The sequence below is a fragment of the Macaca nemestrina genome, chromosome X (assembly GCF_043159975.1).
Source record: "Macaca nemestrina isolate mMacNem1 chromosome X, mMacNem.hap1, whole genome shotgun sequence".
NCBI classification, from domain to species: domain Eukaryota; kingdom Metazoa; phylum Chordata; class Mammalia; order Primates; family Cercopithecidae; genus Macaca; species Macaca nemestrina.
In genome coordinates, this window is record NC_092145.1 from 1525124 (window position 1) to 1640552 (window position 115429).

Here is a 115429-nt window from a genome sequence, read left to right on the forward strand (position 1 = left end):
CTCCAGCCTGGGCGACAGAGCGCGACTCTGTCTCAAAAAAAAAAAAATTAGCCAAGCGTGGTGGCAGTAATCCCAGCTATTCAGGAGGCTGAGGCAGGAGAATCACTTGAACCCAGGAGGCAGAGGTTACAGTGAGCCAAGATCATGCCATTGCGCTCCAGCCTGGGCAACAAAAGCAAAACTTCATCTCAAGAAAAAAAAAAAAAATACAGTGTAGGCTCTCACAGTGGCTCATGCCCTATAACCCAGCACTTCGGGAGGCCAAGGTGGGCAGGTCATTTGAGCCCAAGCATTCGAGACCAGCCTGGGTAAAATTGCGAGACCCCATCTCTACAAAATAAATAAAGAAAATTAGCCAGACATGGTGACACGCATCTGTAGTCCCAGCTACTTGAGAGGCTGAGACAAGAGGATCACTTGAGCCCAGGAGGTGAAGGATGTCATGAGCCAAGATCACACCACTGCACTTCAGCCTGGGCAACAGAGTGAGATCCTATCAAAAAACAAGAAACAATACAGTGTAATAGCTATTTGCATAGCATTTGTATTGTATTAAGCATGATAAATAATCTAGAGATGGTTTAGATTCTATGGTACTAGGCTTGGTAGCTCATGTCTGTAATCCCAGCACTTACGGAGGTTGAGGCAGGCAGATTGCTGCAGTCCAGGAGGTTGAGGCTGCAGTGAGCCATGACTGTGCCACTGCACTCCAGCCAGGGTGACAGAGCAAGACCTTGTCTCAAAAAAAAAAAAAAAAAAAAAAAAACAGGCCGCGCACAGTGGCTCACACCTGTAATCCCAGCACTTTGGGAGACTGAGGTGGGCAGATCATCTGAAGTCGGGAGTTTGAGACCAGCCTGGCCAACATGGTAAAACCCTGTCTCTACTAAAAACACAAAAATTAGCCGGGTGTGGTGGCACATGCCTGTGATCCTAGCTATTCAGGAGGCTGAGGCAGGAGAATCGCTTGAACCTCGGATGTGGAGGTTGCAGTGAGCCAAGGTTGCACCATTGCACTCCAGCCTAGGCAACAGGAGTGAAACTGCATCTGAAAAAAAAAAAATCTGAGATTACTATGTGGTCAAATCACTATTCTTGCAGGCAAAATTTGATCAAAGTAAACTTATTTTACAAACAAATTTGTATTACTCTGATTATCTTTAGTAAAAATCAGGATGACCTTAGAGAGAAAAAGTTGTTTCTTTTTCTTTCTTTCTTTTTTTTTTTTTTTTTTTTTTTTTTTTTTTTTGAGACAGAGTCTCGCTCTGTTGCCCAGGCTAGAGTGCAGTGGCGGGATCTCGGCTCACTGCAAGCTCCACCTCCTGGGTTCACGCCATTCTCTTGCCTCAGCCTCCCAAGTAGCTGGGACTACAGGTACCTGCTGGCACGCCCAGCTAATTTTTTTTTTTTTTTTTTTTTTTTTGTATTTTTAGTAGAGACAGGGTTTCTCCATGTTAACCAGGATGGTCTTGATCTCCTGACCTCATGATCCGCCCATCTTGGCCTCCCAGAAATAGTTGTTTCTAAAGGAAAAACACTAAAATATGACTGTTATTAGATTGCAGCCCTTTGCATTGTTTCTTATCTACATGAAGACAAGACTAGACCCCAAATCCTCCTAATTTCCTCTAATATTTGGCTAAAATTCTCCAACTAAGAAAAAAAAAAAGGCCGGGCGCGGTGGCTCAAGCCTGTAATCCCAGCACTTTGGGAGGCCGAGGCGGGCGGATCACAAGGTCAGGAGATCGAGACCACAGTGAAACCCCGTCTCTACTAAAAATACAAAAAATTAGCCGGGCGCGGTGGCGGGCGCCTGTAGTCCCAGCTACTCAGGAGGCTGAGGCAGGAGAATGGCGGGAACCCGGGAGGCGGAGCTTGCAGTGAGCCGAGATCGCGCCACTGCACTCCAGCCTGGGCAACAGCGTGAGACTCCGTCTCAAAAAAAAAAAAAAAAAAAAAAAAAAAAAAAAAAAAAAAAAAAAAAAAAAAAGAAAAAAAAAAAACAAAACCTGTTATGTTGCTAAAGGCCTTGAAGCTGGAGCTAGAAAACTTGGTATAAATATCAAGGGACAAGTCTCATGCCTAATGTATGGGTCACACAGAAAGTTCTCCAAACCACCTGATGCCATAACCAGAGACATTCAAACTGCAAACCAGAACAAGAAGTTGAGATTTTTGGCTGGGCATGGTGGTTCACGCCTGTAATCCCAGCAGTTTGAGAGGCCGAGGCGGGTGGATCACTTGAGGTCAGGAGTTCGAGACCAGTCTGGCCAACATGGTGAAACCCCATCTCTACCAAAAATATTTTTTAAAAATTAGCTGCGTGTGGTGGCGGGCACCTGTAATCCCAGCTACTCGGGAGGCTGAGGCAGGAGAATTGCTTGAACCCGGGAGGCAGAGGTTGCAGTGAGCCGAGATCATGCCGCTGCACTCCAGCCTGGGCCACAGAGCGAGACTCTGTCTCAAAAAAAAAAAAAAAAAAAAAAAAGTTGAGAGCTTCACCCATCAAAATGAAAATCTTGTCACTCTTAATTTTTCCTTTCTTATGTCTGCCTTTTCGTTGACGGGATAATGGTGTAATTTAAACTGCACAATCAATAGCTTCTATCAGTAACCTCACAGAACCTGACCTAAGAGAACCTTCAGTATCTATTGGTTAAATCAGGAAATATCTGTTCTATTGCTAATAGCACCTGCTGAACCTGGCTAAATTTCCCTGGAGAACTTGAGGCCCCATATACATTAAATTACAAAACATAGGTTATAACAGGTCACATAGGTTATAATGGGTCTCACCAAATTCCCCATGGTCATTTGATTTATTGACTTGATTGCCTTTAAGCCTAGGTTCATAGCTCAAAACCATTATGAAAACTGGGGGTATCATATTACTATTAATATTAATTTGTATTTTCCTTTTAACAATTTGTACTTATTACTTGTGAAGCTTCTGCAGAAGTACAGCTGCTAACAGAATATGCTGGCCTGGGGCTTCCAGACGATGGCCAAAAGACCACGGAACACAAAAAATTGAACGTAAAGATGGACTTCAGGTAGACTTAGTCTGAGTGCAACTTTCCCCGAATTTCCAGTGTTGCTCAGATGTGCCTAAAGGGGTTTTGACACTGACTCCTAGTTGTCAATCACTCCCTCTTATCTGGAACCAGACCAACAGCCCAGGACAGGTCCATCCCAGTACTGAGGGACAATCCAAACCCACTGCTTTTGAAGAAAGATCACGATCAAAAAGGGGAAATGTGAAAGTTGCCAGAAGCAAAATGGAGTCACTTGTATTAAAAACAAAACAGGTGTGGTGGCTCATGCCTATAATCCCAGCACTTTGGGAGGCTGAGGTGGGTGGATCACTTGAGGTCAGGAGTTTGAGACCATCCTGGCCAACATGGTAAAACCCTGTCTCTAGTAAAAATAGAAAAATTAGCTGGGCGTAGTGATGCAGGCCTGTAGTCCCAGCTACTCAGGAGGTTGAGGTGGGAGGATTGCTGGAACTCGGGAGATGGAGGTTGCAGTGAGCCAAGAGCGCACCACTGCACTCCAGCCTGGGTGACAGAGTGAGACTGTGTCTCAAAAAACAAAAGAAAACAAAACAAAACAAAAAATCCCTGCCAGGTGTGGTGGCACATGCCTATAGTCCTAACTACTCAGGAGGCTGCAGCAGGAGAATTGCTTGAGCCCAGGAGTTCTGGGCTATAGTGTGCCATGCCAATCAGGTGTCCACAAAAAGCTCAGCATCGGCCGGGCGCGGTGGCTCAAGCCTGTAATCCCAGCACTTTGGGAGGCCGAGACGGGCGGATCACGAGGTCAGGAGATCGAGACCATCCTGGTTAACATGGTGAAACCCCGTCTCTACTAAAAAATACAAAAAACTAGCCGGGCGAGGTGGCGGACGCCTGTAGTCCCAGCTACTCAGGAGGCTGAGGCAGGAGAATGGCGTGAACCCGGGAGGCGGAGCTTGCAGTGAGCTGAGATCCGGCCACTGCACTCCAGCCTGGGTGACAGAGCGAGACTCCGTCTCAAAAAAAAAAAAAAAAAAAAGCTCAGCATCAGTATCCTGGGAGTGGAGGACCACTAGGTTGTCTAGGGAGGAATGAACCAGCCCAGGCTGGAAATGGAACAGGTTAAAACTTCCATGCTAGGCCAGGTGCGGTGGCTCGCCCCTGTAATCTAGCACTTTGGGAGGCTGTCGTGGGAGGATCCCTTGAGCCTAGGCGTTCGAGATGAGCCTGAGCAACATAGGGAGACCCTGTCTCTACAAATTTTTTTTTTTTTTAGTTAGCCAGGCATGGTAGTACACACCTGTATTCCTAGCTACTGGGGAGGCTGAGGCAGGAGGATCACTTGAGCACAGGATTTCTGGGCTGTGGTATGCTATTCTGATCTGGTGTCTTCACTAAACTCAGCATCAATATGGTAACTTCCTGGGAGCAGGAGACCACCAGGTTTCCTAAGGAAGGGTGAACTGGGCCAGCTCAGAAACAGAGCAAGTAAACACTCCCATGCTGATCAGTAGTAGGATCGCTCCATGAAAAGCCACTGCACTTCCAGCCAGGGTCACATAGCGAGACCCCACCTTAAAAAAAAAAAAAAACCTGAAAACCGGAGCTGGGGAAGGCCATGAAGAGAAGGTTCTCATGCGTGATACCTGACAGCAAAACCCATCATGAGACTCTGCAAAAACTATAACCCCGTACAATGGCTATCATCACCTGACACAGAGAGAATACTTCCGTGAAGACATCTACCCAGCAACTGCCTGTCCAAACTTGGACTGATGCCACCTTTGTTATTAATCCTTGTAGCCAAGGATAATTACCTGAAAACAATTATGTAATTCTCATTTTTTCTTTAAAAACCTTTGTCGGCCAGGCACGGTGGTTCACACCTGTAATCCCAGCACTTTGGGAGGCTGAGGAGGGCAGATCACCTGAGGTTGGGAGTTCAAGACCAGTCTGACCAACATAGTGAAACCCCGTCTCTACTAAAAATACAAAATCAGCTGGGCATGGTGGCCCATGCTTGTAATCCCAGCTATTCAGGAGGCTGAGGCAAGAGAATCGCTTGAACCCGGGAGGTGGAGGTTGCAGTGAGCCGAGATCGCGCCATTGCACTCCAGCCTGGGAAACAAGAGCCAAACTCCATCTGAAAAACAAATAAACAAACAAAAACACCTCTGTCAGCCTGCTGCCATGGCTCGTGCTTGTAATCCCAGCACTGTGGAAGGCTGAGACAGGAGGATTGCTTGAGCACAGGAGTTCGGGACCAGTGTAAGGCAACATGGTTAAACCCCATCTCTACGAAAAATACAAAAAAATTAGCCAGGCATGGTGGCACATGCCTGTAGTCCCAGCTACTTGAGGAAGCGGAAGTGGAAGGGTCACCTGAGTCTAGGAGGCGAAGGCTGCAATTAGCCAGTATCACACCACTGCACTCCACCCTGGGCAACAGAGTGAGACCCTGCCTTAAAAACAAACAAACAAACAAAAAACAACCACAAAAACCTTTTTCTCCCTTCACCTCCCTGAATATACACAGTTTACTACAGCACACACATTCCCATTGCAATACCCATTCCAAATATCATTTTCTTTTAGTCTCCCTCTCTGTGGCGTAGGATGGCATTCCCAACACTTCAGTACAAGTCCCTGGGGACTAACCCTCATTGGTCCAGATTGGATTATGGCATTATGTTTGCATCAGTCTGAGTGGCTGGCTGGCTGCACCTGCTTATGTGCCCACTCCAGGGCCCAGCGCTGGGGCCATCCACATGCAAACCATGCATACTGAGAGTGGAGGACAGATGGTTCCCCCAAAGAAAACTAAGGTGCTGCAACCTGATGCCCGGCAGGCAAAAGTGACAGGTGTCATTATACTTCCCTGTGGATACTCAATGTACCTCATACTTACACTAGCATATGCCTTCCATGCCTTTTAAAATACTTTTTAATCTGTTTATGTAGAAATAGGATCTTCCCATGATGCCCAGGCTGGTCTCAAACTCCTGGGGTCAAGCAATCTTCCCCCCTCGGCCTCCCAAAATGCTGGGATTACAGGTATGAGCCACCTCGCCTGGCCTCCTTATTTATCAAATACTGTTTCTGGGCCAGGCACGGTGGCTCATGCCTGTAATCCCAGCACTTTGGGAGGCTGAGGCGGGCGGATCACGAGGTCAGGAGTTTGAGACCAGCCTGGCCAACATGGTGAAACCCCATCTCTACTAAAAATACACAAATTAGCTGGGTGTAATCCCAGCTACTCGGGAGGCTGAGGTAGGAGAATCACTTGAACCCGGGAGGCAGAGGTTGCAGTGACCCAAGATTGTGCCACTGCACTCCAGTCTGGGCAACAGAGTGAGACTCTGTCTCAAAACAAAAAACAAAAAACAAACAAAAAAAACTGTTTCTGGAGGTCCCTGCCTCAAGAGTTGTTGCTATCATTTGTTCCATCTGTTTTTTCAGTCCAAATGACTTCTCTTTGGGCACTAGATATCCTCACCTCTTCCTCCTTCTCTTCTAGGGTATTTTGAGACAAGGTCTCACTTTGTTGCCCAGGCTGAAGTGCAGTGGCGTGATCCCAGCTCACTGCAGCCTCCATCTCCCCGGGTTCAAGTGACCCTCCCACATCAGCCTCCCGAGTAGCTGGGACTACAGGCGCATGCCACCACGCCAGGATAATTTTTGTATTTTTTGTAGAGACGGGGTTTTGCCATGTTGCCCCGGCGGCTCTTGAACTCCTGAGCTCAAGTGATCCACCTGCCTCGGCCTCCCAAAGTGCTGGGATTACAGGCGTGAGCCACCGAGTCCTGGGGTAAACTACTGATTCCCTAAACCAACTAGGAACATTCTCTTGCCTTTAATTTAGCTATTCCCTTTTCCTGCAGACAAAGCCACCAATTCTTCATGTCAGATATTCCACCTGCCCACTCGGGCTTTTCAGGGAAGGCTGAAGTGATTGACAATAACAGACAGCAGTCTTCTGACTGCATTTGCTCTCCTTGACCTCTGGCAAAAACAAGAATTGGCGGCTGCCGAGTGGTTAGTTCCAGGTGAGTTTCACTGACAGCGTCAGGTAGGCCCAAGAGCACAGGCAAGTAGAATACAAAAATTCACATTTCCTTCAAAAAGGACACAACTTTTTGGTTTTCCTTCTTTGGGTTTTCCAGCTGACTCCTTTCTCCCTCTGGCCAATTTTACCCCATCCTTAGACAGTCCCTACCCTTACTGCCCTTTTCCAAATTGCAGTCTTCAGCCCCAGCATGTGCCAAGTCAAGCCCTCTCACCTGTTCTAGTCTAAATACTGTCTACTTCCATCAGGAGCCTTCAACCCCATTTGAAAGGGACAGAACAACCTTTCCAGAACACCAAGTACAAACACACAAATCACTTCTGCCTTACAGATCCCTGGAGGCTAAAGAATGGCTGAGAGTTATGGTTGCAAATGTTTTTGATCATCCACACATCAAACCCTTATAAGAACTTTCAGCATATGTATATTTGCTCATATTATGTGCACATACTAACTTGAACTTTGTAAAACACACACAAAAAACTTTTTTTTTTTTTGAGATGGAGTCTTGCTCTGTCACCCAGGCTGGAGTGCAGTGGCATGATCTCAGCTCACTGCAACCTCCGCCCCACCCCGGGTTCAAGAGATTGTCCTGCCTCAGCCTCCCAAGTAGCTGGGAATACAGGCGCACACCACCACACCCGGCTAATTTGTTTGTATTTTTAGTGGAGGCGGGGTCTCACCGTGTTATCCAGGATGGTCTCGATCTCCTGACCTTGTGATCCACCCGCCTCAGCCTCCCAAAATGCTGGGATTACACGCGTGAGCCACCACACCTGGGTAACAGAGTGAGACCCTGTCTCTAAATAAATAAATAAATAAACTTTTAAAATAAATTTAAATATCAATAAATTAATTAAAAGTATATTATTTGGCTGGGCGCAGTGGCTCACGCCTGTAATCCCAGCACTTAGGGAGGCTGAGGCCGGTGGATAGTTTGAGGTCAGGAATTCGAGACCAGCCTGGCCAACATGGCAAACCCTGTCTCTACTAAAAAATATAAAAATTAGCCGGGTGGTAGTGGCGCATGCCTGTACCTCTCAGCTACTCAGGAGGCTGAGGCAGGAGAATCGCTTGGATCCGGGAGGTGGAGGTTGCAGTGAGCCAAGCTTAGGCCACTGCACTCCAGCCTAGGCGACAGAGCGAGACCCTGTCTCAAAAATAAATAAATAAATAATAAAATCAAATGTATATTATTTATTTGAAACATTAGAGACGGCCGGGCGCGGTGGCTCACGCCTGTAATCCCAGCACTTTGGGAGGCCGAGATGGGCGGATCACAAGGTCAGGAGATCGAGACCATCCTGACTAACACGGTGAAACCCCGTCTCTACTAAAAATACAAAACTTAGCTGGGCGCGGCGGCGGGCGCCTGTAGTCCCAGCTACACGGGAGGCTGAGGCGGGAGAACGGCGTGAACCCGGGAGGCGGAGCTTGCAGTGAGCTGAGATCTGGCCACTGCACCCCAGCCTGGGCGACTGAGCGAGACTCCGTCTAAAAAAAAAAAAAAAAAAAAGAAACATTAGAGACATGGGTGGTTTTGTTCAGTTTTTTTTGTTTTTTTTTCACATCTGCAACCATGTGTCTTGTGCACCTACCTGCGGCAAATACCTCCGACTCCATCAGTCTTGACAAGAGGTTGAAGTGTGCAGATTGATTCCAGTTGCCCCAACAAGCTTTGGGAACATATGATCCCCCTTCGCTCTGCACCTCTGTACTGTCTTCCGACACTCTTTCTACACGTTCCCATCATATTTGTCCCCAACCTTCTGCCTTCTATTCCTTTACCACGAAGCCTCCGCACCTTGCTAGTGGCGCCAAAGTTTGGAAAGGCAGACAAGTTCACTTAATGTTCCACGATATAGAAATTGGCCCTCGCCGGGCGCAGTGGCTCACGCCTGTAATCCCAGAACTTTGGGAAGCCGAGGCGGACGGCTCACGAGGTCGGGAGTTCGAGACCAACCTGGCCAACATGGTGAAAGCCCGTCTCTACCAAAAATACAAAAATTAGCCGGGCGCGGGGGCGGGCGCCTGTAATCTCATCTATGCGGGAGGCTTAGGGAGGAGAATGGCTTGAACCCGGGAGGCGGAGGTTGCAGCGAGCCGAGATCGTGCCACTGCACTCCAGCCTGGGCGACAGAGCGAGACTCAGTGTCAGAAGATAAATAGAAAAAGGCGCTCGGTCAATGCTTGAACGAAAGGAGGAACTCCGCACAGAAGCCGGCGTCCAGGTCGGTCAAACTCAGCCCTGAGGCCCCAGGGCTGGGCACCCTGAGCGGCAACGTGGCCAAAACCCTAACCCCGGGCTCACAGCCCTAGCGGCAGTCCACGGGCGCCCCAGCCCTGCTAACGGCTAACCCTCTGTCCCACTGCCTTTAGAGGTCGCAGCGTAATCGGGAATGCCTGGGGCTCCCTCCCAGAGCGGGTCGCCCTAGCAATCACAACAAGTTCAGATGCGCTGCCAAGCGATTGGTCCAGGCAGCGCCGGGCGCCGACCGGCTTACCCGCACCGCGCCCGCGCCCGCGCGGGCGCGTCATTCCCAGAGACGTCACAACCGGTCGGAACCCAGCGAGCCGCTGGAGTTGAGCGGGACGCTGAGGGAGGGGTGGGGCCCTGACGCGCTGGGCGGGGAAGGGCGGGGCCTCGGTGGGGCGGGGCCCTGACGGGCCGAGCTCGCGGGCGTCTGCTGGCCAGGCAGACGCTGCAGCTGAGCTGCGCCGTGGCTGTGGCAGGTGAGAGCCTCCGGAAGGGAGGCGGCCTCTGGCCCCGACCCCGCTCCGCGATCGCCCACTCGGGCGCCCGGTCGGGCCTGGCAGAGAAGGGCCGCCGCCGCTCGTTCGCGAGGCCTGGCGGGGCCGCGGGGCCCAGGAATGTCGTAAGGTGCTCCCCCAGACCCCGAGACGGCCCGAGCGGGTCGCCGCCTGTGGGACGGCGGCGTGCCCTTCCTTTCCTCCCTCCCAGGTCCGCGCCAGAGCTCTGCTAACGACCCGTCCGACAACTTCCGGACTCCCAGGTACGGAGGAGCCCTTGCCAGTTACCCCGAACACCTAGCCGGTGTGGAAGGGCCGGGACTCCCTCCCCTGACTTGGGGGTGCATCTGCTCAAACTCTGTCGGCCCCTCAAGCAGAAATGGTGTGGGATCTGGGCCAAACCCCTCTTAGAGTGAGTCAGAGCCACCAGCCCTACTGGAGGGATGGGGCATGGGGTGAATGGCCCCTAGCCTTCCCCTTCTGACTGGTTCGTATCACCCTGGTGGCTTCAGCCCTGGTGCCTTCATCTTAGCTCCTCTACTTTGCTTCTCCTACCCCACTGGTTTTCCTGCCTCCCTCTTAAGAGATAAGACACATGGCTGGACCAAGGCCTCCAGGGTAAGTGACCCGAACTTCAAGCCAGCAGAGACCATGTCATCCTAAGCTAGGGATAGGGGAGGCTCGCCGGGATGAACTTTTGGCTTAACCTAACCTCTGCTCCCTACTTCTGCCTTTCACCCCAGTCTCAGATGACGGGAGGCCAGTGCCAAAGTGATAGGATCTACAGAGGCAGTCCTCTTCTAGGACCGGGACACAACAGTGCATGAGGCAACTGACAGGGGTGATGTAAAGCTGTTGCGTCTCCAGCCTGGTTGCCCCAGTTCTAGCAGGTGATGTGACACTACAGTGGTCACTGCCCAAATTGAGAAATGGAAGGAGGTGCTGCTGGTCCCTAGAAACACTCATAGTTCCATTGGGATTTTGAGGCTCTGGTAGGGGCGCATGTGAGCATGGAGGGGAGCCCTGGACTCTGAGCACAGCCTCTCAGATATATCACAGTGGCTCTGGGAGTCTCAAAGTCTGGGACCAGTGGGAGCTCTGACAAAAGGAGAAGAAAGCCCCCCAGTAGACATGTGGCTCTGTCTGATCCATTCCTGCTGCCCATTCTGGCAACTTCCCTGGGGAGGGAGGACCTGCTTCCCAGCAGGACCCTCATCGAGTCACTGTAGGGGCAGGTAGAGCAGGCCAGGGAGCCACAGCCAAACGGCACTCAAGGGCCAGCACTAGGCATTGCCTCTCCATTCCTGAGTGTGGGGCAAGGGTCCCTGCTGAGTTTTACTGTTAGCAGCGGGTTTCCAGATCCCCATGCTCCTGGGTTCTTGACTGCACGCCCTCACCAGCTGCCTCTCTGTGTCCCTTACCTCCTCAGGGAGAGCCCTGCCATCAAGGAAGGCAGCACAGGACTGGGACCCACCCATGAATCCTTCTCAGGACAACCCAACAGCACCAGTGGGGATGTTCTCCTAAGCCACAGAGGGCCTGGGCACGCATCCGCCCTCCAGGAAGAGCCATGGTGTTAATGCGGGGCAGGGGCAGCTCTCAGCAGTGGCCTGGTGTGGGAGGCGAGGATGGTGGCACAGGTCCCTTAGGCATGCTCAGAGCTGCCCTGCTGCTCATCAGCCTGCCGTGGGGGGCCCGAGGGACAGCCAGCAGCAGCCTCAGCACTGCTGGGGGTCACACTGTGCCGCTGACTGGGGGCCGCTACTTGAGCATTGGAGATGGCTCTGTGATGGAGTTTGAGTTTCCTGAGGAGAGTGAGGGCATCATTGTGATCTCCAGCCAGTACCCAGGCCAAGCCAACAGGACGGTGCCCAGCCCCATGCTCAGGGTTACATCCCTGGACACAGAGGTGCTGACCATCAAGAACGTGAGTGCCATAACCTGGGGAGGTGGGGGTGGCTTTGTGGTGAGCATCCACTCAGGCCTGGCTGGGCTGGCCCCACTCCACATCCAGCTCCTGGACGCCCGTGAGGCCCCGCCCACGCTGATCGAGGAGCGGAGGGACTTCTGCATCAAGGTCTCACCTGCTGAAGACACCCCCGCCCCCCTCAGCGCCGACCTGGCCCACTTCTCGGAAAACCCAATACTCTACCTGCTCCTGCCTCTTCTCTTTGTCAACAAGTGTTCGTTTGGGTGCAAAGTGGAACTCGAGGTTCTGAAGGGGCTCATGCAGAGCCCCCAGCCCATGCTGCTGGGCCTCCTGGGCCAGTTTCTGGTCATGCCCTTGTACGCTTTCCTCATGGCCAAAGTCTTCATGCTGCCCAAGGCCCTGGCTCTGGGCCTCATCATTACCTGCTCATCACCTGGCGGCGGAGGGAGCTACCTCTTCAGCCTCCTTCTTGGAGGGGACGTCACCCTGGCCATCTCCATGACTTTCATCTCTACGGTGGCTGCCACTGGTTTCTTGCCTCTGTCTTCAGCCATCTACAGCCACCTGCTCAGCATCCATGAAACACTCCACGTGCCCATCTCCAAAATCCTGGGCACCCTGCTCTTCATCGCCATCCCCATAGCAGTGGGCGTGCTGATCAAGTCCAAGCTCCCCAAGTTCTCCCAGCTGCTGCTGCAGGTCATCAAGCCCTTCAGCTTTGTGCTCCTCCTGGGCGGCCTTTTCCTGGCCTATCGCATGGGGGTCTTCATCCTGGCAGGCGTCCGGCTACCCATCGTACTGGTGGGTATCACAGTGCCCCTGGTTGGCCTGTTGGTGGGCTACTGCCTGGCCACATGTCTGAAGCTGCCTGTGGCCCAGCGGCGGACGGTCAGCATTGAGGTAGGGGTGCAGAACAGCCTGCTGGCCTTGGCCATGCTGCAGCTATCCCTCCGCCGCCTTCAAGCTGACTATGCCTCCCAGGCCCCCTTCATCGTGGCGCTGAGCGGCACCTCCGAGATGCTGGCCTTGGTCATTGGCCACTGCATCTACAGTAGCCTGTTCCCAGTTTCCTGAGGCCTCTGGGTCAAGCTTTCATCAGCCCCAGCCCCCACACTCCACCAAAGTTCTCATGCACTATGCACTCAGAAAAATCCAGGCTTATTTTTTTTACTGATTTTTTATTCTCCAGCTTTCAGTGCCACAGAGGCCATGCTGAGTTAGGTAGGTGGGCGCTGCCCAGAAAATATATTTCAATAAAACAGAGAAGCAAGCTTGGGTCCCTTCTAATCTTTGCCCTTTGGGGCCTGGGAGTGGGGGTAGAAAGAGTGTGCTGGGTAGGTGTGGACCAGGGTGGAGGGCCAGCTTCGGTGACACGGTGACCCCTGCATAGGCTTTCTCTATCAGTCCTCCCGGGGCGTGTCCCCACTGTAGGAGAGGTGGGAGGATGAGGGCAGAGGCTGGCCCCCCTACCCCCTCTCAAGCTCAGTGGGGTGTTTCGCAGCCAGACCAGAAAGGAGGAGCCAGAAAGCCACCAGGCAGGGAGCCGGGGGGGGGGGGGGGGGGGGGGCCGTCTGTGGGTATGCAGGGCCAGGTTCCGCCAGCAGTAACGGCGCGTGGGGTGGTCCAGGCAGTCTGCGGGGGCGAGCGTACCTTCTGGTCCTTCCTTCTCCATTCCCTAGCTCCCAGATGACGCCAACCTGGCCCGACTAGTTCCTGCTCCCAACTCCCCGGCGCTGTTGCTTTGGGAGGAGTCCGCCGGCCAGGGCGGTCGCTGCGCGTGTGCTAGGCGGGACCCCAGGGGCACTCCTCCCGGGGTGCAACTGGGCCGGGGGGCGGGGCCGGGGCGTGGACGAGGCAGGAGGGCGGGGCCGGGAAGCGCGGGCGGCGGGCGCGCCCCTCTCGCTGCTTCCGGCGGCGGCGGGCGGTTCCAGCGCGCGCCCGGGGCGGCGGCGCGCGGCGGGGGGTGGTTGGGGTGCGCGCCGGCCCGAGTGGACGCCGTCGCGACCGCCATGCAGCTGACGGTGAAGGCGCTGCAGGGCCGGGAGTGCAGCCTGCAGGTAGGGTCCCCGGGCCGGGCGGCCGGGTCCGGCGCGCTCTCTCGCCGGCTCCTGGCAGGGTGACCAGCAGGGCCAAGGGCGGGCACGGGGCGGCCGGGCCGGGGACTGGGAGCCGGGAGAGCTGCCCTCGGGAGCGGACGCGTGGGCTTCGCCGCCTGGGGACCGCGGCCTCAACCCTTGCCTCCCACCCTCCGCGCGGCCAGGTGCCGGAGGACGAGCTGGTGTCCACGCTGAAGCAGCTGGTCTCCGAGAAGCTGAACGTCCCCGTGCGCCAGCAACGGCTGCTTTTCAAGGGCAAGGCCCTGGCAGGTACCCAGGGAGAGGAGACGCCCAGGGAGCCCCGCAGGAAGCGGGACTGGGGTGCGCGGGCCGAGGCCGGCAGCCGTGTAACGGGTTGGGGTGCCGGCGCCAAGCGCCACATGACCCCAAGGGAGGCGGCCGCATGCCTCACTGCCGGATGCCGCAGCGCTCCGCTCCCGCCGCCCGAGGCGGTCTCGCGTCCCGGGCCACCCCCACGGCGGCGGAGGAGGAGGAACCCATCGATCTGTCTTTGGCAGATGGGAAACGACTCTCGGATTATAGCATCGGGCCCAACTCCAAGCTCAACCTAGTGGTCAAACCCCTGCAGAAGGTGCTACTAGAAGAAGGCGAGGCCCAGAGGCTGGCCGACTCCCCACCCCCGCATGTCTGGCAGCTAATCTCCAAAGTCTTGGCCCGCCACTTCAGTGCGGCGGATGCCAGCAGGGTCCTGGAACAGCTACAGAGGGTGAGAAGGGTAACCCTGGGTATCCTCTCCAGGCCCAGTTCCTCCCAGCCCCTACCTCTGTTGCAGTGTATGGCTCCCCACTGGCAGCCCCTGAATCTTCCTGCCCTTCTCTCCCCAGGATTACGAGAGGTCCCTGAGCCGCCTGACGCTGGACGACATCGAACGGTTGGCCAGCCGCTTCCTGCACCCTGAAGTGACTGAGACGATGGAGAAAGGCTTCTCCAAATAGCATTCTCGGAGCATGGGGAGGTGCCCAGTGCCAGGCCACAGCAGCATGTCGCACTAAGTGTGTTCACCTGTTGCAGTTGGGCTCATAATAATAGCTGGCATGTACCTGGCTCTGGCCACGTGCTAGGCACTCCTCACAGCTTGACCTGGGTTTGCTTCCACACCCTCAGAAGAGGTGAGCCAGCACAGCAGAGGCACTGGCGGTGAAGTGGCGGAGCCCCAGTCGGAATCCAGCGGCTTCTGAAAGTGCCTTGGTGTGAGAAGGAGGAAGGGGCTGCTTGGAGAGCTGGGCTCTGGCATGTCATGTTTAGCCCACTGAGAATATACCCTCAGGTGACTCCTTCCCAATCCTGAAAGGGAAAGCAGCTGTCACCTGACCTCTGGCGGGTCCAACATAGCCTTCAGCTTACCTCTGCAGGAGGCCAAGTGACAGCCAGCCCTGGAACCACCACACCCCCACCAGCTGCTGCAGCCAGTGTGCTTTCGACAAATGAAAAAGCAGGTTGGGGCCAGGGAGTCAGCAAGTCACCCCAGCTCTGTGATGTGACTTCGGGGGAGTCTCAGTGCCACTTTGGTCCCCAGCCACGGACTTTATACAGTGAGGGCCACTCCCCGACCTGAGTCAGTGTCCTTCGTCTCACAGTGCCCCCCTCCCTTCTGTTCAGTAAACAAACTGAAGCCAAAAGCGAAGCAGTGGCCAAGTGTGACCCAGAGATGGGGTGTCCTGGCCCTTAGTGACACAGCTCCTCTCTGGGCACCCTGTCTGCTTGTCTCCTCCAGGAAGCGTTAGGGCTGATGGGTGACTCAGCAAGGCAATGTCAGAACTGGGACTGGGCATAGGCCTTTGTCCTCGTCCCCAGCACTCGCCTCCCTGTGGAAGATGAACACATCAGCCACCCGTGTACAGCCGCTCACTTCGTGTGCTCCTTGTTGCCTGGGAGGAAACCTTGGGGTGCCAGGGTGGGGACAGAAACATGGGCTGGGTTCCGGTTCCTTCTCCACTGTGCCCTGTGCATGGGCACAAGAGGACATCTAGCCACCTGCTCCTTGGAGGCCCCCAGGGGTGGTAGAGGCTAGAAGGAAGCCACAGCAGGAGGACGCCACTCTGGGCCCTCCACCCTTGCCAAGTGAGCCGCTCACAGTGTGGTCGGGGCTGCACGTGCTGGAGGCCCTCCTGCCTGGGCCTGATGGGGCAAATATTGGGTCCCCGGGCTGGAAAGATGGACAGAGGCCCAATGGGTGAAGGCTTTGAAGAGCACACAGAAGCCCCGGGCCCCCCACGAGAGCTGGAGAGCCATGTATATGGCTTCAAAGCCACCTATGGCAGGGACACACTTGTGAGCATGGGCGGCCTGCAGCTCAGGTGATACATTTACCAGTGCTCTTGTTTGTGTGGTGCCAGGAAATTGATTTTGGAAAATGAAATAACATTAAAGGTGAATGTGAGACTTCCACTTTTATCCAAAAGGAGCTATATTAGCTAGGCTGTTTCTGATATCCAATCATTGGTTTAACAATAAAGGCAATTTGTTTAATCAGTAACGGAAATTTCTTGGCTTATGAAAGTGAAAAGCCCAGTGGTATCGGCATTGGCAGCAGGGGAGCAATTCTTCCAGTGTCTTCCTGCCTCCCTCTGCGTTTGTGTCTGCCACATCCCAGGCCACCACCTCCAAGGATGAAAAGGTGGCTGCCTGCAGCTTCCACAGAATCCCTCCCTCACTGCCTCACTGCCAGAGCAGCACCTTCTCTGTAGCAACTCTGCTGTCTCAGATGCCTCCAGCAAATAAACACCCTTGTTGGTCGGAACTGGATTGTGCGTCCAATCATTTTGGCCGGGGTAGGGGGTGATTATCCGTCAGGGCTGGCTCCCTGGAGCTAGGCATGGGGTCACTTCCCTGGACACACATGGGCTGTGCAAGGGACAGAAGGCTCTGGGGGAGGGCTGGATGAATGGATGTCCTCAATGGTGGCAGCAAATGGCAGCTGTCCACTACAGGGGAAATGCATGTGTCATATCAGGGCCACCTTACAGGTAGTGGAGGAGAGGGCTGGAGGCATCAAGATCACACAGGGAAAGCATTTCCTGAGGCTTTGGTTAGGGAAGGCACCAGAGAGAGGAAACACTGCAGGGATGGGAGACAGGAAGTGGGGGGATCATTAGAGGACACTGGGGACTCTGCATGAAGATGGAGCAGCCACAGGGTGCAGCCCCCCAATGCTGAGATCCTTTAATGGGGGTCAGAATGTTTACTGCAGGTGCTGTGCCCCTCTGAGCCAATTGTCGGCCCTGAAAGGTAGCGCCAAGTCATCCACTGCCCCCTGCCCGGTGAAGGGCCCTGAGATCCACCACCTGCCCCTCAGGGAGGGGTCTCGGGACAGTTTCTGACCCTGCGGCCATAGTGTGACTACGATGACATCAGGAGATAGCAGCTCTCTCTGTATCACTTCTTGGGGGAGCTCATCTAGCTTTGTTTCTATTTCTGTGCTTCACTCCCATGTATATGTCTCATCCCAGCCTCTCTCCTGAGCTCCAGCCCATGTCTTCCAGACAGCGCCTGACTTTGCTGCAGACACCTTGCTCATCACTGAGTGCCCCCTGTGTCCCAAGTGCTGGCAATCCTGAGACTGGACGACGCAGTCCCTTCCCTCTTGGCACTCACGTCCAGCACTGGCCAGCTCCTCAGCACACACATTTTCTCCATGACCCACCTGGATGAATGGCAATGCCACTCAGCCAGGCTTCTGAGGGAGCAGGAGGCCATCTTTGCCTCTCCCAACTAGCCATTCTCCACAGGTAATCAGGCAAGAATATTTTTGGAAGCATCCAAGGCAGCTGATACTGTATCCTTTCCTCCTCTGACCACACTCACCCCCAGCCCCGCATCTAGCGGCTGGCAGGGTCTGGCTGCCCCACTGCTGGGGAGGCTGTTTGATCACATGGCCCAGGTAGCGGCTGCCAGATCTCTCCCCTGTAAAGATGCAGTTTCCCTTCCTGATTCACAGGTAATTTGGGGTAATATTTTGAGACTTTGTGAATATCCTGTCCCCAACAACCTTTCAGCTAATGCTTTTGCCATCCAGTGACAATCCTTGCCTGAATCAAATTTTTTTTTTGAGACGGAGTCTCGCTCTGTCGCCCAGGCTGGAGTGCAGTGCAAGCTCCGCCTCCTAGGTTCATGCCATTCTCCTGCCTCAGCTTCCCGAGTAGCTGGGACTACAGGTGCCCGACACAATGCTCAGCTATTTTTTTTTTTTTTTTTTTTTTTGGTATTTTTAGTAGAGACAGGATTTCACCATGTTAGCCAGGATGGTCTCGATCTCCTCATCTCACGATCTGCCTGCCTCGGCCTCCCAAAGTGCTGGGATTACAGGCGTGAGCCACTGTGCCCGGCAATTTTTTTTTTTTTTTTTTTGAGACGGAGCCTCACTCTGTCACTCAGGCTGGAGTACAATGGCGTGGTCTTGGGTCACTGCAATCTCTGCCTCCTGGGTTCAAGAGATTCTCCCGCCTCAGCCTCCTGAGTAGCTGAGACTACAGGTGCACGCCACCACACCCGGCTAATTTTTTTGTACTTTTGGTAGAGATGGGGTTTCAGTGTGTTGGCCAGGCTGATCTCAAACTCCTGACCTCGCAATTCACTTGCCTTGGCCCCCCAAAGTGCTGGAATTTCAGGCGTGAGCCACTGCACCTGGCTATCCTGAATCAATTATTAAGTTAATAACAATTAATTATTACATTAATGATAATAACGGTTGCAAAATGGTAATTTTCTGATAGTTTTTTCTACAGCTATTACTCGCCATTTCCCTATAAAAACCTTTCCTTTATCTCTGCTTTATTTCCTGAACATCATGGACTTTTTCGTTTGTTTGTTTGATTGAGATAGAGTCTCACTCTGTTACTTATGCAGAGTGCAGTGGCTAGATCATAGCTCACTGTAGCCTCGACTTCCTGGGCTCAAGAAATCCTCCTGCCTCAGCCTCCCTAGTAGCTGGGACCACAGGCACATACTGTCACAGCCGGCTAATTTTTTTTTTTTTTTTTTTTTTTTTTTTTTTTTTTTTAGACAGAGTTTTGCTCTTGTTGCCCAGGCTGGAGTGCACAATGGCGCAACCCGGGCTCACCGCAACCTCCGCCTCCTGGGTTCAAGCGATTCTCCTGTCTCACCCTCCCGAATACCTGGGATTACAGGCTCCTGCCACCACAACCGGCTAATTTTTGTATTTTTAGTAAAGATGGGGTTTCACCATGTTGGCCAGGCTGGTCTCAAACTCCTGACCTCAGGTGATCCATCCATCCATCTTGGCCTCCCAAAGTGCTGGGATTATAGGAGTGAGCCACCATGCTAGGCCTGGCTAAAATTTAATAATTTTTTTTTTTTTTTTGGTCGAGACCGGGTCTCACTATGTTGCTCAGGCTAATCTCGAACTCCTGGCCTCAAGTGATCCTCCTCCCTCAGCGTCCAAAAGTTCTGGGATGACAGGCTTGAGTCAAGACACCTGGCCAAGCCAATTCTTTTTTTGGGGGGTGGGGGGTGGGTAGAAATACTATGTGGTGGGGCACGGTAGCTCATGCCTTAATCTCAGCGCTTTGGGAGGCTGAAGCGGGTAGATCACTTGAGCCCAGGAGGTGGAGACCAGCACAGGTAACATAGTGAAAACCCACCTCTACCAAAAGATACAAAAATTAGGGGTGGGGGAGAAAAAAATTACAAAAATTAGCTGAGCGTGCTGGCACACAGCTGTACCACACCTGTAGTCCCAGCTACTCGGGAGGCTGAGGTGGGAGAATCGCTTGAGTTCAGGAGGTGGAGGCTGCAGTGAGCTGAAATCGCGCTGGTGCACTCCAGCCTGGGCAACAGAGTGAGTCTCTGTCTCAAAAAAAGGAAAGAAGGAAGGAAGGGAGGGAGGGAGGGAGGGAGGGAGGGAGGGAGGGAGGGAGGGAGGGAAAGAATAAATACTATATAGTAAATTGAAATGGGCAAATGTGATGAAGAATGGCTGCGGGTACTGAGTTACACTGGTGATCCTGAAGGCCTCTTGGAGGTGACATTGGAGACAAGGTCCTGATGACGAGGAGGAGCTAGCCCATGGGAAAGTTTGGGGACAGTCTTACAAATAGAAGAGTAAGTGCAAAGGGCTGGGGTCAGGCTGCCCTTGGTCGGAAGCAGAGAGAAGGTCCCAGCGGCCACAAAGAATGAGGGAGCAGGCAGGTGGGGTAAGAGGCAAGGGAAGGAGCTGGGAGTTAGGTCACACTGGACTTTTAGAAGATAGACCAAGGAGTTTGGACTTTAGTCAAGTGCAAAGGGAAATCATTTTAGGGTTTTAAGCAGGGATGTGATCCCATGCATTTTTTTTTTTTTTTTGAGGGAGTCTCACTCTGTTGCCCAGGCTAGAGTGCAGTGGCACAATCTCAGCTCACTGAAACCTCCACCTTCTGGGTCCAAGTGATCCTCCTGCCTCAGCCTCCTGAGTAGCTGGGATTACCGGTGTGCACCACCACACCCAGCTAAGTTTTGTATTTTTAGTAGAGATGGGGTTTCACCATGTTGGTCAGGCTGGTCTGGAACTTCTGACCTCAAGTGATCTGCCTGCCTTGGCCTCCCAAAGTGCTGGGATTACAGGCATGAGCCACCGCGCCCAGCCCCATGCAATTTAAATTAGAATTAAAAAGTCATTCTGCGCTGTGGTGAATAGGTTGTAGAGGGGAAAGTGTAAAAGAGAATCAGCCAGGAAGCTGTTGAGGGCGGTCAAGGAAAGATGCTGGCTTCCACTGCAGACTAGCAGTGGAGAGCAAGAAGTGGGCTGATGTGGAACTTATTTCAGAGGGAAACCCAACAGGATTTGCTGATATAGTTCAGTGTTCAATCCTTCCTTATGACTGCAAAGGAAGAAAATAGGTTGTCCAAACATGACAAACACTGTTGGAAATTTTATGTCACTTCATTTATTCATTTTTTATTTGCATTATTTTTCTTTTTGAGACAGAGTCTCCCTCTGTCGCCCAGGCTGGAGTGCAGTGGTGTGATCTTGGCTCACCACAACCTCCACCTCCCGGTTTCAAGTGATTCTCCTGTCCCAGCCTCCCGAATAGCGGGGACTACAGGCACGCACCACCACATGCAGCAAATTTTTGTATTTTTAGTAGAGACGGGTGTTTCACCATGTTGGCCAGGATGGTCTTGAACTCTTGACTTCAAGTGATCCACCCGCCTCGGCCTCCCAAAGTGCTGGGATTACAGGCATGAGCCACCGTGCCTGGCCTGATGTCACTTTAAATACTTTTCTTTTTTTGTATTGTAAATGTCATAAAAGACCACTTTGGAAAAATTGTAGGGAAAACACAAAAAGGAAATTAAAATCACCCACCATACTATTAGCAGAGATCATGAGGATTTACATGTTGCTGTATTGTTCTAGGATTTCTCTACATATGTACTGTAAGAGACTAAGTTGGCATTTTCTTTTATTTTTTGAGGCAGGGTCTTGCTCTATCAGCCAGGCTGGAGTACAGTGGGGCGACCACGGCTAACTGTAGCCTCTGCCTCCCGGGCTCAGGTTATCCTCCCATCTCAGCCTCCCTAGTAGCTGGGACCACAGGTGTGCACCATCACACCCAGGTAATTTTTGTATTTTTTGTAGAGGCAGGGTTGCCCAGGCTGGTGTCGAACTCCTGGGCTCAAGCAATCAACCCTCCTCAGCCTCCAAGAAGCTAGTTCTACAGGCACGCTCCACTGCGCCCAGTTAATTTTTAAAATTTATTTTTGTATTTTTTGTAGAGATGGGGTCTCACTATGTTGCCCATGTTGGTCTTGAACTCCTGGGCTCAACTGATCCTCCTCCCTTGGCCTCCCAAAGTGCTGGGATTACAGGCGGGAGCCACTTTGCCTGGCCTAAACTGGCACTTTCATACTCAAGAGTTGTGCAGTCTGATTTTTCACGTTATATTAGACCTAGACCCACTGCCAGTACTTTCGTTCAAGGCCCTGTCATTTTTCGCCTCCGTGCAGGCCTTCTGCTGCCAGGTTCCCGCTCTGCACAGCCCACCCACTCTAAAACGCTTCCTGTAAAATGCAAATCCAATGCCTCACAATCCATGGTGAAGCCTCCTTGGTTGGGCAATGGGGTCGAGGGCGAGCAGTATCCTTGGGGGTTACCAGACCCTGCCACCCTCCCTCCGCGAATCGCAGCATGGATGTTGTGCCACATCTCCTGCGGATCTTGGGTCCAGGTAAGAAACAGGGCGGGAAGCGTCCAGGCACCCCAGGGCCTCACTGGGGCCCCCAGGGCCGAGGCGGCAGGCCCTGCCAGCGCAGGCGCGCTAGGATGACAAGGTGCGGTTAGGGGCGGAGCCTCGCGGGGTGCGCCTCTGGGCTAGGCGTCCACGGTGTCTTCAAAAGCCCCGTCAGGGCTGGCTTCCTGGGGCCTGACCGATTGTGGGTCAGTTTGCACCAGCGCCCTGGGATCGAGTTACAAGCGAAGGGGCAGAGTTTCTGGAGGAAACCGCAGCCTCTCAACCGCTGACCGGGTCTCAGAAGGCCCCAGGCAGGGCCGCTTGGCGGGAACTGACCACGCGCCAGGCAGGCTCTCCAGGGACCTGCGCAGGCGCGTGTGGAGGGAGTCGTGCGCAGGGGGAGGGGCTTCAGGAAGGAGCCACAGAAAGGGCGGGGCGTGGGGCCTGCGCTTCGTGGGTGGAGTCGGAGCGGCGCGGCGGCGGTCATGCGGGAGGCGGAGGCAGACGCAGGCGGAGGCGCAGATGGCGGGGTTGGCCAGGGTGGCCACAGCTGCCCCGGGGGCGCGGACACAGCTGCAGCTCCGGCCAGTGGAGCTCCCCCACCGCACGCGCCAGGTCCCGGCAGAGACGCCGCGTCTGCGGCCAGGGGGCCAGGAATGCGGCCGCACATATTGTGTCCTTTCCGAGGGGAGGCCAAGGAACGGTCTGGGGGCTGCTTGCGGCGGGGCGAGGGCAGGACTCGGGGAGAAAGAAAGGAGGGCAGGGCGGGGCGGGGCGGGGCGGGGCGGGGGCCGACGGAAAGGGAAGCAGGGGGACTAGGGGCTGGGGTATACGGTCAGGGGTGGTTGGAGGAGGGGAAGAAATTGAAATGGAGGAAGAGAAGCTCTGCCAACGGTGGCCTGGGCGAGGTAAGGAGTGAAGCGGGTGATGCTGGGCAGGGTGACCTGAGACGGGGCTTCAGAGGAGCAAGAAGGCCTGAGACATAGGCAAAGTCGTATCAGATGGCACCTTAACCGAATGACTCCCAGCACCCTCAGCGTGCCTTTCCCAACCCCCTTGGAGGCGGAAATCGCCCATGGGTCCCTGGCTCCAGATGCCGAGCCCCACCAAAGGGTGGTTGGGAAGGAGCTCACAGTGAGCGGCAGGATCCTGGCCATGTAAGTTCTGAAGGGGACCGGGGTTGGGGTAGGCGGCCGACGGAGACATGGGGAACACCCAAGGATGAGCCCTAAGGAGCGCCAGGTGCGCTGGGCTGGTCTCTGCCTGAGGGGCTGTGTAATGACAGGGCTCCCAAGGGTTTGCTGTAATGGGTGCCTGAGGGGCAGAGCGAGGGACCAGGAGTTGCTACCTCCAATTTGATTTTCTTTTCTCCTTTTAGCCGCTGGAAAGCTGAAGACTGCCGCCTGCTCCGAATTTCCGTCATCAACTTTCTCGACCAGCTTTCCCTGGTGGTGCGGACCATGCAGCGCTTCGGGCCCCCAGTTTCCCGCTAAGCCTGGCCTGGGAAAATGGGGCGAGGTCTCACTTTACCTCTCCTCCTAGGCAGTGCATCATCCATCCTTCCCTAGGGCAGGAATTCCCAGTTGCTACTTTCTTGTGAGGGCCTCATGGTCGGCTTGTACTGGCCTTTGGGTGCTCAGGGGCCCTTTGTTTTATCTGGTTCTTAAATGTTTGTTACTACAGAAAATAAAACTGAGCTACTATTCCAAGTCTGAGTTTATTTTCAGCTGCAGCACCTCCCAATATTCTTGTCGTTGTGCTTGGGTTGCAGGGGAGGTTCCAGAATTCAGATATTCAAGGAGTACGAGGAAATTGAAGACAATTTAGGAAATGGAAGAAAATGAAAATCAATTGGGTTCTGTCATTCGGGATTAACTACTGTCAACATTTTGGAATACTTCCTCAGTTTTACAGTTGCATTTACGTAGTAAATGTGTAACTAATATACACCACATAATATTTGCAAGTTTAGTGTTAAATTTTTTTTCCTTATTTTCAAATCTAACATGAGCTGTTTTCCTGTAACGATCAGTGAAGAAAGTGCTGGGGCAATTGACTAGTGTCTGGGGTAAGGATTTGGCTCCCTGGAAAATACAGTGTCTCCAGCCTTGCTAAACTCAGTCTTAGGGCTCTTTCATAGATTCTATCAGATTTTCTGAGTGGAAAGGAAGAAGTACAACTGCTTTTATTCTCAGAAAACATGGAAATGGTTTGATCCTTTTGAATCTTGTTTTGAAGATGTGCTGTGTGGGACCAGAGCAGCTCTTAGTGTAGGCTTCAGTTTCCCTCTACGGAAGCAACAAACACCATTCTGGGCACCCTGGCCAATGCTCCCTAGGTGAACATGAGCTTCTCTATCCTGGTGGATGGGGAAAGCTGCTAGTCCCTGTCCTGCTTGCACACTGGAGTTACCATTCATCCTCTCCTGCTGGGGTGATGGCCTTCCCTGGCCTTGGGTAGCTTCCTCATGTGCCTGTGCTCACCAGTAGTCGTAGTCTGCTCAATACTGGAGCAGGAGCCTCTGTGGATATCCAGGGTTCTTTCCCCGTGCAGCTCTCTTCTCTCTGGTTCTCTGCCCTGCAAACACCAGCTGCTGGGATTCTCTGAATCAGAGTTTCAACTCCTAAAGTCCGAGTGTCTGCCAGGCTCCACCAGGAAACTCCACACACGACACTGGGCCAGCCGCATGACTTACCTTGTTTCCCAGTTCACACACCTCACTGTCCCTCACTGGCCCACAGCCAGTTTCTTTACACTCTGCAGTCCATATATTGTCTGGTTTGGGGGGTTCTTTCATGTGGCAGGACATACTCAGTCCCTATTACTCCATATGGAGGAACAGTTTCCCTTTGTAGAATCTGGGGAGCTCTGCCAGTGGTGACGTTGGCACTGGTCTTCAGCTTATGAAGATGACACTTTCCTCTCTCCCTTTCTTCCTTTCTCAATATTTTTGAGACTAATTATTGATGAATAGTTGACAGTATAGATCTTTCCCTTTTTTTTTTTTTTTTTTGAGCCGGAGTTTCACTCTTGTTGCCCAGGCTGGAGTGCAATGGTGCGATCTCGGCTCACCGCAACCTCTGCTTCCCGGGTTCAAGCAATTCCCCTGCCTCAGCCTCCCAAGTAGCTGAGATTACAGGCATGCACCACCATGCCCAGCTAATTCTGTATTTTTAGTAGAGATGGGGTTTCTCCGTGTTGGTCAGGCTGGTCTCGAACTCCTGACCTCAGGTGGTCCACTGGCCTTGGCCTCCCAAAGTGCTGGGATTACAGGCATGAGCCACCACGCCCAGCCAATCTTTTTTTTTTTTTTTTTTTTTTTTTGATACAGGGTCTGGCTCTGTCACCTAGGCTGGCACAATCATGGCTCACTGCAGCCTTGTTCCCCCAGGCTCAAGCAATCCTCCCACCTCAGCCTCCTGAGTAACTGGGACCACAGGCATGCGCCACTACGCCAGGCTCATTTTTTATTTTTTGTAGAGAGAGGGTCTCGCTATGTTGCCCAAGCTGGTCCTGAACTCCTGGGCTCAAGTGATCTTCCCGCCTGGGCCTCCAAAAGTGCTGGGATCACAAGTGTGAGCCACCACACCTGGCCCCAATTTAGTTCTGTTCCCCTTCCTCTTCCTCTCATGATGCTTCTGTTAGATTCCATTAATTTCTGAAGGATTTCCCCTGAGGTTAAAAACTGTCTTGTTTTCCTGTGGCTTAGTTGTTATTATCATATGATGGTAATATTTTCAACCATCTCCCTTACCTCTGTCCCCTGTCCAGATGGTTCTGTCTGGGCCGATGGCACAGCTGTCATCCCACAACTTCTCTTTATCCTGGGCTACAATCCAGTCCTGCCTCACACGTCCATCTCTTTATTATTTTACTCCTTATTTGTGCAGTTGGTTGTTACGTGGACGTGTCTAGTTTTGGTAAATACCTACAGTCCTGTAACCACCACCACTGTCTGGCACTGTGGCCCCATAGCTGGACAGCTGGAACTGGCAGCTTTTAAACCCAACTCAGGTGGCCTCCAAGCTGTCCAAGTCACCCTATTTAAAATTGCATCTCACTTGGCTGGGCACAGTTGCTCACAACTGTAATCCCAGCATTTTGGGAGGCCAAGGCAGGAGGATCACTTGAGCCCAGGAATTCAAGACCAGCAAGACTCCATCTCTACTAAAGAAAAAAAAAAAAAAAAACAGCTGGGTATGGTGGCAAGCACTTGTAATCCTAGCTACTCAGAAGGCTGAGGCAGGAGGATCACTTGAGCCCAGGACATCAAGGCTGCAGTGAGGTGATTTTGCCACTACACTCCAGCATGGGAAACAGGGCAAGATCCTGTCTCAAAAAAAAAAAAAAAAAAAAAAGGCCAGGCATGGTGTCTCATGCCTGTAATCCCAGCACTTTGGGGTGCCGAGGCGGGCGGATCACGAGGTCAGGAGATTGAGACCATCCTAATACAGTAAAACCCTGTCTCCACTAAAAATATAAAAAATTAGCTGGGTGTGGTGTTGGGCACCTGTAGTCCCAGTTACTCAGGAAGCTGAGGAGGAGAATGGCGTGAACCCGGGAGGTGGAGCTTGCAGTTAGCTGAGATCATGCCACTGCACTCCAGCCTGGGCAACACAGCAAAACTCCGTCAAAACAAAACAAAACAAAACAAAAAACCATAAAAAGTAAAAATAATAAGATTCCATCTCACCTGGCCAGACACAGTGGCTCATGCCTGTAATCCTAATACTTTGGGAGGCTGAGGGGTGAGGATCACTTGAGGCCAGGAATTCAAGACCAGCCTGAACAACACAGTGATACCCTATCTCTATTTAAAAAAAAAAAAAAAAAAAGGGCCTGGCATAGTAGAGTGTACTTACACACCCAGCTACTCAGGAGGCTGAGGTGGGAGGATCACTTGAGCCCAGGAGTTTGAGACTGCACTGAGCTGTGATCTTCCACTGCACTCCGGCCTGGGCAACAGAGCTATACTCTGTCTCAAAAAAAAAAAAAAAAAAAAGCAAATTGCATGTCACCTTCCCCCCACCTGCATTACTTAACAGGTCTGGGAGTAAGACTTTGGTAGGTGCACCATGATGGGTGCCACAACCTTGACAGTACATAATTGTCAGGTTTTGAAGGAGTTGGCCACAGCTGAAACCACTGGAGGGTTCTAAACAGTGAGGCAACATGATCCACCTTATATCATAACAGGATCTCTCTGCTTCCCACGCTGAGAACAGGCTGGAGAGAGCCAGGGCAGAAGCAGGGAGACTGGCATCCAGGCAGAGATGATGGCACAGGAGAGCTGGGTAGGGCTGGTGGAAGGGAGGAGAATCTATCTATCTTGAATCTGTCTTGAAGGTAGAGCCACCGGGGTTTGCTGTTGGGTCGGGCATGGCCCTGGACCTCCCCAGACCCTCTGGGACCCTGCAAGGAGTGGTCCTTTCTCCCATAATGCAGCTCTAGCTCATGCAGCATCCACAGGTCTACTGACCTGCCCCAAAGACAGAGCCCCACATGGACGGCATTTTCCCAACATTTAATTAGGAAAAAACATTCCATGAACAAAGAAAAACTCATGCAACTAAGAGGAGAGAATGGGGGGTCTGGGACCGTGAGACAGGGTCAGATTCCTCAGAGGAGGCAGAAGACACGGAATAGTAAGGCACGGCCGCCTTGGCCCCTCAGGGCGGGCGCTGGACGGAGCGGGCGCTGAATGGGGCGGCTGAGTGAGTCGGAGCAGGTGCAGACAACACTGAGGACATTTGGCAGTAGGCTCAGGAGGAGCAGCATTCTGGGGCCCCTAGGCCTAAGTCAGGCCCTGGCACAAGCCTGGGTCCAGTCCTCCAGATGCTCAGCGAGAAGAGGGCCCCAAGGTGCTTGAGGGGGACCCTGTGGCCCAGTGTGGCACAGCCACAATTCTGAGGAAGCTTTGGAGACCTCACCCCAAGTGCCACTGGTACTGTGACCCCGCCTTGGAATGGGTGGGGTCAGCCATGGCAGGGGTGAGGTGCCAGAGGCCAGACCAAGGCTGATAATGCTACACAAAGGAGCCCAGACGGGTGGCAGGGCCCAGGACAGCTCAAGAACAGGCAGGTGAGTGAGGCTGGCGACATCCCGTGGGGGACACATATTTACAGATGGAGACGGAGGCGGAGTTTGATTCAATAAATAGGCAGAGGGATATAAATAGCAGGGAGGGCGGGTCTGTCCCAACACCTGGGCACAGGGCAGGAGGGTGGGGGTATTGCTGCTGCTGGGATGGGGGCTCATCCTGTCACCCCTCCCCCTGCAGGGCCCAAAGCAAGGCACTAATGAAGGGGGCCTGGGTGTGCTGGGGGCATCCTGGCCAGGGTGACCTGCTCCATGATACCCAATCCAGGGCTCAGCCCGGGGACCCACGCTCAAGCCAGCCACTCCCCTGGATGGGAGGACGGCTCAGGACTGAGAAGCCCCTCCTCACCAATTCCACCACCCTTAGCTGTCACTGGACACGAGGTTGATGATCTGTTCCAGTTTCTGCCGTAACTTATGCTTCCGACAAGAGGCATCTCGATCCAGAGCCGTGAGAATCTGGGGGAGAGGAATCCCCTGGAGCTGGGCTCTGTAGGGGGCGCAGCTCCTGCCGTGCAAAGTCCCCACTTCCCAGCTGGGCTCCTCCCTCCCACACGCCTCACCCCTCCGTCCTCCCCCGCAGCCCCTGTACAAACCCACCAGCTCTCCTCAGCCCCAAATGCCCCTCCGACAACAGCACTTTCTCCTCCTCTCCACGGCTAGGGTGCGACCTGGACTCTGGACTCGCCGTGCTGGATCCCCCTCCCATTACCTCCTAGCCCAAGCCTCCCTCACCAGGCCCCCGTGACCCTTGCCAGACCCAGTGAGTGTTCTGCAGGACACCATCCTTCACCAGCAGCAGCGCTGGAAGACAGAGCTGGCCACTGCCACTCCCTGACCTGTGAGGGGTCCTCACTGGCTCAGGTTGCCAGACCCCACCAGGCGCTCTCGGGCATCCTCCCTGCTGGCTGCCGCCGCCTCCCCTCCCCTCCCCTCCACTCTTTGTGTCCTGGGGCCCTGGGCTCAGTGCTTGGGCCACTTCTCCCTCCACACCCACTTGTGGCTTCCCTGTGAGCTCATCCAGGCTCAGGGCTTTAAATGCCATCCACAGGCTTGCAAATGTGTCTGGTCCAGACTCCATCCTAAAGTCCACACCTCTATGTCCTCCTGCCTCTGGCCATTTCTCATCACAAAGCCTGGCCCATCCCTTCCAGTGCTCAGGCCCTTTAACTTTTGCCCAGTGGCCACTTTGTACCCAGCCAGTGGCTTATCTCCTGGGTCCCTCAAATTCCAGCATCTACCTGTGATCCCAGAGAGCATCACCTGTGCCGGCCCCGGGCCCTGGTCAGGGGACAGACTGTGAACAATCTAAGAAATAGGCTCTGTGTCCCTTCTGTCCCCAACCCTCACCAACCCTCCTGCCTTTGTCACTGACTACACCTTCAGGACCAAGTAACTGGGAGTCTGTGGGGATGACACACACCTCCTGGCGGTACTTGGTGACATAGAAATAGAGCTCGCTGAGTGCACTCAGGACATTGAAGTCGCTGGCATGGAGGCGGGACTGCTCCACCAGGTAAGCATCCATGTCCTGGTCGCTGATGGATGCCATCTTTGCAATGTCTCGATAATACCTGTTGGGACCCTGAGTATGTCACTCGGGCGATGTCACAAAAACTAGAACCCCTGCCCTCACTGCCCGGCCAGCCCCCGGGCTTTCTCCCTGTAGCTGGCCTGCCTTGGACAGGCAGCCCAGGGAGGGGCAGGTCCTGTCCTCTGCCACCCACAGCAGGGCAGAGCCCACCTCTCCACCCAGCTCTTGTAGTTGGGGATGTCCTTGGCATAGAGTAGTTTGTTGGAGGGCGAGTCCTTCCCCAGGCGGTGCTCGGATGTGGAGCAGGAGTCCATGAAGGTCTGGGCTACCACCGACAGGCAGGCATCCGTGATGCTGTTCTTGTGGATGTCGAACACGAACTGCGGGTTCTTGATCACATTCACCCAGAAGCGCAGCGGCAGGCTGTGGACAACAGAGGGTCACGCCCCTGAGGCTCCCTAGTTAGCCCGGGGGGCCCTTCCCATGTGCACATCTCTTTCCTGTCGGGCCGGCTCACATCTTGTCCAGAGGTGATGAGAGCAACACATTTAGGGTGAACGGCCTTTCCTCAAAGTCTCAACCCCCTCCGCAGCTTCTCCTGTCACTGCTCTCACCACCAGCATCTCTACCTGGTGTGAGACCCCAGAGCACAAAGGCCCCACCACCACCATCCCACCCACCTGGGCAGCCCAGCTCCAAGACCGGACGCAATGGGCCCCTTGGCTTGATGGCACTGTCAGTGTCAGCCCCAGGCCAGGCCTCATTCCCTCCTGCCTGGATGCTACTCCAGGCCCTGGGTCTCAGCAGAGCCACCAGCATCTTTCGCCCACCCATCTCCAGACAGGTTGCTGGCAGCCCAGCACAGGGCGATACCAGTTGCTCTTCCAGGTGTGGCGCACGTCGGGGTCGCTGATCTGGCGCTGGTCGGCCTGCTCGTCCAGGAAGTCGAACATGTACTTGATGGCCAGGGGCAGGGCTGAGCCCCGGTGGGCTGTGCTGAACACTGTCTCAAAGAGGTCATCCACGAACTTCTGCAGTGTGCCCTGTGTGGGGCAGAGAGGTCACAGGCTATGAGGGAGCCAGGCTGGGATGTCCCCAGAGCAGGACAGATGGAGGCAGAAAGGTTTGGCAAAGAGCGGGGCTTCCCTACAGGGCCAGTGGCCTCTCAGATAGACCCGGCCTTGGTCTAAGGCTCAGAGTTCCCATAGCAAAGACCCTAAGAAAGGCCCACGGGACCCAAATGATCCATGGTCCCCTCCCCTGTAAGGCCGGGACAACCTCTGGGCTGAGGCCAAGGCAGAAGGCATCTAAGCATCTGTGCAGAGGCCCAGGTGGCGAGAGGCAGGCCCACACCTTGGTGGCCAGCAGCCGTGTCAGGTAGATCTCGGAGACCATCTTGCTGCCACGGTCCCCCTCACGATGGTCGGCATGGTCGTGGTTTTTCACCAGGTGCCACAATTTGGTGCCCGTCTCCTGGTCAGGCGTGATCATGGGTGCCCGTGAGCGGAGGCTATCAGGGCTGCTGGCTGTGCGGAGCAAGCTCTCTGGAGCAGAGAATGCATGTGACCCTTAGGCCAACACCTGGCCCCTGCCCCACTCTCCCGGGAGCCCAGCAGCCTGTGGGGACCCATCTGCCCTCACTGGCCGACCCTCCGTCTACACTCCACAGAATCACAGACCTCCCGATGGCACTTGGAAGGGGGGCGGTTCCCTGGGACGGCTTAAGCAGCCTCGAAGGGCACACGGCCACCACAGTGAGGACACCTACCGTAGCGGCTGAGGGAGCGGGTGAAGGTGAAGGAGTTGGCCATGTTATAGGCAGATACTTGTTTGGGCACCAGTGCCACCAAGGAACCATCTGTCACCTGGAGGCCCCAGAGACAGAGGGGGGCAGTGCAGGAAGCTAAGAAGCCAAGGAGCCCCCACCCACCCACACCCAGGAGGGGAGCCCACGAGTCCAGGGAGAAGGGCAGGGGGAGCAAGGACCACCGCTCCTGTGTCCTGCTACAGCTCAGGGCAGGGTCCTGGCTCCCAGGTGGCCCTGGGGGTGAATGGGCCCCAACCCCTCACCTGGTAGTGGGCCAGTGAGTTGAGCCTCTTCCAGTCACACTCGATCTTGGTGGTGACATCCTCATCCTGGAGGATGATGCGAGTCATGCGGCCCTGGCGCCACTCTGTGGGCCACAGACAGCCCTTAAGATTATGCTGGAAGCCCCCAAGTCCCTGGCCCACTCCTCTTAGAGAACAGGGTTCAGGTGGGGAGCGGGAGAGCCCACGGAGGTCACACGGCACAGGAGGGTATGAGTAGGAGCCAGGAGGAGAGGGCGGGGACCTCACCCAGGTCCATGTCCTCAGCTTTGGGGCGCTGGGAGTACGGAATGCCCTTGTACACAGTGTCCAGCAGCTTATCTTTGGCCTGGGTGATGCTGTCACAGTTGAGAACCTTCACTGGGACTTGGGCACTGCCCTCGTTCTCCGGACACATGCAGTGCAGGGTCTGAGGGGAAAGCGGACCCCAGCGTCAGTCTAGGGTGAGGCCTCTCTCTGCGCCCGCCCCTCTGGCCCGCCTGGCCCTGGGCTCACCAGCGTCTTGTAGTCAATCTGCTGCCGGATCAACTTGTCCTCGCTCAGGGAGTATCGCGCCTCGCCCGTGATGGCATCGATTGGGCCCTTCTCCATCTGCTGCTTGATGGCGCAGTAAAGCAGGAAGAGAGGCTCCCCAGCACACTCCTGCAGCCAGTGACAGGTACACAGCTGGCTGCCTGCCTTACCATCGGCTGGTCCTCAGCCACCACCTCCCTGCCGCCCACCCACCTGGCGCACCTTCAGAAACTTATGCAGCAGGAACGTGAACCAGTTGGTAAGCATCTTCTCAGCCACTGACTCTGTCCTAGGGCAAGAGAGGGGTGCTTGGGCCTGACAGAGGTGGGGCTTGGGCAGGGGGAGGGCCAGGCAGGACAGAGGCGTGGCCTGGATAGAGCGAGGCAGGTACCTGCGTAGCAGCAGCTTGGGATGGTTTTTACTCTCCAGGTTTTTCTCGATGAGGTCAGCCAGCAGTTGCTTGAGCAGCCCCGTGGCATAGTCGAGCCGGCTCTGCAGGGCCACCATGGTGAGCGAGGCCACGGTGCCGCGGTCGCGCATGGAGAAGCTGCTCTGGGCTTCCAGCGTGTGGATGAAGGTAAGCACGAAGGCGCGGCTGTGCAGCAGCTGCCCGAAGAGGCGCAGGGCCTTCTCCATATTGGGTGGCGTCTGTGGGGAGCAGGAAGTCTCAGAGGGTGGGGTCAGCCCTGAAGGGAACTGGTAGGGGCAGGCGAGGCAGAGGCTCACGTCCAGCTCCTTGAGCACCGGGTGGGCCTCGATGCCCGGGAAGAGCACGCGCACGGCATAGGTCCGGTAGTCCAGGAAGGGGATCTGCACCTCGTCCATGTGGTTAGTCAGCTCGTTGATGTCTGTCTGCAGCTCTGCGAAAGCTGGGGGGGGGTGGAGACAGGGACTGAGTGGGCAGGAGGGAGGCCCCCAGCTTCCACACCGCATCCCGCCCCACCTCAGGCACCTTCCTTGCACTCCAGAGCCACACGGGATTCCAGGTTGTCCATCTGCAGCTGCAGGCGCTTGAGGGTGCGGTCCGCGTCCTGAGTCTTGCGCTTGTAGGCCACCAGCACAGCTGTGATGGCCAGCAGCAGGAGCCCGCCCCCGCCTGCCAGCCCCATCATGGCCGGTAGGGTCAGTGCCCGCTCTGCCGAGATGTGCAAGGTGCCCAGCCAGAACTCCAGGCCACCCACCAGCACCTGTGGGGACAGGCCTGAGGTGAGCTGACCACCATGTCCACCCTGGGCTGCCCAGGGGGTCTCCCCATCCCCACCTACCATGACAGGCTGCCGGCCAGTCTGGCTGGGTGAGTCGCACAGGAGTTGTGTGTCCGAGACAGTGAGCGCACACGGCTGGCCTCCTATCAGCACAGTGTAGTTGAGGCGGGAGCTGCCAGCTGCTGCGGGAATCAGGTTCTTGCCCTGGGGGTGGAGGACAGCGTCAGCCCAGGGCTCTCCACTTTCCCGCCCCTCCCCACTCCCACACCGCCCGCACCTTCAGCACCACGTGGGAGCCCGGTTTGACATCCAGCACACCAGAGGGCCCCAGCGGCTCAAAGCTGGGGTCAGGGTAGTAGGTAAAGGAGGAGCGGTTGAGGGAGCGGGCGGTTTGCACGTGGTCCAGCAGGAAACCAAACTCATCAGGGTGCTCGCCTTGCGCCTGAGGCTGGGGCTGCCCAAGAAAGATGCCGGGGGCCTTACACAGCATGGCAGTGTCGTTGATCACCTGACATGTCTGTGGGGACAAAGGTGGACAGCCAGGCATGTGAAGCCATGGGCTGCAGGGTCGGGGTGGGGCGGGGCAGCTGGTACTCACGTTGGTGGTCTCGATGCCGCGGTACTTGGCACGGACCCGGGGCTCCTGGACCGTCAGCAGGTGTGTCCCGCTCACAGTGATGGCGGTGCTTCCGCTAGGGACAGGGCAGGGGCCTCAGGCTCCCTCCTCCAGTGCACCCACCCAGCCCTGGAGAGTGCTTGAGGCTGCCATGGCAGCCCAGGCCTTCCCTGACCCTGGATCACCTAGTGAGTGGTGGGTACTGTGCGGCCAGGACAGCTCTACCCCCTCTACCAATGAGGGCCCAGGCTCCAGGAGGGGCCCCACTGGAGCTCAGAGACCACTGAGTCCCTGAGCCCTCTGGACACTGCCGGGCTCCCCAGTCCCCCAGGGTCTTACTTGATGATGCTCCAGGTGGGCTCAAGGCGGGTGACGGTCGGGTCCTGAGTGTAGGTATAGAGGACTCCGGGGCTGGAGATGTTAGCCCGGTCAATGGCAAGTGTGATGGGGGCCTGGCTGGGGCCCAGGGTGGAGACGGGTGAGATGCACACGATCGCCTTGGCATCTCTCCCTACATTGGCAAGTGGGGTGCTTGGAGCGGGTGGCCCAGGGCCTTCCACCACCCGTCCCCACGGCGCCCGACACAATGCCCAACCCAAAGCTGGCAGGGCCCCAGCCCACCTTACGAACTGGCACTCGCTGTCCCTCACAGTCACTGTGACCCTGCTGCCAGCATCCAGAGAGCTGCTGAGATGGTGAGCCGTGTGCCCCCTGACGCGGGCCACGGCTGGGACTCACTTGGTCAAATGTTGGGGTCTGTGGGAGAAGCTGCCCTGAAGGGAGGAGCCAGGCTGGGCTGCTCCACACGCCCCTTGCGGGAGAGAGAAGGGACAGGAAGGGGGAGGGCCAGCAGCCACGCACCACAAAGCTGTAGAGCTGCTCCGACTGTGTGCGGAAGTCAGCTGAACAGTCACCCACGCACAGCTCACGGGCCCCCGGCGGTGGGCTGGGCACCAGCGACTCCTCCATCTCACACACGATCCTAGGGCTCAGAGAGCGTCAGGGCCGGCCAGGCCACATACAGCCCGGGCACCCACACAGCCGCACTCACCTCTCAGCGCTGATGTACTCGGCCGGGATAGAGTTGCAACGCACACCAGCCACCCGCAGGCCCACCTCTCGGGACAAGAGGCCCAGGTTCTCACCCATGATGGTGACCCGGGTGCCTCCTCCTTAGGCCCCACAAGAGGGTGGATCTGTGGAGCACGATGGCAGTGAGAGGGTTGGCTCAGGCTTCCAGGGGCCCTGTTGGCAGTGGGCAGGGGTGGTGAGGGACGCTGACCTGCGTGGATGTGGGGGTGGCTGCACCGGGTCCCTTCTGCTCAGATGCATCCAGTTGGTCTTTGGGGCTGGGCAGTGGGTCCGCAGCTGGCACCTGTGCTCTGAGATGCACCAGCCACAGTTGAAGCGGGGATCAGCCTTGAGGCAGAGGCCCACAGCTAGGCCCGCTGCGCCCAGCACTTGTACAGGAGGGCTGCAGGCACAGAAGGCACTGCTAACGGAGCAGGCAGCCGCAGAAAAGTGGCAAGTGGGGAGCACTAGGGCCCCCAGACCCGACCCCAGCAGTGCCGACTGCCTTAGGAGGCAAGCTCCCTGGCCTGTGATGCCCTTCACCTCGGAAGCTGGGAGGCTTGTCTATGGGGAAGTCTCCATCCCAGACCACGGAAAAGTCCAGCTCGGTGTCACCATGCTCATCACCTTCATAGGAGTACTAGAGGAAAAGAACCCATGGGACCCCAGATAAGATGTGCAGAACCCCCCCACCAAGATTTTTACCAGCTATCCCCCCTCCTCCAGGTACAGGAATCCCTAGCAGGAGACTCAGAGAGTTCCCTGCCAGGGAGCTGGGCATAGACAAGAACGATCCGCACCATGCCACAGCCCAGACCCCGAAGGGAGGCAGCGGGCAGGATCTCACCGAGGCATTCTGGCACTGCACACTGCTGCTGTTGAAGCGCACGGCAGGCACCCGCTGCTGCCGCCCCCTGCCACCCGCACCACGCACTCATAGTTCTTCTGGCCCGACTGCGGCTGAGGTAGGTTCTTAGCCGCAAGGTAAGAGGCTGCATGACCCCAACGGGGATCAGGAGGTCCCCACTGGGCAGGATCTCAGGGCAGCCCTGGGAGAAAGCACCTGTCAGCTGCACACAAGGCCACCCTTCTCCAGGCCTAGCCCAGAAAAGGCTAAAAGAAACTGAGAACACAGAAGCCAGTGACCCGCCCGCACCACGGAGCCCAGCCCCTCACACGCGGCGCCCGCCTCACCTCAGGGCTGCGGACCCTGCCCTCCTGGAAGGAGCACTCATGGGGGCGGCTGGTACAAGCGTGGCGGTACTTACACCAGTGGCAGGGGTAGGGGCTGCCAACACAGGACATGCACCTGGGGGGGAAGTGGCTTCAGAAATAACAGAGGAGGCTGTACTGCCCCTCACTGCTCCCAACAGGACACATCGGGAACCGAAGGAAGAAGGCAGCCATATCAGGGGACAGAGAGATATGGGGATGTCAGGGGCTATCAGCACCTGACAGTTAGCCCCTGATGCCCCAGAAACAGTTGCCCTGCAAGTGTCGCCTGTCCCAGAGGTTCCCTCTATCCCCAGGGGTAGGGGTGGGTGCTGGGCCAGGTACTCACGACTGGAGGACGCTGCAATTGTAGAAGACAAAGTCAGCACCGGCGAACCTCACGCCTGTCTCCTTGGAGAGAAGCTGCAGCCCGCACGGTGCGGGTGGCCCCTGCAGCAGTCCCCGGGTGGCCATGAACTCTCTGGGGGCAGGGAGAGGCCTCACCCTGCCCCACCCTGGGCAGCCCCAACCCACTGACCATGCCCTCTGGTAAGAGCTCGGAGCTCCTGGAGGGAGGGTGAGGGCAGAGCAGTTCACCAGAGGGCAGCAGGATCGCCTCACTCTCCGCCACCTCCTCGAAGGTGCAGCTCACGCCTGCACTGAGGTCCGGCACATTATGCAGGGTGACGGTCAGCTGGGGGAAGCAGAGGGCTCAGGGCAGGGTGCACTCCCAGCACATATGGGCACACCCAGCCCCGCACCCCCAAGCTGCTCACCTGCACCCCAGGCGACATCACTGACACATTGTTGGGCCGGACCCGCACCTGGACACACTTGTTCAGTTCCTCAGCAAAGCCGTGCGGGGCAGAGGCGCCCGGACAGGCCCCTTCGCGGCAGCACCTGCACGGGGTCGGGCCAGAGGCGGTCCCGCCACTGCCCCGAGAGGGCCCAGGCCTGTCCAGCTCACAGTGCCAGGCAACAGCGAGCCTTGGCCTCGTCCCCGGGGGCCTGAGGGACGTCACTCGGGGTGGAGGTTCCGCTCATTAGCTGGAGAAAGTGGAGGAGGGCGGGGGAGGCCGCAAGGGCACAGCTGGGTGTGGCTGGCTCCCCCTGGCTAGTGGGGCCCTCCAACTCCCCAAGCAGGGGCCCCCGCCCTCACCTGTGCTGCAGCACACACCAACCACAGTGTGGGTCCCCGGAGCCCAGGCAGGCCGTGCAGCTCGGGTACTGCTCACAGGTCTCCACTGGAAGCTGGCTCACCTGGAGACAGCCACATCAGCACCCAGCCCGCCCCCACCCCACCACCCACCGCCACCCATCACAGGCCCACCTGCTTCTCACTCAGGAGATAGATGTGCTGGTGGTCCGGGCTGAAGAGCAGGTCTCGGAGGATGGGGCTGCCATCCACCACGGGGACTGTCTCATACAGGTGGGCATCCTGGGAGCCATCGACCCGCACCTGAGCCACAAGACCAGCCTGATGCCACCACAGCCTCCTGCACCTGGGACATTGTCTTCTCCGGCCAGAGACTTTGGAGGTTGTGGCTGAAGTGAAGTCAGGGCCTGGTGGGGTTCAACACTCACACCCACAGCCCTGAGGCCAGAAAAAGGAGGGTGCAGATGCCAGAAAATGCCCTCAGCAGACAGAAGAACAGAGTGATTCATGTTGCCCAGGGTCAGGGGATTCAGGGGAGGGGAAGAGCTAGAGGATGGCATTGATTACGGGAAGGAGGCAGTGGCGATGGTTGCACAACTCTGCAGATCCACAGAAACCCACTCAACTGTGCACTTTAATCGGGTGAATTGGATGGTGCGTGTTCAACAAAAGCTGCTACAAAGAACAAGAGGGTCCCAGGAACAGAGCAAGTGGGACGGGAGAGCTCAGCATCCTTCTCCACAAACCCTTCCCTGTGCCCCCAGACCAACTCTTGCCCTCCTGGGGGATGGCACTGCATCTATGAGGCAAGCAGGATGACAGCACTGCAGTCCCCCAACTCCTACCTATTCAGAACGTACCTGAGTGCTCAGGAGTTCACCTCCCCCTTCATGCCAAGCTACCCCCAGATCCCCCCCAGCCATAGCCGCAGGGCCCATGAGGGAAAGAACAGTGGGGCAGGTGCATGGATCTGGAAAGCCCTCTCTGGGAAAGTGACATTTTGGGTGGGAGGAGAAGGATGGGAAGTAGTGAGCCAAGGAGAGGGCAGGGACGAGTGGGTCCATCCGAGGGATGGGGAGGTTCAAGGGGCAGGGCATTTGCTCTCTTGTTCATTTAACAAAGAACCCAGCAATGACGGCTCAGCCCCAGCCCTGCTCTCGTGGCAGGGAGACCCCACAATAGGTCTGTTCTCTGTCCCCCGAGCCACAGGAAGCTGGCAATTCAGTCCACAGTGGGAACTGGCAACGGTGAGGGTGGGTGGCCGAGGGACCACCCGAGGAGCAGGGCCAGGCTCCTGGGACCCAGCCAGGGAAATCTCCCTCCCTGCACCAGCCATGTCCTCTCTTGTCCTATCCTCAGGGGTCTCCTGTGTGTTCCCACCACCAGCCTTGTCCCATATCTGAGACTGTCCCCACCCCCACACGCCCAGGGCTCTGGGGGCCACCTTCTTCAGGCTGCCGCTGCGCGTGCCAATGAAGACCACAGAATGCCGGCGGTAGGTGTAGGCGGCCACACTGGCCATGCCGTCGGTGCTGTCGGCCAGCAGGGGCAGCCCCTCGATCACGTGCAGGCCTCCCAGAGGCTGGTTCAACACCAGCCCGCAGAAGTTGCCGTTGATCTGCATGGGCTGGTGAAACAGAGGAGGGATCCGTGAGAGTCAGAGCTCCCCGGTGCAAGCACACAGCAGCCAGACGGAGGCTGGCAGTTCCTGTCTCCCAGAAGAGAGCGGGATCTAGAACCCAGTCCCCTCCAGGCAGGCCTGACTGCTCGCCCTAGGGTGCTTCAGAAAATTGGCAGCTATGGAGGGAGACAGAGGAGGGACAGCAGGGAGGGAGGAGCGAAGCCTGGGCCCACAGGACTCTCACTGGCTCAAGACAAGGGGCATCCAGGAGACGGAGCAAGGAGGAATGAGCTAGGAACGGAAGCAGAAGTGGGGCACTGGGCAGGCCAGAGAGAGGGAAGGAGAGGGCAGGGACCCCTGGAAGGGAGAAACAGGTGGGAGGGCAAAGGTGCCACTTCCAGGGCCATGGCAAAGCCTGGGACAGGATGACTGGCCGTGAGCCCAGGCCAGGCACGGCAGACCTGGGACAGGGCAGAGAACCAGTGTGGGGTGACGAGGGGCTCACAGTGTTGATGCAGGGCAGCTCCTTGTTCAGCAGCCAGGGCAGGGCCAGGGTGCCCTCCCCGCGATAGCAGGACTGGATACGGCGCCGGATGTGGGCATTGATGTTGCTGAGAGTGAAGAGGCAGAGGATGGTCTGCCGGGGTGGGCTGGCTCGGTTCTTCTGGCCCTGAGAGAAGATGGTGAAGAGGATGTCCTCGTCAGCCGGCACGCCCAGGGCCTGGGCCAGCAGCAGGCCAGGCTTGGCCAGGTGGGCGCTCTGCACTAAGCGGTACTCCACACCACGCCAGGAGCAGCCGATGGGGAATTCCACATATGAGTAGAACTCTGAGTCCCCAGCGCACATGCGCACGATCTTGGACGTGAAGAATTTCTCGCCCGCTGTGTCCAGCAGCGTCTGCTGGGTGTCCAGCTGCAGCGTCAGGAAGTACACGAAGGAGGCGCTGACGAAGCCGTAGATGTAGTAGATGTCAAAGGCAGGGTACAAGGACAGCGTGTCCGAGGGAATCTTGATCTGGGAAGAGACAAACTCATCCTGGTACACCTGGGGAGCAGGGGGAGAAGACAGCATTGGGTGAGGCCCTATGCCAACATCGCGGGCCACCACCAGCTTCCCTCTGCATTCCCCTCCTGCCCAGACGATCACAGAGGCCCAGGCCAGAAAAGCTACATAGGGCAGGGTGATCAGCCTCCCTGCACACAGGGGACCCCCACAGCCTGGGCTCAGGCTGTCGTCCCACCCTCTGCAACCCGTCTGCATCCCAGACACTGAGGAGCCGAAAAGTCCCCTCTCAGAACAGGACTCTTCTGGGAGGCAGAGCCAGGACTTGATAGAGGAAGGAGGGAAGGAAGGCTCACGCACGAGACTGAACATGTCCACGCTGTCTTCATCACTGATGAGCTTGCGGGAGCTCAAGGTGGGGAAGTACTCCGACTTGCCATCGACAGCAGTGCCCACGAAGAGCTTGCTGGGCCCCTGGCCCTGCTCCACAATGACACCAGCCATGGAGTCGGGCTCCTGGGCCCCCGACAGGTAGTGCTCCTTGCGGTGGTGCGGCTCACCCAGCTTGAAGAGGTCGTCCACGCGCAGGAACTGGCAGATGCCCTGCCAGATGCTGCCGCAGGCCACCAGGCGGCGGGCCGCATAGTCTATGAGCAGCAGCTTGTTGATGTTGTCCACGGGGGCCAGGCGGTGGGCACACACGCGCATGCTGGGGGGTGGGTAGCAGCGAGCGTTGTCCTCGATGGGCCCCGTGACATGGGCCCGCAGCTCAGTCAGGTTGGGGGCCAGCTTAAAGACTCGGTTCACTGCGCCCACGAACACCTCCCCAGTCACCCGGTGCACAGCCAAGTGGGTAAGCTTGGTATCTGTCACCACAAAGGCACGGAAGGGCCTGCTGCCCAGGGCCCCCCCCACGGCAAGGAACAGCAGCAGGAGGAGGCAGACAGAGGGCATGGCCGGCAGGCGCGCCGGGGGACAGGCCTGGGGAGAGACAGTGTGTGGGAGTCAGAGGCCTTGAGCCACAGAGGGCCGGGCCATTCACCCACCACCCCACCAAAGCCCCAGATGGCCACCGCGACAGGGAGAGAGGAGGGGCCTCCACCAGGGCGCATGAGTGAGCAGCCAGCGAGGGCAGGCTTGGGGGCCATCAATCGTCCCTCAGACCCCGTGCTGGAAAGGAGCCAGGAGGCCTCGCCTCAGCTGGGCCACACCCAAGGGGGCAGCAGAGCAGATGCTGGGAAAGGCCAGGCAGGAGGCCCTCCGGAACTGAGACCCCAGATGCCACATCTCAGAGCCCAGGGCAACCAACAGCAAAGAACAGCAAGCCCCAGGCCTCTGGGCTGTCCCCAACGCCTGAGCTGAGGGGAGAGGGAGGCAGGGACAGAACAATTGCAAGCTGGGGAAGAGGGGCAGGGGCAGGAACACCACCCGGAGTGGCACTGCCACCAGGAGCCCTGGGATAGAGGTCTAGGGAAGGGAGGCCTGATGGAGGATCCAGAACCACCATGACCCCTGAAGGGGCCCCAGCTGCCTCCCTGACAAGGGCCTCAGCTGGCTGTCCAGGAGCCCGCTGTCTGGCCTCCCGGATGCAACACAAAGCCGAGTTCCGCCTGCCCCCTCAGCCACGCACCCAGACACACATTATAAGTCAAGCTCTGCTCAGGCACAGCCTGCGCGGCTCCCCCTCCAGACCCAGAGGTTCACTGGGGAAGGGAATGTACAGGAGGCCCCACCTGCTGTTTGGAGTCCCAGGAGCCTTACAAAAGGAGGAGCAATGTCCCCAAATACAGTCAAGGCCTTGGGGAGACAGGGCAGGAGCCACAGGGACAGTGCTGGGACTGGCACTTAGCCCCCAGGCCACACCCAGCCAGCCCCAGGCTGCTAAAACAGCAGAGCAGTGTCTTGGCAGCCAACAGGGCAGGGCTCAGCGCTACCCTCTCAGTGCCAGAGCCCCTGGGGGCAGATAGGAGGTACCCAGCTTGGGGGGGGGGGGCGGTGCAGGGAACCAAACCAAGGAGGCACAGGAGAGAAAAAGGAAAAGAAAATGCATTTGCCAGAACAAGGAGCAGGCCCAGCTTGAAAGTGCAAAGTTTCAGCTCGGATTGATCACCTCTCCAGGGCTCTTTTGTCAGCTGGACCCTCATGCAACAGCCGGAGAAGAAAGGAAGACCAAAGAAAAAAGAGGCCACATCCTGTCCTCACCTCCTCTACACCCCGGGAACACAAGCCTAGGAACAGGCTGGGGACAGGTAGGGAGGGAGACCTGGGGAGGCAGAATTTCAGGCCCAGCCCCCACCTGTAAGTGGCAACCTCGGGCATCACAGGTACAGCTGGGCCAGCAGAGAGCCTGAGGACGGGGCAGCCCCACGCAGAGACGCGGGTCCAGCGGACGCCCCCCAACACCCCCCACTGTGCTGCTGGTCCAGTTTGCCCGGGCCCCATCAGGGCACCCCTCGGCGGACTCGCGGAGCCCTTAGCGGGAGGGAAGTACAGCGTTGATCCTCCGAGGGGCCGCTCCCCTGCGACAAAGGGTCCTCTTTGGGCAAGGGGCTGGTCTTGGGTTGGCGTCCCCACCACGCAGGGCACAAGGGGCCGGGCAGGCCGGCGCCGACGGGCAGGGGTAGGGCCTGACCCCCACAGGCCGAGTCGGACCCCCGGGCTGCCGGAGCCCCGGGCCCGGAGCTGGCTGGCCCCGCACGGACGGCGAAGATGACGGCCACCTACCTGTCCCTCTGCTGGCTCCAGGTGACCGCCCTCTGGCCACGTGGACGCGCCCCCGAGCCCCACCGCGGCCCCGCTCGCGCGCCCCTTCGGCCTCGCCCCGCGCCCCGGGCCCCACGCGCGCAGCCGCCGCCACCGCCCACACACTGGGCCGGCCCGGGGGCCGCCGCAGCCTTTTAAACCCGGACCGTACCACCGCGCGGGGCGGGGGCGCCCGGGGACGCCCGGCCGAGGGGGACGCAACGGCAGGGGGCGCGGGCGGGGCCGCTGCTCCCCGCGGCCAGGGACCTCGTGCGCAGCCCCGACCCCCGCGACCTGCAGGGGGACCCGCCCGGCCAGCCGACCCCCTTCGCTCGATGGCCGCGTCCGCGGCGCGCGCCTCCCCCGCGCCCCGGCTCCCCGCCCGCCGCCTCGGGCGACCCCGGAACCCGCGCGCGCCCGCGCCACACCCCCTCGGGCCTGGGGCGCGCGCCCGCCTCGCCCCACCCTGGCGCTCGGAGACGCGCCCGGGGTCACCTGCCACCGGGGCGCGGCCTCGCTGGTCCCGGCCTCTCAGGTACACCGCCGCCGAGGACTCGCGCCCCCAGCTCAAGACACGCCCCCGACAGTCTCTAACCCGGAGGGCCTGCGGCGACAGCCGTCCAAACCAGCTCCTTCCCCGGCGATTCTGAGCCCTGGCCTTTCTTCCTTCCCTTGCTTTATTTTTCCTTTTCTTTTTTTGTTTTGTTTTGACACAGGGTCTCGCTCTGCCACCCGGGCTGGAGTGCAGTGGTGAGATCATAGCTCACTGCAGCCTCGACTGCCCCAGGCTCAAACGATGCTCCCGCCTCAGCCTCCCAAAGTGCTGGGACTACAGGTGTGAGCCACCGTGTCCCGCTAAGGTTTTCCTTTTCATTTCCCTGATGACTAATGATGTTTAGCATCTTTTCATGTGCTTGTTGGCCTTTTGTATATGATCTCTGAAGAAATATCTATTCAAGTCCTTTGCCCATTTTTATTAACCATATATATGTATGTATAGATAGATAGATAAGATAGATTTTTTTCCCCCCAAATTGAGGTCTCCCTTTATCACCCAGGCTGCAGTGTAGCGGCACTGGATCATGGCTCACTGCAGCCTCGACTTCCTGGGCTCAAGGGATCCTCCTGCCTCAGCCTCCCAGGTAGCTGGGACCACAGGCAAGCGCCACCACACCTGGCTAACTTTTCATATTTTTGTAGAGAGAGACAGGGTCTTGCTACATTGCCCAGGCTAGTCTTGAACTCGTGGGCTTAAGCAATCCTCCTGCCTCAGGCTTCCAAAGTACTGGGATTTGCTGGGCGCAGTGACTCACGCCCGTAATCCCAGCATTTTGGAAGGCCGAAGTGGGTGGATCACCTGAGGTCAGCAGTTCAAGACCAGCCTGGCCAACATGGTGAAACCACATCTCTACGAAAAATACAAAAATGAGCCAGACATGGTGTCATGTGCCTGTAGTCCCAGCTACTCAGGAGGCTGAGGCAGGAGACTCTCTTGAACCTGGGAGGGGGAGGTTGCAGTGAGCCAAGATCATGCCATTGCACTCCAGCCTGGGAGACAGAGCAAGACTCTGTCTTTTTTTTTTTTTTGAGACGGCGTCTGGCTCTGTCGCCCAGGCTGGAGTGCAGTGGCGCGATCTCGGCTCACTGCAAGCTCTGCCTCCCAGGTTCACGCCATTCTCCTGCCTCAGCCTCCCGAGTAGCTGGGACTACAGGCGCCCACAACCGCGCCCGGCTAATTTTTTGTATTTTTAGTAGAGACGGGGTTTCACCGTGGTCTCGATCTCCTGACCTTGTGATCCGCCCGCCTCGGCCTCCCAAAGTGCTGGGATTACAGGCATGAGCCACCGCGCCCGGCCAAGACTCTGTCTTAAAAAAAAAAAAAGTACTGAGATGATAGGCATGAGCCGCCGTGCCCGGCCCTCAACTGACTTTAAGTAAAAGATATCACCCTTGATAATGTGTGTGGGCCTCATCCATTTAGTTGGATGGCTTTAAGAGCAAAACCCGAGGTTTCCTGGAGAAGCAGAAATTCTGCCTCAAGATTGTAACACAGGCCAGGCGCGGTGGCTCATGCCTGTCATCCCAGCCCTTTGGGAGACCGAGGCAAGCAGATTACCTGAGGTCAGGAGTTCGAGACCAGCCTGGCCAAGATGACGAAACCCTGTCTCTACTAAAAATACAAAAATTAGCTGGGCATGGTGGCGGGCATCTGTAATTGCAGTTACTTGGGAGGCTGAGGTGGGGGGCAATCACTTGAACCCAAGAGGTAGAGGTTGCAGTGAGCCGATATCATGCCATTGTACTCCAGCCTGGGCGACAAGAGCGAGACTCCATTTCAACAACAACAACAAGAAGACTGTAACACAGAAATTCTCCGAGTTTCCAGCCTGTCCTACAAATTTCACACCAACTTGTCAGCCCCGACAATTGTGTGAACCAAATCCTTAAAATAAGCTGTGTGTGTATGTGTCCTGTTGGTTCTGCTTCTCTGGAGAACCAGGACTAATACAGATGTCTTTCCATCTATTTAGGTCTTCTTTAATCTCTTTCAATGATGTTTTGTAGTTTTCAGTATACAAATCTCATGCTTCTTTTAAAAAACGTATTAATATTTTATTCTTTTTTGACACTGTTATAAATGGAATTATTTTCTTAATTTCATTTTGGATTTTGTATAGAAATACAATTGATTGGCCAGATGTGGTGGCTCATGCCTGCAATCCAAGCACTTTGGGAGGCAGAGGTGGGCGGATCACTTGAGATCAGGAATTCGAGACCAGCCTGGCCAAGATGACGAAACCCCGTCTCTACTAAAAATACAAAACTTAGCCAGGCATGGTGGCAGGCATCTGTAATCCCAGTTACTTGGGAGGCTGACGCGGGGGGCAATCGCTTGAACCCAAGAGGCAGAGGTTGCAGTGAGCCGATATCATGCCATTGTACTCCAGTCTAGGCAACAGAGAGCAACACTCTATCTCAAAAAAAAAAAAAAAAAAAAAAAAGGCCGGGTGCGGTGGCTCACGCCTGTAATCCCAGCACTTTGGGAGGCCGAGGCGGGCGGATCACAAGGTCAGGAGATCGAGACCACGGTGAAACCCCGTCTCTACTAAAAATACAAAAAATTAGCCGGGCGCGGTTGTGGGCGCCTGTAGTCCCAGCTACTCGGGAGGCTGAGGCAGGAGAATGGTGTGAACCCGGGAGGCGGAGCTTGCAGTGAGCCGAGATCGCGCCACTGCACTCCAGCCTGGGCTGGGCGACAGAGCGAGACTCCGTCTCAAAAAAAAAAAAAAAAAAAAAAATTGATTTTTGTATAATGATCTTTTTGGAGACAATGTCTCACTTTGTCACCCAGGCTGGAGTGCAATGGCATGAACACCACTCACTACAGCCTTGCCTTCCCAGGCTCAAGCAATCTTCCCACCTCAGCCTCCCAAGTAGCTAGGACTACAGGTGCATGCCACCACGCCAGGCTAATTTTTGAATTTTTTGTAGACACAGGGTTTCACCATGTTGCCCAGGCTGGTCTCCACCTCCTGGGCTCAAGTGGTCTGCCCACCTCAGCCTCCCAAGTAGCTGGGACTACAGGTGTGTGCCACCATGCCCAGCTAACCTTTGTATTTTCTATAGACACAGAGTCTCACTATGTTGCCCAGCTAGTCTCGAACTCCTGGGCTCAAACGATCCACCTGCCTAGGCCTCCCACAGTGCTGGGATTACAGGCGTGAGCCACCGCGCCTGGCCTTAGTCCCATCTTTGTCATCTCATCCATTGGCTTGACCAGATGCACAGGTGTTACCCTTTGATTACCTTGGCCATCTTTCTAGTTTCAGAGCATCAATCATGTCTGTCTTGACAGCTCTGCAATTTCTCACTCCATCCTCTCAAGCTCTCCTGTGAACTCCAGGCTCCAGGTTCATAGATCCAAATCTCTGCTTGGATCTCAACATACCATTTCCACAAGCGAAGCCTTCATTGTTCACCCCAGACTTGCTTCTCTTCGCATGCCCCGCATCTTAGTAAAGGTTCTTCCTCTTGCTCAGGCCAAAGTCTTGGAGTTCTTGACTCCTCTCTTTCTCTCAAACACCATGTCCTATTCCTCAGCAAATCTTGTTGCCTCTCCCCCCAAAATCTATCCAGAAGCTGATCTTCTATTCCCACCCTGGTCCAAGCCACCAGTCTCTCATTAGGATGGCTGTGGTGGCCTCCTCACTGGACTCCCATGCTTGCCCTCCCCCAGTCCCTTTGCCACACTGCTACAAGAGTGACTGGAAAACTTAAGTCAAGATTACGTCTTGCTCCTGGTAAAAGCCTCCAATCACTTCCTTTATAACACTGACTTCCAGAAGACCTTCTAACTATGACCTCAAACCCAGAAGGCATAGAAAACAAAAGAGCCCAACTAGCTAAACATAAACTTCTCGTGTCTAAAAAACACCATAAAATCAATGAAAAACGAGGAAAAGTATTTGCACTATTTAACACAAAGGGGTACTCTCCCTCATATATGGAAGGTACCTAGGATTCTACATATTATTTATTTGAGACAGAGTCTCGCTCTGTCACCCAGGCTGGAGTACAGTGGTGCGATCTCGGCTCATTGCAACCTCCGCCTCCTAGGTTCAAGCAATTCTCCTGCCTCAGCCTCCTGAGCAGCTGAGATTACAGGTGCCCGCCACCACGCCTGGCTAATTTTTGTATTTTTAGTAGAGACGGTGTTTCACCATGTTGGCCAGGCTGGTCTCGAACTCCTGACCTCAGGTAATCTGCCCGCCTCGGCCTCCCAAAGTGCTGGGATTACAGGCATGAGCCACTGCACCCGACCGATTTCTAGATAAAAAAGACCAACAAGAGGCCAAGGCAGGAGGATCACTTGAGCCCATGATTTCAAGACCAGCCTGGGCAACATAGTGGATCCTGTCTCTATTTAAAAAAAGAAAAAAAAAAACAACCAAGAAGACCAACAATACAATTAATGGGCAAATGTCAGGAATAGACATTTTGCAGGAGAAATAAAAAATGCACATAGTTTTTAAACATGTGAAAAGAGAAATACAAATTAAAAACCACACTAAGATCAAACAAAAACTTGTACGTGAATGTTCATAGCAGCATTATTTACAATAGCCAAAAGGTAAGAACACGTGAAATGCCCATCCATGGATGAATGGATAAACAAGATGTGGTGTACACAGACAATAGACTACGACTCAGTTAGTTATAAAAAGGAAGGAATTCTGACCATGTTACAGCATGGATGAACCTCAAAAACATGACACTAAGAAAAACAAGTCAGACACAAAAGGTCATGCATTGTATGATTCCATTGATGTGAAGCTTCCAGAACAGTCCAATCCATTGAGATGGTAGATTAGCAGCTGCCAGGGCCTGGGGAGCTGGGGAATGGGGAGAGACTGCTGAATAACCACCGGATCTCCTTTTGGGGATGAAAGTGTTCCAGTAGAGAGAGGCAATGGTCACACAACAATGCAGTGTACCAAATGCCACCAAATTGTAAATTTTAAAATGGTTAATGGCTACTTTTCTGTTATATGAATTTTTCCTCAGTTGAAAAAATTAAAAACACAAAGAAGAAACAAAACCCCACGCTGAGAAACCATGTCTCCATCTCAGCTTGGCATACGCCTCCCTGCGGCGAGTGAGGGCACTGTGTGGGCAAGGCTGGGGGAGCCGGCCCTCATCCTGCCCGTGGGGCTGCCAAGTGGGCAGGCCCTAGGGAGTGGAGTTAGCCAATATCTGCTATGCCGACTTTGTAGCTGAAGAGAGAATGAGGAGGGTCTCTATGCACCCATGTGGAAAGATGCCAACTATTGGGATATATCACTAATGGACACTACGGTGTCGAACAGCATGCAAGCGCAATACCTTTCGTGTGAGAAAGGTGAGGGCCAGGAGGGGCAGCCATAGGAGCTTGTCTTTGTCTAGAGAAAGAGGACAGGTAAGCAGGCAGTGAAGAAAAGCACATCTCTGTTGGGGACATTGCAGGAACTGGCTTCCACACTGACATGGGAACCACCTGAATACATGGCTTCTGCTGGGCAGTGAAGGTGAGGGAAAAGGGTAGCATCCAGCCCTGCCCCTCATCTTGGAGCTTCCTCCTTCCCCTTGTTCCAGCCCAGCGCACCTTTTTTTTTTTTTTTTTTTTTTTTGAGATGGAGTTTCACTCTTGTCATCCAGGCTAGAATGTGGTAGCATGATCTCGGCTCGCTGCAACATCCACCTCCTGGGTTCAAGCGATTCTCCTGCTTCAGCCTCCCAAGTAGCTGAGATAACAGGCACCTGCCACCACACCCAGCTAATTTTTGTATCTTTAGTAGAGATGGGGTTTCACCATGTTGGTCAGGCTGGTCTCAAACTCCTGACCTCAAGTGATCCACCCGCCTCAGCCTCCCAAAGTGCTGGGATTACAGGCGTAAGCCACCGTGCCCAGCCTCCAGCTCACCTTTGACCCAGACTTGGTGTTCCCTCTGCCGGGAACGCTCCCTCCCGCATCAGAATGGCTGACTTCTTGTCATTTGGATGTCAGCTTAAATGTCCCCATGCTAAAAAGGCCAGTTCATCTTGTTCCTACATTTTGTTTTGGTTGTTCCCCTCTCTGTTGTCTACACATACAGCCCCCAGGAATGAGGACCGGGTGAGCAAAGTAGGTGACCACTCCTGACACACACTGATCCTTGGTGACCTTATCCAGTTCCAGAGCATCAAATAGCCTCCTCAGCCAAACACAGTGGCTCACACCTGCAATCCCAGCAATTTGGGAGGCTGAGGTGGCAGGATCACTTGAGCCCCGCAGTTCGAGACCAGCCTGGGCAATAGAGCTCTTAAGACCCCATATCTACAAAAAAAATTTTTTAAAATTCTGTTCCAATTTTCATGTACATAAAAATAGCTGGGTGTGGTGGTGCACACCTGTAGTCCCAGCTACTCAGGAGGCTGAGGCGGGATGATCACTTGAGCCCAGGAGGTGGGGGCTGCAGTGAGCTGAGATCTCACCACTGCACTCCAGCCTGGGAGACAGAGCAAGACCCTGTCTCCAAAAAAAAAAAAAGGAAAGAAAGAAAAAGTACATTACTCTACCCTCATCTCTATTCCTAGTGATGCCAGATGGCTACTTCCTGGCCATGCTGAATGAGACACTGGGCCTCTGCACTGTCGGGCGCCATCAGATCTCCACATTTGCCAGGAAGGGGAGGCCAGACCCAGGACTGAGGTGCTCCTGACCAGTGAGGGGCTATCCCCGGTCCTTTCTTTTTTTTTTTTTTTTTTTTTTTTTTTGAGACGGAGTCTCGCTCTGTCGCCCAGGCTGGAGTGCAGTGGCCAGATCTCAGCTCACTACAAGCTCGCCTCCCGGGTTTACGCCATTCTCCTGCCTCAGCCTCCCGAGTAGCTGGGACTACAGGCGCCCGCCACCTCGCCCGGCTGGTTTTTTGTACTTTTTAGTAGAGACGGGGTTTCACCGGGTTAGCCAGGATGGTCTCGATCTCCTGACCTCGTGATCCGCCCGTCTCGGCCTCCCAAAGTGCTGGGATTACAGGCTTGAGCCACCGCGCCCGGCCTCCCGGTCCTTTCTTCTTGGCTTCAGGCCAGGGGAGGAAACAGGGAGCTGTTAGCTGGCCTTTCTCAGCCTCCTGGAGCCAGGCCTGCCTGCCTCAGCTTAGCCAAGTGGAACCTGGGGAACCCAGCTGCTGAGATGGCAGAGTAGGGGTCCTGGACCCATCCCCGATCTGGATCCTGCCCCAAGGGCTGTCTGAGCAGGGCTAGCTAGGGCAGGGCAGGCAAGTATTGAGCGCAGGGCACCACAGCAGACCGACTGTGCTGGGACGGCCCAGAGCAAGGAAGGCAGGGGTGGCCACAGGATGGCCATGTCCCCTACAGGAAACTCAAGAGGAGCCCAAGGGCCTGGGAAAGAGGCCTGGGGAGGAACCCCCTTCCCACCCACCAGAGCCACCACCGCCCAAGAACAGGTGCCCATGGTCAAGAAGCAGTGCCACAAAGACACCTCAGGAATGGTGGGGCTGCCCCGGTGACAGATTCCCCAGGCACGCATGACACGTCCAGAACAGGCCAATCCATGGAGACAGAAAGCAGATGAGAGCCTGGCGGGGGGATGTGAAGCAGGGAGCCTGCTCATGGCCACAGGGCCTTTTGGAGGGATGAAAATGTCCTGGAAGCAGACCAAGGTGATGATTACACAACATGGCAAATGTGCTAAATGCCACCGAATTGTACAGTTTTAAATGGTCAAAACGACAAATGAATTTGGTCCGAACACAAATGGTTTCTCACACTGCAGGCGCTCCAGCTGTGACATGTGCACTTCTTTATTGGAAAAGAATAAAGCAGTCACTGACGTGCCGGGGGCAGGACACGAGCAGCTGCCATCCTCCTCCCAGCGTGCCTGGCATGGTCGCAGGGGAGCAGGTGCCTGGAGTCCCGGGGACACCACGGGGCATGCTGAGGGAGCTGAGGAGCCAAGGCTGTGCAGCTTCCCAGACGCTCAGCGGATCTGGTGTGAAGACAAGGTGGGTGGAGGAGACAAGGAAGGCGAGGGGTGAGCAGGGACTGGCCACCATCCCCACCTGGGAGGGGTCCCTGCCAGCCCCTCCTCACCGTGTACTTGTCCCACTTCTTTTCAGGGTCGTAGGGTTCCCAGCGGCTGGCAGGGAAGATGTGCTTGTTCTTCTCGTACCAGCTCCTCAGCACCACCTTGCCTGCATGTGACTAAGGGAGGAAGAGGGCAAAGGGCCGCCTGCCAACCTCCCCTTCCCTTAGTTTCTCCTCCACAGCCCAGGGACACCTGTTCCCCGTAACACGGCCCCCAATGCTGTACCTCATCCTTCTCCACAGTGGCGTCACTGAGCAACCGCACATCGTCATGAACATCAAAGTTGAAGAGTGGCCCTGCAGGAGAGAAGCAGACAGCCCAATGTCCCGCTGCTGCCCCGGTGACAATATCGGGGGCAAGGTGCTATGGGGGTGGCTGGGCCGGGGGCACTCACCACTCTTCCCCCGTGCCTTGGTGACGATGAAGTCGTAGAAGCTGTGATGCTGGGAGCCAAGGGCAGGAAAGTGGCGCCTTGATGGCCCATCTCGGCCCCTCCCCCCACCCCCCGCCTGCACACACCACCCCCACCAGCCTGAGCCAAAGCCCAGGGCGCAGCACCCACTGCGGGTCCTGGGAATGAAGGGACTCACATGCGGGATGATCAAGTCCTCCTTGATGTACATAAGCTGCTCCACCCCTGCGGACCTGAGGGAGGAAGGCAGGAGGGCGTGGGCAAGAGGACAGCACCCCTGCCCATGGAGGGAGGAGGCAGCCAGCCCAGGAGAGCCTGCGCTGGGGCTGCGAGACAGCGGCCAGTGGGCTCTGAGGGAAGCTCCATGGTTTAGTGAGCCCAGGACTGGCACCCAGCACCCTTCCCCTTCGGACTAAGGAAGCAAGGCAGTGCGCTCCCAGCGAAGCTCTCTCTGGTGGGAGGGAAGGGAAGAGGAGCCTGACCCCGTCTTTTGGGAGGATAGTGCCCAGCACGCTGCCTCCTTGCCCAGGCAGCGCCCACATCACACTGGGTGTCTGGCACCCAGGCTGGAGCCACAGGTGCCACACACACCACCATGCACACAGGCACACCTCGCACCTCAGCTCACTGAAGTCTTTCCGAAGAATCTCGAGCGCCTTCTGCAGGAACTGCTGCATGGTGTTGCCCTTTCTCATCTGCATCCGGGAATCCAGGAGTTGGGAAGGGAAGGCAAAAGCTTGCAGAAGGGCTCTCAAGAAGGCAGAGGCCCAGAGGGCCCTGCCAGAGACTGCAGAGCCTCAGCCAGGCCTGGGCCTCACTCCCCAGAGGGCCAGGTCCCGGAGCCTGTTATCCTCAGGATCCCTGGGGCTTCCCAAGTCAGGAAGGTCAGTTCCTTCCCACGGAACCTAAGGGAGGCTGGGCCTATGGTGAGCAGGAAGCAGGCTGCACGCTGCCTACCTTGACTGTCCGCCGGTGCCCAGAGCCATCCCAGTAGCTGAAGGTGATCTCGATCTCCTCGCCTACAAGGCAGAGCTGACTCTTGGTCTCCAGACTCAGGCACCCCCGCCCCACCAAGAGCAGCCTTGGGGCTCAGCACACCACCCAAGAGACTGTGGACAGGAAAGCTGGCTTGGGCCCAGGCCCCTCGCGTCCAACTCCGAAAAGACTCACTCTTGATCTTCTCCTGCTTGGCTTCCCACTCCTGGCGCAGCTCTTCCCGAAGCCGATTCTCCTCCTCCTGGGAGAGGGAGCAGGCAGACGGGTGAGGCCCAGGGCTGCTCAGGGTGCACGCAGAGCTTGGCTCCCTGAGCAAGGGTATTCACCAGGACTGGAGTCGAGGCCGGGGTCGGGGCCAGGCAACCTTTACCTCACGGTCTCGATCAGGCAAGAAGCTTGTGTCCACGTCTGGGTTCTTCCCCAGTTTTCTCTTCTTCGTGGTGATCTCTGGAACAAAAGGAAGCCAAATACCATAGCATTATTATGAAAATGATTTTGCTACGGCCGACGCCTTGGGTCCCCCAAGCATACTTTGAGAACAGCTGATCTAGAAGACAAGCCTAGGGCTGGCACAGAGGCTCACGCTTGTCAACCCAACACTTAAGGGAGGATGAGGCAGAAGGATCGCTTGAGCCCAGGAGGTGGAGACCAGCATGGGCAACATAGCAAGACCTCGTCTCTACTAAAGCTCAAAATAATCAGCCCGGTGTGGTGGCGCAGCTGCAGTCCCAACTACTCGGGACGTTGAGGTGGGAGGATCGCTTGAGCCTGGGAGGTTGGGGCTGCAGTGAGCTGTGATCAAACCACTGCACTCTAGCCTGGGCAACAGAGTGAGACCTCATCTCAAAAACAAAAAACAAAACAAAAAAAAACAAAGACAAGTCTAAACTATTTAGCCTGATGCTCAAGGGCAGAGATTCTGGAGCCTGGTTGCAGATTAGAATCATGTGGAGAGCTTTACAAAAATGGATGTCACGGTCTTATGGCTGGGCCCCCTAAACAGAGCCTGTTGGGGGAGGGAAGAGCCCACCAAGCAGTGTTTTGTAAAAGCCCCAGTGATACACAGTGAGGGTGACCTTTCCCCCAGGCCTGCACTGTCCACGCCAGTAGCTCCCAAGTTCGAGACCAGCTTGGGCAACATGGCGAGGTTCCATCTCTACAAAAAATACAAAAATACAAAGCGCCTGTAGTCCCAGCTACTCAAGTGGCTGAGGTGGGAGGGCCCCTTGAGTCCAGGAGGTCAAGGCTGAAGTAAGCTGTGATCACGCCTCTGCACTCCAGCCTGGGCCACAGGGAGACACTGTCTCAAAAACAACAGGCCGGGCACAGTGGCTCAAGCCTGTAATCCCAGCACTTTGGGAGGCCGAGACGGGTGGATCACCAGATCAGGAGATCGAGACTATCCTGGCTAACACGGTGAAACCCCGTCTCTACTAAAAAATACAAAAAACTAGCCGGGCGAGGTGGCGGGCTCCTGTAGTCCCAGCTACTCGGGAGGCTGAGGCAGGAGAACGGCGTGAACCCGCGAGGCGGAGCTTGCAGTGAGCTGAGATCCGGCCACTGCACTCCAGCCCAGGAGACAGAGTGAGACTCCGTCTCAAACAAAACAAAACAAAACAAAACAACAACAATCAAAACAAAAACACAAACACAAACCAGTAGCTCCCGCTGCACACAGCACCCGAGCACTACAGCTAGTGCATGTGCCACAATGGTGATATTTTGGATACACTGGGTGAAATACAACGTAATACTAAAATCCTGCTTGCTTCTTTTTCTGTTTTACTGTGGCTGCTGGAACATAGAACCCAAATGGCAGGTGGCTGGCAGATTCTTCTTCCCCACAATCCCGCACTTCCCTCAAAGCCATGGCACCCAGACTGTTACCACAGCCACACAGCGCCATCCCGCCTCACTTCTCTCCCTCCGCCATTCCCTGGGGAACTGCCACCACACCCTCCAGGGGCTCGTGGCACAACTTGCTCCCAATCTTCAAACGTGCCCACTCTTTCCCGCTGGACTTCTGGCATATACTTTCTCATCACTCCTCCTGTCTCTCTGGCTAATGCAATTCCCCTCATCCTTAGGGCCTAACTCAACCCTCCCCTCCTTCCCTGACCCCTGGGTTAGCCCCATGGGCCCTGAGCAGAGCAGTAACCCTGAGTAGTGTCTTCAGTGCATGGTGACCCGTGACTTCCACCAGGAGAGGGACAGCACCCTATGTGCCCTGGCCAGGCACAGCACAGGTATGTGGCACACATGGCAGCTAGGCTGGCTTTACCCTCACTCTCCAGCCATCCTGAGCTTTCCCTGACAGCCCCTTGTTCTCACAGCTGAGACCTGCAGTGTCTGACTAGCAGCCACGGAATTTCTGTGACTATATACATTTACGCTGACACAAATCAAATAGAATTAACCATTTAGTGCCCCAGTCATACAAATCACCTGCAGCAAGTGACTACCATATTGGGAGGCACAGACTAACATTTCCATCATCACAGAAAATGTGCCCAGCCAGCCTGGTCTAGACCAGCTTCTCCCCTCCCTGGTCTACTGTGCATGGTGCCTCCGGAGGGCAGCTTTTGGAGCCATCTTGATAGGGCATCAGTTTTGCTGACAGCCTCTCACACTGGGGACCCCTCCCCAGGGGCCACGGGTGGGGCTCTGACTCAAGCCAGCCCTCACCTTCCCTTTCCATCTCCTCCTCATACATAGCCACCTCCTCTTCTTCCTCGCCTCCCTCTTCTTCCTCCTCCAGGGTGAAGGACAGGCTGGAGATCTTCCGCTTGGCTTCCTTCTTACGCTCCTTCTCTCGAAGCTTCTCCAGCTTCCTAGCGAGGTGCAGGTGGCCCCATCACACACCATGTCCTTCCCCAACCCTGACCCAGCCCCTTCCTTGACCCAGAACCACCTGTGTGCCCTATGTGGGTCCTGCCCAGCCTAGGCTGGGTCCCCAGTGCCCCAGAGGGGTCCTGCTGTCCTGGATCACTTCAAGCTCATGGGTGAGGGCTCTGTTACAAACAGTAAGCACAGAGGGCCATAGGGGCTGCAGGACAGAGAGGAATGGGGAGAATGCAGGCTGCTCAGGCACCAGATGCAGGGAAAGGACCCACTGCATTTAGAGAGTCAGAAAGAAGCCAAGCCGCCATGGTGAGAAGACGTGAGCGTGGACCCAAGGAGACAGGAGAGAGAAATGCAAATCGCAAGCTAGATGCTACCCCTGTCCCAAGGCAGGAGACAGGGTCTCCCCCCAGGGTGCAAAAAGAGCCTGACCGGCCCCGGGACCCCGTGAGCACTAGCTCCATGTTGAGGGCTGCGGCGAGAGGACCCACATCTGCAGCTCCTTGGACTGCTCCTTCTTGGCCAGCTGCTTCTCCCGCTCCTTCACCAGAGCCTCCTGCTTGGCCTTCATGTCATTCAGGGTCACAAGACCTTTGAAGCAAGGAGGCACAAGGGGCAAGGTAGTCACAGGGCCAGCGGAAGAGTGGCCCAGGGCCCGGGTGAGGGGCACCCGCACCCTGCTCACCCACGGTGCTGGACTTGAGCTCTGCCTCTACCGCGTCGTAGTGCGCAGAGAACTTCTTGTCAATGTTGGATTTCATGATGTTTTCCTGCGGGGAGGGACAGCCACCATGAGAGTCACCCCTCACTGTGGAAAAGGCAGGCTGGTCATCAGGGACCTGGGTTACAGTCCAAATCTGCCCCTGAAGCTTCCAAGACCCAAGCCAAGGGGTATCAGGAGAAGGCAAACAAGAACAGAGTGGCTGAGGGGCCTGGTCCCTCCCTGAGTGATTTTCCTCCCTCTAGGCCCCCAAATGTCATCAACAGCTTCCCAGGAGGCCTCTCTTTGGCCCCAGCCCCATCCCACTTGGTACCATGTCAAGCCCTCGCTGACCAGCGGCCTCCCAAGGTGGCTGGCAGACAAATACACCTTCTGCTTGCTGGGCACCCCGGCTCACACAGTGTGGCCAGGGAATAAGGACTTGGTATTTCAAGGTTCCTCTGGCCAGGTTTCCCCAGTTCCCCAAGCAGGAGCCTGCTCTTTCCTGGAGCCCTGAGTCCTGATGAGTGAGTCTCCCTAAAAGGATCAAGCTCTTCCACGCCCTTTCCCTGACCACCACCATCACGGGCCACTCACGGGAAGCAGGGGATGAACCGCTGGCGCCCGGGAGGTTCATACCTGCCTCACAGATGCAAGGGGTTCTGGAAGGAGCCTCCTGGCCAGTGGACTGGCCAGGTCTGACTCAGGCCTCCCCGCGCCTCTCCAGGGGGAGAGGAACCGCCCTGCCCGGTGTCCATAGGACCAGGGCAGAGGCCTGGCTCTGAGGGCCGAGGGGCCAGAGCCAGGGCGCTAGGTGCCCAGGCGAGGCGACGAGAGGCCTGTCCCCGCCGTGCCTCCCAACAGAAACACTGGCTCGGCTCCCTCCTGCCGGAGGTCGGTCACCAGTCAGTGGCCTCAGCCTCGGAGAACGCCCGGCTCAGGGCCCATTTTACTGATGAGACTCGCCGGCTTGCTTCTGTGCTCTGCTGAAAGTCAGCGAGCCAGGGGCCCGCCCCGGCGCGCCGCCCGCGCTCCGAAGCCACCGCCCCAGGGCTTCCAGGGCCGGAGCGTGGCGCGAGGCAGCCAGGGGACCTGGGCAGCGCGCATGCTCCGAGGCTCCCAGCTCGCACCTCCGCGATGCGCTGCTTCATCTGCTCCATCTGCTCGCGCTGCTTCTCCCGCTTCTTCATCAGGTGCATGGCGCGGCCGGCCTCGCTCGCGGCGCCCTTGTATTGAGCCATGGTAGCGGCGGCGGCGGCGACAGCGACAGCAGCCCAGCCGGGTCTCAGCTGCAGCAGCAGCGGCGGCGGCAGCAGAACAGTCAGCTGACGCCCGCGCCGTGACGTCAGCCACCAGGAGACGCACGGATACCCCGCCCCTCCGCGCGCCAGCTGGCCCGGAGCGGAACCGTCGCCCGCCCCGCCCCACCCCGCCCCACCCCGCCGGAGACCGCCCCTTACCCTGCATGGACTCCCATCCCAGCCCCCACCGCCGGCTCCTGTGGACCCCGGAGGCTGAATCCCCCAGCCCCTCGCGCTGCCTCGACGTTAACCCGAGCCAAGGCTGGGCCCCTGGTCCCTCTAATTCCTCCTGTTGACCCCAAGGCTGGTCCCCGTGCTGCCTCCCTGGCTGAGGCCAGGCCCTGGTACCCCGCATTAAGCCGAAAACTGGCACCCCTGTCCCCCTGCTTCACCCCATCCAAGGCTGGCCCCGGGTCCCCTCTGCCCTCTCAAGCCAGAGGCCAAGACCCCCGCTCCCTCTGCTTTCTCCACGTTGACACCCGCCCCCCACCGCACTCCCCCTGCATTGAGCACTGAGGGCTGCAGTCCTGGTGCCAGCATTAACTCACTGGTAGCCTTAAGCTTTAAGTCAGTTTGGCCCCAGCGTGCTCTGGGTGAGGAATTCCCTGACGACTGCCACCTTTTACAGTCCAGAGTGAAGCTAAGCCAGAGCCCCAACCCAGGCAGCCAAAGCCCTGCCAGGTACCCAGCTTTTGGGAGATAACCGTAAAGATCCAGAGGTTCAGGTTTCAACCGTTTTATTGGGAGGTTTTGTTTTCTGTGAAATACACTAGAGGGTGGGGAAGGGGACACATTCACTTTGCAAGATAAGGGTTTCCCACCACTAAAGGAAAGGTATGGGCAGGGCACACTGGGGTTTGGGTCCATTTTCCCACCTCCTTCTGCTTTGCTCACATTTTTCTCTCAGCAAGTACCACAGAACACAAACACAAAGACAAGAAACAAAACAGCAAATCAACCTCCAACGGGGCCACGCCCAAGCCTTCCCCACTGCCCCAGGCTGGGCAAGGGCTGGGAGGGGCTGGGGCAGCTCACTCTACAGCCCCCAGGCCACACGGGAAGGCTGCAGGCTCAGAAAGGGTGGGTCGAAGTTAATAAATTAGAATAAATTAGGGGGGAGGAATGCAACTTTGTGCTGGGAGGGCCCCTTCTCTCCAACACGCCAAGAGTTGGTGGGGGGAGGTGGGGGCATCTCCAAAGGCCACTACAGTGGGGGTAAGAGCGGTGGGGGCAGAAGTCACCTTTTCCTCCCCGTCTTCCCGAACAGAGCAGAAGAATTAGGGGTGGGGGGAAGAGACACACACAAGGAGAGGAACCCTCTTTTCCTAGGATAAGGAAGGGCCAAGAAAGAGGATGCTATCCAACCCCCCATCTCCCAAACCATCGCTAGGGTTAAGGATTTGGTCAGTGGATCAATGAGGTGGGTGATGGGAACGTGGTGGGGGAAGCAGAGGATGCTGGAGCCCTCTAGGAGAACAGACACAGGCTGGGGCAGCAGGGGCTGGGGGCGGCCACAATCACTGCTCAGCTTCTCCAAAGACGTCGTTCTGTTTACGCTTCATGTTCTCAAAGTCAAAGGCCATGCCAGCCATGCGTTTGTAGATGTCTTTGATGTCGTTGCAGGTTGTCTCAAAGTGTGTGGTGGCATCGTAGGAGCAGGAACAGAATACCTGGAAACAGCCAAAGCCCAGCGCCCTGGGTGAGTCAGGCAGGTGCCCTGGGGGGGCGGCCAGGAGCCAGGGCTGGGACAAACTGCTTACCTGGCTCTCACAACCATCATCAATGGGCTCATACAAGTCACTGATAGCCACAAACCTGAGGGGCAGACAGAGGGGAGGGGACAGGCCTCACAACGGGCCATGCCCTTCCTGGTCCCTAAGCCCAGCTCCTGGGCTCCCTCCCTCTCCCTCTCGGGCTCAGCCCAGCCCCTCACTTCTGGTCAATGGGCTCCAACAGCTCCAGAGCCGGCTCCACCTCCTTTTCAGGGTCCGTGGTCTCCACAGTAGTGCTGGCGATGGCGATGTATTTGCCCTGGGCCGCCACGTTGTGTGCATAGGAAATCATGCACACGTAGATGTCTGGCCACAGGAAGAGCTCCGTCAACTCGGGCCAGAGGCGCTGGCCATACGCAGAGATGGGTTCCAGTGGCTGGACACAAGTCTGGCCCACCTGCCCCCTCCCCAGCCCCGCAAAGCAGGTAGCATCCAAGCCGCCACCCTCCCAGAGGGGAAGAGTCCAGGCCACCCAAACCCTAGGGGTCCAAGTTGTGGTGACTACAACGTGGGTCAAATTTTTTCCAGAGAGGTAAGGCAGGGAGCTCCGACACTGATGGGGAGAGAAAGGGTAACCCCAAAGAGAACACCCTAGAGGAAGTTGTACCAGCACCCGGCCTACCTGACTTCCTGTTGACCTGGTTCTGGGGGATGATTATTTGGCAGGAGTTGGCATCGTTGGTGTTCTTGATGGGGTGGCTAAGGATACAGATAATGCGGATAACCTGGCCAGCCTTCCGCACACGGTCCGGGATGTAGCTGGGGTCACAGATCAGCTGCTTGCAGCGGGCCACCTGAGAAGGCACCAGAAATCCTCGCCCGTCAGATCACTCCCTTAGGTAGTCTTGGGGCTGTGTTCACAGCAAAGGCAGGCAGCTCTGGCAGACAAGGCACTCCTCGGAGCCATCACTACTGCCCCTCCTGAATGCATGGCCCTGCCCTGCAGCTCACAGAGGTGGGCCCTGACCCATAGGCTGGGTGCCCGCCCCCGCCTCCCAGATGCCCCGTGATCAAGTACACTTTCTGCACTACAGACATGGCGTGTGGCCTCTGAAATAGCCCCTCACCCACATTCATGGCTCTGAAGACTTCTGAACGCCCAGTTCCCAGCTCCAAGACCCTCGGGGCTGTGCAGCAGGAGACCCGGCAGCACAGTGAAAAGAAGGTGACCAAGCCCTGCCTCAACCATGGTGACTGCACTGCACCAGAAAGGCTCACCTCTCCCTCAGATTTCACGCCCACCACCTTGCCATTCTCCATGATGATGTCATCCACAGGTTTGTTCAGCATATACGTCCCCCCATAGATGGCACTCAATCTGTGGTGAGAACAGCCCTGGTGAAGGCCCCTCCCAGGAGAAACGGGGACCAATTCCACTGTCACCCTTCCTCCACCAAGGTGCAAAAAAGGCTGCCCCAGGCAGGCAGCAGGCAGGAGACGCCGGGATTCATCCCAGCTGTGTCACTGCCGTGAACTCTGGCCCCATCTCAGCGGGCTCTTTCCTCTCTGGAGCTTCTTCTGCCCAGAATACACTGCCAAGGACCAGCAGAAGGGGGCATGAGGGAGCAGTGCTCTGCACCAAGACAGCCTGAAGGACCAGGATGGACTCTCTCAAGATAGGTCACCTCCCAGCGAAGCCCTGACTCAAGGTTCTGGGGCCCTGGGCCCAGTCCTGGTGCTGCCGGGAACTGAGCAAGTCACATTTGTGGAAACTTGGTTCTTCAAGTGTGGAGACTTCTGTACTTCAGTGCACTGGGGTTGTGCCCTCATCACCCAAGGATGGAGTGAAGTAAATGAAGATCACAAATTGGAAAGGAGGAAATGCTACCAGGGAAATGCTCAAGGGGGCCATCTCCACTCCTGGCCCTAGTCCTACTCAGCCATGCCAACTGAAAAAACCCACGTCCTCACCTTGCAAAACCCTGGGGCAGCTCGCCCAGGCCGTAGAGCGGGTATAAATATGGGCTCTTGCCATACCGGGCCAGGGACTCACTGTACAACTTGATGCGGTTGATGGTCTCAAGACAGGGCTGGTCCAGGTAGCTGGGGGACAGGGGTTAGGGAAGATGCTCCAGTAGCAGCACCCCTGACTTACCCCCACCCAGGTACCAGGTACCAGGCCAGTCTTCCCACCACCCTGAATGGCCTGGGGAAGATGAGGATCAAATGCAAGGGGGAAATGGAAAGGGTGATAGGTGAGTCTATGGCTGAGTACAAGGAACATGCAGGGCAGGGGGACAACAGGCAGGTATGGGGAGGGCAGGAGGTGGGCCGGGCGAGGGGGCTGCCGCCACACCAGCTTCCCCTCACTCATCAGTGCGGTAGAGTGCCAGGGCGTGGCCAGTGAAATCGATGACATCCTGGCCCAGATCAAACTTCCGGTAGACATCACGCATGCTGGTAGTCTGGGGGTCAACACCCTCAAAGGTCTTGGGGTCATTCTCATCGAAGTTTGCCACAAACACCAGGAACTTGCGGAAGCGCCGTTTCTCAAACATACCCATCAGATCTAAGGAAGGTGGCGGGAGGAGGTTCTGCACCAACGCAGCACAAAACTCTCCATCTCAGCAGGGCAGGCACCCCCACTCCCAGCCCAGCTGTCCTGTGACCTTAGGTTAACCTCTCCACCCTTTTTAGCCTCAGTTTCCCCACCAGGATGAAGAGGGGATTGGCCTGGATGGACTCTTAAGGGCTTTCCTGGCTTGGACACTTGGGGATGTCTTGAGGATCCAGTGGAGCCCCTGCCAAAGGCTCAAGTTTTCTTTGTTGTTTTTTGAGATGGAGTCTTGCTCTATCGCCCAGGCTGGAGTGCAGTGGTGTGATTTCGGCTCACCACAACCTCCACCTCCCGGGTTCAAACCATTCTCTTGCCTCAGCCTCCCAAGTAGCTGGGATTACAGGTGTGTGCCACCACACTCAGCTAATTTTTTGTATTTTGAGACGAGACGGGGTTTCACCATGTTGGCCAGGCTGGTCTTGAACTCCTAACCTCGTGATCCACCCGCCTAGGCCTCCCAAAGTGCTGGGATTACAGGCATGAGCCACCGCGCCTGGCCACGCTCAAGTCTTTCAAAAGGAGTCCCGTTCCCCTCCACGTCACATCCCTGCTGCGTGGGGACCTCCCTCTTGGCAGCCAGCCATGCGGCATGACATGGGGCAGAGGGAATACAGAGTGAAGGGCCTCTGGTCTTTCATGGGGGAATGTGACTTTGGACAAAGGGGTGCCTTACTCTGGACAGCCACCCATCCCAAAGACAGTTGGCTTCCCTGCCACCCCATGATTTCTCTGGCTCAGGGGGCCCACACTCACTGGAAGCCAAGGCCTCAGTCTCAGTGGACGGCACTTTGTAGATCTTGCCCCCCTTGTAGACAAAGCTGCCCTCCACCACCTTGAAGTCCAGGTAGCGAGTCACTTCTGTATACAGTAGCATCTTTACCAGCTGCCCTGTGGGGGTGCACAAGGGCAACATCAGCACGGCTCTCTCCAGAGGTTCTAGCTGGTCTGGCTGCGCCTCCTTTGGAGCCTGACTGTCCTTAGGTCTTCCCTATCACCCCCGACCTGCAATACCTCCTTCCTGTCCCTCACCGTTAGCCATGAGGAATTTGGGAATCAGGTCAACGTTCCAGTCTCGGCCTCGGCCCATGGACTCAGGGGGCCCCTCCAGCAACTGAAAACGCTTATACAGCTGTAAGCAGAAGGGAAAGAGAGACACCTCAGGGACCACCTCCTCCTGCTCCAGGCACCTGGAGAGCTACTTCCACCCTGTGCCGCTGTGTGGGAGGTTAACAGGGATGGGCCTGGGCCCAGGCAGCCTCACCTCCTCCAGGGGTGTGATGGAGGAGCTCTCGCCCCCGTAGTAGGGGTTCCGGTCCATGTGCAGCACCTTCTTCCCGTTCACAGACATGATGCCCGACAAGATGCATTCCTGGGGGAGGGCCACACAATCCGCTGCACTCCCACCTTCCTCTGCTCCTACCAGCAGCCCTGATTTGTTCCCCACCCAAACCTGTCTCAGTGGACAGCTCCTTCCACCCACCACCCCCACCGGCTAGTTGCCTCGCCTAAAATTGGGGTGATGGCTTCATCCGACCACACTCTCCATTGCAACCTTGCGGGGTAAAGGAGACCCGTCCCCCTCACAAGGCAGACAGTGAAATAACGGAGGCTTTGAGGTAGGCAGGGCATCCAGCAGACACAGGATGGCCTTCCAGTACCAACACGCCGAGAGGCATCTACCTACGCAGAGCCGCACAAAAAGGCGGATAAAACACAATGTGGCACAGAGGGGACCCAGCTGGACTGCGAAGGACACTCCAAAGGGAAGCAAAGAAAGGCTTAGCACAGTCCTTGAAATTGTAGGCCCCACCCTGGACTGCTCTTTCTTCAAAGAGCAGGAGCCCCTGCCGCTGAGGAGGGGCATCTGGGTCTGGACCGAGGGAGAAGAGTCTCTGAGGGGAGTGGGCCAACGGGATTTTCGGGGAAAGGGGGAAGATAAACACCCTCACCAGTCACTGTCACTAGCCCAAGGACAAAGGCTGCAGATGCTACTCAGCCTGAGGTCTCCATGGGCAACCGAGGTGGGGTTGCGGGAATGTGCTTACTGCCCCCACTGCTGCTCCTTCTGGAACATTCCCTGGATCCCCTGGCCCCAGAAGACGACGAGGGGGTGGGCTGAGAGCCCACCCTGGCGAGGCCCCCTGACCCCAGGTCCTTGTACTTCATCCTCACAGGGATTAGCGCAAGATGGGAAGGGACGCTGGGAGGCAACGCTAGGCGGGCGATGGGTGCGGGCGACGGGTGGATGCCGTGATGGGTGGGGGCGATGTGGGGGCGATGGGTGGGCGGGGTGGGGGCGATGGGTGGGCGGGGTCGGGGGCAACGGGCCGAGTGGGGGTGCGTTTTCCGGTCCAGAGGGCAGGGGTAGGGAAGATGGGAGAGCGCCGGGGGTCGGACCCGGGTAGGCCAGGGGGCGGCCAGGAAGGGGGCCCCTTCGGGGAGATTGGGTCATGGCAACGAACAGAGGCGACATCGCGGGGGGAGCAGCGGGGTGGGCACGGCGCCGGCTTTTCGGGGAGCCGAGCGCAGAAGATGGCAGTGACCGGAGGATGGGCCGGCGGCCGCATCATCGCGGGGAATGGCGAGGGCACGACGCAGGGCCAAGGGCGCCCGGGGCCGCACTTACGGTGAGGCCGGTCCCCAGCACGATTACATCGTATTCCTCGTCCATGGTCAGGCCTCAGTGGCAGCGCCCGCTCGGCTCCTCCTCCTCCTTCACCGCAGCAGTAGCCACCGCCGCCGCCGCCACCGCACTGGACCAAAGATGGCGGAGCGTCGGCCGCTGCCCGACCCCTCCGCCGCGTCAAAGAGTCCCGCCTCTTCCCGCGCCCCGCCGCACCCGGCAGGGGACACCGCCTTCCCGGCTCGCCTCCCGGGAGGGCTGCCAGGGCCCGGGCCACAGCACCAGCGCGGCTCCGCGGGCGACGTTGCTCGCCGAGAGTCCAGAGAGGCTCGGGGCGGGGCGGGCGGGGCGGGCCGGCGGCCGGTGCTGCGGCCCGGGAAGGATCCATGCGCGGGAGCCGCGCGCGCCCCGCCCCACCCGCCCTGCCCCGCCCCGCCCCGCCCCGCGCGCGCCCGCCCCGCCCCCCGGGAGTCTCGGCGCGGCCCCGCGACCGGACGCGCGCCGCTGCGGCAGCCGGGGGCGGCTCCCTCACGACGCGAAGGCTGCCATTGTCACTACGGCCTCCTGAGACGCCGAAGCGCACCGGGACTCGGCCCGACCACCCCTCCCTGCCCTAAGCGGTTAGGGCCCAGCTTACTAAAGCCCCTCCCGGTCTCCGGGGATGCCTCCTAGCCTCCCCCTCTCCAGGCTCCATCCTCCCGCATACCTCTGGCGAGCGCGCGCCAAAAGCTCAGCGCAGAAATGAGCGACAAGAGGCCCAACGCATGGCGATCCTCGTTTACTTTATTAGGAAGGAAACAACCGAGCACCCCCTGCTCCTGCCAGGCACTTCCGGTGGGAACATGCCAGACAGCCGACGATCGCACCCAGCCCACCTGTGGAGGTGCCTTCCTTCTCAGGCCACAGAAATAAACCCCAGTGTACTGCTTATTGTTAGCACAACATCACCAGAAAACGATAACGACAGCCAAGCAGGGCAGTTAAGTAGAACTTCCACACCCCAAACTCAGGGAACCCTATAACCTTAAGGAGGGAGCATTTGCTACACAAAAACACTATCCACAGCCAGGGATGATGTAGACACAAGAATAAATAAGGAGAAAGGGGACCCTAGAATTCATGTCCCTTACGCCTCACAGCGACTAAGCCTGGGAAGCTGGTTGGTCTAGCATCTACGCAGAATATGTACACCTTGTTGGGAGAGATGGGGGCAGCCCAGGAAAGCTCCTCAGCAGGCTGAAGAGGGAGCAAGATGGGCTGAGGGGAGCTTGGGGTTCATGCTGCGGTAGGAAGAGGGAAGCTCCAGTCCAGTGTGCTGCAGGGTGGGAAAGCAGCAACACGGACACTGTCCCACCCTCAACCCCCCACTGGCACAGGGTCAGACGATCTGGGTCAAAGAAATGGTGGGGCCCTTGTGATCATCAAAGCGATCCATGGTCTTGAGACTGAGGATCATGTGCAGGCCGTAGGTGAAGATGAAGAGCATGAACAGGGAGGTCAGCAGCCCCATCCAGATGCCGGGGGAGAAGAAGCTGGCACAGTCACTGGCATAGGAGAACTGCTCCCCCATCACGTTGAAAGCCTGGATCTGGCAGACACACAGACACGGGTCAGAAAGGACCGTTGGGAGGCCCAGCAAGGACTGGGACAAGGGCAGCGCAGGGACAGGACTCCCAAGCCCAAGCCTCTCTTCGTTTCTCAAACACCAGCCTGGGCTCCCCCACCTGAAGCTGGGCCACCCCTGCGCCATACCTGGAAGTCCTGAAGCATCATCTGCCAGGGGGAGGGCTGCGTGCGGGCCACGAGGAGACTGCCCTTCTTGCTCAGGCTGCTGACATACTCGCAGTGGAAGGAGTAGATGCTGGGCCCTGTGACCTGGGAAGCATTGAAGTAGGCAACGGAGCCATTGCTGTGGACTTCGAGGCGCTCCATGGTAAACCAGTGCCGGGCGGACACTGGGTAGAGGCGGTTGGCCAGAACGAACCTGGGGAAGGTGGCAGGGATGTCAGGTGAGCTGGGGATGCTGGGGCCACACCAGCCTCCCCACACCTCAACCACCCCAGGACTCACTTGAATGTCACTGTGGTACCAAAGAGTCGTTCATAGGTCAGTGAGAGCCTGTGGAGGCAGAGAAGGAGGTGCACCATGAGGCTCTGGGAGGGCCTTTGGCATCTTAGAGGAACAAGTTCCTCAGCTCTGCTCTTACCTAAGCTGCCTTGGGTCCTTGCAGCCACCTGAAGAAGCAGTGACCCCACTTGACAGATAGGAAAACTGAGGATCCAGTCACATTGCAAGCCCAGAACAGAGCTGGAAGCCAGGACCCAGGTTCCCCTTGCCACCAGCATGGGGGTCCTTCCTCTGGTTCCCCTGAGCTCACTACCTCTCCTTTTACTCCCTCTTAGGGTCACTAAGGTGCCTGGGCTGGGCTTTGGGGGTGAGAGCAAACAGAAGGGCATGGTTGCCCCATAAATGCCTCAGGTAGCTGGCCTGGCATTTGCCCACACAAAGTCCCAGAAGTTTTGCTCAAGGGGGAGGTGTTAACAACCAAGGTCCCAACCAAAGACTCACAAGCATGGGGAGGCAGAAGTCTGAGCAACTCCCCTCCAACAGCACCCCCCGCCATGACACCTCCTACATCCTCACACTGCCCAGACCCCAACCAGACCATGGCCATCCCCATCCCAACACACAGATCTGACCCTGGCTCCCTGCCCCACCTGCGACTCACAGTGGTGGGAAGGTCACCTGTGGTGGCACAGTCCTCCCCAGCCTAGTGCCCTTGCCTGGCAAAGGAGTCATTCCAGAAGGAGCCAGTCAGGTTGAGCTCCTGCACCCCAAAGGTGAGGGGAGTCAGGTCCTCCCACTGGTCCTTGTACGCCACAGAGAAGTTTTGGGCCCAGAACAGGATCCGGGGAGCAGTGTCATTGTAACTCACAGGAGGATGGATCACAGGTGATATTGGCTGTTTTTGTAACAGCTGGCGACCTAGCCCTTCAGCCACCACCGCTACATCACGGGCCACCTGCAGAAACACCCAACCAGCCTTCTTTCAGCAGCCCTGGGAGACTGTCATACTCCAACCCAGCTGTCGTGCCCTCCCTCCTCTCCCGACAGGACACCCTGTCCACTATCTCAAAGTCCCACCAGCCAGAGGAGGCCTTTCCTCCAGAAAGCTTTCCCTGATGGCCCCTAAACCCTGATGACGTTCCTAGTCCCTCAAACTTAGGGTCATTTAGACTTAGTGTCCAAGTCTGCCACCCACAAGCCTCAAAGGACGAGATGGAAAGCTGCCCCTGGAATGGGGAGGCAGCACTTGAGTGCTCATCCTAGTCCTCCCCCAGAGTCAGCCCAGGGACAAGCCACTCCAAATAGTCACACCACAGGGGTTCTGTGCCTGATGCTTCCGCTATGCTGGGCCTCCCGGACAGCCTGCCTGTGGCATACACCCCCCACCTCCAGACAGACTCACCACACTGCCTCTCCCTGCATGCCCCAGAGCCCCTGCTGGAAGGGCACATACCCTGGAAGGGCGGACCGCTGTGAGGGCCGCTGTGTACGGGACATCTTCAGACTTGAGTGTGCTCAGGACCTGCCCAATGACCTCATCTGAGGGTCAACAAGGAGAGCAGAGAGTCAAGTCACCAGGCACCCTGTGTAAAGAAACACTCCCCACCGTCTGCTTTAGAAACCTTCTAGACCATCTGAAAGTGGTGTTATTACTTTCCACTGAGGATCCTTAGGAGCAGCTATTTCTCATCCCACCCCCATTCCTAGCCTCCCCCGTGGACAACTGTGGCTTTGGTCATCAACTTCCTAATGCCAAGCCCTACCTATGTGACACGAGAAAATACATATCAATACAGAAAACTCCGCATCCACCCATGAAAGGTTTGTGACTGCCTTTCCATGGGGAATGACTGTTCTTTATTGCAAATAGGTAAGTCCCCAGAATTGTTTTTCCAAATGTCTGCAGTCTTATTAAACCCATAACTCTAGGATTCACGCTGCATGCACAGAAACTGGCTCCATAGCCTCCAGCACAGAGGGCCCCCCCTCTGCCAAGTGGGGTCTGGCTGGACAGGGTCCTCTGCTAGGTGGTCCCTGGCTGGTCCTGGGAGCCAGCATTTCCCTGCTCCACTGTCAGCTGCCCCGAGAAGCAGGAGGGCCACCCTGGGAGTGAGGAGGCTGAGGAGCTGCAGGCCAACTGTCTGTGGTCCCCGCCCAAGGGCTAGGTGAGGATGTGCATCCTCCCTGATTCTACTCACCATTGCCTGTGAGGACTTCCCTGGGTGCCATCAGACCAGAGCTATGGAAGACAAACAGAGCACCAGAGTCCTCAGGCGGCCTGGACCTGTGCTGCCTACTACCCTTCCCCCACCCCAGCTTCTCCTCCCCACTAGCCCCACACACCAAGCCTGCACACTCTTACCTCAGTGCCCACTCCTGGAAGCCCATCTCACCCCGAGGCTTCTCAGTCACACTCAAGTCCTAGCCACCTGCTCTGTGACAAGGGCCTGGCTAGGTGAGAAAGCTCCCCACCCACAGGGCTCACATCTGCCTCATCTCTGGAGCTAGGCACCAACTCCTGAATCACAGAAGAGGCCCTCCCCACCTCTTCTGGCCACACACGGCACCTTCTAGAAGGGCTGTGAGGGGGTGGGGAGTACTGGCATATTTGGTCGAACGGTCACCACATGCCATAGCCCAGGGCCTTGCTGCTCTCTGGACCCCGAGGCTGGTGGCTGGGCCATGTGGGCAGTACCTGGCCGTGTAGGGCAGGCGAATGAGCAGCAGGGCGGGGAGGCTGGCGTTGAGCTTCAGCTCCCGCAGGGTGGCCAAGTCCACATGCAAGGGGCTGGCCCTGAGCTTCTCCTGCAGGTAAGTGGTCAGAGTGCTGACTGCATACCAGTCAACGGCAGGAAGCACCAGGGAGGAGGGGGCCAGGTCCAGGGCATTCTGGTGACAGGGGAGAGGCAAAAGGTGAGTTAGCCAGGGGCCAGTGGGCCTGGGCCAGCCCCCCAAACCTCTCTGGCAGGTTTCCTCTGGCAAGCCATACGCACAAAGGCTCACCAAGAAAATGGCCCACACCCCAGCCCCTGACATTCAGGCCCCAGGCCTTTCTACCCCAAAGCCAGTGTCTCTGCTAAGAGTATGAGGTGGTTTTGTTGTTGTTGTTGTTGTTGTTTGCGGGGGGGGGGGGGAGGGAGGAGGCAGCCCAGAGGAGACTCAGACCCAAGTAACCCTGATATGAGGTAAGAGTACAGTTCTTATGCTGGGAGAAGCACAGAATGTCCCCCATGGCCCCTGGCTGGGAGAGGACTCTTACCTCTAGATTAGAAAAGGCGCTGTCCTGCTTGTTTCCAAACACACCACCATATGCTGTGAAATCCTCAATGCTCAGCTAATAGGGAAACAGGGGAGACATCTGAGGAGGTTTGACAAGGAATGGGGGCCAAGGCAGGGGACAGCCACCTTCCCCGTGCATTCTCAGGGCCAGCAAAGTCTCACTGAGAGTCAGGTTCGGTATAGTGGAGCGTGACTGTGTGTTGGTGGTGGTGGGTGGGAGACTCGTCTCTTCCCTCCAGCACTGTCAAGGCAGGGTGAGAAGACATAGAAGAGGCAGTCATGGGGGTGGGGAGATCTGTAGGCAGCTGATTTGTGGTAACCTCAGGAGTAGGAGTCAGCTGCCTTACCCGCCCTACAGACAAGAGGAACTGGGTAGGGAACAGGGAAGCTGTGGGGAGGGGGTGGGGCAGCCAAGAGCATTTGCAGCAGGCCTCCCAGCCAGAGAAAATGGGAGTTGGCTATGCCCAGTCTGGACAGGACCGTCACCCCACTTGCTTTTGGTGGAAGGGGAGAGAGGTGAGATCTCAGAACATGCGGAGGAAGCACTGAAGTCTTTTGAGCTCTTAGGACCACAGTGGCCCTGACCCCATCCCTTTTTCTATACAACTTACAGATGTCCTTTGTCCTTTCGCTCCTACCCCCTACTCCAATCTCCAGCTTCCTCTGGCCTTTCCCAGTTAGGCCCTGAGGAGATTTTAATCAGCTTCCCTAACCTGTTTGGTATATACACTCGCCCAGTCTCCCCTCCCTTGTGGGCAGGACCTTGCTGCTGTTTGGCCGCCCGGGCTCCCAGTCGGAAAGCCCAGGAGTTGCTGGTGGTTCCTGTGGGCTTTCTTTAATTGAGAAATCACACCACTCCCTGCTCCACATTACCCAAGGCTTTCTTACACATTTAGAACTGCACCTGACCTTCCCCCTCATGGCCTACAAGGTCCTACTTCATTGCCTGGCCACCTGAGAACCATCTCCTACATCTCCTACCCCTTTCTCTCACTCACTGTGCTCCAGTCACACCAGGTCTTCCTTGAGCTTGCCAAGAGCACACCTCACCCAGGGCCCTTGCATTTGCTGTTCCAGGAATGTCCTTCCCCCAACGGCTCCCTCCCTCCATTAAGATCTCTGCTCAGATATCACCTCCTCACCTCCTCAGTGAGGCCCGGTCTGACCACCCTTATCTAAAACAGCATCCCAGTCACTCTGTCCCCTTAGCCTGTTTCCTTCCCTAAAGACTATAACACTGACATCATATAATATACCAACTTAGTATTTACTGGTCACCCTCATGAGAATGTCAGCTTCCTGACGGTGGGGGATTGGGTTCTTCTGCTCACTGCCGTATCCCCAACACTTCATAATACCTGGCACATAGTAGGCTTTCCATATTGGACAAATGAATGAATGGGTGAATGCCGAAAGACTGGGGGATCCTGGCTAGATGTTTTATGTGGATTATAAGAATTCCCCCTCACAGGCCGGGCGCGGTGGCTCATGCCTGTAATCCCAGCAGTTTGGGAGGCCGAGGTGGGTTGATCACGAGGTCAGGAGTTCAAGACCAGCCTGGCCAACATGGTGAAACCCTGTCTCTACTCAAAATACAAAAAAAAAAATACAAAAATTAGCTGGGCGCAGTGGCAGGTGCCCTGTAATCCTAGTTACTCAGGAGGCTGAGGCAGAGAATTGCTTGAACCCAGGAGGTGGAGGTTGCATTGAGCTTACATTGCACCACTGCATTCCAGCCTGGGCAACAGAGCGAGACTCTGTCTCAAAAAAAAAAAAAACAAAAAAAAAGAATTCCCCCTCACAGCCCTCTGATGTAGGTGGTGTCTTCATTTTACAGATGTAGAAACTGTCATTGACAAAGATTATTTCATGCCTCCAATGGCTGGTTACATGGTGGAACTAGGACTCAGTTCCTATCTGACTATATTATTTACCACCTCCTGAAAAGACTTCAGGCCACCATCTGCCCACACAGCAACCAAGGGAGACTACAAGGGCAATGAGCCATACAGGCCACCAACAAGGGAGGGCCTAGCAGACGCTTGCTATCTTAGAATCATCTCATGGTCTGCACGCCTGCTTGGGGGCAAAGATCCTGGATGGGAGGGAAAACAGCATGCAGGTTATGAGCTCCAATTGGGAGGGAGGATTGACAGACTCAGGCTGGAACCAAAGTGGTGTCTATCAACTGTAGTGAAACATTGTATCTCGACAAACCTTACTTTCCTTGGCAGTAAAACCGAGATAATGACATCAGTATAACAAGTGCCTACAAAGCACTAAACAGGTGATCATTTTCCAGTTATCATTATTATGATCATCACAGCTAGAATTACAACTGTGCCACCCATTAGCTGTATGAGCTTGGGCAAGTCACTTAACCTCCAGCCTCAGTCTTCTCATTTATAAACCAACAGGGACAATAATCCCCACCCACCATATTGGAGTAAGTCAGATATCCAAAGTGCTTGGTAATCAGTAGGTACCTGGCCTCTGACCCGTCGCTTCCTCCAATCAAGTTGGTGCCATTTCCGAGGCTGTCGCCATGCCCACTGAAGCGTTTACTACAGGCCTTCCCATGAGACGACCCACACCTCCCTACGGTTGGGACAAGGTCACTGAAGCTTCCCTTGGGGAATGGGCGTCAGTGTCATGGGGGGAGGGGTTCCTGGCTGCCTCCCGATGACCGGGGGAGAGTGGGCTGGGGCAGGCGCACCTTGTCCTGCAGGAACAGCAGCACATTCCGGGGACCCAGCTCCAGGGCGGGATCTAAGTAGGCAGAGAGTTGCAAGTCGCTGGTGATGTGGCCTTCATGAGTGTCGGCAGGAGCCCACAAGTCCCTGGCAGGGGACAGAAGAGGTGCTGTCAGACGGGGGCGCATGTGGACTGGAGCTCTGTTGCCGGCAGATTCGCTGCGACCCCCGAGCAAAGAACAGTCCACCTCTGGGCCTCACCACCCCTCGCGTAGGACAGCGCCGGAGTCGGAGTCGGGCGAGGGCGCCTCAGCCGCCACAACGCATCCCACCCCGGCCCGCTCACCGGTCACTGGACCACAGCACCAGCGGGACCTGCTGCTCCGCCGCTGCCGCCGCCGCCGCCGCCGCCGCCGCCGCCAACGACAAAAACACCGGCAGCCACGGCATCCGCCAGAGCGCCTGGGCGCACCGCGGCCTCATCCGCACTCGAGCCGTCGCCGTGGCCGCCATCATAGCCTTAGCCTCCACTGCTTCAGCAGCCTCGACAGCCGCGGATCAGGTGACCGTTGCCCCCGCCTGAGCCCCGCCTCGCACCTCCATTGGCCCAAGCGCGGGCCGGCTGGCAGGGCCGCAGGTAATTGGACCAACTGCATGCCACTCGCGGCCACTCCTTCTCACTGATTGGCTGTACGTGTCTCCAGGCGCTCACACTCCGAGTGGGAAAGGGGATGGGGCCCAGCTAGACCTACTAGGACGAGACAAGAGGGACAGGGAGGCTCCGCGAAACCCTGCGCGCACCCTACGCGTTCGCCCGTCCGTTTTTATTTATTTATTTATTTGTTGTTGTTGTTGCTCTCTTCTTTTCTTTCTTTCTTTTTTTCTTTTTTCTTTCTTTTTTTTTTTTTTAAAGAGACAGGGTCTCCCTATATTGCCCAGGCTGGTCTCGCCTACCCCCATCCCCCAGCTCAAGCGATCCTCGCACCTCAGCCTCCGGAAAAGTGGAACTACAGGCGCGCATCGCCGCACCCGGCCAATCCTTGTTTTAATCCTTTTCCTTAAAATTGCAAAAGTGTTGTCTTTTTCCTGTAGATGGACCCTCCCTGATACAGGTGACAGGAGACTGTAATCCCTTAGAATGAGGACAGAAGCGAGCCCAGGATAGCATCTGCGGGAACACCCAGCACTTACTTTGGGTGGGAGAAGGGTCCAGAAAAGAGATCGGACAAGGAGCAACCGAAGAGGAAAGGGGGAAACCCAGAGCGAAGCGTGGCTTCAAAGACACCCTAACGGGCCGGGCGCGGTGGCTCACGCCTGAAATCCCAGCACTTTGGAAGCCGGAGGCGGGCGAATCTTGATCAAGAGATCAAAATCATCCTGGCCAACATGTTGAAACTCCGTCAATACTAAAAATACAAAAATTAGCTGGGCATGCTGGCGCACTCCTGTAGTCCCAGCTACACGGGAGGCTGAGGCAGGAGAATCACTTAAACCCGGGAGGCGGAGGTTGCAGTGAGCCAAGATCACACCACTGCACTCTAGCCTGGCAAGAGTCCATCTCAAAAAAAAAAAAAAAAAATTGTGGTCATGATTGTCACATGTGATTCAGACTAGGACGAGAATAGTGGCAGTTGAGCTGGAGAGAGGAAGTGGGTCTGACGATACAGTCAAAGAAAATTGTAGCTTTTGGGTCTCTCTGAGCTGGGGACTGGGAGATGAGGTCACTTGGGGGCTCACTGAGTTTCGGGTGCTTAGGGAAACCCTCAAGTGGCCATTTCCAGGCCTGAACTAGCTGAGGAGAGAGGTTTTTGCTGGAGCTTCACTGTATCCCAGGAGAATCCAGCAAACTTAAAAAGGAAAGCATGTCTATTATGTTTCTGTTACTTTTGGTACATAGTTTCAAGGCAAAGACCTCCTCTGGAATGTGGAATGCAATCTTGCCTCTACCAGGACTCTGTTGCTGAGCTGCTTCCATCCTTAGGGGAGAAACCCACCTGTGACTGCTTTTATTCTTCCCTCCGTTGCCAGGGGTCCCTGGAGCGATGGCCCTTGAGGCTTCCTGAAGCACCTGCTATGGGCCAGGCACCCAGACTCTGCCCCCGAAGTTGACAGTCTAGTCTAGAGGACATGCAGGACAGCAGGTCATGATACAGGGTCATGCATGTTCCAAAGGTTGAGACATGGGACTGGGAGGGATGTAAGGAGATGGGCACCCATGAAGCTGCTCCCACCAGGAGGTGATATCTAAACTGAACCAATCACCAAATGTTGATAGCACCAATGAGCACCTTCTGTCTGGGGACTTCATCTTTAGGGTAAAAGCATTTCTTCATTGAAATCCTGGCTGGGCGTGGTGGCTTATGCCTGTAATCCCAACACTTTGGGAGGCGGAGACAGGCAGATAACCTGAGGTTAAGAGTTCAAGACCAGCCTGGCAAACGTGGCAAAATCCCATCTCTACTAAAAATACAAAAATTAGCTGGGCGTGGTGGCGGGCGCCTGTAGTCCCAGCTACTCAGGAGGCTGAGACAGGACAATTGCTTGAACCTGGGAGGTGGAGGTTGCAGTGAACCGAGATCATGCCATTGCACTCCAGCCTGGGCAACAAGAGCAAAACTCCGTCTCAAAAAAAAAAAGAAGAAGAAAGAAAAAAAGAAATCCCTTCAGGCCCTCATCTCCCTGTGGCTTTTAAAATTGTTTTAATATACTATTGGACACATACCAAAATATGTGGAACATACATGTTACATATACATGTGTAAGGTATATTACACATATCTTACCTCTACATACAGTATAAAAATAAAAGGAACGGCCGGGCGCGGTGGCTCACGCCTGTAATCCCAGCACTTTGGGAGGCCGAGGCGGGCGGATCACGAGGTCAGGAGATCGAGACCATCCTGGCTAACATGGTGAAACCCTGTCTCTACTAAAAATACAAAAAAATTAGCCGGGCGTGGTGGCAGGCGCCTGTAGTCCCAACTATCCAGGAGGCTGAGGCAGGAGAATGGCGTGAACCTGGGAGGCAGAGCTTGCAGTGAGCCAAGATCGCGCCACTGCACTCCAACCTGGGCGACAGAGCGAGACTCTGCCTCAAAAAAAAAAAAAAAAGAAAAAAAAAAGAAAGAAAGAAAAGGAACGGCTGGGCTTGGAGGCTCATGCCTGTAATCCCAGCACTTTGGGAGGCTGAGGCAGGCAGATCACCTGAGGTTGGGAGTTCCACACCAGCCTGACCAACATGGGGAAACCCCGTCTCTCCTAAAATACAAAAATTAGCCGGGCATGGTGGCACATGCCTGTAATCCCAGCCACTCGGGAGGCTGAGGCAGGAGAATCGCTTGAACCTGGAAGGCAGGGGTTGCAGTGAGCCAAGATCATGCCATTGCACTCCAGCCTGGGCAACGAGAGCGAAACTCCGTCTCAGCTGGGCATGGTGGCTCACGCCTGTAATCCCAGCACTTTGGGAGGCCAAGGCGGGTGGATCACGAGGTCAGGCGATTGAGACCAGCCTGGCCAACATGGTGAAACCCCGTCTCTACTAAAAATACAAAAAATTAGCCGGGCATGTGGCGGGCGCCTGTGATCCCAGCTACTTGGGAGGCTGAGGCAGGAGAATTGCTTGAACCCAGGAGGCGGAGGTTGCAGTGAACCGAGATCGCACCACTGCACTCCACCCTGGGCGACAAAGCAAGACTCCGTCTCAAAAAATAAATAAAAGGAAACTCAGACCACTGCCCCCGCCCCTGGACTTCATAGTCAGTGAAGAGCACTGCCAGTTCCTTAGCAGGAACCTGGGTCCCCCAAACCCCATTTTCCTATGTCCCCTGAGAAACAACTGTTATCCTGCATTGGTACCAGATGGCATTGTTCCTTTTTTTTTTTTTTTTTTTTGAGACGGAGTTTCACTGTCACCCAGGCTGGAGTGCAGTGGCATGATCTCAGCTCACTGCAACCTCCACCCCCCGGGTTCAAGCGATTCTCCCACCTCAGCCTCCCGAGTAGCTGGGACTACAGGCACCCACCACCAGGCCTGGCTAATTTTTGTATTTTTAGTAGAGATGGGGATTCACCATGTTGGTCAGGCTGGTCTCAAACTCCTGACCTTGTGATTCGCCCGCCTCGGCCTCCCAAAGTGCTGGGATTACAGGCGTGAGCCACCACACCTGGCCTCGTTCTGCCTGTAGTCCTCTGCAGTCTGTTCATCAGCAGTTGATGGAGGTCGCTGTTCGCTTACCCAGCTGCTAGGCTCATTCCCTGTTGCTAGACACTGGGTGGTTCCCCTTGTTTGCTGTGGTGCAGAATGCAAGAAGTCTCGGATACCATGGTAGACTGCATCATTGCTCACAAGTACTCAATCCTCCAAGCTCTTGCACCTCCCACTCCCCTGACCTGTTAAAAAAGCACTGCCATGGTGAAACGTAACCCAAAAAAGAAAAGTAGGCTGGGCGCGTTGACTCACACCTGTAATCCCAGCACTTTGGGAGGCCGAGATGGGTGGATCACCTGAGGTCCAGAGTTCAAGACCAGCCTGGCCAACATGGTGAAACCCCGTCTCTATTAAAAATACAAAAGAATTAGCCGGGCATGGTGGCATGCGCCTATAATCCCAGCTACTTGGGAGGCTGAGGCAGGAGAATCGCTTGAGAACCCGGGAGGTGGAGGTTGCAGTTAGCAGAGATCGTGCCATTGCACTCCAGCCTGGGTGACAGAGTGAGACTCCGTCTCAAAAAAAAAAAAAAAAAAGTACACAAAATAAAGATGTACAGTGTATAATGCTTATCAAAGCAGACAGTCCCATGGCATCACCCAGGTCAAGAGTTTGAATATCACTGCCCCAAAAGCCCCTCTCATTCCCTTCCTATCACTTCCCAATGTGACCATGAACTTGATTCTTATGCTAATCACTTTGGTCTTTATAGTTTGACCAGTTAAGCATGCATTCCTAAAAATCATGGGATATGTTTTGACTGTTTTGAGACTTTAAATAAAGGAAATTATTCAGTATAATATTTTTCCCTCCTCCACTCTTTTTTTTGGTTTGTTTGTTTGGAGACAGAGTTTGGCTCTTGTTGCCCAGGCTGGAGTCCAATGGCGCCATCTTGGCTCACTGCCACCTTCGGATTCAAGCAATTCTCCTGCCTCAGCCTCCCGAGTAGCTGGGATTACAGGCATGTGCCACCATGCCCGGCTAATTTTTTGTATTTAGTAGAGATGGGATTTCACCATGTTGGTCAGGCTGGTCTCGAACTCCTGACCTCAGGTGACCCACCCACCTCAGCCTCTCAAAGTGTTGAGATTACAGGTGTGAGTCACCGCACCCAGCCCTCTCCTCCACTCTAAAGGGAAGTGTTATTTTGTGTCTAGATTCTTTGCTCAATATTGGCAGATTAATTCAAGTGGCTGCATGTAACAATGTTGCCTCATAGTATTCCACTGGATAAATGTGTCACCATTGATTGCCTCCTTCAACTGTTGACATTTGGTTGGTTTCCCATTTGGGCTGTTATGGCTAATGCTACTGTGAACAATTATGTATACGTCTTTTTTTGTTTGTTTTTTTTTTGTTTTTGTTTTCTGTTTTTGGGTTTTTTTTTAGACAGAGTCTCGCTCTGTCGCCCAGGCTGGAGTGCAGTGGCGAGATCTTGGCTCACTGCAAGCTCCACCTCCCGGGTTCCCGCCATTCTCCTGCCTCAGCCTCCTGAGTAGCTGGGACTACCGGTGCCCACCACCACGCTGAGCTAATTTTTTGTATTTTTAGTAGAGACGGGGTTTCACCGTGTTAGCCAGGAGGGTCTCGATTTCCTGACCTCATGATCTGCCTGCCTCGGCCTCCCAAAGTGCTGGGATTACAGGCGTGAGCCACAGCGCCTGGCCAATGTATGTCTTTTGTTAAACATAGATGTTCATTTCAATAGGTATATAACTAGGTGGGGAATTGCTAGGTCATAGAGTATATGCACTGGGTTGAGTAGTGTCCCCATATAAGTCATTGCAGACAGAATCAAGTTAAGGTGAGGTCATACTGGATAAGGGTGACCCCTAGTCCAATGCCTGGTGTTTTTAAAGGAGGAGAAAAAGAGACAGACACAGGGAGGAGAGCGCCGCATGAAGCTGAAGGCAGAGATTGGAATGACACCTCCGCACGCCAAGGAACACGGAGCGTTGCTGGGAACCACTGGAAGAAGCCAGAAGAGACGCATGGAGCTGACTCTCCCTCACAGCTCCAGAAGGAACCCACCCTGGTGCCACCTTGATTTTGGACTTCTGGCCTTCAGAACTGGGAGAGAATAAATTTCTGTTGCTTTAAAATTCCCGGTCTCTGGCACTTTGTTACTGCAGCCACAGGAAACCCACACAGTGCACGCTCTGCTTTTTGTGTTTCCTTTTCTGTGAAATGCCTTTTATTTTTTTTTTATTTTTTATTTTTTATTTTTTATTTTTTGAGACGGAGTCTCGCTCTGTCGCCCAGGCTGGAGTGCAGTGGCCGGATCTCAGCTCACTGCAAGCTCCGCCTCCCGGGTTTACACCATTCTCCTGCCTCAGCCTCCCGAGTAGCTGGGACTACAGGCGCCCGCCACCTTGCCCGGCTAGTTTTTTGTATTTTTTAGTAGAGACGGGGTTTCACCGTGTTAGCCAGGATGGTCTCGATCTCCTGACCTCGTAATCCACCCGTCTCGGCCTCCCAAAGTGCTGGGATTGCAGGCATGAGCCACCGCGCCCGGCCTTTCTTTTTTTTTTTTTGAGACGGAATTTCACTTTATCTGTCCAGGTTGGAGTGCAATGGGGCAATCTTGGCTCACTGAAGCCTCCGTTTCTCGGGTTCTAGCGATTCTTCTGCCTCAGCCTCCTGAGTAGCTGGGATTATAGGCACCCGCCAACACGCCTGGCTAATTTTATTTATTTGTAGAGATAGGGGTTTCACCATGTTGGCCAGACTGGTCTCAAACTCCTGGCCTCAGGTGATCCGCCCGCCTCGGCCTCCCAAAGTGTTGGGATTACAGGCGTGAGCCACCACACCCGGCCTTAACCACTTTTAACTGTACAGTTCAGTGGCATTAAGAATGTTCACATTGTTGTACAGCCATCACCACCATCCATCTTCAGAACTCTTTTCTTCTTCCCAAACTAAAGTTCTGTCCCTATTATACAATTTCCCATTCCCCCATCCTCCCAGGCCCTACAAACAACCTTTTACTTTTTGATTCTGGATCTGAAGCTGGTAAGTACATCATATAAGTGGAACCATGTAATATGCAGCCTTTTGTTTCTGGCTTATTGCAGTTAGCATGTTTCTTGAAAATCCTTTGAGAGTATCCATTTGGTAGCATGTATCAAAATGTCATTTCTTTTTATTTTTAAATTAAAATTTTTTTTTTTGAGACGGAGTCTCACTCTGTTGCCCAGGTTGGAATGCAGTGGCCGGATCTCGGCTCACCGCAAGCTCCGCCTCGTGGGTTCACACCATTCTCCTGCCTCAGCCTCCAGCTGGGACAACAGGCGCCTGCCACTACGCCCAGTTTTTTTTTTTTTTTTTTTTTTTTTTAGTAGAGACGGGGTTTCACCATGTTAGCAAGGATGGTCTCGATCTCCTGACCTTGTGATCCGCCCGCCTCAGCCTCCCAAAGTGCTGGGATTAGAGGCGTGAGCCACCGCGCCTGGCCTTTTTTTTTTTTTTTGAGACGAAGTTTTGCTCGTTTCCCAGGCTGGTGTGCAATGGCGCAATCTGGGCTCACCGCAACCTCTTCCTCCCGGGTTCAAGCAATTCTCCTACCTCAGCCTCCCGAGTAGGTGGGATTACAGGCACCTGCCACCACGCCTGGCTAAGTTTGTATTTTTAGTAGAGATGGAGTTTCTCCATGTTGGTCAGGCTGGTCTCGAACTCCCGGCCTCAGGTGATCTGCCTGCCTTGGTCTCCCAAAGTCTTGGGATTACAGGCGTGAGCCACCGCGACTGGCCTAATTTTTATATTTTTAGTAGAGACAGGGTTTCACCATGTTGGTCAGACTGGTCTCAAATTCCTGACCTTGTGATCTGCCCGCCTCGGCCTCCCAAAGTGCTGGGATTACAGGTGTGAGCCACCGCAACTGGCCTAATTTTTGTATTTTAGTAGAGATCGGGTTTCACCATGTTGGCCAGGCTAGTCTCGAACTCCTGACTTCAAATGATCCGCCCACCTTGGCTTCCTAAAGTGTTGGAATTATAGGCGTGAGCCATGGTGCCCAGCTGCTTTTATCTATATTTAATTACAAGTGTTTGTTTTTTCCCAGGCAATTTTTTTCCCTTTTTAGTCATTTTTTAAAAAAAACCTTTTATTTTGGCCGGGCGTGGTGGCTCACACCTGTAATCCCAGCACTTTGGGAGGCCAAGGCAGGTGGATCACGAGGTCAGGATATGGAGACCATCCTGGCTAACATGGTGAAACCCCGTCTCTACTAAAAATGCAAAAAAATTAGCCAGGTGTGGTGGCGGGCGCCTATAGGCCCAGCTACTCGAGAGTCTGAGGCAGGAGAATGGCGTGAACCCTGGAGGCTGAGCTTGCAGTGAGCTGAGATCGCACCACTGGACTCCAGCCTGGACAACCAAGGGAGACTCCATCTCAAAAAAAAAAAGAAAAAAAAAAAACTTTTACTTTGAAATAATTAGGCACCAACACTGCTGAAAGACCTGGTTGTCTGAATCTTCTCTTATTGCTGGCTCATCTTTGGTGGTTCTATCTTTTCTTTCTTTCCATGTTTCTGTTATAGTATTTTTAATACTGTGTCTGCACCAACACCCTGGATTTGCCTTTGCTCCCACCCAGGACCCCCAGCTCCATCTGGGCAACCCCAATCCCACCTCCTGATCGCAGCATGCACTGCTCATGGCTGGCTACTCGCCGGGCTCTTCAGAGCTCCTCTCCCACCTATGATGCAGCCCAGGTAGGATCCAACTGATTCTCCACACTTGGGGCTCTCTGAAGTGTGGCCCCAATCTACCTGGCTAGCTTTGGGTTTTGAAGCAAGTTCATTAGCCTCACTCCACCTCCTTGGCAAAATGAGGAGATTAATCCCTATTTCTGCAACGTTGTTTCAGGGATTTCAGACAATAACTGAACCCTTAAGTGACTGGTGTGGAAGAGGTCAATGCCCATCTGCTCAAGTGTGCTCCATGTGCCCAGAGCACTAAGGGTCCAGCTTTTCTGTCCAGCAGTCACTTCCTATTTCCACCCCTACAGAGAGGCCAGAGGCATTATACAACAAGCCAACACATATGCTTTATGGTTCTGTTTTAAAAACATGAAAACTCAGGCCCCAGGACTCAAGTGATGTTGAGAAGCAGAAAGGATGGAGAAGTCGGTGGCCCCAGCATGGGTGCAAGCAGCCAGACCTCAGGCCCTCGCTCTAGGCTCCACGTGGCTGGGCTTGACTTCTGGCCAAGGGCTGCTCTTCCCACCTGAGGCATGACCTTGCCTGAGGAAAGGGCCTGTGGCAGGGGGGAAGCTCAGGCAGAAGGAAGACGTGGCCAGCGGCCATCCCTGAGGAGGTAGTGAGCAGCTCCTGGTTCGGCAAGGGTGTGGGGTAGGAGCCAGGCTGAGGGGTCTTAGGGTCCCCTCTCCACAGCTCTGGTGAGCCCCCAGCCAACTGTTTGCTCACCTGCCTTCTATGCTTCCTCCTGACGCCAGCCCCTGGGAGAGAACACCTGAAGGCAAGAAGGAAGGAGGGCCCTGCCTAAGCTTCTTCCTCCCTGCTTGGCCAAGTGGGAGAAGCAGCTGAGGTCCTTTGTTTAACCGAGGAAGCATGGAGGAGCTGGAATGCCTACCAGCTCGGAGAGGGCACTTGAGAGGGTCTATGAACAAATCTGTCTAAAAACCACATTTGAGCTAAAAGCATCAGTCCATCCCTCAGCCCCAGCTCTGTGCAGGCCAAGTATCCAGAAGGCAGCAAGCAAGGACAGCCAGCCCCGTTGGGCCTGGACCCTGGTGCCGCCTCTTCCTCCAGCCTCAGCCCTGCCTGCTCCCTCAGGGCCCAGAGGAGGCAAGGTCAGGGGCTGGCCAGGCGGGGCCTATCTCCCAGGCTGGAGGTGGTTGTGGAGCTGCTCTGCCTGAGTCTTCAGACGCTGAAATTCCTCTTGAATGAAGTCTGTCAGGGCTTTGCGCATCTCCACCTGAGGGAAAGGACCAGGGATGGCCTGCACCCCTCGGGAAGCTTGGCCAAGGTGCCCTGGGAGGGTGACGGGACGGAGAGGGTGGAGGCACCCTCAGGGGGTCCGGGGACAGCTATGGGGGACCCAGGAGGAAACTCACAGCTGACTTGTTCTCTGCCCGGAGCCGCTCGAGTACAGGAAGGGCACTGAAGGGCTTCCCGATCAGCACAGTGATTTTCTGTGGGGTGGCCACCAAGAGTGATGAGGAGCAGGAGGAGTGCCCACAGCCCCAGCCCAAGCAACCCGGGAGCCAGAAGCTAAGCCCTGGCCCTGCTGTGCCACACATTCCCCAGGGGCCACTCTCTCTCTAAAATGAGGTCCTGGTCCTGGGTCCTGTGCTGTAGATAACCTGTCCTGTCCTGACCCCGCGGCCCACCCCTGCCCCAGCCTGACTTCCTCTGCTCTCATTTTAATGTCTCAGTGCCAGGAAGTCCCTGTCGATGTTCCACTCAGTCCCCTTCTGTAGCCTCACACTCAGCTCCTCCTGCATCTGGCCTCCATAGTGCTGAGTGGGAGACATGGGGCAGATGGCAGACAGGCAGCCGAAGGTCAGCAGTCCCCACCCACCTGTCCAAAGCGGGGGAAGTAGGGCGGACTGTTAGGAAGGACGTCGTTCATTCCTGCAGCACAGTGGACAGAAGGCCAGACGTGGGGTGGAGCAGGGCAGCCTGAGTCCCAGGCCCCCCACCCCAGATACCATCTCTCTGTCCCTGTTCCCAGGCTCACCAACATGCCACAGGGGCAGGATGATGGGGTTGAGATGACACTCAGCAATCAGGCGCCCGATTCCTGCCCGGGGGGGAGGCAGAAATGTTAGCATAAGCTGGGCCCTGAGCCAAGTTTCTGTGCCAGCCTCTGGCCAGTACCACCCTGGACATCCTCCAGTTCAGTTCAGCTCCCCTGGGCAAGGCCCTCCACGAGGCAAGCCCTAGTCTCAGCACCTGTCCCCTTCCTGGCGCTACAACACACCCATTACCCCCATACAACCCAGCCTGAGGGGGCAGGAGCCAGGGGCCCACAGGGCCATCTCTGGGCCGGGAGGATGGCTGTGGCCAGAGACCAGTAGCCCTTACCCCACTTGAAGCGCAGGAACTCAGAACTCATGTTCACTTTCCCTGGTGAGAGAGCACAGAGGCGAGGCTTGGGAGCCCATCCCGCTCATACTGCGGGGGCTCGACCCAGTCAGCCCTGCTGACCTTCTGGGAAGATATGCACCCAGTCCCCATGGTTGAGTTTCTCCAAAATGAAGTCCATCCCCTTCTGGTAGACGCCATCTCCTGCAAGGAAAAGGCCTCTCCCCATCAGTCCCCATTCTCGGGGGTGTGGGGTGATGGGTTAGCTTACCCTCAACCCTCTCCAAACCTCGATGGAACAGGCCCTTCTCCCTGGGGCCCATGCTTTGGGCACTTCCCATCCCCCACTGTGCCATCCACACAGATGCCCTCCAATGACTGTCTCCAGGGTCTGTGTGGCACTTGGGCACATGGTGGGGCTTCCTTCCTAATATCTGCTAAACCCCTAAGTGCCAGGCAGCATCATCTCAAGTCATCTCCTACTGAGATTTTGACCTGGCAATTCCTCCATCTACCATGACCCCCATCTTCAGTGGCTCACCAGCTGGGCCGCTTCAGCCACATACCCCTGCACACTCTCAAAGATCCCCAGGTTGGCACACCACCTGCCTTCCCTCCCCAGCCAGGCCCTGGCTGCCAGCCGACCGCTCTCAGAGCCTCATGTATTCCTTTCTCTTCGAAGGTGCCACTCCTGGGGTGATCCTACCATGTGCCAGCTGCTAGAGAAACCAAGTGCATTTGTGATTTCCAACCTCACTTAGGCCCCAGATTCTGGGCAACAACCCTTTGCTGGGGTCTCAGCGACGTGTCACAGCCACTCCTCAGAGGGCACCTGCCTGAGGCCTCAGCCTCCACCATTCCTCCCTCCTGCTGGCCCCTTCTTCTCAGGGCGCCCCGGGAAACTAGACCCTCCTTTATAGGGAGGCCTCTTGGGAAAGGGAGAACATTCATTTGAACACACATCAAGAGTTTGGGAAAAACTCAAACTTGCTAGACTGCAAACAGTGGAGTCGAACTGCTCCTGGTCTAGCAACTTTCCACATTGGAGATAACCCTGAGACCATGACACTGGACCCAAGAGAAGGAAATGCAAACCTCCTTCCTTCTGAAGCCAATGTTGGCTGCGTGTTGGCTGGAAGCCTGGGGACGCTTGGAGACAGTAAGTACACAGTAAGGATCTCATCAACCTCGGTGATGGAAAAGTAACCACATGTCGGACAAAACAGGAAAGAGGAGGTAGAGAGGTTGAAGGAATGGGGTATAGCAGATATCCTCATCTTGTAAAGTAGGGAGTAAAGAAGTTCTATCACAGAGGGAGAGACAGACATTGGGAATACCTCTGGCAATGAACTTTGTTCTCTGCAAGGCCGATTCTTTGGAAGGGGCTAGTTAGGGATCCAGGAGTCTCAACCCAACCCAAACAGTGCCCTGACCCAGCAGCCCACTCGGGCTAGAGGGAGGGTGACGACTCACTGGAGTTTTCTCAGGGCATGGGAAAAGCAGCAGTTTCCCTACTTGGGACACAGCATGTGTAACAGTAGGGGGGAGTCTTCATAGGTACTGGCCCCTTCTCTACTAAAACCCACTGATGCAACCTATCCATTGAGCTTGAAACTGGAATTTAAAAAAAAATAATAATATGCTTTTGGAGCAAGACTTCATCATTTGTAGCTTTTGCAAATGCTACTACTACTTATTTGTGTCACTTGTGTCAAATCACTTCGATACTTAAATACCATATTAAAGTCTACGCTTGGAGAAAAAGGGAATTTTTTGGAACACAGAAGCCAAGTGTGCTAAATACTGCCTTTGCCTTAATGACATATTATTAGTTCTTTGCTGAAGGAACTGAGAGGCAGGGGCAGGGGGTGAATGAGTAGAGTTCTCATCTCTCAGAGCAGGTTGGGATAAACGACGCCACGGTCATTTGCCAAGACACTGTGGCCTCTGCTTGTTTCTTAACAGAGACAGAAGTTCCTTTACAGAGAGAAGTAGCCTCCAAAAGCAGCAGAAAGAGAAACCGCTCCAGGGGCTGCTTCTGAGGAGTGGGGCTAGGGAGGTGAGGGGCGGGCACTGCAGCTTTCCATTAAAAGCCCCTCTTTGTTATTTGTTGTTACTTTATGGGGTTTTACCACATTCTACTTTGACCAGCTAGAAATAATAAACCCCTCCTTGACCTCTAATATCCTTTGGTTACTCTTCCTTCTGTCTCTTTTTCCTCCCAACTGAACCTCTGGGAGGAGTTGCTGCCCCTGCGGTCTCCATTCCCCCCCAACTGCAGCACCACCAGCCCTCAGGCCACAATAATCTGGCTCTGGCAGCCGTCACTCCATGGAAACGCTTCTCCAGAATCACCTGCTGCTTCCATGTGCCACAGGCGCCTGGTTTGCTCTTCTCTCTGGCCATGGCTCCCTGCCATCTTGGTGGCTTCTCTCTCCCTCTGTGCCATCCTGGGCCTCTGCCCTGCAGACTCTCACTCTGCATTCATGACTTTGTGGTTGAATTCCCAGTATCTTTATTCCTGATTTTTTTTTTGTTTTTTTTTTTTGAGACGGAGTCTCGCTCTGTCGTCCAAGCTGGAGTGCAGTGGCGCGATCTCGGCTCACTGCAAGCTCCGCCTCCCGGGCTCACACCATTCTCCTGCCTCAGCCTCCCGAGTAGGTGGGACTACAGGTGCCCGCCACCGCGCCCGGCTAATTTTTTGTATTTTTAGTAGAGACGGGGTTTCACTGTGTTAGCCAGGATGGTCTTGATCTCCTGACCTCGTGATCGGCCCACCTCGGCCTCCCAGAGTGTTGGGATTACAGGCATGAGCCACCACTCCTGGCCCCCTGATCATTCTTCTAAGCTCCAGAACTGCACACCCCACGGCCTCTGGGACTGCTCTCCAGGTGAGGGGCTCCTCAGATGCAGCACAAGCAAAACAGGACTCACCCTCTCCCCTCCCAGCCCCTGCACTGCTTTCCCTTTGCACCCGTCTCCCCGTGACTCAGCTCCAACACCTAGTGTTATCTTTGAGTTCTCTTCCTCACCCCACCCTACACTTAATTTATCAACAAGTCCAGAGTACATCCCAAAGAAGTCCCCTTCTCCGATTCTCCACCGTGACCCTTGGAGGCCCAGCCACAATTATCTGCTGCTGGAGCTACTGTGACAGCCCTGAACTGGGCTCCTCACGTCCACCTAGCCCTGCTGCAGCCACATTGCAAACTAGGATGCTATCGCTCTCTTTTTTTTTTTTATTTTTTTGAGACAGAGTCTTGCTCTGTTACCCAGGCTGGAGTGCAGTGGCACGATCTTGGCTCACTGCAACCTCCGCCTCCTGAGTTCAAATGATTCTCCTGCTTCAGCCTCCTGAGTAGCTGTGATTACGGGCATTTGTCACCATGCCCAGCTAATTTTTATATTTTTAGTAGAGACGGGGTTTCACCATGTTGGTCAATCTGGTCTCGAACTCCTGACCTCAGATGAACCACCTGCCTCAGCCTTGTAAAGTGCTGGGATTACAGGCGTGAGGCACCGTGCCCAGCAAATGCTATCTCTTAACCACAGACACAAGCATGTCACGACCTGGATGAGAGAGCACAGCCAAGTACAAAAATATATTTTTTTTTTTTTGAGACCAGGTCTCACTCTCTGGCCCAGGCTGGAGTGCAATGGTATGATCTCAGCTCACTGCAACCTCCGCCTCCTGGGTTCAAGCGATTCTCCCACCCCAGCCTCCTGAGTAGCTGATATTACAGGCATGTGCCACCATGCCCAGCTAATTTTTGTATTTTTAAAGTTTTTTTTTTTTTTTTTTTGAGACAGTCTCGCTCTGTTGCCTGGGCTGGAGTGCAGTGGCCGGATCTCAGCTCACTGCAAGCTCCGCCTCCTGGGTTTACGCCATTCTCCTGCCTCAGCCTCCCGAGTAGCTGGGACCACAGGCACCCGCCACCTCGCCTGGCTAGTTTTTTGTATTTTTTAGTAGAGACGGGGTTTCACCGTGTTAGCCAGGATGGTCTCGATCTCCTGACCTCGTGATCCGCCCGTCTCAGCCTCCCAAAGTGCTGGGATTACAGGCTTGAGCCACCGCGCCCAGCCTAATTTTTGTATTTTTAGTAGAGATGGGGTTTCACCACGTTAGGCTGGTCTCAAACTCCTGACCTCAAGTGATCCACCCTTCTCAGCCTCCCAAAGCACTGGGATTACAGGCGTGAGCCACCCCGCCTGGCTGGCTGGCTATCTATCTATCTATACATACATACATACGTACATACCTGGGGTCTCACTATATTGCCCAGGTCAGTCTATCTGTCTATCTATCTACACATACATACATACCTGGGGTCTCACTATATTGCCCAGGTCAGTCTATCTATCTATCTATACATACATACATACCTGGGGTCTCACTATATTGCCCAGGTCGGGTCGGTCGGTTGGTCTGTCTATGGATCTATCCATCCATCCATACCTGGGGTCTCACTATATTGTCCAGGCTGGCCTCAGTTGGGCACAATGGTTCATGTCTATAATCCCAGCACTTTGAGAAGCTGAGGTGGAAGGATCACTTGAGTCTAGGAGTTCAAGACCAGCCCTGACAATGTAGTAAGACCCCAACTCTACCAAAAAAAAAAAGAATTAGCTGGGCACACTCCTTAGTCTCAGCTGCTCAGGAGGCTGAGGTGAGAGGATCACTTGAACCCAGGAGACAGAAGCTGCAGTGAGCCATCATCATGCCACTGCACTCCAGCCTGGACCATAGAGACAGACCTTGTCTCAAGGAAAAAAAAAAAAAAAAAAATCAAGGGCTCAAGTGATTTTCCACCTCAGCCTCCTGAGGAGCTGGGACTGCAGACATGCACCAATGCAGCCAGCTAGAATCCAAAATTCTTAATAGGATTATTCTAGAACCTTCATATTCTACATACAACTTATATTTTCTACCTTTCTTCTGTTTAAAATATGTTTATTTTTAAAGAGACAGGGTCTCACTATGTTGCCCAGGCTGGTCTCAAACTCCCGGGCTTGATTGATCCTCCCACCTCGACCTTACAAAGTGCTGGGATGACAAGTGTGAACCGCTTGTGCCCAGCCTACCTTTCTCTCTTCTCTCTCCAGCACCTGGCATGTGCCTGCCTGTGTCTAGAACACCTTTCTCCTCATTCTCTGCTTGGAAAAATTCTGCTCCCGCAGAGGGAGGAGCAATCTGGATTCAAATCCTGGCTTTGCCACCTCCTACCCCATGACCTTGGGCCAGCAGCTTAATCTCTGTGATCCTCCCTGAATAGGGATCAAAATGGCCCCTATCTCCTGGGGTTCTCACCCCACAAGCCTGTTTGTTCTCCTAGAAGCAAAACCCTCTGGCCTGCAGGTACATGCTACTGCCACCATGGACCAATGACAATGCACTGTTCTCAGTGAGTCTCTTAGTGACGTGTCTGAGATAAGGGGGTGTGGATAATACCTCCCTGAATTCTAATGCCAAGGTTCTAGTTCCACACGATCCCTGGGCAGTTGCAGAGAGTTGAGGGCTCTCCAAGGAGCCATCCCTCCTCCTGCAGCCTCTGCCTCCTCTGCTGGCATGTGATGGAGTTGGGCCTCATGTTGGCTCCCGGGCTGCCTGCCCCCATAGGTCCCTCCAAAACAGAGACACTGGCGACCAGCTTTCCTGCCCCAGAAGTGCCTCCCTGCACTCGCTGGAGGAGCAGCTCACCTCGGCACACAGGCACACACTTGCCCAAGCTGAAGAAGTGGGAGTGCAGCTCCTTGGTGAAGCAGATGTCTGCAGCTGCAGGGGTCCTGAGCAGGGACAGATGCAATTAGTCCTGCCCCCTGCACCCCGCTCGACAACCCTGCCCCCAGCATTGGCATGCAGAAGGGAGGCACAGGGGAGGGCCTGTGGGGCCCCACCCCATGCCCTGCCTGGACTGCTGGACGCCACCTCCTGGGCAGAGCAGGAGGAGGGCAAATCTGGGCAGAGGCAGGTGGGGCCGGCCCGGCCCACTTCGAGGGGCCCATTCCTCCTCACCAACGCATCAACTTCAGGTTCCAGATGTGGCGGAGTTTCAGGATCCCTAGAGGAGAGGAAAGACTTCATGTCCCAACTTCCCATATCCCCAGGGAGTGCCCTTCCTTCACCCCATTTCAGGGAATGAGGGACAAGGACAGCAGCACTACCATTTCCCTACAGCCCTAAGTGGCATCTTTCAGACCCATAGGCGAGACTGTTCAGTTCTCCCTGGCTCCTGCCTCTCCCCCACCCTCCACATCTTACTAATCACTGCACCTGGACTGCCTACCTCCCCAACATACTTGGACAATGCCCATTCTTCTATACTTCTCCCTGTACTGTCACTGCCACCAGCCCAGTCTAGGCTAGTGGATGGCTCAAAGACCTCCTTCCTGGCCTCCCAGGATCCACCTGTGACATCTATAGGCCTTTCTCCACCCAGCAACCAGGATGAGCTCTGAAGGGCTCCAGTGCGGCCAGGTGGTTCCCCACGAGCTCTAGGACAGTCTAACCCTTCTGTTCAGAAGTGGAAGCCCTGGGCATCCCTCCACCCAGCCATCTGGTTACCAGAGCCAAGTAACTTCCTGTGAAGTCAGCAGAGCAGGAACCTCTAGGTGTGGCAACCAGGCTCCCAAATAGGGCTGAAGGGTACCTGCCCAGCCAGGAGCAAACCTGGAGCCAGGACACTGGGCTTCCAGTCCCTGGCCCAGAACTTCCTCACAGGATATCCTATGTTCAACCCCCAATTTTTTCCCAAGACTGTGGGGCCCTGGATGGTTTAGAGAACAGAGGGTTCTCCAGGACTGACGTTAAAGGAGCTGTAAGACCTGCCCTGTGGCCGTTCCTTGGTCCTGCTCCATGCCCAAGGCCCTCTCCAAATCATGCTCCCTCAGGGGATGCTGCAGGAGTCACAAATCAAAGTCTCAGCCCTGGGGCAGAACACCCAGAAACCAGAGTGCCAGGGCTCCATGAAAAGGCAGCGAGAAGGGGTTTGTTCTGACAAGGCTGGGGCCGTCGCGAATCCTCGCCTTTCCTCCCCCTGCCCAGCACACTGGCCCGGGTACCCCAGAGATGAGGGTCGTCCATGCAGGACTGGTGATTGGACACGGTGATGAGGGGCGTGGCCGGGCCTCGGTTCTCGATGAGCTCGTACAGCACCTCCTTGTTGTGCACGGTCAGGTGGTTCATATACTCTGGCGGGAAAGGAGAGGTCAGGCGCTCAGGGCTCGCCCACCAGGTCGGGGCCGCGGCGTCCCCCACCCTAAGTCCCATCTCCGGCCGGGCATAGGTACCCAGGTGGGCCTGCCTCGGCCTGGGTCCACTCACTGGTCCAGAAGCAGCTGTAGGTGCCCACCAAGCCCATGACGACGCTGCTGGCCAGGGTCCAGGTGAGCGGCGGCACCGCGGGGAACGGCCACTTCACGTGCAGGGGCATCCCCACCTGGCCCGCGGCCGGCGCTCCCCGCGTCCCGGGCCGGCCTGTGGGGCGCCTCTAGGTCTGCGACCTCGACCGCTCGAGACACTGGCCCCTGACTGGCCCGCGCACGGACGGACGGGAGGCGCGGCGCAACAGGGGACTGGACCGAGGTCCCTTCGCAGGTCAGGCCGGAGCCGCGCCCGGCCCCGCTCTCTTGTCACTGAGGAGCGGCCGCCGGGGTCACAGGCCGTGGGCGCGCCGCGCAACCGGAGGGAACGGGAAGGCGGGCGCTGGCGCCCCGGCCCCCCGCAACCGCCGGAAAGCGAACCTGCGCCGGTGCCAGGCCCCACCGACTGTCGCAAAGCGCGCCCGGGCCGCTTGACGGCAGCGAGGCCAGCCCCGGGGCGGCTGGAAGTAGCCTCAACCCCGCCGGGCTCCAGCTTTCCGGCAGCCGCCTTCCCTCGCCTTTTGTCTCTCTAGTGTTTCTGTTTTTTGTTTGACACAGGTCCAGCCAGACCCAGACCGGAGTGCAGTGGTGCAATCACGGCTCACTGCAGCCTCGACCTCCCAGACTCAAGCGATTCTCCTGCCTTAGCCTCCCGAGTAGCTGGGACCACAGGCGCCGCCATCACACTCTGATCCACCCGCCTCGGCCTCCCAAAGTGTTGGGATTACAGCCGTGAGCCACCCCACCCGGCCACATATACAATTTTATATAGTTACAGTACTACATGATACTATGTATATGTAGCAATATATAATCTACTGTATGGCAGAATATATATATACAGCAATATATGCAAACACATATTGTGTATTATATATAATACAAGAAACAGTATTTTATACCGTCTGATACATTTACGATGTGTGCTACTACCTCTAGTTCTGAAACATATTCATGACCCAGAAAGAAAGCCCCCTATGCATTAAGCAGCCAGTTTTTTATTTTTATTTTATTTTTATTTATTATTATTATTATATATATATTTTTTGAGAAGGAGTCTCACTCTGTCGCCAGACTGGAGTGAAGTGGCACGATCTCAACTCACTGCAACCTCCACCTCCCGGGTTCGAGCTATTCTTCTGCCTCAGCCTCCTGAGTAGCTGGGACTACAGGCGCAGGCCGCCACACCCAGCTAATTTTTTTTTTTTTTTTGTATTTTAGTAGAGATGGAGTTTCACCATTTTGTCTCGAACTCCTGAGCTCAGGCAATCCGCCCACCTCAGCCTCCCAAAGTGCTAGGATTACAGGCATGGGCCACCGCGCCCGGCAGGTTTTTATTTTTATTTTTATTTTTATTTATTTTTATTTTTGAGACAGAGTCTTGCTCTGTTGCCCAGGCTGGAGTGCAGTGGCGAGATCTCAGCTCACTGCAACCTCTACCTCCCATGTTCAAGCAATTCTTCTGTCTCAGCCTCCCGAGTAGCTGGGATTGCAGGCACCCGCCACCACACCTGGCTAATTTTTGTACTTTTAGTAGAGACTAGGTTTCTTCATGTTGGTCAGGCTGGTTTCAAACTCCCGGCCTCAGGTGATCTGCCCACCTCGGCCTCCCAAAGTGCTGGGATTACAAGCGTGAGTCACCCCACCCGGCCTGTTTTTTATTTTTAAACCATAATTTATTGGTTTTTGTTTTTGTTTTAGTTTGAGATGGAGTCTCACACTGTCGCCTGGGCTGGAGTGCGAGTGCAGTGGTGTGACTTCAGCTCACTGCAACCTCCACCTTCCAGGTTCAAGCGATTCCCCTGCCTCAGCCTCCCGAGTAGCTGGGATTACAGGGGCCCACCACCACGCCCAGCTACTTTTTTGTATTTTTAGTAGAGACGGGTTTCATTATGTTGGCCAGGCTGGTCTTGAACGTGGTCTCGAACGCCTGACCTCGTGATCCACCCGCCTCGGCCTCCCAAAGTGCTGGGATTACAGGCATGAGCCACCATGCCAGCCCATAATTTATTGATTTTTTTTTTTTTTTTTTTTTTTTGAGACGGAGTCTCGCTCTGTCACCCAGGCTGGAGGGCAGTGGCCAGATCTCAGCTCACTGCAAGCTCCGCCTCCCGGGTTCATGCCATTCTCCTGCCTCAGCCACCCTAGTAGCTGGGACTACAGGCGCCCACCACCTCGCCTGGCTAGTTTTTTGTATTTTTTAGTAGAGACGGGGTTTCACTGTATTAGCCAGGATGGTCTCGATCTCCTGACCTCGTGATCCACCCGTCTCGGCCTCCCAAAGTGCTGGGATTACAGGCTTGAGCCACCGCGCCCCGCCAATTTATTGATTTTTAAAAATTTGTCCAGCCTTCTATCACCACGTTAAATCCATTAGCTGCAACCATCCCATGAGAAGCTGAGTGGATTCAGCCCCACCGCCTGCTCAGACTCTGTCCGAGCACCTCAGTTGTCCCAACAGCATCACTGCAGGACCCCCAGGACGTTGGACTGGTAGCTCCCTGGGTCTCCTTCTCTCTGGGGCAGATCTTCAGTCCTCCCTTGACTTCACAACTGTGGCCAGATCATGTGCGGACTGTCCCTCACTTTGGGTCTCCAGAGCACTTGCATCAAACACCTCTAACTCAGAAGTGTGCAGCCACACTGGGACTCAGAACCCGAGAACAGGGACAGAAGACTTATGCCCTTGGGGTGCCCAGTCTCGCGGCATTGGGCATGACTTCCAGCTCCTGCGCCTTTCCCAGCAGCTGCTGACTGGGGACCCGGACCAGGGGCTGAGCGACCAGCCCGGCAAGCGAAGCTCGGGGTCTCACTCAGGCACCAGCTCCTCCTTGCCCCGGGCCCTTGGCACAGGTAAGTGCTCATTAAGGGACTGCTGCTGCTCAGCCACAGAGACAGCTGGCCTGCCAGGCTTGAGTGACTCACAGGTCTGTCACATCCCGCTGGCCCGGGAAGGCGGGGTCTGGGTGGGAAGGTGGGCGGGCAGGTCAGCAGTTCCCAGGCCTCGTGCTCGCCCTCCTTGTCAGCGGCAGGGCGGAGATGGGGCGGGCCTGCCTGTCGGCAAGGGTGGGGCGTCCGGCCCGGTCGGGTCCTTCCTGGCTGGGTGGCTCAGGAACACGGCCTCTTCCTCTTTTTTTCCCCTGCTAGCCCTATTCAGGCAGGAGCTGCTCTTCTGGGGTATCGTGGTCCACTTAAGGATGAGGCAGACTTGGTGACAAGCTGGTCTGAGCAGGTATGGGAGCCCCCTCGGGAGACGGAATAAGGGAGGAAGTTGCCTTCTGCCTGGAGAGGGCTCGGGAGGGAGAGGGAAGCCTAGGGCTCCAACCAAGGCTGATGTTGACTGCCAGGGTTTGGGGCTGAAGCCAGGAACAGTCGCTCTCTCTGGTTCTTACTGGTAGCCCTCATGGGGGTCCCTGACGCCAGAGCCTCTAAGGCTGCCTGTGCCAGCCCAGGGCTGCCCACATGCCCACGTATATCCCAGAATAGGCACCAGGGCAGGGAACTCAAACTAGCGTGAGTGACAGAGCAGGTGGTCAGGGAGAAACAGACATCAAACCCAGCCAGGAGAGAGACACCACAACAGAGAGACAGAGAAGGGAAACCAGAGACGAGAGGGAAAGTGAGACAGAGACAGGCAGAGCCTCAGAGAGGCAGGAAGTGAGCCCAAAGGGAAGGTGACAGGTTGACAGAGAAAAGCAGACAGACAAAGCAGAGGAACTCATGCCTCGGGATGCAAAAGCCACATGGACAGGGCTTGGAGCAAGGGGCTGAGCCCTGCAAGGTCAGGTGAGTGTGAGACAAAGATAAACTGGTGGGGGGGGGGCTCCAGCTGGTGAGATAAACACAAAGGGCTCCCCAGTGGTGGCAGGGGCATGTGAAAGAGTCCCCATCACAGGTTGCAACGGGGATGATTTGGCCATATCTGAGATCTTTTTAAATACACACGCCCTTGTACCCAGCAATTCACTGCCAGGAGTTTATCTTAAAGAGAACATCTCACAAGTGGGAAGACAGAGATGAACGAAGATGTTCCTGTAGTTACTAATGGAGGTGAAAAGCACTGGGGTTTCTTGGAACAGCATGGTGAAACCTCATCTCTCCAAACAAATTTTTAAAATTAGCTTGGTGGCCGGGTGTGGTGGCTCGCACCTGTAATTCCAGCACTTTGGGAGGCTGAGGTGGGAGGATCACTTGAGGTCAGGAGTTCGAGACCAGCCTGGCCAACATGGCGAAACCTGTCTCTACTAAAAGTACAAAAATTAGCCGGGTGTGGTGGCATGCGCCTATAATCCTAGCCACTCGGGAGGCTGAGGCAGGAGAATCACTTGAACCTAGGAGACAGAGGTTGCAGTGAGCTGAGATTGAGCCACTGAACTCCAGCGTGGGAGATAGAGTGAGACTGCATCTCAAAAAAAGAAAAAAAAATTAGCTTGGTGTGGCAGCATGTACCTGTAGTCCCAGCTACTCGGAAGGCTGAGGTGAGAGCATCACTTGAGCCTGAAAGGTGGAGGTTGCAGTGAGCTGAGATCACATCACTGCCCTCCAGCCTGAGCAACGGAATGAGACTATCTAAAAAAAAAAAAAAAAAGAAAGTGGGCCGGGCACTGTGGCTCACGCCTGTAATCCCAACTACTCAGGAGGCTGAGGCAGGAGAATTGCTTGAACCTGGGAGGCGGAGGTTGCAGTGAGCCGAGATCACGCCACTGCACTCCAGCCTGGTGACAGAGCAAGACTCCATCTCAAAAAAAAAAATATAGACTAGGCCAGGCGCAGTGGCTCAGGCCTGTAATATCCCAGCACTGGCTGGGCGCGGTGGCTCACACCTGTAATCCCAGCACTTTGGGAGGCCAAGGCCAGCTGATCACCTGAGGTCAAGAGTTCCAGACCATCCTGGCCAAGATGGTGAAACTCCGTCTCTACTAAAAAATACAAAAATTAGCTGGGCATGGTGGCAGGCGCCTGTAATCTCAGCTACTCAGGAGGCTGAGGCAAGGAGTTGCTTGAACCCGGGAGGCAGACGTTGCAGTGAGCCAAGATCACGCCACTGCTCTCCAGTGTGGGCGACAGAGTGAGACTCTGTCTCAAAAAAAAAAAAAAATCCCAGCACTTTGAGAGGCTGAGATAGGAAGATCACTTGAGCCCAGGAGTTTGAGACCAGCCTGGGAAACATAGAATTCAGGAGGCTGCAGTGAGCCGTGGTGGCACCATTGCACTCCAGTCTGGGTGACAGAGCAAGACCTTGTCTCCAATAAATAAGCAATAAAAGAATAAGCTTGACCGCTTGTGCACTGTTGGTGAGAATGTAAAATGGTGCAGTCACCATGGAGACCAATGTGACAGTTCCTCAGAAAATTAAAAATAGAACTACCATATGATCCAGCAATTCCATTTCTGGGTATATACCCAAAAGAACTGAAAGCAGGGGCTGGGCGCTGTGGCTCGCACCTGTAATCCCAGTACTTTGGGAGGCCAAGGCGGGCAGATCACGAGGTCAAGAGATGCATGAGGCTGGGGCACCAGGGCTCATTTCTGCAATCCCTGCACTTTAGGAGGCTGAGGCAGGAGAATTGCTTGAGCATAGGAGTTCAAGACCAGCCTGGGCAACATAGTGAGACCTTGTCTCTCTCTCTCTAAAAAAAAAAAAAAAAAAAAAAAAAAAAAAAACCAGCAGGGCACGGCCGCTCACACCTGTAATCCCAGCACTTTGGGAGGCCAAGGTGGGCAGCTTACCTGAGATCAGGAGTTCGAGACCAGCCTGAGAAACATGGAGAAAACCCGTCTCTACTAAAAATACGAAATTAGCTGGGTGTGGTGGAGCATGCCTGTAGTCCTAGCTGTTTGGGAGCCTGAGGCAGGAGAATCGCTTGAACCTGGGAGGCGGAGGTTGCAGTAAGCTGAGATCGTGCCATTGCACTCCAGCCTGGGCAACAAAAGCGAAACTCCATCTCAAAAAAAAAAAAAAAAAAAAAAAAAAAAGGAATATGATTCAGCCATGAAAAGCAAAGAAATTCTGACATATGCTCCAACATGAATGGCCCTTGAGGATAGTGAAATGAGCCTGTCACAAAAATACAAATACTGTAGGATTTCACTTTTTTTTGAGACGGAGTCTCATTGTTGCCCAGGCTGAAGTGCAGTGGCGTGATCTTGGCTTCATCTTGACAGAGCAAGACTCTGTCTCAAAAACAATTTTTTTTTTTTTTTTTGAGATGGAGTCTCACTCTGTCGCCCAGGCTGGAGTGCAGTGGTATGATCTCGCTTCACTGCAACCTCCGCTTCCCAGGTTCTAGCTATTCTCCTGCCTCAGCCTCCTATGTAGCTGGGATTGCAGGCACCTGCCACCACACCTGGCTAATGTTTATATTTTTAGTAGAGACAGAGTTTCGCCATGTTGGCCACGGTGGTCTCGAACTCCTGACCTCAGGGATCTGCCCGCTTCGGCCTCCCAAAGTGCTGGGATTACAGACCTGAGCCACCGCACCCGACCTCAAAAACAATTTTTTTTTTTTTTTTGAGACGGAGTCTCGCTCTGTCGCTCAGGCCGGAGTGCAGTAGCATGATCTCGGCTCACTGCAAGCTCCGCCTCCCAGGTTCATGCCATTCTCCTGCCTCAGCTTCCTGAGTAGCTGGGACTACAGACACCCGCCACCTCGCCCGGCTAGTTTTTTTGTATTTTTTAGTGGAGAAGGGGTTTCACCGTGTTAGCCAGGATGGTCTTGATCGATCTCCTGACCTCGTGATCCACCCATCTCAGCCTCCCAAAGTGTTGGGATTACAGGCTTAAGCCACCGCGCCCGGCCTCAAAGACAATTTTTAAGTGAAAAGAATGCTGTCAAGCCATACATGCAGAGTCAACAGGTGGCCACGGAGAAGGGCGGGGAACCTGCGGGTTGGCAGGTCTGGGAGGCTGGTGCTGGGCAGCAGCTAGTGCCACTTTCTCTGTTCCATATTTCAGCCCTCCCAGAGCCAGAACTGAGCCCAGTGAGAGCATACCCTGGGGCAGCCTGGATTCCTGGGGGGTCCCCGGCAGCCACACGCAGTCATGCATTATCCAACTGCACTCCTCTTCCTCATCCTGGTCAGTGGGGCCCAGGCCTTTCGCATCTGCGCCTTCAACGCCCAGCGGCTGACACTGGCCAAGGTGGCCAGGGAGCAGGTGATGGACACCTTAGTTCGGGTAAGTTCATCACTTCAGGGAAGCTGTGCCCCTAAACACCATGACCCAAAGCCCCCAGCCCTGCCTGACCAGGAGTACGTTCTAGAGAAGAGGGGACAGGAAGAGATGTGGCACGGAGATGCAGCACAGGCACTTGCCTGCTGCTGGCCTCAGTCTCCTCCTCTGTGAAACAGGTGACGTGTGGGTGGAATGAGTCTTCTCCTGGGGCCTTTCCAGTCCCACTGCTTCTGCGGGCTGCAGCCAGCAAGCCTTAACACTCTTGGCCACAACAGTGCAGTTCCCTGGGCCCACTGCCTCCTCTCAGGGCAGCTGGCACTGAGTCAGGCTGGCCTTCCTGGTGTCCTGCAGATCCTGGCTCGCTGTGACATCATGGTGCTGCAGGAGGTGGTGGACTCTTCCGGCAGCGCCATCCCCCTCCTGCTTCGAGAACTCAATCGGTGAGCAAGGCTCTGTGAGTCTAATCAGGGGCGCACCCAGAGCCTTGAGGCCCTGACTCTGCCTCCCCTTTTCTTGGCAGATTTGATGCCTCTGGGCCTTACAGCACCCTGAGCAGCCCCCAGCTGGGGCGCAGCACCTACGTGGAGACATACGTATACTTCTATCGGTGAGCACAGAGCTGGTGGCGCAGCAGGGCAGGGGGCGGGGAGGGGGCGGGCGCAGTCCTTGGCCCTAATGTGAAGTAGGCTCGTTAGTCCCCGGGGCCACAGGCCCCCCATCCTGGGACAGCCTCACCTGCTTAGCATACTTTTTCTTCTCAACACCTTTTATTCTGGACTCTTCCCATCCTCGACCCCCGCCAGAGTGTCCATAGAGCAAGAGGCCTTCCTTCTCTAAGCACAGATGTGGGGTCCCTCTTCCTCTCTCCTGTGGGAGCTCTTCTGCTGGGGCTCAGGGTGTGGCTGACCCCCTCTATGAAAGTGGCCAGCCAGGGCTGCAGCTCCTGGGAAGAGGCTCCATGGGGACCCCTTATGGGCCTTGGGTAGACCCGATCTTCTAAGTCCCTGGGAGGACAGGCTGGCAGGGAGCCCTTTGGAATCAGGATCCAGAGGGCAAGGGAGGCTGCAGAGAAGGAGAACTGACTCTCTATGTAAATAAAATTATATGACATCTGGTATTTGCTCCAAAATAACTGGGTAGGCAGGATACAGTGGCTCATGCCTGTAATGCCAGTGCTTTGGGAGGCTGAAGCAGCAGGATCACTTGAACCCAGGAGTTCAAGGCTGCAGTGAGCTATGATTGTGCCACTGCACTCCAGCCTGGGCAACAGAGCGAGACCATGTCTCAAAAAAAAAAATAAAAAGAAAGGCCGGGTGCGGTGGCTCAAGCCTGTAATCCCAGCACTTTGGGAGGCCGAGACGGGTGGATCACGAGGTCAGGAGATCGAGACCATCCTGGCTAACCCGGTGAAACCCCGTCTCTACTAAAAAATACAAAAAACTAGCCAGGTGAGGTGGCGGGCACCTGTAGTCCCAGCTACTTGGGAGGCTGAGGCAGGAGAATGGCGTAAACCCGGGAGATGGAGCTTGCAGTGAGCTGAGATCCGGCCACTGCACTCCAGCCTGGGCGAGTGAGACTCCGTCTCAAAATATGAAATATCCAGAATAGGCAAATGTACAAGATAGAGAACAGATTAATGGTTACAGGGGCTGGCAGGAGGAGAGAATGGAGAGTAACTGGTAATGGATGTTATATTTTGATTAGGGGTAATGGATACCAATGTTTTAAAATTGATTGTAGCAATAGTTGCACAGACTTATGAATGTACAAAAAAACCATGTTGTATACCTGAAGCAGGTGAATTTTATGGCATATGAATTATGTCTGATGTTTTAAAGTTCTAGAGACAGGTTGGGAGGGCTGTGCCCACATTGCCGCTGTTAGTGGAGGGCCCCTCCCTGAGTGCCGTTTGGCACTTGCAAGCCAAAATCGGTGATGTGGGCCCACTGCTGCCCATCCCTTGGTCCTCCCAGGTCACACAAAACACAGGTCCTGAGTTCCTACGTGTACGACGACAAGGATGATGTCTTTGCCCGGGAGCCATTTGTGGCCCAGTTCTCTTTGCCCAGCGATGGTAGGGAGGGGAGAAGGGTGGGCTTGGTATGTGGGAGCAGAAGGGGGGTTCTTGCTGGCTCCACTGGGGGCTTCCTCACCCAGAGGGGCTGGGGGAGAAGGGCCAGGAGTGCATGGCAGCCCTCGGTCCCTGGGCCTTGCAGTCCTTCCCAGCCTGGTGTTGGTCCCGCTGCACACCACTCCTAAGGCCGTAGAGAAGGAGCTGAACGCCCTCTACAATGTGTTTCTGGAGGTCTCCCAGCATTGGCAGAGCAAGGTAGGCCCGGGCAGTTTGTACAGGAGGGACAAGGATAGGGTGGCCCAGCGGCCAGCCCGATGGCTGCTGTGTCTCTAGGATGTGATCCTGCTTGGGGACTTCAATGCTGACTGCGCTTCACTGACCAAAAAGCGCCTGGACAAGCTGGAGCTGCGAACTGAGCCAGGCTTCCACTGGGTGATTGCCGACGGGGAGGACACCACAGTGCGGGCCAGTACCCACTGTGCCTATGACCGCATTGTGCTGCATGGGGAGCGCTGCCGGAGCCTGCTGCACACTGCGGCCGCCTTTGACTTCCCCACGACCTTCCAGCTCACCGAGGAGGAGGTGAAGGGATGGGGCTGGCACAAGGAGGGAGGGCAGGAGCAGGGTCACAGGGAAGCCCCTCGGCCCCGGGCACTGACACTGCCCCACCACCCATTCCCAGGCCCTCAACATCAGTGACCACTACCCCGTGGAGGTGGAGCTGAAGTTGAGCCAGGCGCACAGTGTCCAGCCTCTCAGCCTTACTGTTCTGTTGCTGCTGTCACTCCTGTCCCCTCAACTGTGCCCTGCCGCCTGAGCCCCCCCCACCCCCCGTGGCCTGCTGCCTTTTGGGACTTAAACCCCAGCCTCCCCCGTCCATCCAGCCCTGGGGCTGGGGGGCTTCAACTACAGTTGCCCTGTGACTGCAGTCCACCCCCACCTGCCTTTTGTTTGATTTGGCTCTTCTTCTTTGGTTGGGCTTGTGCCTAGATTAGGAGTGGAAGCCAGGGGCCCCGAGGCTGGACTCATGCCACCTGCCAGGTAGTGTAGTATCAGGAGTGGAGACAAAGTGGGCTCTGGGTTGGGGGAGGGGAAGGGAGGGCTCAGAAAGAGGAATCAAGATGTTATATGACAAAAAGGAAAGTTACTGAGAACAAAAATCCAGATTGGTGAGATGTGACACTTGTGCAGCAGATATGCCAATGGGCCATCTTTATTGTGGATTGGTAAGAATCACCAGGAAACCATTAAGCCCCAATAGCTACAAGGAGGGTGGTTAAGCCACTACATCAAACTCCTTCTCTGGAACCAGGAAACACCAAGACATGTTTCGGCTCATTGTAATCCGGTGAACAATGCAGTCAGGCCTGTTATAACTGCTAAGCAGTCATGCTCGCACCACTTGGGTGCTGTCGTCTGTGTTGGCACAGGCTTTTGCATGCCTGGTAAAGTCCAGCCAACGCTGGTGAAGGCCAACATCTGCACACAGAAAATCTGCACCAGTTACGTACTAAAAAGTTGTGTGAACCCAGGTGCCCCGGGAAAGGGGCTGCAGGACACAGCAAAATGCCAGCAGCGTGCCAGACCCCTCCCTTGCATCCTCCTCTCCAAAGAACAGAGCTCAGGAAAAACACTGACTGGGATGATAGAAAGGCCATGTGTTAACTATAATCACATTTATGGTTTGGAACCATCACCCCAAGGTAAAAAATAAATAAATAAAAGGTATTCTCAGGTATGTTTGGCAAAATAAAATAAAGGGAATTAAAAACCTTACAAATGGCTATAAATTGAGATCACAAAAGACCAGAGGCCTCTTGGGAGCCACAGGCTGGGGGCTGGGGCCAACATGTTCCAGCTCTGGGACCAAAAGCCTTTGGAGTCCTGTCCCTGGATACAGATGCTCAGGCCACCCACCTAGCACACCTCTCAATTTTGCTACTCCCCCAAAAGCTAGCGCTGTTCTATCTAGCGATAGTTCAGGTCAGACATCTGGGATTCCCAGGTCAAACCATGCCACACGTGCCTGTTCTGAGGTCTTTTTGTTACAAAGGACCAAAGGTTAGCCCAGACCTTTGGTCAGGTGGTGAGGGCCCTGGGAATGCAGGCTCTCAGAGAGGTTAGTGCATGGGGCTCAGGAGATTGCTAGAGATAGGCAAAGTGCAAATCCCAGAATGATTCCCAGCAAGGAGGACTGGCTAAACCAGATGGGTGAGACCACGCCCAATGCGATGCACACCTACCCTTGCTAAATAAATGCTGATGCTGGTCAGCCTCTAGCCCACAAGCCCCTCTTGGTTCCCATGTGTTGTAATAAGCAACACAACCGTAGGCTGACCCCAGCCTGGGATTGCAAGGCTTTGCTGCAGCTGTGCTTCATGAAAAGCACTTCAATGCTTTTCAACCTACTGCCTAGGACCTGGGGAGGTCCAAGTCAAGCTCCAGAGTAGACAACTGACATAAGGCCACCAGTCCTAGCCCTTTGCAGGGTTTGCTGCCTCATGAGCAGGGCTGAGCTGTCAACCTGTTTCTGAAATGAAAGGGCAATGACCCAAAGGTTCCCAAAGGAAGTTCCTTCTCCCTCAAGAATGTAAATACAAAAACATAGGTGGACAGGAAGTAGAATTTATTGGTGAGTATTAAGTGGGGGCAGCATATTGGAAGCCCTCATGAGTGCAGGGCCCGCCATTTGTCCAGAGGACCACGATTGGGGATGTACTTGACCCCACAGCCATCTGGGATGAGCCGCTTTTCAGCCACCATGTCTTCAAATTCATCAGCATTGAACTTGGTGAAGCCCCACTTCTTTGAGATGTGGATCTAGGGAGCAATGGAAAGAATTGAGTCAGAAGGCCTGGGGCAAAGAAAGGTGGGAGAAGGGGGGTGCAGCATACGTACCTTCTGGCGGCCAGGAAACTTGAACTTGGCCCTGCGCAGGGCCTCAATCACATGCTCCTTGTTCTGCAGCTTGGTGCGGATGGACATGATAACTTGGCCAATGTGAACCCTGGCCACAGTGCCCTGGGGCTTTCCAAAAGCACCTCGCATGCCCGTTTGGAGCCTACATTGGGGTAATGCAAAGTTAGAAACATGAATGTCCATCGGAAAGGCCTGTCTCCAAGGTCCCTTAGAGCAACCCATACAACAAACAGGCTGCATACACTACCAAGGAAGCTGCTGTTTGCAGTCATTGCACACTGGGCCCCCATGAGGAAAGGAACTCAGTCGGCTTAATTGGCTGCAGAACATCTCAAGAACCATGGAGGCGTCCTGCAAGGCACCACTGGGCTCCTCTACTAGCTTCAACTACCTGCTTGCTGGCAAGATGGTTGTCATCAAGCTAAAAGAAAAGCTACTCCCATCACAAGTGTTTCCCCTCACCTGTGGGAAACAGCTTACTTACTAAAACTTACTCATGCTTTGTTTGTATCCGCAACAGTACGTAGGAAAGGGTCCTGAGTGGCCACTGAAAATCACTTGCCAGCTGTGTCCTGGCTTTTCTAGTAGCCATAGTGGCTGAGTCACTGGGGCCAAATACCTCTATGCTCCGTCGAATTAATGCAAGCCTAATAACGTAGAGACTCCAAGTTATGGGAAAACTGCCTTAAAAGGCCCAGACCAAGCTCACCTGTCAGCCCCAGCACAGGACAACATCTTGTTGATGCGGATGACGTGGAAGGGGTGGAGCCGCACCCGGATATGAAAGCCATCCTTGCCACAACTTTTTACCATGTACTTATTGGCACAAATTCGGGCAGCCTCCAGGGCTAGGTAGGGGAAAAGAAAGCACCAAAGTGAAATACAATAGTAGAGAAACATTCACCACGACCTTCTCCAGCTCAGGGGAAATGTGTTGGCTGGGTTTTGTAAAAAGGCTTATGTTTCATTAACTCCCAATTCCAGTGCAGTGTACATGGATGGGGTTGAGGGAGCAAAGAGGAAGGACTGGGGGTGACGAACAAAGAATCCTGCCTTACCTTCAGAGGACAGCTGCTCATATTCATCTGACACCATGTGGCCACAGAGCGGAAACTCATCCACTTTTGCCTTCTTCCGCCCCAGGTCAAAGATGCGAATCTTGGCATCTAAAAAAGGATTGGGCAAGTGTGCAGGGGGTGTCACAGACAGACGCTGAGTCAGTAGAGCCAAGCCAGTGCAGGGGCCCTTCCACTACTTACCAGGGACACCTCGGCAGAAGCGAGACTTTGGGTACGGCTTGTTCTTACAATACCGGTAACTGCAGGGGAGTGAAAAAACACAGGTTAGGTGAGGTTCACATAAAGCCCAACAGGGACTTTGCCCCTCAAGGAACAACCCAAAAGAGGGACAGGAAAAGGGTGGGGAATGCACGTCCACTTCTAAACCGTTTGCATTTGGGGAAATAAACTACAAAGCAACACTTGGCTGCTGCAACACAGAGGACACCCAAAACTAGAAACACAACCGCCACCATCTTCCGTTACTTTGTCTTACGCTTCCTATAAACACTTCGCAACAAACTTTCCTGGTTAAAAATTATCTCTTCAAGACACTGCATACTACAAAATCGCCGCATTATCACTGCACAGCTCAGATCACCCAATTTAAGACTTTCGGGCACGTGGCACTAAATCCACCTCCGAGTCGAGTGGAAAGGCGTCTGGCGCCCCCTGTAGGACACAGGAGGCGGCCGCACCCGTTTTTCCCGGACTGCCCTTCAAGTCCGACAAGGCAGGCGGCACGTCGCCCGGAAATAAGACAGAGAACGCACACAAAGGCCCCAAGAGAGCATCGAGCGTCCGAAAATGCGGTGAGCTTGCAGGACACAGGGAGAGATATATGAGGGAACAGTCGCTTCCACACCGACACGGGAACGAAGGAACAAACAGTAATATTGAAGACTAAAAAAGAACTGGGAGATGTAAAACATAGGATCAGTTCCCAAGACAAGGCCGCCGCACGGGGGACGCTCCACCCCACAGCTGTTTTCAGCGGCCACAGGCACTTCTTTCCCCTCCCGTTTCCCAGCAGTGAAAATACACCGAGTCAAGACTCACCAACGGGCGGGGCGGCGGCCCATGGCGACACCAGGATCTTCAGTGGCTGCAACGAGAGAGAGAGAGAGTCGGAACGGAAGACGAGAACACACCTAAAAGGGGTGAGAACCAGCAATGGCACTGCAAGAGACTACAACCGCGCTTACTCACCGCGCCGAAGGGAAAGGGGCGCTCCCACGCCTGCGCATGCCTTATATAGGCGGTCTCTCTGCGCTCGTAAGAACCATAGAGTCCTGGCGAAGGCGGGTGGACGCTCTGTCAGACGTCATGACCATAGACGCAGCCGCTCTTAGCGCCTGCGCCCAGGCGTAGCCCAGCTTAGGCGCAGATCAGAGAGGTGGCCGGGTACCGGGGCCGCGGGCGGCCAGCTGACGAATGGGGCTTCGCCACATGGTCGCGAGAAGCCCGCTTCCGGCTGGCCATCTTGGGCGTAGAACTCTTGCCCTAGGCTTTGCTCTTAACTGTGACAGACGTATATTTCTGAGAGGGGAAAAAGGAAAGCACCCTGGGTGGGCCTCCCGGCGACCGCGAGAGTGTCCCCGAGCTTGCGCAGGTCCCGGACATGCGCTCCCTGCCTCCTTCTAGGCTAGAGGCCCCGGCGGTGAAGCGCCTTATAGGGACCTGGGCCCGCGTTCCTTTGTCAACCCGGGAGGCCGGAGCGGGAGACCCATTCCCCTACCGGAGAAGCTGGACCAGGCCTTGCTGGGAGCCATGCCCCGTATCCCCGTTTCCTGGAGACCCAGAATTCGCACATTGCCGCGGGGAAGAGGTCGAGGAGAAGTCTCCACAGAGATTCATGGCCTGGGAGACCCGGGGGCATCACTGGCCGCGCTCCGCCCACCCTGACCCGCACCGTCCTGGCCAACTGCGTCTCGGGCGCCGCCTCCCATGAGCCGCTCTCGCCTGGGCACTACCTCGCCTCGCCCTTCCCACTCCACTGTGCGCAGAGTGCCTCGGCGCCCGTCTAGGGGTCGTGGGGAAGCAGGGCCGCCCCAACCCGCCCACGGAGCAGCATCCAGGGAGAGGTGCGCAGAGCGGGCGGGCGTCCTGGGGGAAGTGGCGTCTGTAGGTGTCTGTCCACCATCTGCAGGTGGGGAGCGGTGGGGTAACTTCCCGTCCTTTGACAGGAAGGACAGGAGGGAATCCTGCTTGAGCGCACCTGTTTTCCAGGATGACATGCCGCTTTTACAAATGACTTCAGGTCCCTTTGAGAAAAGCTTGGGACGATTTCTGGGGTGCACTTGCAGCAACAGTGCAGAGTCCTTCCCAGGGGAAGGTAGCCTCCCTTTCCATCATGGGACTTTGGATCCCGGCGGTGACTTACGTCTGTAACTGGGTTCCAGGCTGTAACACCACTGGGGCAATACAAGTCAAGGATTGCGGCGGGGCGCGGTGGCTCACGCCTGTAATCCCAGCACTTTGAGGGGCGGAGGTGGGCGAACACCCCACCTCCAGCCTGGACAACATGGGGAAAAACTGCCTCTACAAAAATTAAAAATTGGCCAGGCGCAGTGGCTCACGCCTGTAATCCCAGCACTCTGGGAGGCCAAGGTGGGCGGATCACGAGGTCAGCAGTTTGAGACTAGCCTGGCCAACATGGTGTAACCTCGTCTCTACTAAAAATACAAAACTTAGCCAGGCATGGTGGCGGGGGCATGTAATCCCAGCTGCTCCGGAGACTCAGGCAGAGAATCACTTGAACCCGGGAGGCAGAGGTTGCAGTGAGCCAAGACCGTGCCATTGCACTCCAGCCTGGGCAACAAAGCAAGACTCCGTATCAAAGAAAAAAAAATTAAAGGCCGGGCGCGGTGGCTCAAGCCTGTAATCCCAGCACTTTGGGAGGCCGAGGCGGGCGGATCACAAGGTCAGGAGATCGAGACCACAGTGAAACCCCGTCTCTACTAAAAATACAAAAAATTAGCCGGGCGCGGTGGCGGGCGCCTGTAGTCCTAGCTACTCAGGAGGCTGAGGCAGGAGAATGGCGTGAACCCAGGAGGCGGAGCTTGCAGTGAGCCGAGATCGCGCCACTGCACTCCAGCCTGGGCAACAGCGTGAGACTCCGTCTCAAAAAAAAAAAAAAAAAAAAAAAAAAAAATTAAAAATTAGGCAGGCGTGGCAGCACATTCTAATCCCAGCTGAGGTGGGAGGATCGCTTGAGCTCAGGAGGCAGAGATTGCAGTGAGCTGAGATCGCACCACTGCACTCCAGCCCGGGCAACAGAGCAAGACTCTGTCTCAAAAAAAGTCATGTATGGCCAGGCGCGGTGGCTCACGCCTGTAATCCCAGCACTTTAGGAGGGCGAGGCGGGCGGATTACCTGAGGTCAGAAGTTCGAGACCAGCCTGGCCAACATGGTGAAACCCCGTCTCTACTAAAAATACAAAAATAAGCCGGGTGTGGTGGCACACAACTGTAATTCCAGCTACTCGGGAGGCTGAGGCAGAAGAATTGCTTGAGCCTGGGAGACAGAGGTTGCAGTGAGCTGAGATCATGCCACTGCACTCTAGCCTGGCCTACAGAGAGAAACTATCTCAGAAAAAAAAAAAAAAAATTCTGCCTACAGGGCGGGTGCAGTGGCTCACACCTATAATCCCAGCACTTTGGGAGGCCCAGGTGGGCAGATCACGAGGTCAGGAGTTGGAGACCAGCCTGGCCAACGTGGTGAAACCCCGTCTCTACTAAAAATACAAAAAATTAGCTGGGCATGGTGGCGCATGCCTGTAATCTCAGCTACTCGGGGGGCTGAGGCAGGAGAATTGCTTGAACCCCGGAGGCAGAGGTTGCAATGAGCCAAGATCACACCACTGTACTCCAGCCTGGGACCACAGAGCAAGACTCCTGTGTCTCGGAAAAAAAGAAAAACAAAAAAGAAATTCCACCTACAGTCTCCTCACTCTCTAGTGGGTGTTAAAATGAACTTTCCGTAGCCACTTTGGGCAGAGGGAGGATACAGTCTAATCCTGCATGCCCTAGAAGGTCATGCAGGCTGTTCTCTGCACAAGGACACCTTCCCGGGGAGTGAGAGGGCTGAAATCCCTCCCGTGTCCTCGCCTCCAGCTGACTACCTGCCTGGAGAGCGGAGTGCCTCTTGCTGATCCGCACACAAGCCTGCAGGGGCGGGTGGGGGCCCTGGAGCCCAGACAGGCACCAAGCAATCTTGCAGCCCTACACGGTGAGGACAGGGGAACTGGCGGAGTTCCACCTGTTGGCTCCTCTCCCTCCTGACCTTCCCATGGGAATCCTTCCATGAACCGTTGGCACAAAGAAATTGAAGTGGGTTTCTCCATTGCTACCCTCACCATCTAGGACTCCACTGTCCTTTTTTTTTCTGAGACGGAGTTTGGCTCTTGTTGCCCAGGCTGGAGTGCAATGCCGCTATCTCGGCCCACGTAAAGGGCATGGTGGCGTGTACCTTTAGTCCCAGCTACTCGGTAGGCTGAGGTGGGAGAACTGCTTAAACCCAGGAGGTGAATGTTGCAGTGAGCCGAGATTGTGCCACTGCACTCTAGCCTGGGTGACAGAGTGAGACTCTATCTCAAAAACAAAGAAGTTGAAATTATAAAAAAGCTTTAAAAAAAATCACTACAAAATGTGTAGCACAATGGGTTTTTTTTTTTTTTTTTTTTTTTTTTGAGACGGAGTCTCACTGTGTCACCCAGGCTAGAGTGCAGTGGTGCAATCTCGGCTTGCTGCAACCTCCGCCTCCTGGGTTCAAGTGATTCTTCTACCTCAGCCTCCCGAGTAGCTGGGACGACAGGCACATGCCACCACACCCAGCTAATTTTTGTATTTTTAGTCGAAACGAGGTTTCACCATATTGGCCAGTTTGGTCTCGAACTCCTGACCTCGTGATCCACCCGCCTCAGCCTCAGAAAGCGCTGGGATTACAGGCGTGAGACACCGCGCCCGGCCAGATTATGGGCCTTAAATTGTTTAACTATGTGGGTGATTGCACAGAAGAATAGTATAAATAACTTTATACTACTTTATACATGGGATAACTTGCTTCAAGTTGTTTCAAAAACCGTTTTTTTGTTTTTGTTTTTGTTTTTGAGACAGAATCTTGCTCTATCACCCAGGCTGGAGTGCCATGGTGCCATCCTGGCTCAGTGCAACCTCTGCCTCCTGGGTTCAAGCGATTCTCCTGCCTCAGCCTTGTGAGTAGTTGGGATTATAGGCGAGGGCACCACCACGCCGACTAATTGTGTTATTTTATTAGAGACGGGGTTGCACTATGTTGGTCAGGCTGGTCTCGAACTCCTGACCTCAAACGATCCACCAGCCTCGGCCTCCCAAAGTGCTGGGATCACAGGTGTGAGCCACCGCGTCCGGCCTCAAAAACCTCTCAATGATTCGCTTGAATATGTGTAAAGTGATGCACAGGCCACCCTGAAGACTCTGGTGGTTTCTACTGAAACTACACATCAGGCCAGGTGCGGTGGCCAGTGCCCAGTGCCCAGAATCCCAGCAAATCCCAGCACTTTGGGAGGCTGAGGTGGATCACCTGAGCCCAGGAATCCCAGACCAGCCTGAGCGACAAAGCGAGACCCATCTCTACAAAAAGTAAAAAATTAGGTGGACGTGGTGGTGGCGTGCGCCTGTAGTCCCAGCTACATGGAAGGCTGAGGCCGGAGGCTGAAGCCCTCGCTAGGGTGGAGAGGTCAAGGCTGTAGATGAGCCCTCATCGCGCCACTGCACTCCAGACTGGGCGACAGAGTGAGACCCTGCCTCAAAAAAAAAAAAAAAAAGAAGAAAGAAGAAGGAAGAAGGAAGAAGGAAGGAAGGAAGGAAGGAAGGAAGGAAGGAAGGAAGGAAGGAAGGAAGGGGAGAAGAAGAAGAAGAAGAAAGAAGAAAGAAGGAAGAAGAAGAAGAAGAAGAAGAAGAAGAAGAAGAAGAAGAAGAAGAAGAAGAAGAAAAGAAGAAGAAGAAGAAGAAGAAGAAGAAGAAGAAGAAGAAGAAGAAGAAGAAGAAGAAGAAGAAGAAGAAAGAAGAAAAGAAGAAGAAGAAGAAGGAGGAGGAGGAGGAGGAGGAGGAGGAGGAGGAAGAAAGAAGACAACATTACAAATAAAGCTATACATCCACTTCTGCACTTCTGCGTAGACTCGAGCGTTCAAGACGGGCGTGGCAACCCGATGACAGGAAACCCTGCAAGTTCGTGCTCCCAGGAGGCTCTTCCGTAAGGGCCACCAGCCACGGGAAACCACGACCTTGTCCCTCACCAGGAAAAGCTCAGCCTGTGGCTCCGCGAGCGTGGACCGTTCCGTGGCCATGAGCGAGAAGAACCACGGACCCCCGCCAAGAGCTGGGATGGATCTCACGGGCGGGAGGCGGAGGGTACTCGGCCCACCCCAGCGGAGGGCAGCGTGTGGGTCCGTTGAGATAACGCTCCGCGGACTCGATGACTCCTGGAGCAGAGCCCTGGCCGCGCTGCACCGCGAGAGGGAGGAGCTGCGTCTACTGCGGGGCCATGAGAGGGAGGAGCCGGTCCGGGGATGGGGGCGGGGGGGCAGAGACTGGAACCCGCGCAAGCGCGGAAATGCCCACGGCCGCGCCCTCCCGCGCGAACCGCGGCGACACCCGGGCCGCCCTCAGAGGGCACGGATGTCGCGCCGCGCTCCCGGGGTGCTTCAGTTGCGCCCACGGCCGACGCCCGGCAGCGGCGGGCAGGTGCCACGACCTCTGGACGTTTCTCGCCCCTTCTCGGGAATGGAACGCTTAGAGAAGCGCAGGTCCGCACCCAAAACACAAGGCGGCACTGTTGCGTGTGCACCGACGACTCTGCGGCCAGCGCCCCGGCTCTCTTCCCGGGAACGCTTAGGAGCCAGAGAGCGCCGCGCCGCGCCACGCCACGCCACGCCCGGCAGGGCCGCAGCAGCGCGCACGCGACAGGGTGTCGTCCATTGGGCAGCAGGAGCGTCCGCCAAGGGCGAGGGGCGGGAATTCCGTGCAATCTGAGCACGGTCATTGGCGAGGACAGGCGAAGAGGAGGCTGGATAGGCGGGTCGGGGCGGAGCTTCCTGTGGGCGCCTGGAGCCTCCGGGGAGCGACCGAGGCGGAGGTGGGGAGCGAGGCAGCTGTGGGCTCCGGCGGGCAGAGACTAGGTCTGTCCCTCCACGCCCCGCCCCGCCCCACCCCACCCAACCCCGCCGCCGCCGCCGCCTCGGCATCGCCTTCCGAGCCTCCCAGTCCTGGGCCGGCCCTGCGGGGCATGCGCCGAGTCCCCTTCCCGTGCAGACCGGCGGTCACTGTCCTCCCCCGGGGACGAGGCGGACAGGCGTCCCCCGAGATCAGGGCCCGGGAAGCCCCGTGAGCCGCTCTCGCCTGGGCGCCGTCGAGGGGCCGCCCCGCCCTTCCCACTCCACTGTGCTCCGAAAGTGCTTCGGGGCGCGTCTGGGGAGTCGTGGGGAAGCAGGGCCGTCCCCACCCGTCCACCCGGCAGCGTCCAGGGATAGGTGGGCAGAGCGGGCGGGCGGGCGGGCGTCCTGGGGGAAGCGGCGTCTGGAGGTGTCTGTGCAGCGTTCCGCGGTGGCGCGCGGTGGGGGTAACAAAGTCTTGCCCGTCCCTTGACAGCGGTGGCCGCCGGGGAGGGAATCCTGCTCTGCTGCGGGCGGTCGTGGGCTGGGGCGCTTCCTGGCCTGTCTCCTGGGGGAGGTAGGAAAGGTGAGCCCCGCAGAGAAGACGGTGGTGGCCAACAGGAGCCATCCCTCGACGTGGGTGCCAACAGGAGCCATCCCTTCAACCGGTCTTCCCGCGGGAGGGTGCCTGGCTGGGAACACCCGCAGGGCTGGTTCCAGCACCCATGGGACCGCTGGGTCCAGCCCAGTGTGTGTCCGGGGAAGACCCGCCTTACCCGCCAACCTTCCCGCACCGGGAGGGTTCCCAGCTGCTGGTGATGCTGCTCAGGCGGCTCCCCACAGCGCCACCACCCACCCCCGGAGCCGGCCGCTGGGTTTGACCCGTCCGCCCGGGTTCCTCTTTGCTGGGCTCCGAGGCCTGGCGGGACTTCCAGTCTCCTCGGTGGCTCTGGCGACCCAGCATCCCTTTGCCCTGGGGTCAGACGGACTCCCAAGGAATTGCGTCCCGGTGGAGAAGACGCTTCCTTCCCTCTCCCTTCCTCTCCTCCGCCCCCTTTTGCTCTCTTGTCCTTGCACTTTGCCTTGTCCGTGTGTCCAGCTCTGTGTGTGTGTGTGTGTGTGTGTGTGTGTGACTGACGCGAGCCCTTAGTCACCTCTTGCTACTATTTTTTCCCCATGTTATCACTTGTCTCTTGACTGTGCGGTTTGCGGGTTGTGCTTGGTCACACAGGGGATTTTAGTTTTCGTGTCATCAGAATCTCCAGGCTTTCCTGATGGCTTCTGGGGGTTCTTGTCGGTTTGTTTCCTTCTGGCTCACGCTGTGTCTTGCCCCCTGGACGCTGAGCACCAGTTCCGACTGCTGGGTAACAGACGACTCCACGTTTCGGTCCTTCCCCACCTAGCGCTCCTCTCACCCCCCAGGGTTCTGAGGGACAGGCTCTGGGAGGGCTCTCGGGGAGCCAGGACTGTGGCTCAGGGTCCCTCTCAGGCTGCGGTCAGGTGTCCACTGGGGCCCAGTCATCCTATCTGACTGGGTGGGGAGCCCTCGTGATGATTCTCCCTCTGGAGGCTGCGGCAGGAGACCTCAGTTGCTCCCCACCTGGCCTTCTCCCAGGACTGCTCGGCTTTCCCCGGACCTGCAATCCAATCGAACCAGCAGGAGAGGGCGCCCTAGACCTGGCCACACACTCTTTATGACCTGGCCTCCTAAGTGACTCGCCTCACCTCCGCTGTGGTTTTTATTGGTCTCACAGGTCCACCCTGGAACGTGCTGGAGAGGGCGCCACGCTCAGGGTGGAGGCTGTTCCTGAGTGCTGCAAGTCAGAAGCGCCCTTGGCGCCTGTAGAGCTGTGTGGGCTGCTGGAGACCCCGAGCGGGCCGCCTCAGGAACGTGTCCTTGGTGTCAGCGGGAGCAGCAGGCCACCTCCTGGGGCTGACACTGGCCGCGGTCTGCATTTCTGAGGGCGGGGCGTGCTTTGACATCCTGAAAGGGTTGCAAAACCCATCACAGAGAACCCCAAGAAGGGAGACTCTGCCCCCAAGACCCAGTGTGCCCCGCAGGGTCTGTGCTGTGTGCTCGCTGGCTCTTCATGGAAGCCTTTCCCAGCCCGGGTCGGGGACCCCTGGTCCAACATCCCCAGGAGCCGGCGGGAAGCCCGTTCTGGTCACCACAGCCCCTTTTGCATGGCATGAGTGCCCCATGCCAGCCTGCATGGCATGTGCCTCCCACTTCCAATGCCCTCCTCCCAGGGGCTCATTCCTGCCCCTGCCCCCTCTCTGCCCCAAGTGGGGTGACCTCTCTCTGCAGACAGGGGAGGCCTGTCCTCCCGGCATGCAGCCCTGAAAGGAGAGGGGCCGGGGCAGGGAGGGGGTGTGCCGCGCCATCGTGGTGAAGGCAGAGCAGCTCCTTTGTTCCGTGATGTGTCAGGTTGCCGGATACTGGGCTCCAGGCTCCAGGGGCAGTCCCTGGCCTGGGGGGTGGGATGTGGAGTGCCAGGTGGGTCCCGGAAGGAGCTTTCCACTGGGGCCCCAGGAGGTTGCCCCATCCTTCCCACTGGGACTGGCAGGTGACTTCCTGATGACGCTCTCCGTGGCTCTGAATTTGTCACAGAGGTTCCGTGGGCGATGAGTGCTTTTCCTGTTGGCCGGTGCCGCCTCTGGGCAATGCAGGGACCCTTGATGACAGCTCCTGACCCCTTCCAAAGCCGCCTGGCCCTCCTTGAACCCGACGAGAGCAGGTTGCCGGGCCTTCCCTGAGGAATGTGTTCCTGGCAGGTGGGGACAGCCCCTCCCCCAGGGTGTTGGGTACAGGATCCTGGGGTGCCTCAGGACACGGTCAGGCCCACTGAACCCCCACACTCCTGGGCCACCTGCCCGCTGGCTGTCCTCCGTGACCCTGTCTCCCCTGAGCCAAGGTGCCCGGCCTGGTCCCCCGGGAAGAACAGTGAGGAGGTCTGGCTCTCCCTGCCATGGGGGCCTCGGGGGCCTGGACGGGGACGGTGTCCTCCCTCCCCAGGCTGCCCAGCGCCCTCGCTCAGGGAGTGCTCTCCTAGCGGCCTGTTCGGCAGACGGGCACAGTCACGACAGCAGCCAGACCCTGTCCCGGCCCATGCACCCACCTGGACAGATCGGCGCCCTCCTAGACTTACTGGCTCCATTGAGGGTCCCAAAGGGGCTGCCCCAGAGCACCCTGGGGTCTCCAGACCGCTCGGCCCACAGCAGCTACCAGCAGCCCAGGCAGGACCCAGGGGCTTCCGGGCACAGAGGCGCCGCTCCCTGGCTTGTGAGCCTGGGGCCTCTCCAGCCGTCCCCTGTCGGGGGGGGCCCTCCACTCCTGCTCTGGATCAAGGTCCTGCCCTCAGGGAGAGCTGGTGCCTTCGGGGGACCGGGCCCTGGTTGCAGTTGGAGAGTGCATCCAGGGATGGTGCTCTTCTTGGCTGCCGCCCTGCCTCCCAGGGGCCTCCCCAGACACCCGGCTGCTGTCAGCTGGGGCTGGGGGGTCCTCTGGCCTAGGGGTCATCCCAGTTTGGGAGTGCCCTTCCCTGGACACTGTGTCCAAGAAGGATACATGCTCGCCCTTTGTGGGGGGCCAGGCACAGGGTGAGGGGACACTCGGCCCCACCACCCCTGTCTCCGGGAGCCCTGGCTGGGTACGGTGCCTCTTCTGAGAGATCCTGCCCGGGACTGG

General features: G+C 55.9%; 11 protein-coding genes and 1 non-coding gene across 24 annotated transcripts; 4 read left to right on the top strand and 8 right to left on the bottom strand.

The window, feature by feature from the left end:
* The first annotated feature begins 9761 nt into the window (after positions 1-9761).
* LOC105467960 (solute carrier family 10 member 3) lies at positions 9762-13032 on the top strand. Of its 4 annotated transcripts, XM_011717809.2 has the most exons (4): positions 9762-9813; positions 10043-10094; positions 11261-11758; positions 11846-13032. In XM_011717809.2, exons 3-4 carry the CDS (start codon positions 11402-11404, stop codon positions 12833-12835), a joined length of 1347 nt encoding a protein of 448 aa, XP_011716111.2. In that variant the 5' UTR covers positions 9762-9813; positions 10043-10094; positions 11261-11401; the 3' UTR covers positions 12836-13032. The 4 variants fall into 4 exon arrangements, with proteins under 4 accessions (XP_011716111.2, XP_011716109.2, XP_011716110.2 ...); XM_011717807.2 differs by having other exon boundaries at positions 9763-9813; positions 11261-13032; XM_011717808.3 differs by lacking the exon at positions 9762-9813 and having other exon boundaries at positions 9827-10094; positions 10344-11758.
* A 633-nt stretch (positions 13033-13665) lies between these two features.
* LOC105467962 (ubiquitin like 4A) lies at positions 13666-16618 on the top strand. The gene is made up of 4 exons (XM_011717810.2): positions 13666-13818; positions 14022-14127; positions 14376-14584; positions 14703-16618. Exons 1-4 carry the CDS (start codon positions 13771-13773, stop codon positions 14811-14813), a joined length of 474 nt encoding a protein of 157 aa, XP_011716112.1. The 5' UTR covers positions 13666-13770; the 3' UTR covers positions 14814-16618.
* A 5893-nt stretch (positions 16619-22511) lies between these two features.
* LOC105467959 (L antigen family member 3) lies at positions 22512-23755 on the top strand. Its single transcript, XM_011717804.2, has 3 exons — positions 22512-22719; positions 23075-23203; positions 23425-23755. Exons 1-3 carry the CDS (start codon positions 22532-22534, stop codon positions 23537-23539), a joined length of 432 nt encoding a protein of 143 aa, XP_011716106.1. The 5' UTR covers positions 22512-22531; the 3' UTR covers positions 23540-23755.
* A 3799-nt stretch (positions 23756-27554) lies between these two features.
* Positions 27555-42857, bottom strand: LOC105467958 (plexin A3). Its single transcript, XM_071089225.1, is given in 40 exon segments — positions 27555-28604; positions 29569-29719; positions 29890-30102; positions 30553-30722; positions 31033-31223; positions 31448-31544; positions 31750-31853; positions 32017-32176; positions 32263-32409; positions 32503-32569; positions 32672-32928; positions 33007-33149; positions 33233-33467; positions 33546-33689; positions 33763-34002; positions 34084-34177; positions 34441-34789; positions 34792-34818; positions 34821-34857; positions 34963-35083; positions 35153-35273; positions 35276-35310; positions 35398-35421; positions 35423-35541; positions 35544-35575; positions 35716-35812; positions 36020-36088; positions 36091-36149; positions 36152-36221; positions 36367-36481; positions 36734-36813; positions 36815-36834; positions 36923-36964; positions 36967-37078; positions 37161-37284; positions 37544-37644; positions 37715-37843; positions 38985-39167; positions 39667-40206; positions 40525-42857. Coding segments are annotated over 40 exon segments (5709 nt in total). The 5' UTR covers positions 41119-42857; the 3' UTR covers positions 27555-28508.
* Positions 42858-51224: 8367 nt separating this feature from the next.
* On the bottom strand, positions 51225-57806 carry LOC105467957 (family with sequence similarity 50 member A). Its single transcript, XM_011717799.3, has 13 exons — positions 57609-57806; positions 56464-56548; positions 56270-56369; positions 55623-55768; positions 53308-53384; positions 53112-53178; positions 52899-52960; positions 52560-52636; positions 52120-52174; positions 51924-51972; positions 51755-51825; positions 51535-51645; positions 51225-51430 (listed from the first exon to the last, which is right to left on the bottom strand). Exons 1-13 carry the CDS (start codon positions 57717-57719, stop codon positions 51422-51424), a joined length of 1020 nt encoding a protein of 339 aa, XP_011716101.1. The 5' UTR covers positions 57720-57806; the 3' UTR covers positions 51225-51421.
* Positions 57807-58499: 693 nt separating this feature from the next.
* Positions 58500-64891, bottom strand: LOC105467956 (GDP dissociation inhibitor 1). The gene is made up of 11 exons (XM_011717797.2): positions 64735-64891; positions 63370-63477; positions 63138-63237; positions 62862-62996; positions 61862-62060; positions 61463-61594; positions 60770-60869; positions 60174-60345; positions 59713-59857; positions 59540-59594; positions 58500-59449 (listed from the first exon to the last, which is right to left on the bottom strand). The coding sequence occupies exons 1-11, from the start codon at positions 64777-64779 to the stop codon at positions 59297-59299; spliced, it is 1344 nt and encodes a 447-aa protein (XP_011716099.1). The 5' UTR covers positions 64780-64891; the 3' UTR covers positions 58500-59296.
* Positions 64892-65496: 605 nt separating this feature from the next.
* On the bottom strand, positions 65497-73309 carry LOC105467954 (ATPase H+ transporting accessory protein 1). Its single transcript, XM_011717796.3, has 10 exons — positions 73117-73309; positions 72794-72917; positions 70058-70132; positions 69494-69687; positions 68997-69037; positions 68252-68337; positions 67515-67753; positions 66802-66849; positions 66484-66715; positions 65497-66319 (listed from the first exon to the last, which is right to left on the bottom strand). Exons 1-10 carry the CDS (start codon positions 73284-73286, stop codon positions 66110-66112), a joined length of 1419 nt encoding a protein of 472 aa, XP_011716098.1. The 5' UTR covers positions 73287-73309; the 3' UTR covers positions 65497-66109.
* Positions 73310-81996: 8687 nt separating this feature from the next.
* TAFAZZIN (tafazzin, phospholipid-lysophospholipid transacylase) lies at positions 81997-91755 on the bottom strand. Of its 6 annotated transcripts, XM_011717795.2 has the most exons (12): positions 91347-91749; positions 91085-91213; positions 90039-90084; positions 89724-89809; positions 89243-89245; positions 89108-89194; positions 84149-84229; positions 84026-84067; positions 83679-83741; positions 83520-83572; positions 83053-83130; positions 81997-82913 (listed from the first exon to the last, which is right to left on the bottom strand). In XM_011717795.2, the coding sequence occupies exons 1-12, from the start codon at positions 91453-91455 to the stop codon at positions 82812-82814; spliced, it is 879 nt and encodes a 292-aa protein (XP_011716097.2). In that variant the 5' UTR covers positions 91456-91749; the 3' UTR covers positions 81997-82811. The 6 variants fall into 6 exon arrangements, 4 of the variants coding, with proteins under 4 accessions (XP_011716097.2, XP_011716096.1, XP_070944594.1 ...); XM_011717794.2 differs by lacking the exons at positions 89108-89194; positions 89243-89245 and having other exon boundaries at positions 91347-91745; XM_071088493.1 differs by lacking the exons at positions 89108-89194; positions 89243-89245 and having other exon boundaries at positions 91313-91449.
* A 1937-nt stretch (positions 91756-93692) lies between these two features.
* Positions 93693-103370, top strand: LOC105467952 (deoxyribonuclease 1 like 1). Of its 3 annotated transcripts, XM_071088491.1 has the most exons (9): positions 93693-94237; positions 94532-94616; positions 98340-98561; positions 98910-98998; positions 99079-99165; positions 100532-100632; positions 100775-100887; positions 100966-101214; positions 101315-103370. In XM_071088491.1, the coding sequence occupies exons 3-9, from the start codon at positions 98427-98429 to the stop codon at positions 101447-101449; spliced, it is 909 nt and encodes a 302-aa protein (XP_070944592.1). In that variant the 5' UTR covers positions 93693-94237; positions 94532-94616; positions 98340-98426; the 3' UTR covers positions 101450-103370. The 3 variants fall into 3 exon arrangements, with proteins under 3 accessions (XP_070944592.1, XP_011716094.1, XP_011716095.1); XM_011717792.3 differs by lacking the exon at positions 93693-94237 and having other exon boundaries at positions 94436-95170; XM_011717793.2 differs by lacking the exon at positions 93693-94237 and having other exon boundaries at positions 94436-94616; positions 98468-98561.
* On the bottom strand, positions 103238-105816 carry LOC105467951 (ribosomal protein L10). 2 transcript variants are annotated; one of them, XM_024788553.2, is made up of 6 exons: positions 105669-105816; positions 104811-104869; positions 104610-104717; positions 104261-104399; positions 103531-103693; positions 103238-103452 (listed from the first exon to the last, which is right to left on the bottom strand). In XM_024788553.2, exons 1-6 carry the CDS (start codon positions 105689-105691, stop codon positions 103300-103302), a joined length of 645 nt encoding a protein of 214 aa, XP_024644321.1. In that variant the 5' UTR covers positions 105692-105816; the 3' UTR covers positions 103238-103299. The 2 variants fall into 2 exon arrangements, with proteins under 2 accessions (XP_024644321.1, XP_070944597.1); XM_071088496.1 differs by lacking the exon at positions 103238-103452 and having other exon boundaries at positions 103532-103683; positions 104262-104399.
* Positions 103742-103876, bottom strand: LOC112424312 (small nucleolar RNA SNORA70). Its single transcript, XR_003015031.1, has one exon. It is a non-coding gene; the product is annotated as a small nucleolar RNA SNORA70 (small nucleolar RNA).
* A 117-nt stretch (positions 105817-105933) lies between the features above and the next one.
* Positions 105934-111788, bottom strand: LOC139360646 (uncharacterized). Of its 2 annotated transcripts, none has more exons than XM_071088495.1 (2): positions 110887-111788; positions 105934-106148 (listed from the first exon to the last, which is right to left on the bottom strand). In XM_071088495.1, exon 1 carries the CDS (start codon positions 111630-111632, stop codon positions 110982-110984), a length of 651 nt encoding a protein of 216 aa, XP_070944596.1. In that variant the 5' UTR covers positions 111633-111788; the 3' UTR covers positions 105934-106148; positions 110887-110981. The 2 variants fall into 2 exon arrangements, with proteins under 2 accessions (XP_070944596.1, XP_070944595.1); XM_071088494.1 differs by having other exon boundaries at positions 110730-111788.
* Between the last annotated feature and the right edge of the window lie 3641 nt (positions 111789-115429).

What these genes read in the sequence shown, in the direction of transcription:
- LOC105467960 (XM_011717807.2), top strand. Translation starts at nt 11,402, where the DNA reads ATGGTGTTAATGCGGGGCAGGGGCAGCTCTCAGCAGTGGCCTGGTGTG.
- LOC105467962 (XM_011717810.2), top strand. Translation starts at nt 13,771, where the DNA reads ATGCAGCTGACGGTGAAGGCGCTGCAGGGCCGGGAGTGCAGCCTGCAG. An exon ending in CAAGGGCAAGGCCCTGGCAG is followed by an intron (nt 14,128 to 14,375) that starts GTACCCAGGGAG and finishes TGTCTTTGGCAG; the next exon opens with ATGGGAAACGACTCTCGGAT. An exon ending in TCCTGGAACAGCTACAGAGG is followed by an intron (nt 14,585 to 14,702) that starts GTGAGAAGGGTA and finishes TTCTCTCCCCAG; the next exon opens with GATTACGAGAGGTCCCTGAG.
- LOC105467959 (XM_011717804.2), top strand. Translation starts at nt 22,532, where the DNA reads ATGCGGGAGGCGGAGGCAGACGCAGGCGGAGGCGCAGATGGCGGGGTT. An exon ending in GGAATGCGGCCGCACATATT is followed by an intron (nt 22,720 to 23,074) that starts GTGTCCTTTCCG and finishes AATGACTCCCAG; the next exon opens with CACCCTCAGCGTGCCTTTCC. An exon ending in AGCGGCAGGATCCTGGCCAT is followed by an intron (nt 23,204 to 23,424) that starts GTAAGTTCTGAA and finishes TTCTCCTTTTAG; the next exon opens with CCGCTGGAAAGCTGAAGACT.
- LOC105467957 (XM_011717799.3), bottom strand. Translation starts at nt 57,719, where the DNA reads ATGGCTCAATACAAGGGCGCCGCGAGCGAGGCCGGCCGCGCCATGCAC. An exon ending in GGAGGAGATGGAAAGGGAAG is followed by an intron (nt 53,385 to 55,622) that starts GTGAGGGCTGGC and finishes CTTTTGTTCCAG; the next exon opens with AGATCACCACGAAGAAGAGA. An exon ending in GGCACCGGCGGACAGTCAAG is followed by an intron (nt 52,637 to 52,898) that starts GTAGGCAGCGTG and finishes TCCCGGATGCAG; the next exon opens with ATGAGAAAGGGCAACACCAT.
- LOC105467956 (XM_011717797.2), bottom strand. Translation starts at nt 64,779, where the DNA reads ATGGACGAGGAATACGATGTAATCGTGCTGGGGACCGGCCTCACC. An exon ending in TGCTGGGGACCGGCCTCACC is followed by an intron (nt 63,478 to 64,734) that starts GTAAGTGCGGCC and finishes GCCCTCCCCCAG; the next exon opens with GAATGCATCTTGTCGGGCAT. An exon ending in GCACTCTACCGCACTGATGA is followed by an intron (nt 61,595 to 61,861) that starts GTGAGGGGAAGC and finishes CCTGTCCCCCAG; the next exon opens with CTACCTGGACCAGCCCTGTC.
- LOC105467954 (XM_011717796.3), bottom strand. Translation starts at nt 73,286, where the DNA reads ATGATGGCGGCCACGGCGACGGCTCGAGTGCGGATGAGGCCGCGGTGC. An exon ending in TGCTGTTCCTGCAGGACAAG is followed by an intron (nt 70,133 to 72,793) that starts GTGCGCCTGCCC and finishes TTTCCCTATTAG; the next exon opens with CTGAGCATTGAGGATTTCAC. An exon ending in GGAAGTCCTCACAGGCAATG is followed by an intron (nt 68,338 to 68,996) that starts GTGAGTAGAATC and finishes GTTGACCCTCAG; the next exon opens with ATGAGGTCATTGGGCAGGTC.
- TAFAZZIN (XM_011717795.2), bottom strand. Translation starts at nt 91,455, where the DNA reads ATGCCCCTGCACGTGAAGTGGCCGTTCCCCGCGGTGCCGCCGCTCACC. An exon ending in AACCTGAAGTTGATGCGTTG is followed by an intron (nt 89,810 to 90,038) that starts GTGAGGAGGAAT and finishes GTCCCTGCTCAG; the next exon opens with GACCCCTGCAGCTGCAGACA. An exon ending in CCTGCCCCTGTGGCATGTTG is followed by an intron (nt 83,573 to 83,678) that starts GTGAGCCTGGGA and finishes ACTGTGCTGCAG; the next exon opens with GAATGAACGACGTCCTTCCT.
- LOC105467952 (XM_071088491.1), top strand. Translation starts at nt 98,427, where the DNA reads ATGCATTATCCAACTGCACTCCTCTTCCTCATCCTGGTCAGTGGGGCC. An exon ending in CTGCTTCGAGAACTCAATCG is followed by an intron (nt 98,999 to 99,078) that starts GTGAGCAAGGCT and finishes TTTTCTTGGCAG; the next exon opens with ATTTGATGCCTCTGGGCCTT. An exon ending in TCCAGCTCACCGAGGAGGAG is followed by an intron (nt 101,215 to 101,314) that starts GTGAAGGGATGG and finishes ACCCATTCCCAG; the next exon opens with GCCCTCAACATCAGTGACCA.
- LOC105467951 (XM_024788553.2), bottom strand. Translation starts at nt 105,691, where the DNA reads ATGGGCCGCCGCCCCGCCCGTTG. An exon ending in CTTCTGCCGAGGTGTCCCTG is followed by an intron (nt 104,718 to 104,810) that starts GTAAGTAGTGGA and finishes ATCCTTTTTTAG; the next exon opens with ATGCCAAGATTCGCATCTTT. An exon ending in TCCTGTGCTGGGGCTGACAG is followed by an intron (nt 103,694 to 104,260) that starts GTGAGCTTGGTC and finishes ACCCCAATGTAG; the next exon opens with GCTCCAAACGGGCATGCGAG.
- LOC139360646 (XM_071088495.1), bottom strand. Translation starts at nt 111,632, where the DNA reads ATGACCGTGCTCAGATTGCACGGAATTCCCGCCCCTCGCCCTTGGCGG.